At 38.8% G+C, this 144179-nt stretch overlaps 2 protein-coding genes across 5 annotated transcripts in view; one reads left to right on the forward strand and one right to left on the reverse strand.

Moving 5' to 3' along the window:
* Positions 1-17983: 17983 nt before the first annotated feature.
* On the reverse strand, positions 17984-76526 carry UBE3D (ubiquitin protein ligase E3D; the record flags this gene model as incomplete). Its single annotated transcript, XM_081998510.1, has 10 exons — positions 17984-18055; positions 21922-22060; positions 53202-53371; positions 58498-58606; positions 59970-60039; positions 62514-62583; positions 68454-68685; positions 73738-73828; positions 75757-75956; positions 76465-76526. The coding sequence occupies 10 exons, from the start codon at positions 76524-76526 to the stop codon at positions 17984-17986; spliced, it is 1215 nt and encodes a 404-aa protein (XP_081854636.1).
* Positions 76527-92635: 16109 nt separating this feature from the next.
* DOP1A (DOP1 leucine zipper like protein A) overlaps positions 92636-144179 on the forward strand; it is a gene marked incomplete at its 3' end in the record, with an annotated part of 57124 nt that continues 5580 nt past the window's right edge. For 2 of the 4 annotated variants that reach the window (XM_081997841.1, XM_081997843.1), the window contains exons 1-35: positions 92636-93271; positions 94524-94705; positions 96948-97118; positions 98706-98895; positions 99470-99568; positions 100693-100792; positions 102708-102790; positions 104941-105049; positions 106746-106866; positions 107767-107886; positions 110660-110774; positions 111233-111262; positions 111637-111870; positions 115090-115714; positions 120675-120949; positions 121624-121776; positions 125720-125820; positions 127056-127319; positions 128041-130026; positions 130132-130243; positions 131224-131406; positions 133317-133442; positions 133792-133926; positions 134428-134483; positions 134992-135096; positions 135786-135852; positions 136167-136311; positions 136564-136643; positions 137215-137324; positions 137490-137639; positions 138964-139025; positions 139686-139838; positions 141004-141140; positions 142486-142541; positions 143492-143656. In XM_081997841.1, the coding sequence (XP_081853967.1) occupies positions 93134-93271; positions 94524-94705; positions 96948-97118; positions 98706-98895; positions 99470-99568; positions 100693-100792; positions 102708-102790; positions 104941-105049; positions 106746-106866; positions 107767-107886; positions 110660-110774; positions 111233-111262; positions 111637-111870; positions 115090-115714; positions 120675-120949; positions 121624-121776; positions 125720-125820; positions 127056-127319; positions 128041-130026; positions 130132-130243; positions 131224-131406; positions 133317-133442; positions 133792-133926; positions 134428-134483; positions 134992-135096; positions 135786-135852; positions 136167-136311; positions 136564-136643; positions 137215-137324; positions 137490-137639; positions 138964-139025; positions 139686-139838; positions 141004-141140; positions 142486-142541; positions 143492-143656 (6938 nt within the window). In that variant the 5' untranslated portion in view covers positions 92636-93133. Of the gene's footprint in view, positions 93272-94523; positions 94706-96947; positions 97119-98705; positions 98896-99469; positions 99569-100692; positions 100793-102680; positions 102791-104940; positions 105050-106745; positions 106867-107766; positions 107887-110659; positions 110775-111232; positions 111263-111636; positions 111871-115089; positions 115715-120674; positions 120950-121623; positions 121777-125719; positions 125821-127055; positions 127320-128040; positions 130027-130131; positions 130244-131223; positions 131407-133316; positions 133443-133791; positions 133927-134427; positions 134484-134991; positions 135097-135785; positions 135853-136166; positions 136312-136563; positions 136644-137214; positions 137325-137489; positions 137640-138963; positions 139026-139685; positions 139839-141003; positions 141141-142485; positions 142542-143491; positions 143657-144179 lie in introns of all 4 variants that reach the window. The other 2 variants (XM_081997842.1, XM_081997844.1) reach the window with 2 other exon arrangements.

Here is a 144179-nt window from a genome sequence, read left to right on the forward strand (position 1 = left end):
TGCTTCCTGGCAGTTAAAACTGGAATGAGAATAAATACCTCCCTGCATGAGGTATGAGGATTAATTTGTTTGTGTATATAAATGGGTATTTAAGTATCAACTACTATTTTATTTTTAACACCTTATTGGGACTACTGCATTCCTACCCAAATTCAGCTTTTGGCAAGAGATTAGGATTGAGTTAAAATGGGAACAGGTGTTTGGAAGATGATATGGCTGTAATAAAAGTGCTAACCAAGAAGATGAAAGGAAAAATAATTTAAATATGGCATTCATTTGTATCCTGGGAAATAGAGAGACATCGAAAAGAAAATGCAAAATCACAACAACTAAGGGATATTTAGGAAAATGTCATTGCCTACTGTGATTCAGGGGCACACAGGCTGAGCAGGGCTGTCCTTTGGTCCCAGGTTATCCTGTTCTTGTAACAATCTCATGATGCCTTTTAAAAGGCCAGGCATTCAATAAACAACGGTTTCACTGCTTAATGCTGGTTGGGTAGTAAAACATTTTCAAAGCCTCAAAAGGATGTAGGAGTTTAAGGCTACTATCAGTGAGATTTGAGCTCCTAAATTATACTAAGTGTGGACTTCTGGCCTATAAGAACCCTGCAGCTGTTACTAGGTCAAACTGATTTTTATTTCCAGGGATTGAGCATGTTCTTCTGCCAGCTGCAGTCAGAAGAAAAGCTGAAACCATTCATTTCAAGGCTCAAAACATCTGAAAACAGATGTTTTCTTAGTAAAACGAAGAGTTACTGACCTTGAAGCTTTGCAAGAAAATACAATACTCACCATTTTTAGAATATCTTTCCCTCAACAATAAGATAATTGAAGATAAAGGCTTTCAAGTGTTTTTTGAAAGCAGACTGTGCTCAAACCCCAATCCTGCAAGTTATAAGAGGAGGGTAAAAAATAAATAAAATTTAACTATGGAGATACAGGCAAGACTCTCCGTGTGCAGCATGGGTCCTCAGCTGTGGGAACTCCCAGCACAGTTGACTCTCAAAAGTTAAAGTTAGACTGAGAATATTGTAAAAAACTAAAAATGGTTGTCTAGACTATATTGAAGTCCCTTATGTCTTTCACTGTGAAAAAGCTTTCCTGTGGCCTGTGGAACAACTGACTGAAAAATGTAGTAATGTAAATTCTGCATGCTAGATATTTATTTTGCTGGTATGAAATGATTTTTGCATTTTAAGAAGGTTTAATACAATTATCTTTGACTTCAGTACATATAAGGTGCATCCTTTCTAACTATTTCTTGTCTCACCCATGAGAGATTTAGCCTATTAAATTAGCAAGACAGTAAGGAAGGTTTTAAAATGACTGACGACAGAGGATTATCTCTTTGAAAACAATACTGAAGAAAACAATCTTGACCTGAGACAAATTCACATGTCCTTCTGATTCTAATGACTTCATCAACAAGAACATTGTTATTCAGTAGCTGAACTTGGCCCTGTATCATTGATTCTGCACACACATTTGAACAGCTCTGAGCAGCTCCATTTAACTCAAGGGAGTTCAAGAGAGTCAATTATTCCTGTGCCGAAGTGCTTATGGGAGTCAAATCTAGACTCATAAATGGCTTATGGATTCCTGCCCCTGACAGGCATCAGACAACTCTAAATACTTACTCTCTATCAGGACAGAATTGGAAAATTTTGACGAATGCATCAGTTAATGATAATTTCCAAAGCCACTGGAAGAAAACGAATTGGCCTCCCAAAAGGAAGGGTTGGTACAAAGAACCAAAGAGATTTTAAGATGGAGCTGGACTAATTGATAATATGTGACATGCTATCTGCAATAGTAGGGGACTAAACTTAATGAAACACAAGAGTTCCACATGGTCCTAGCTACAAACCACATCAAATACTGCAAGTCTGTGGGGGAAAACGTGATCACAAAAGCTAGGACAAACGTCTGACAGCATAGAATCCAGAGCTAAACCCTTTCTGAAAGAGTCTTTTCATCAGATTCCCATTCCAGCTTGTCAAGAAAGCATCATCAGTGAGAAATGCAAGTTAACGCTCTGCAAGCAGAGGTCAGATGGACCCCACTCTCTCTGGCACTGGGACAGTAACCTCCACTGCAGGAGCAGGACTGACCTTTTAAGACAATGACCTTTTCCATACCCTAGCGTCACCAGAAGATTCTGAGTCTCAGAACCCTGACATCCTTCCTCTCAATAAACCACCACTATCAAAAACAGGAAAAAAACCCACATAGGCATTCAATAATTCAAAACCAAACCACTCATTCTAAGCCTTTTTTTTCTCTCACCAAACGAAAAGACCCTAGCAGCCTTCACTAATGCATCTCCCCAGAGAAGTATGCATTTCTTTGGTGGCAGTTTAAGCAATAAGCAATGCTCTTACAACCTTCCCTCTTCCTGCGTTGGCACAGAGCAGAGGGAAGAGAGAAGGTGACATGAACAAGAGGCCAGAGGTGACTGAAAGGCTACCTTAAACCAGATCAAATACATTGCTGCTGAATATAAAACTACCACCCTTGATACCACAGCAATGGGAACTAATGTACAGGCCATTAAAACAGTCAAAATAAAGCTATAGGCAATGTTCATGTGAATGAACACTGAACAGACATGGTATTAAAATGTCTGGAAATATACTCTGAAAGCAGCACATCCTGTAGACAGCTTTTCATGTCATTCAGCCTTACCCAAAGAAGTCACATAAGCAATACAAAAGGCAGCTTTTTCTATTATATCATATTCTGCTACTTTTGGAAGTTATTTTCATGTCAGATTTTCATGGAAAATATAGGTAAATGATCCCATTTGTCTTCCCTGGCCCCCAAGTGACACTGCCTAGAAAGCCCAGACCGTTGCTCTCTCCAAAGATCTCCATTATTTCTTCTAAACTGTGAGGAAGAGTTCACATCCTTCAAGATGTTAAATGTAAAAAAAGAAAAGCAAACAAACAGAAAAACCTCAGGCATTTACATACATTTAATCAAAACCACCAAACCCATTTCCCAAGAAAACACTCAGAGGACTGGATTTATGAAGTTAAGTGCAGCTTCATCTATGCAACGGTGCACCCTCTCTTCTTCCATAACTCTTGTTTATCTACTTCATTCAAAATAAGAACAAAACAGCTCTGAAACTGAGTGCTGTGTGTCCATCATCTACCACATCATATACTTGCACTGTGATGGAACCAATGACCTCAACAAGAAAGAAATTACTGTGAGCAATAACCATCTCCCTTCACAGACAATTTATGCAGCTCACAAACAAACTGCTCCTCCAGTATTCATCTTCCACAGCCTCTTTTTCTTGTCCACTTTTGCCATGCTTTGATTTAAATTTGAAAATAATCTCCTTGGATCATGCACTGTGCTTTTAATTTTTCAGCCAAGTGTTACGCACAGCTTTTGCCTGTAATAGTAACAGATTGCCCAAGGACACACAGAATGAGTCATGGAAAGAGTCAGGATTTCCTGTCTCTTAATCCGATGCTCAGACAAGGCCTCTCAGGTTTCCAAGATTCAGCAGCCAGCAGGTGGAGGGAAGAGAAGCGAAATGAAGAAAAAAAAGACAGAGAGAGACTTTTTTAGATAAGCAAAATAGACAACCAGAGGAAAAAAAAACCTGCACAGGCTTTTTCCCTTCTCACTTTCAGATGACTGAGGTAACAGTAATCACAAACTCTGCTGAAGAGCTTGTATCTGGTTTTGTAATGGATAGAACAGAGGAAAAATGTTAACGGGAAGCAAAAAGACACAAAAATTTGACATTTCTTAAAGCAGAAACAAAATAACCAGTCTGCTCAACAAGCCTGGAAACAGAAGAGAAGGGAATTCACATGCTTTTTAGAGCAAGGGGATTTGGGAAGCTTGCTCCCAAATGGGAGGGTGGGCTAGCAGCATTAGCGCATGCCCACCCCAGAACTGTGAAAAAAATCTGGGGGTTGTGAACATGCAAGTAAGTGACAGGAATCAACACTCACTGGAACACACTTCAAAAACACTCTGTGTGTTACACTAGCCTATTTAGGAAGCTGGTTCCCTCAAGACCACCTATAATTAGCAAGAGATGAGGAACATTCAAGATCAGCATATTGATCATGCAGAGATGATATATCAGCAGCCTGAAAATAATTAATATCCATCCTAATAATGCCACCTACTCCGAAAGACTGTGCAATAGTTTACAAGACCCATAATGTCACAAAGGAACAGGAAAATAATTTTTCATTGCCACATAAGTAGGCCACCCATCATATTCTGAAAAGGGATCCAAGCAAAAAACAAAAGGATTTTGAGACAAGTTGTACTCATTTATCACTGCAAAGCACAGCTCATACATGGGCTGTGGCAGCACTCTGGCTAACTGGCTGAAATAAAACCCATTTCAATATAAAATAGATGTTAAAACACTGCTGCCGGTAAAAAACATTAACTGCAGTTACACATACATGCTCATATGGATGAGATATTTAGGGACTGCTTGTCTCGGTGAGCTGGGTAATGAGATTATTTAGAGTCTACTGCCTCAGGATACAGGTAACTGAAAGTCCATGCATTTTGTTACTATCTGTATTACAGCAACAGCAAAAAGTCTTGCTGTTTTCATGACAAATATTTTCACTCCCAACCTAACCCCCACTGAAGAGATCAAGAGCAACATTTAACAGGCATAGTCAACCCTACATTGCAGGAATGGAGATGGTTTCTTTGGCTCCCTACTCACTCTAATTAAATGATTAACTGCAACGACAGCCATCACCATGAACAGCAAACTATTTTAGCAGAGGATGAGAACCAAGTGCACAGCATTAGCCTACATGTTGCCAGACATATAGGCCCTGCTGACAAAGGGACAAGGAAAGGTCAAGGTACTCCATGCCCTCTTTGCCTCAGTCTTTACTGGTGTGACAAGCCTGCAAGAATCCCAGGCCCCTGAGACCAGTGGGCAAGTCTGGAACATGAAGACCTACCCTTGGTGAAGGAGGACCAGGTTATGGAACACTTAAAGTGGACACACATCTGCATCAGGAAAAGTGTTGCTAGCAAGTTGAGGGAGGTGATCTTCCACCTCAGCTCAGCACTGGTAAGGTCACATCTGGAGTGCTGGGTCCAGCTCTGGGCTCCCCAGTAAAAGAAAGACATGGACTTACTGAGGTGAGGTAAGGGCTAATAAAGGGCTAACAAGGGACCATGAAGATGACTAAGGGATTGGAGCATCTTTCATATGAGGAGAGGCTGAGAGCTGGGACTGTTCAGCCTGGAGAAGAGAAGATCCAGGGGGATCATATCAGTGTGTATAAATACCTGATGGGAGGGACCAACATATTCACAATGAGCGAGCCAGACTCTTCCCAGTAGTGCCCACTAACAGGAAAAGAGGCAATGAGCGCAAATTAAAGAGCATGAAATTCCTTCCGAACACAACAAAATACTTTTTTACTGTGAGGATGGTAGAACACTGGCATGGGTTGCTGAGGGAGGTTGTGGAGTCTCCTTGGAGATATTTAAAACCCAACTGGACATGGTCCCAGGCAACCTGCTCTACCTGACTGTGCTTTAGCAGAGTGCTGGACTAGATGATATCAAGAGATTACTTCCAACCTCAGTGACCCTGTGACTCTGTAAATATATTTCTGTTGCACACATTTTTGAGTGAACAAGTTCATTTACAAAGACTGGTCATTAAGGCATCCTTCAAGACAAACCGTTCCAATGCTTTGTAAAACCTCCAAACTCAACTTTTTCCACAGTGCTCTTTTTTGGGGGAGTTTAGATGCAGTGCAAATTTCACTTTCCCTCTTCAGTTTGCTCCCTAAGCTTCCTTTTATACATCAACTTCTTTCATTCACTGGAAAGATACTTTAGTCAAATACTGGACAGAAATTAAACATTATCTTGCAGTTTTGGTTGACTCGCCTTCCCTTCTCCTCCCCTCCTCCTTCATACCCTCTTTTCTTTATATGACAATATAGTATAAATCTGCCCTTCGGCTCTTAGTTCCATGCAACCCATATTATTCTCTTCAAGTTTCTTTTTTCCCCATCTTTTTCTTTGGCTGTTTTTCAGCCATTGAATACTTTCCAGTTTCAGAGGAAAATAACAATTAGGTTTTATTCTTTTAAGACCTTTTCTTGTACTGATAAAAATCTTATTATTCAAAACAAAGCTAGCACGATTTCTTTAACAATGAGATTTTAATTTTCCTTTTTTATCTTCTTTTAGAAAACATTAATGACCTTCGAGCAGAATCAATTTTCCAGCTTCTTTCTTTATATTCTTTTTCTTATTTTTTTAATCCAATTTTACTATGAAGGACAAGTATATATGAACAAATTATACACTGGAGTCATAGCAAATTATACACTGGAGTCATAGCTCCCTTAAGGTATGATTCTGGATTACTGAAGTATAATTATTATAGCTCACTGGTCTGCTCTAAGACTTCCAAAATAATGTTTAAAACTCCTACCTTAGAGCAAGGCCACTAAAAAAAGATGCTGTTAAAACGTAATCACCTGCATTATAAAAAAAATTAGCACTTCACAAAATTCAGTGAGTGAAAATTAGCATAATTTTGTAGAAATGTAGACAGATGATAATCAAGAACATAGTTAGAAACATGCAAGATGCAAAGTTGAGTATCATGGCATGACCTTAAGGTCTGAATGAAATAATCTGAAGTTGCTCAAAATTTTATCAGATTTATAAGATAAACATTGAGACCTAGCAAAGACTGAAACCAGGCACTTAACATTTCTGCATGAAAACCTTTAATTCAATTGTACCGAGTTAGTGAAAAACAAGAAAACTGAAAAAATGTTTGCCTCAGACTTTAAAAACAATCATTCTCCTGGACTTCTCACATTAAAACCCTTACTGCTTGACAGAAAATTTGAACAGATTTTTTTTAATTCACTTTGAACATTTGCCACATTTCACTCATTTTGTACCCTAAATTTAAGAATTTTATGCAAAATTCCACTGTACTGCATAGACAAACTCAAAAAAGACTAATTCCAAAAGGGATTTTGATCCCCAAAACCCATATATTCCTTAGTAACCCAAATTAAATGAGCATAGTTGTTTGCATGTGCAAGGATTATTTTTATAATGTGACTGATCATATCTGCCTTTAATTATTTAAAATAAATAATTTTCCTTTAGCTGACTTTTTAAAATAGGCTTTCTAGTCTTTAAATCACAGAGATCATTCCAAATACCTCATTTTTCACATTACATACATCTTATGCACAGTCATAGATACATGTCCACTGTGTATTACACAAAATCCAGGTAAAGAAAAAAATTTTTTTGCACTTTTGCCTTTGTTTTATTTCTCTGTCTGATCTTCTCTTCCCAACTATAAAACACAAACAAAGCCTGTTTAGAAGACAGACAGATTTAAAGACAGAAGGAAAAAAAAGCACAGACCTTGAACACCAGGAGTAAAATTAAATTAGTTAACTGCTAGAAGCATGAATCATTAATGAACTAGAACAGAATTTTCCCCTTATGAGAAACATTTCTTTAGTGTTAATTAATTCTTTCATTCAAAATCTATACTTACCCAAGTGTAAAAATATTACATCATATCAATAACTGCAGAGTGCAAGCAAGTACTACACTATAAGCATCTTTTTCCTCATCTAGTGGAGAGAAGCCTTTAAATCATTTATACTGTTTGAAGTCCTCAAAGAAATGACAAAAAAATAACAGAAAACTCTCTGCATGAAACAGCAGCCACAGTTATTAATTCACTTGTCTAACAAATAGCTATCACAGACTAGCTCCAAGCATTTGTTTGCAAAGTTCACATGCAACAGTGTTAATGAGGAACTTTCAGAGAGTCTGCAATAATTATTCCTCTGCAATATATCCAGCTGGTTGGTTTATTCATTTGCAGTCCAGTTCTGCACCACTGAAGCCAAAGAGTTTTGACATTAACTTCAATAGGTTCAGGTCCTTGCCTACAATGTTGAACTATCATCACAAATGCTTCGGGTGTATTTCTATAATACGACGCAAGCTGGAACTACTAAGGGACCAACTCTAGCATTTTTAAGATTACAAGATGAGAAACAGGCTCCTAAATGGACAACCAAGGTCTCAGGTCCAGCCAGCATGGGTTCATGAAAGGTAGGTCCTGCTTGACCAACCTGATCTCCTTCTATGACCAGGTGACCCGCCTAGTGGATGAGGGAAAGGCTGTGGATGTTGTCTACCTGGACTTTAGTAAAGCCTTTGACAGTGTCTCCCACAGCATTCTCCTGAAGAAACTGGCAGCTCGTGGCTTAGATAGGTTTACTCTTCGCTGGGTGACGAACTGGCTGGATGGCCGAGCCCAGACAGTCGTGGTGAATGGCGTTAAATCTGGCTGGTGGCCAGTCACAAGCGGTGTTCCCCAGGGCTTGGTTCTGGGGCCGGTCTTGTTCAATATCTTTTATCGATGATCTGGATGAGGGGATCAAGTGCTCCCTCAGTAAGTTTGCAGATGACACCAAGATGGGTGGGAGTGTTGATCTGCTGGAGGGTAGGAGGGCTCTGCAGAGGGATCTGGACAGGCTGGATCGATGGGCAGAGGTCAACTGTATGAGGTTTAATAAGGCCAAGTGCCAGGTCCTGCACTTGGGTCACAACAACCCCATGCAATGCTACAGGCTTGGGGAGGAGTGGCTGGAGAGCTGCCCGGCAGAAAAGGACCTGAGGCTGCTGGTTGACAGCCGGCTGAATATGAGCCGGCAGTGTGCCCAGGTGGCCAAGAAGGCCAACAGCATCCTGGCCTGTATCAGAACTAGTGATGCCAGCAGGAATAGGGAAGTGATTGTGCCCCTGGACTCGGCACTGGTGAGGCCGCACCTCAAAACACTGTGTTCAGTTTTGGGCCCCTCACTGCAGGAAGGACGTTGAGGTGCTTGAGCATGTTCAGAGAAGGGCAACGAAGCTGGTGAGGGGTCTGGAGCACAAGTCTTATGAGGAGCGGCTGAGGGAACTGCGGTTGTTCAGTCTGGAGAAGAGGAGGCTGAGGGGAGACCTTATCGCTCTCTGCAACTACCTGAAAGGGGGTTGTGGTGAGGTGGGTGTTGGTCTCTTCTCCCAACTAACTAGTGATAGGACGAGAGGAAATGGCCTCAAGTTGTTCCAGGGGAGGTTTAGATTGGATATTAGGAAAAATTTCTTCACTGAGAGGGTGATCAAACATTGGAACAGGCTGCCCAGGGAGGTGGTGGAGTCGCCATCTCTGGAAGTGTTCAAAAAACGTGTGGATGTGGCGCTTCAGGACATGGTTTAGGGGACACAGTGGTGTTGGGTTGATGGTTGGACTTGATGATCTTGATGGTCCTTTCCAGCCTTAGTGATTCTGTGATTCTGTAAATCTTCAGGTGGGCACCATAAATAGATTGTCTGACTTTCAAAACTACTCAGTATTTGTTCATTTGTATGAGAACTCTAGGTAATCCAATTTCTATTGGAATGGCAAAAAGGGTCTGGCAAGTCACTTTTGCATAAACAGAGCAGCATGTCAGACTAAGATAATGTGTTTACATTAAATTATTTTTCCTGTGACTGGCATCTTCTTCAAGATTCACCTTTTTTTACACCTTGTTGTAAAAAAATTTTATGGATTGTTTTGAGAATTATTTTGGAAGATTTAATCAGGCACTTAGCTGTTGTGTAAGTTATCTGAATGTAGGTTGGGAAAGGAGTATAATCCAACAGTGACATTTTCAGGTGTTAGCATTTGCACTTTAATAAGTATTAGTACTTTAACCAGTATCAGTACTGTTGTAAGAGCCACACTTGACTTCTGCACTGTTTTGTATTAGGAATGCATGCTTTGCCTTGACAGGAAAGGCTGACATAAAATGATTAGCTAATAAGTGTCACCAGGGTCTTCTTCAGCTTCTGAGCTACACTTAAAAATATGTAAACAGCATCTCACTTTTGACAGTTCATTTTAACCAAGTCACAGGAGCACAATAATTTCCTGGTGGAACTGGAGCTCTGGTTTATCTAAATCTGGTGTTGTGGATACAACTTTGCTGAGTGCCAGAGTCCTCAGAAGATGGTCCAAAAACCAGGCAAATGGCAGAATGGTCTCCTCCCAAACTCCTCACACAGGAGTGACTTAAAAAAATGTAGAACAAGATTCAGTAGCTCTTTCAAAATTGATGTTAGCATTAAGCCATATAGCTCACCATTTTTTATTCGCATACAGCAAAATCCCATTTAATTTCAAATCCTGTCAAATTTTAGCCTCACCAGTATCCTGGCTCCTTCTAGGAGAGTTCAGAGCAGTAGTGCACTGGTGGAGCAGTGGAGTACTACTCAAATTCCAGTTCTCCAAAGCATCAACACCTCAGCAGAGAAAACCTTTTCTGAAATTCTTATTTAGTTATACAGTTACATTTCAATCCCTGAGAATTTATTAGCTACATGGGATGTCACATGGATTTAATTTTATTTGCTGTTGAATTTCTTCTCAAAGAAGTCTAGGTAGAACATTTCAAACAAAAAAAATTCTTAACGTTTTTCAGTGTTACCAGGATTAAGTTCAGATTTTAGAATGAACACTACACAAAAAGGAAAAAATGGGTAGAAAATAAACAGTAGAACAAGCAAGTAAAAGCTTACAGAACAGAATACAGTAAGTTTTACAGAGAGTATTTAGTCATATTCTAAATATCACCTTAAAATAGAAAAAGCAGTCACTTAATGGAATATATCCCCAGGGTAACCAGGATAGACACTTCTGATTAAATTAACTAGTTACTAGCTACTGCTCTATAAAAATGCATTTCCTTTCTGTTTCCCTCCCAGCTTCAGTTTTTCTACCTTACCTGAAAAGAGGCAAATACAATTAGATAACTGTAAGTACTAAAAGTTAGTTTCTAACCAGTGAAAAGGTGTATGAGAATTACAGGGCTGTCTGCTCATAAATGGTATGGAAACAAAGTAAATTGGTATTTAATAGAAATGAGAAAGTAATACAGGAACTCATCAGTGCAGAAAACCCAGAGTGGGCAACAAAGAGGAAAACAAGGCAGACCTAGAATTTAATATCTGAAAAGCTGGCAGATGATGGAGTAGACTTTCTATGAAAACATGAAATAGAGAGTAAGCGGCAGGCTCTCTGCTGAGTTAAGAAAGAAATGTCTTCGCTAGTCACCTCCCATTACACTATTTTTTTTTATTTGGTGGGACATCTACATATGAAAATAGACAATGTATTAAAGACTGGAGCATCACCAGCAAGAAAAACTTGTATCTAAAACTGAATTATGCAGGCAAACATTTCTTGATAAAAGCCAAAACTAGGGTCAGTGGTACTAGTCACAGTAAGTGAGACCATCTGAACAGTACAATGTTTGGTTATTTTCAGGATCATATTTAGAAATGCCAGGCATTCAGGAAGAACTGGGAAGTGGACTGAGCAGCCAAAATAGTCAGTAAGATTAACATAACCTCTTCACTTGTGTAAGTTTGCAGGCAAGATCCTTCTTCATGTAGCCAAGGTGCTTAATAGAGGAAAAAATGAGTATTTTCCTTATAAAATTGAAGCTTTAGCAACAGACGGAATATCAGTCCCTGATCTGATTCATCAATTCACAATGCCATAGCTCACAAAAATAATGAAGACTGAGAAACTGGCATTTTAAAATAGTCTCTTTCACTATACACTGTGCTTTTATAGTTTATGTTAGTGATATGGGAATAATTTACTTTATTTTTTTCCCCCCATAAGGCAGAATCACTTCCTATTTTACTTGTCAAGCTGCCGGGAGACAGATAAAAAAACATTAACCAGAATGCCTGGCGGAACTCCAAACAGCAATCACATTCTGCCCACCCAATGCTCTCTGTGATCTCACTCAGTTGGCATCTTCAGATTCCAGCAAGGTTTTCTACATATTGTTAACAGGTTGCCAGATTTCACCTCAAGGCATAACAGCTTTCTGTTTAAGGCTAAATGGTCTCCTTATTTCAGTAGGTTGTGTTAATGCTTACACACGTTGCTTTTGCCCTTCTCTTTCTTCTTCCTGTAGGAGTATTCCAAATCATAATTTTAGGAGCACTATAAAATGCATCTGCTGAGATAACTCCTCACATACTCATGTGTAGAACACCTTGCTTTAATTCAAAAATAGTGGAGCTATAGTACAAAGATTTGCACAACTGATCTTTTTTACTGGTCAAAGCAGCAAGGAACTTAGAAGCGACGGAAATAATCCTGCCCTTTCTATGGTCAGTCAGAACTGTGCTGCTGTATGTCAGCGGGAACAGCACCAGCCTACTGAAAGAGTAGCTGATCCATCTTAACTCTTACAATTCCCTTCAGGTCTTTCCGTAACTCTGGACAGAGAATGAACTGACCTGTTTCCCCACATCATGTTTCTGCCCATTCTAGCCTTCCTAAAATCCAAACCTAAAGTTTTCTTCCTCAACAAGCAAGAGCTTTCAAGCACTACCATTGTCATCAGCCACGAACCCCAGATCAAAGACCTATGATTTAAGGGCATACTGCTCGCTCTACTGACATCGCAACAGAATGATGGACTTCTACTTCTGAGGGAAGGCAAACTTATGTTTCTCACTGGAGGCATTACTGACTTCTTCACCAAAAGAGCCATTCCAGACTAATTTTCAACTGACAATAAAAAAAGCAGAACTTAACAATCCTCTTCCTTTTCATCCACCATGTACTTTATCATAGTCAGGTCATCGATTCAATTATTATGCTCTGGTTTTGCAGACTTCTGTATATTTCTTCATTTGTCTCCTTGAAGACATCATTACCGATTCCAATTCTTTAACACTTAAGACTCTTGAGCTGCTCTGAGTGCCTTGACAAGCTGCCCCATCTGCTAATACAATGCTAGAATTCAGTGACATCCTCCCCCAGCATCCCTCAAAATTCTGTAATCTTCTGATATCATACCTATTCCAGGTTACAGTTGAAATCCTGTAGGGTTGAACCATTCTGTTTTTAAAGCACCTGTAAGCCTACTAAGAAGAACCCTTATAAACACACCTTTTTTCTGCAGAGCTTTCTGGACTTCATAAGTAGCTTCCATCCGGACTCTTAATGGAAATGAACAGTGTCATAGCTTTCTATAACAAAGCATGCAGCATAACAACATGAAACTTTAAGGAAAAAGTTCCATTATAGAATCATTGCTATCCAATGACTCGGTATTATTTTCAAAGCAACAGCTGGCTATCTAGCTCTGTGCAGGTCATAACCAGATTTCTGTACCTTGTTGGCTAAAACTTACTCCACACATAAGTCAGTCTATTAATTATGACCTGGGCAGAGCTAAGCCTAACTTAAACCAAGGTTCTGGGGGGAAGCAGCCCTAAAGACATAAACTACATACAAATCATGTTGAACATGTACAGCATTATCTGGTTGTGCATAGGGCTAAACATTTCTTTTGAGCAGAGCCTGTTTCTCAGATACAAAGGCAACAGCCTCAGAGATGGTCTGTTCTAAAAGTGTATCAGGCCTCCCATAAGACTTCTCTTTATGTATATAAAGAACATAAAACATGGTATAAAACATAAAACATTTGTCTGGTCTCTTTCCATAACACACTCACAGTGTGGTGCCTGTGATAAAGAACACAAAACTCTCACGTCTGTGTTGCATAGCACGTTATGGACAAAAGTACTGGATAATTAGGACATAACAGCTACAGCTTTGGATTTCAAAATTACTTGGGAAAAGCAGAATGTTCACAATACACGCTAACAGGAAATGAGTGGTATCAATCAGGCATTTTCATTCCTAACTAGTTCTGTCTTCAACCCTTTCAAGCAGTTGGTTAACATGGGCTATACCAGACTGCCTAAACTGGATTTCTGCAATCAGTTGTACATTCATGGCTAAACGGTAAATGACTGTATTGAGGTTTGCATGGCCAGGTTTTGGTAGCTGGGGGGGCTGCAGGGTTGGCTTCTGTGAGAAGCTGCTAGAAGCTTCCCCCATGTCCCATAGAGCCAAGGCCAGCTGGCTCCAAGACGTTAAGCAGGGAGGGAAAACCTGCGCAACTGCAGCCAGAGACAGGAGTGAGAATATGTGAGAGAACAGCCCTGCAGCCCCCAGGTCAGAGCAGCAGGAGGGGCAGGAGCTGCTCCAGGTGCCAGAGCAGAGACTCTCCGGCAGACCCTGAGGAAGTCCATGGTGAGGCCGGCTGTGCCCCTGCAGCCATGGAGCTCCACACTGGAGCAGACCTCCACCTGCAGCCCGGGGAGGACCCCACGCCAGAGCAGGTTTGCTGGTAGGACTTGTGGCCGCATGGAGAGAGGAGTCCAGGCTGGAGCAGGTTTGCTGGCAGGACTCGTGACTCCGCGGGGGACCGAGGCTGGAGCCGTCTGTTCCTGAAGGACGGCACCCCATGGGGGGACCCAGGCTGGAACAGCTCGTGAAGAACTTCAGCCTGTGGGAAAGACTCACGTTGGAGAAGTTCATGGAGGACGGTCTCCTGTGGGAGGGACCCCAGGCTGGAGCAGGGGCAGAGCGTGAGGAGTCCTCCTCTGAGGAGGAAGGAGCGGCAGAGACAGCGTGTGATGAACTGACCACAGCCCCCATTCCCCGTGCCCCTGCACCGCTTGAGGGGGAGGAGGTAGAGAAATTGGGAGTGAAGTTGAGCCAGGGAAGGCATTTTAAGATTTACTTTTTATTTCTTATTACCCAATTCTGATTTGATTGGTAATAAATTAAAATAGTTTCCCCAAGTCCAGTTTGTTTTGCCCGTGACGGTAATTGCTGACTGATCTCTCCCTGTCCTCTTCTCGACCCATGAGCCTTTTGTTATATTTTCTCTCCCATGTCCAGCTGAGGAGGGGAGTGATAGAGTGGCTTTGGTGGGCACCTGGCCTCCAGCCAGGATCAACCCACCACAATGACATATTTGAGCATGTTTTCTAAGAAAACTGCTTTGAAATGTATTACCAGATGCTGATGTTACAGGTGGCTGTTGCCAGATTCTAGGCAGAGGGAACTGCATGTAAATGAGTTGGTTCCACCAGCAGATCCTCCCTCACAAGCAGCAGGGAATTGTATTTCGAGAGGAGGCACTTGCCTGTGTGCTACATGTACGCTGCTTCTCACTGGGAGCTCATGGGTTTTTTGTAGTTAAATCTACTTCTGTTTAGGATATGCCCAGGTTCACTCTCTCCAGTTTCTTCTCTATTGGAGAACTGTCTTGGAAGAAAAAAGGCATTTAGCTTTTCTGAGAAACTGAAGACAAATTTTGAATCTCAGTTTAAGACCACTGCTGTTAAGGTCCTGACTTTCCATCACTGAGCACTGAAGTAATCATAAAATTTTGTGCTTCCACAAGTAAGCTCAGCCTGCATTTTCCCCATTCATAGCTTCAGGTTAGGTTTACATGTGATTGATTTTGTTCTGTTTCAGGCCAATACAAGTGGGCAGCTCCTTTCCAATAAAAAAAAATTGTTCCATTTCAGCTTGAGGCCCTAAGAGCTAATGTTAGCAGAAGGGGATAGTCTCAGTGTTCAAGAAATACAAATGAACACTCTAGTGATACTTTTAAAAGATAGCTTACAGTGAACACCAGGTAAGATAACCAGAGTGGCGTAATAAAAATCAACTTAATATAAGACAATTAAATAGCAAACAAAAAAAACAAGACAATAACATCTTAATTGAACCTAGAAATCCCTATCAGGTCTAACTCATCTTCTGCAAAAAAGTATTTAGATTTACCTTTGAAACACTGTCTTAATATCACTTGCTCTTGTCAGCATTTGTTCAGTATAATTTTATATTTCTTTTCCAAATGATTCTGCAGTGTTTCAATAGATTTTTATGGCTTTTAGTAAATGCATACAAACATAAACAAAACCTCAAAATATACACATTATAACTTCTTTAATTTTGAAGTCAATTAAATATTTGTAGGTACATTTTTACAAAACTGTATCTGCTTTCCTAAATAAGGCTTGGGTACTTATTTCCTGTTTAAAATGTTTGAAATCAAACTTAAAAACTTCCACATAATCATCACAATAGAAAGAAAATTAACCCATCCTATGTCATCCTGGCAACCTATCCAAGTTAGTCAAAACTAGAAAAAGCACATAGCAGGTGCTTTTATACTAATCTGCAAAAATCAAAACACCTTTAGTTTGGGGGAAATAGGAGCAGCCAAAAGAAGCTGACACTAACTACACTTGGTTTCCTCACTGTAGTTTACATTTTGCAAAACCAGTCAGTTAAGGGAAAAAACAGAAACTGCAATTTATTTGCAGTGGTTTCTCCATATTATTGTCAATGTTCATTCAGAAGTTTCAGAGATGTAAGCAGTTGGCAAGCTCCAGAGAAATATTAAAACAAAAAAATTGTCAAAAAAATCCTACCGTTCTTAGGAACCCATCTGTTGTCTGCAAAATGTCACAGGATATAGATATTCAATTCTATAACTCATTTGGTGGGAGATCCTCCAAAAGCAAGCAATACAGAACATAATTTTTAAAAGTGTTTAAAAAGATAGTAAGCTCTTTTACTGCATAAATGGACTTGTTTATTCTTCCTTTCTGGGATAGCTTAATAAAAGACACAATATTTTGAAAGCCATTCCTTCCCTTTGGATATTTTAATTTCTTATATCACTATTTCCCAAATAATTTTGAACCAAAATAGCTCCTTGTCCCAACTTTGCTGCTGTTTGACAGTGCTCCAAAGGAGTGGAGTCCAACTTAAAAGAATCTGTGCGATTTCTCCAGCTCCAAATGCCCAGAACGGAACAAAAGGAGGAGCTGAGCAGAGCAGGTTTTTCTAAATTTTCCTCAGCTGTTTGCCGAGTAATCCAAAAAGGATTATCAAAAAACAGGTGCATCCACAAGTGTCCTCTACTCTCCGCTAACTTATTTTGTGACGAACAAGTTTGAAAGTGCTTTATATATATATGCACAGACATAACAAATAAAAATATCAATATTAAAAACACTAAATATGAAGGCACACTTTAGTTCAGACCATGTACAGACGTGAAATGCATACTAATTTTGTATTTTGCCTTCCATAAGCCTTTTGAGTACTTTTGATACTTATATACTAGAGCCATTAAACTGTAATAAATACTGTATTTATTCATTCTTATGTTTCGTGGGCAACTTACTGCTTTTATCTCTAAGCCTGTTGCTTTTAGGAGTGTTTCCTGCACTTTATTAGAAGACTTTAAATGATTAAACGAGAACTTGGCAGGCTGCTCTATGAGAAACTTTTTTTTTCCTCCTTTTTTGGAAGCAAAGTAACTGCAAATGAGTTTTTCCCTCACAGACACCTCTAGGAATGCTTACTGCAATAACAGAATGAACACTTTTTGTTTTTTGTTAAACACTGGCTCTACTTCTCTTAACTAAAGTGGACACTGTGCTGATAAGCTACCAGTGGCATTGGGTGCAGCACCAAAGAATATCAAGGGCTATTTCAAATGAAATTTTGAAACTGCTCAGTAGTTCTTAATCACAATCTTCTTTCAATTTCATGCCACTGTAACAGTAAAAATAAAACTGTGATCTATTTAGCTCTGAGAACTCTTGTTACAATCTGTGGCCTTACGAGTAGTGCCTTGATATGGGAAGTAAAACGCCTGGTTTCCCACAATAACAGCAGTGAGAGAGAATGTGCTGAATAGTCCCATATATCATCATAAGAATTCAATATCCAGGACATTTTCTGTTCACTGTGCTTGAATTCAGAGAAAGATGAGATAAGGTTAGCAAAACACAACAGAGATTACTTGTCACTTTAAAGCATCTCCCCGTGTTAACTGTTTTGTGTTGTAGGCTCTAAAGTAACAACACATCCTCCCAGACTGTGCTGAGGAGTAGCAGTTGAACAGTGCAGTGATAAAGTACATGATAACTCAAGTGGGTGCTAGCTACATGTGCTTGCAAGTATTAAGAATAATACACAAAGTCAAGCCCAACTGTTCCTAAAGCAAAGGGCTGACAGCTCAGATGGGCGGAGAGCCACATAGATCAAGGGCGTAATAAGGTAACACAGCTTTCTGTACAGGGTAACGGACCTGAAGAGAGAACGACAATGCTCAGAGCAAAAGAAAGCTCAAAAATATTTTAATCTTTTTCTAGTAGTGAACTCCTCTCTCCTTTCTTACTGCTTTCTGCACTGCTCCAGGATAAGTATCAAGTGCCTCAGTCAATCCTATTCCCTTGACCTGAGACATCCTTAGTATGGGTGAGGGATTACAAGCCTGGAAAAGTGCAAATCAGGGCTGCAAATCCATGTTCTCCAGTAAACACAGGGGCAGCTGTCAACTAGCAAGAATTAGTCTATCCATTTTGGTCCCTCAGAGTTTCCAGGCTCAAGCTTCCCAAGATTTAACTCCCTACAGTCCACCAGAACAACATCAATGTAACTGCACAGGTAAAATGAGAGATGAGCCAAAGACAATCTAGTACGTAGGATCAACAGCCTGGGAGGCTTAAAAGCTGGCTGCAGTCAGCACCTTAAACTCATCAGAGAGCTACGTAACATAGTCTGCTGTTGCTCCTCTCTTCCAGGCTCCTTCAGCGACATAAATCACACTGAAAGATCTTCACAGGGTCAAAACGGAATTGAAAAGTGATTTCAAATATTATGTTACTAAGCAGTAGCACACCACTGGAAAATAAAATGTAATTTATGTCTCAGCGCAGATAGGGAGCCTGCTAAGCTAGTCCCAAAGAGCACTTCTAGAGCACAAAGCAGAACAGAGTTTATTAGAGACATGATGAGCAGCTAGGCACGTTTCCTTCATGTGCTTTTTACAACCTAAACATCATCCAATGCATATGTATACCAACTAAAATTTTGGCTTGTCAACACTGCAATATTGTAATATAATAGGAAGAGAGGGTAAATACAGTCTCAAACAACACAGGGGTGTGGGTGAGATAATTTTTGGCTACCTAATTTAAAACAGTTGGATTTTTTAAAGCTAGCCTGCCATCAAGAGTTAAACTGTAACTTTTAGACCACTACATATCCAGCTGCCTGTTAGATGCATTTTCAAATACTGTATCAAAACATAAAGAAAAATGCCAGTGAAAACTAATGGTCCATTTAGCTCTACATCACGTGTCCAGCAGTTGGGAAGACTTACGAAAGGAGGAAACTCCGTCACTTTCTGTGGTCATTTCCCTTCTGACTCCCCCAGCATTCAGATGCCAGCGTTCAGATGCGAGAGCCTGGCCGCCTGTTAAACAAGACTGCTACATGTGGATAACAGGAAACTCTCTGTCTGTTTTCAGTTCAAATACAAGGATTATTGTAGTATAGAATTAAAATTATTTTGGGGTAGTCACTGCCAGGTCTAGATCTACCACAAAATAAAACAAAACTAATTTTTGTCATTTTGCCATTATTCCATTAAGACACATGAAATATCAGTTTTCAATTAATGTCCTTCTGTTACTCCCTGTTTGACTCACAATCTTCACTATTTTGGATGCAGAGGGATCTTATGCTCAGGCAACAGCACAATTTAATATCATTATTTAAGCTCTCCACAGATCTTGCCAACTTTTTCCAAGAAAAATGACCAAAAACTAGGACATGCAATTCTAATATTTGCTGTAAAGAAAGTGAACATGAGCACAAAGAAGCAAGCCAGAATAAAACCCGATAAGGCTGACAGCCCATTGTACAGCATCAGTGGAAAGCTCTGGCAAATTTTGTTTCCGCTTCGTGGATTCACAAACTGAGATCCAAACAAGGTTTGCAAGGATAAAAATAACTAAAACAGTATTTTCCTGGACAGAGTTTGCCCTCCAGGACAAACGCTTGGTGATAGTGACTGTCTGGCAAGTAGGGTGAAAGTTGGAGCCAGAAGTTTATCAAAACAGCCATTTTCCTTTCCTCCCACTTGGCAAAATATAACATTATCTTAGCAGAGCGGGTTTCAGAACTTGGGCTTTTCAAAAACTATGAATTTTTGCCTTTTGTGTTGCTATGAAAGCACAGACATTGGGAATCAGCTCAAAATACAGTATCTTCAGCCTGAAATCATGTTCACAACCAAGACTGGACATTGTCACACTGCTTACACAGGCGGGCAAACTAAGATCTGTGCAGGCCAGTGCTGGAAGACACCGTCCCCCACAGTACTTCAGCAAAGCACTTCAAGGTTTGCTTTCAGCAGTTCCACCAAAATTTGAGTTTGAAAGGCCATGATCAGAAGGTCTCCAGGGGATGCATGGGGCCTTCCCGCCCCATGGCTGACATAACCCTACACCGACTTGCTTCCAGGCCGTGCATGGCGGGCCTCTGGGGTGACAGTTCATGCCAGAGACAGCCTCACGAAGCTAAAATGACCCAGGAGCAATCAAGCACAATCATGCAGAGTCTGACACGGAAAAAGAAACGTCTGGTGGTTTGTGTATTCCATGGTAAAAATCCTTCCTGAGTTTACCAATTCATATCTGCACCAATTGACAGTCATTTATCACCTCCTGTCTCTACACAGATATACAAATCAAAGGAAATCCTAAATGCACAACCTGGGACTAAGGATGCACAGAAACAAGACAGAACATACAGTCTCACCATACAAGAAGAGACTCCCGTTTAACCTATCATGGGTAAAGCAGAGAAGACTTTACCACAGATTACTGGCAATGTAATGGACAAGGAATACATCCTCCTGGATTAAACAACCAAAACATTCACTTCTTAATAGGAAACATGGACTATTCAACTGCATGGATAACTAATACTGGCCAATCCTTGAAACTTGCAATTTTTGAGATCTCACTCTGCTGGCATCCAGGAGATTTTTCAATTTTATGGCCTTCGAATGTACAATCCAATAACTATAACCTTGGGTATTAAAATGTCCTATTGAAATGATCGATGGCTGCTGCCGTACCCAAGAGTTCATCGTACACAGATCCCCTGTTTCGAAGCTCACAAGATGCAAAGGGAGCAGACCATGCAGGTGCATGCTTATTTCCTAACATCTAGACATGTTTTCAGCAGAGGTACATCAGTGTAACTCTATTAAAATCAATTACTTGATTTTGGTTTATGACCATGTTCTTTCTGGCTCCAAAATTCTACAGTAAGATTAGTTTTCAGTGAACATAACTCAGGGACACTAATTAAATGTGCCTTAACTACAAACTGGAAGTATAGACAAATAGAAGCTACCGGATTTCATGCTATAAACTGGTTAGGACACTCAGTCCCACTAAGATGGTGATTCTTCTACAGCTGTCCAAACAAACACAGATTCAGGTATGCTTACTGCTCAACAGCTGGTTACTTTAGACTTGCATCAATGCACAACTAATGGACTATGTAACTACAAGGGAAAACAGAAGCATCATAAAAAGGTTGACTTGATATGTCGTATCATCATGAATTGAGTTGTCCGTGCATTTCAGTTGTAAAAATCTTACATCTTCAGACACATGATAAATACAAATCACAATTTAACATGCCTGCAACAATGTTTTCTTTGGAGAATTTCTATGACTGCTGAGAACTTCAGCAGGAACATACAGAACAACAGTGGACAAAACTGTGAACGCTTCGCTCCTAATTTTTCAGGTTTTCACCACTGGAAATCCTTATTTTTATGTGAGGATTTTTTGTTTTTTGAAGCCAATAAGAGTTTATATAACAATTCTAGCTACTCCAGCCTAAGTCTGATGAAATTTCTTTAAACATTTAATTTAATTTAAACAGTGAAATCCAGTGACATTTCCTGCCTTGGTCTACATTTAATACAACTGAAAGAAACTGAGCACTATAAGAAGTTCTCCATTGCTATGTGGAGAGTCATACAACTACAGAAGATAAACCTCTACTCTGAAAGGGTTTATGGGCTCCAGGGATTTCTCTTTTTCCTAGAAGCAACACCTTTATACTGAAATAGCAGCTGTTCCTTACCTGAAAAGAATTCATGCACCGAAGTGAAGGTGGCAGAGAGGTGGTACTCAAACCCAGTATCAGCAGTAATTCCAAACATGTTTCTGATGGAAACTTTAAATGATGAACTCCAATATCATTTTCCCACGCATCAGCAAGGCTATAAAGTTAAAAAAAGACAACAACTTTTTCATTCTCTTATATCTAAAACCCCAGTTTCAAATATTAGACTGTGTCATAGTATTGTGATAAAAGATTCTCTTCACATTTTCCCTGTAAAAGTCACAGATAAGTGTGTTTTACCAGGAATACAAGGTGCATTTAAAGTACCTTATCCACACCACCAGTCTTATAAAAAGATACATAATGTGAACAGAAAATCTAGCATACATTAGAGCAATCCACTCATGTTTCTAATTCAAAGTTTTAATATTTCTGAACCAAATTTCATCTGCCACTGGCAATTTCCCATCATACAGTGTTTTCACATATATAGTATTCTACATAGAATATAATGCCTCCACTTTTTATTTTGTTTCTGGAACGAAAAATGTCCTTTCACTTCTGAAAAGACAGGAGGTCAAGGGTGATTTCCAAAATTGATGTTTATGATGCTCTCACTGGAACCTTACTAACAGTCTATACCAAGCAAAAACTCAATCCCAGTTCATGTTATACAGCTTTCTGCTTTAAATGTATTAAAAGAATTAAGATTTCTAGAGCTAGTCATAAAAACAACATTCTGAAAGCACATTTCTGTAAACCATCCCGCTACCACATACTGAAGAACAAGATGAGTTCAAAAAGATTAGCTCAAAACAAAAGAACGTTCCACTTCCTATTGTTCGGGCTTGCTTCTTCCTTAATGCACAAACTGTCAAACTGATCAGTCATCCAGTTAGTTTAATAATTTTATCTGATACTATATCAGATACTCCAGAGTAAGATGGATGCCAATTATTCTCAGCAGATCTGAGCGCATCACTTTCGAAGATGATGCTTGCTACCTTTCCATGTCTAAGACTTCATGATTTCAATAAATAATTTTAGCATAAGCTTTCACTTTCAAATTCCTCCAGCTCTTCTGGAAATCTGTTACTCTAACTGAACAGCTGCTCAGGAACATATCAGCTTGTTTTAATGTCCTACCTAGAAATAGCTGCATTTTTTTAAGGACCTAAAAGAGTAGGCATCACCCCAAGATTCAGCATGGTGAAAACTGAGCAAATACTCTCTTCACAATATCTGTGTCCTGCTGGATGGTTCTCATTATCACAAGTCTCCCAAACCCACCGATTCTGTCAAGTCCTGCTTCTTAGATATAGGCTTGCATATACACTTTTTGTCCATATGCTTCCATTATTAAGTCTTCCTAGCATCTTCTTAGCTCTTACAGAAGATGTTCTACTCAGCACAATTTACACATCTTTCTTCAAAGAGTGGGTGTATTTTCACTTTCTTACTTCTATTTGTCTAAAACTGGTCTCTTGAATTTTAACTGTCCTTTTTTTTCTTTCCTAATCTTTATATTTTTTCCTCATTCCTCATTTATCTATGGGTATGTAAGAATCCACTTCTGCTTTAATACACAGAAGTGAGACCCATAATGCACATAAGGTTCAAGGGGCTTACATCTCCCTAAAAAATGAGTGTTTTCTCTCACGCTTTCAAATAAAAAAAAATCCACAATAAAAGACAATTATATCACTTCTAAGTTACCAAATGTACCATGTCTTTTCTCAACCCTCACCAAAGTGAGTGAGTCACTTTGACATAAGGAGGTCTAAACTGTACATGGTAAGGATAAGGAGGAAGGCAGTCTGAGCTAGGCACCCTCTGGCACTCCTAATGGCAGCGCATCACTTACGGTCTCTACATGTGGCTGAGACCATACCAAAGGACAGAGGCCAAAACCTGCCACACATTAACAGACTTCATAATACGAAGTATGTCACTGGACACTTATACTGAGCCAGATGGATCTGGAAAAGCTATTTAAAGCTACCACAAAAAACCCTGTCTACTAGGACAGGAAGGTGAGCAGTTTAGAAGACACTTTGGAGTAGTCTCACTATTGAAAGGTCAAGCCTCCAGTTAAGCCCCAAAATACTTGGTCTATATTGAAAAGAAGCAGTATTCTTTTAAAAGACTATGCAAGTGGCCAAGCCCAGGAGAGGCAGCCCTGACTGGTCCAGAGATTCTGTAAATGCTCCAGGAGGAACACCTAGTTCTACATGATCAGCACTGAGAAGCCAGTAACCAAGGAGTCTTGTTAACTGTAATCCAGAATTGAGTTTTATATTTCGTTATCATTTGGTAACTTCATTTCCACACATAATTAGAAACTTACCTTTATATGTTCCTTACTAGGTCTTTGTTCTACGTTTTTTACAATCTTGTCTGGTGATACAGGCAAATATAGGTGAAGCTGGCAAAACTGGGGCTTTCAATTTTTAATAAATCAGCAAGTCTAAACAAAGCACTGTGCAAGCACCTTCAAGCACAGCTACAGAATTTGGAGACTGGAGGTGATATGCCAAGGTTCTGGGTCTTGGGGAGGTGCTTCCACAGATCAAGACCCTCTTTGCAAAGAAGTTGCTCAGAACTCTCAGCAATACTCAAAATATCACAACTTACTTCAGTACCCTGAAGTCTGTTCTTGTGTTCTGTCTTTGAAGATTTTTTGGAGCTGCCTTACCACCTTACAATCCAACTCTTACAGCCCTGACACTGCACTAGGACTTTTTTTTCTTGTGTGGCTGTTGGTTTATTTGGGGGAAAGACTGTTTGCATAAAGACATCTAGCCTAATTACATTGCAAATCTTGTTTGTTAATGGCTCAGTTAATAGTATTTCCTGAAACTATTACAGTGTATTCCCTTATTACAAACAAACCATGTATGTCCTAGCACTTACTGCTCCAGGAACAGTCATGTTAGGAATCGGTCTTTACAACTTGTCCTTTCGCAGCATTTAACAGAAGTGGTTGTGGGAAGTCACTGCTTTATTAGATCATGTCTCTCTGCTCTTCTTTACCCCTATCACTCTGCGCAGTATTTTTCCATAATATTGCAGAGAAGGGAGAAAAACACCTAAGCTTAAAACAAAGGCAAAACAAAACACAAAAAAACCCTGTTTTTTCATCTTAGTTTCACGGAACCTTTCTGTATGAGAAGAGTTCTCTCACTTCCAGTACAGGAGAGGAGACTTTCTGCTTCGTGTTTACTGAAAGAGGCAGATAGGCTGATAGTGCTCCTCAGGAGAGTAAGCACCCACAGAGGGCAACTTAGCCCATCAGCTCAGTGCTTCCTCCCAGACCAATCCCAAATGCCAACAGTCTGAGCTGGTTGAGAGTTCCTCAGTCATGTAAACAAAACTGTGTTTTGCTCTCCTGATCTTAAAAAAAAAGAGTAATTCAATTTGACATTAAGGCAGGGAAAATTGTCAGACGGAGTTTTTGGGAGGGCTGAGGAAAACAGGAAAGAAACCAGTAGGGCTCAGATGTGTGCATGGTAACTTTGGATGTAGACAGGACTTGGCATGCATGCGTTCTCTTCCCCTGCTCCTTAATACCTTTACTCAGCAATGAATTCTTGCTTCTAAGCTTCCATTGAAACAGTAGGATGGCCCAAGCCTGCTCCTTTTGTGAGTAAAGGCAAGAGCCATCATAATTCACAAACAGCACAGCACAGCTTGCTATGCGGTCTGAAAGGAATAAGGGGGAGGTTAAAGAGATTAGCCAGAGGAACGTGAGGTTAACAAGAGAAATGATGTTATTTTATGTTCTTCCTTCTGCAAACATTCAACTTTTCTACATTGCAAAGAAGCCTTGAGATTCTGGACTTCCCAGTCTGACAAAAAAAAATTTTGACCCTCAGTATCAAATACAATTCATAAATTCTATACAGATTCCCTAAGTCACAGAATCACAGAATCATTAAGGTTGGAAAAGACCTTTAAGATCATCAAGTCCAACCATCAATGCAACACCACCATGCCCACTAAACCATGTCCCAAAGTGCCACATCTACATGTTTTTTGAACACTTCCAGTGATGGTGACTCCACCACCTCCCTGGGCAGCCTGTTCCAATGCTTGACCACTCTCTCAGTAAAGAAATACTTCCTAATATCCAATCTAAACTTCCCCTGGAACAACTTGAGACCATTTCCTCTCACTATTGCTAGTTAGTTGGGAGAAGAGACCAACACCCACCTCACCACAACCACCTTTCAGGTAGTTGTAGAGAACGATAAGGTCTCCCCTCAGCCTCCTCTTCTCCAGACTGAAAAACCCCAGTTCCCTCAGCCGCTCCCCATAAGACTTCGTTGCCCTTCTCTGGACACGCTCAAGTACCTCAACATCCTTCTTGTAGTGAGGGGCCCAAAACTGAACACAGTATTCGAGGTGCGGCCTCACCAGTGCCGAGTACAGGGGCACAATCACTTCCCTACTCCTGTTGGCCACACTTTCTGATACAGGCCAGGACACTGTTGGCCGCCTTAGCCACCTGGGCACACTGCTGGCTCATGTTCAGCTGGCTGTCAACCAGCATCCCCAGGTCCTTTTCTGCTGGGCAGCTTTCCAGCCAAGTCATCGCAAGGCACAAGATTGCATCTCTTTCAGACTGACTTTGTAACAGGTAAAATCTCACCACTACATATTGACCTTGACAGTGTTTGAGGGAGATGTGAGTCAGCTTTAGAAGCCAGGCTTTCAAACAATAAGATGTAGTAAAACATACTCAGTAAAAGGGTCCAAACTAGGAGCATGCTGTGAGCTAAGAAAAGGACAGGTCAGAGTGTATTTTTTCACAGGACATTAAATCCACCTCTGTAAATCATACTCATCCAGTTTTGACTGCCAGTGATCTCACCAACAGGAAAACCCAAATCATTTTAAGCATTCTTTCTGTCACTGCATCCTTCCCATTTTATCCCTTTTTTCTTTATTCCTCCCCTTCCCCAGAACTTTTAAACCGCTTAACCTATTTCAGCTGAATTTTTCTTAAGAAAGATCTCAAATATATTAGGTTTGGGAAAGTTTCATGTTTCCTTGAAAATCAGTGTCTGAGTAGTGAGGAGAAATCCCCATTAGTTACTCCACAGAGAAAAGCTGCAGGTGGAGCTCCGCAACATATATACTGGATAATCAAGTGATGTTTACCTGGGATAATATTAGCATAAACTCAATAATATGACATTTCTATCTAGCAAAACCAACTACTATGAGCAAAGTAAACATGTTCTTCATAGCCTACCATACTCCCTAATGAGTGAGACAAATTGAGAGACTCGGTGCTTTTACTTAAGTGGGTTCAAGACAAGTGGAAAAGAAGACCTCTTAAGTTTTGGGGCATGAAGAAGGGTTGGTGATAATGGAACTGATCCTCAGTAAAAGCAAGAGTCCAAGCTCTTCCCAGTGTTAACCAAACTTGAGATACAGCTGGTGCAGATTAAAGTGACACCTCAAACTCACCCCTTCTGTTCCACTTACAAGATAATACATTAGTCTCATCCATGAAAACACAATAAACAGACATAAGATTAAAAGATATAATTAAAACGTTTATATAATTTTATTTTTGGGAAAGACAGAACCACATATGATGAATGTTAATCAAACTGTTTAATATATTTCTGGCATACATTTCACAACTGAAGTAAAGTAGTACAGAAAGCGAACAAAGTAAAATCTACTCAAGGGGAAGATACTTGCCTACTCTGCTAGATGCCAATATAAAATAACTATGTGCTACTTGCTAAACTGTCAGAATGGAGCATTCAAATCAAGTAAGAAATAAAGATGAAAGGCTGAGACTATCTTCCCCCTTGTCCTTTTCAATGCTTTCTCTAAGGAACAAGTTGTTTGAAGGAGAAATTTAGAGCATGATATGACTGTCATGTTCCCATAACCAGTCAAAGAAATACAGCTAGGAAAGTAAAATTCCTATAGTAATATGTGAAAGCTGTTTTAAAAAATGAAGTGGTATTTTCAAAGCTCTTTAGCTGATAATAATGGGAAATCCAGAGAAATTTGAATTTCTTTAAAAAAAAATAATCTGCAGATGCTATCTGAAATTCAACCAATTAATTCTGAAAGCAGAGATGACCAAACCTTGAAAACAACTACTCAGATGAGACTCAAGAGAAGACAGCAGAAGTAATTGATCACAGTGTTTTCAAATAAGCACATTTGATTCACCGTGCATCAGAGAATGGTATTTCTCTACTGCTCATTATGAAGTTGATCCCAATGAATTGCTAAAATGCCCACATAAGTCAGAGTAACATTTGAAAATTGTGTCCTTAAAAGCAAGGTTTAAGACAACAAAATCATTAAATAAATTTATTTCATAATTCCTTGATATAAGTACTAGCAAACAAACACAGACATCCATCAGGTCGTGGAACCCACCCATAATGTCCTAAGTCTTCACGAAAAACACAATATTCACAACACGTCAGTGAAGCAAGAGAAACCTGTATTTCAAAACGAGGGAAAAATTCTAAGGATTCTCACAAGATTTTGAAAAACTGGCCCAGACTTCTCACTAGCTTGCATTTCTTTCAAAGGAAGCCTCTTCCATCAGTGCCAAGGCCATTTATCAGTAGCAATCGCCCTCCATCGTGCATGAGATTCACTTCAAAATGCAACTGCCTCAGCAACAGACAAAAGAAGTCTGCTTTTGAAAAGGAACAGGTAAGCCCTTTTCTTCCTTTCCAGAGCATCCCCATGATTTACCAGGCTAGTTCTACAAATACATTAACCTTGGGTAGTCTACAGAGACCAAAACTGAAAAATGAAAAAGCTCTTACTCAGAGCACTCAGTGTTGATACCAAGGCACTGGGTTAACTTGACTTGATTAGTTATCATCTAGGTAAATGCACTTGCATTTAGGGCTACAAATGCTGTGAAACCCTTGAAGAATATTACTATGTTAGCTCCGGCGTCAGTGTTTTGCTGATTCAAGGCCGTGCTGAAGAATCCAATATAAAAGCTGACAGCAGCTCAGCTCTGAGTCTCAGAGTTCACTGAGTGTTGTTAAAGCTGCCCTTTCCACAAGGTACAGCTCTGATATAAATGACAGATGACTTTACTGAACCAAAGGACAAATCTGCTAAATTAAACAACTATCTGTAAAAATGATTTAATCTAGAAACAATTCTAAATTATGGTTGATGATGTGTCTATATACTTAATATACCAGGAGGCTAAGTTATTTATACTTTTAATTATCCTTGCAGTGATCTAAAAATGACATGAAAATCAATGCATGCTCATTAGCTACTAAATTCTTGCCAAAATTTAAATAATACAGAACACTAAGAAGTGCAGTGCTTCCACAGCCTAAAGCAAATTACTTTGGAAGAAAAAACTTTCTTTACAGAATCACTGCTTCCCTCCTAAACCAAACATCTGCAGTCTTGTTCTAACACTGTTCATTATTCATCCTCAATAGCTGGGAGTGTCAAGTGTGGGTTTTGAGAAAATCTTCCATGGCTTTACTAGCCACACGGTATCCCAAACCAACAGGTACTAAATCACAAGAGACAACAAAGGGAAGAACAGAAATTTAACCCACTAGTGTCCTTGCAAGGAAATAAGCAAGAGAAGAGGAACGTATCAAGGGAAGTAAGAAGACAGAGCAGTAATCCAGGGACCCACATAAGGAGGTGGGTCCTAAATTTTTTAGATTTATCGCAATGGACTACAGTGGCCAACAATAGAAGCTCCATATCTGAGTTTTAAACCTTATTTTTTTTCAGTGCATTACTATAGAGACAGGAAGAAGGTTTATTTAACTGAACTTCAATACTTTCAAGTAGTCTTAAATACTCTCTCCTGTATTTCTTACCAGAAAGTTACTGATATATAATCCTTATAATAAAGTAACGTCATTATATATAGCATATAGTACATGTACTTTAACATAGTATATATAATTATATATTGATTATATACAAATTAATCACTTTATTATATTTCTATAAATTATTATAAATATATAATAGTTGTATACACAAACACATGACCATTACTAACAGTTTTCTGCATTTTTTTCTGTGTAATGCATATTTTGAATGGAAAAACTACGCACTTCTGGAGTCTAGTAAAAAAAAAGTTACCTAGAAATCCCCTACAAAAACAATTCAGCAGGTTTAAAATACCTTATCCTACAAAATGTAAGTCCTTCTTGAACCTTCGGTGCATCACTGTTTGAAAAGGACTAGTTATTTAATACAAAATATATTTAGGCTTATAATGAAAATTCAAATTTAAATCTCACCAGAGTACTGTCTGCCTATTGCCATATTTTTCAGAAGGGATGACATAAGAAGTATCAAACGTAAGAACAATGTAATATTTCAAAAGGCCTTTTACGAAATATTATGCTATTTGCTCAAATGAATGCTTTTGTGATTTAAAATAGATGTTTCACATGCAGTTTTCTCATTTCTACATCCAATATGTAGCACAGATTCAGTAACTCACGCTAAAAGGTACATTAAAGGACCATGGATTGAACGATTTTGTTTGCATTAGACAACTGCATATGAATCTCAACTACATTCATTCTACTTACGTATTTTTAAATTATTTTACTACTTCTCGACATGCTTTGATTATTTTAAACTATTTAAGGGAGAGAAGTAAAAGCTGCCTATCTCAACCTGTGAAGTACAGGTCAAATTCTCTTTCTTTTGTTTCACAGCAACCAACATTTTTCTTAGACTCAAGCATCCTATATTAACTAAAATGTAACTACATTGGTTTTGGTACAGTTATTAAAAAATGCTATTAGCACAAATAAAGCCTGTGTATAGCCCTCAGAATTAAATTATTTTTATTGTACAGTGGTAAAGGGCAAAACCAGAAAAACAAACTACTATGTTAGTATATTGTGTCAAGACAGACAAGGTTGTTTACAAGTAGCTTATTCCTCTGAAGCACAGAAAGCTATCTCGACATAACGCAACTTTCTGCATGGCAATAAATTTTGAGATTTTAATCCTGTCCAGGAGTAACCTTGCCTTGGAGCATGTAATTTTAAAGTAATGCTCAACTTCTCCAGACTAAAGATTTTTGGGAGTTCACCAACTGCTTTTCTGCATTGCCTTCCCTCCTCCAGCTGGCTGCTATGCAGTTGCAGAAGCACTCATTTTAAGTTGCAAGCCCTATCACCCATAAAGTACTTGATTCCACTGCAAAACAGCACCAACTGTACAGTTTCTGCAGAAGACAAAACAGAATTTCAGCTGCAAGAATCACTGAAATAAAGCTTAAATATCATAGGGAAGTATTAGCAGGTGTTCATCTATTCTGTAACCTTTAAGTTGAAGATTCATAATATCTAAAATGAATGTATGAAAAGCTAAATCAAGTTTCAATGTCTAAAACAGATTTATGTTTCAATGGGACACCTAGATGTGTGGGACCACAAACATTTGCAAATGTACTAAAGTTAAAATTCATGACAGGACTCAATGCACAGATGGTCAGTGAGTGTAACTAAGACATTATTGTCTTTATTTAGTTTCAGCACAGGTAAGCAAAAATAGGCTGATCATAGAAAAAAGAGAAAAAGGAATTTTAATTTTGTGGGAACTGACCTTGACCTTGGATATAAAGTCCAAAGCCTACCAGGTACTTCCCAGGATATGTCCTACCAGCAAAACCACAGTGCATAAAGGCACAGCAGCAGCAGCTATATCCACAGAGCAAACCCATAACAGTAACTTCCTATGGGGAGAGAAATCTTTCTTCATTCATCTGCAAGATCAAGAGTTTGTGGCAAAAGCTGTAAAAGCAAAAAACTGCAGCAAATTTTCATCAGTTACAATGAAGCTCTGCTTTAGAGCTTCTGACTCAGGAGAAAACAGCTCCTGCTAGGCTTGTAATGCTCAAACATATATAGACATAATAGGAGGAAAACATGGCAGACAGAATTCAACAGATTCACAATGTATTTTCTTAAAACTACTTTTTAAAATTCCCTACATCATTTTTGCCTAGCTGGGTGCAAGAGCAGAACTGACTCATTAATTTAGAAGTTCTCCTACAAAACCAAGAAAAGCACAGGAGCTTGCTGGGCATTGCCTGAAGTCTGCTGCGACTGCTCTTGAACATCCACGCTATGCAGAGTTGCTGGCACAGCTCCAAAGTACAATGTAATTGCAGACTTCTCAGCAGCAAAGCAACCTGGTCCCACTAAAAGGAGAAGCAAATTACTCTTGTAAAAATTGCATGGCCAATGCTTTAGAATGTGCTTCTTCACTTTAACGGTTGTGTTAAGGCTTCAAGCTGCAGTTTTTTAACGTCTTATTGCATTCCAGGTGGAAAGAATTCAAATAATTTTGCTGAAAACAATAAAGATACAGATTGCTGTAGCCAGAGGATGGCACTGTGATGGTCATCACCATCTAGACTAGCAACACTTCTACTGTGACTCTAGATGCGGTTTTCTTGGATATACCTGCAACTCAGAACCAAGGGATAGCTTTGCCTGCTCTTTAAAATACTTTTCTTCACCTTTAGCACCTCTTGATTCCTTCCTGGATACATCTTACTCTAAATTAGAACAGATGGCTCATAATTTCCTTAATGTACAGCAATAACTGTAGACTACTGTGCTTGGGATGGATGCAGAGGACACAAAGCAGCATGCTATTGACCTACTGCTAACAGCCTGACTGGTGCCATCTTACTTACAGGGAATATCAAATGTGAGCAACAGCATCACTGACCTACAAAGCATCTCTTCCCAGCATGTATCAACCAAGTACTCAAATTCTGAGCTTACATCTTTTTTTTCTTTTTTTTTTTTTTTAACCTTCTAACACTTCAGATATGTAGAAAATGCCCTGGCAAATGGGAGTATGCCTCCGCCAATAACTCTCATTTTCTGAAGGATAGAAGCGCATCATAGGGTTGTAGAAAAACAAAGTGCTATGTAAAAGCTCCTTCACGACAACTGCTGACATCTATATGGCTACCCTACAGTAAATGCAAAGTAATTCAGATAGCTCATCCTTGAAAGATTCATGTAATTTTAAGGAAGCATTTCCACCTGCTCATGGGACTAGTGATGTCTGGTGGACTGGCTGCCTTCCTCAGCAGGCTCTTCTTCTAACTGTTGTTTTAAAGCTACAGCTTTTTCTCATCAGGGACATTAACAAGGATGCTCTCCTCTATATAGCCAACCATTTTACAGACATGGCAGGAAAAGTATCACTCAGATGGTGTAGTTCTAAAATTGTCCAATGGGTTTAAAAGTCAGGGGTGGGAAAAAGAGGGTGTGGGTAACTGGCAAGGCAGACAGAAAGTACTGTCACACACACTTCATTTCCCCAGAGAAGTAAAACATATTTGCCTAATTTTATTTTTGCCATAAACCAACCCCAAGAACTTAGAGAATCCTATCAAAGGACAACTCTGCTGGTTACCTCTATTCACCCTCCCTCCCGCTCTAAGTGATGCACCATAAACACCAAGGGCCTCCCTCCTACTTGTGTGCACACTAGCCAGCATCTCCTGTACACAGCCTACCTTCCCACCCTCCAGGCATCACGACACTAGGCAGAAGCCCCAAAGAAAACACAAAATGTCTCTGCTCTCACCTGGGCTACACCTCCATGAAACTCTCATATGGGAATGATTTTACAGATTCTTTCCTTCCTCCTTTCCCTCCTGCAAGCTGGCACCTCTAATTAAAATATAGGAGGAAGACTCAGGAGGAAGATAGATTTATCAATATTGGCATGACTTAAGTTTTGAATGCCCACATGCTATCAATAGCACTACTCTCCTGAGGTGCCTTTACAACTCCTCATGAAACTGTAACCTTAATTTAAAAATCAAAGTGAGATGTTATATTGCAGAACACATAATGTCAAGCACCCTATCACAAATACAAGGGCCCTTTATCTCGACAGAAAGTTTCCCAATGTACAAATGCTACGTTTAGTATCTGAGAATTATTTTGTACCATGTAAAATGTGAAAGGTTGATAAACAGGAAAACAAAAAGCCCAAATCCATCATTCAAAACAGTGTCAAGGCAGATCAAATACAAAAGTTAAATTTTTGAACTAGTTCAGTACGAAAGGTTACAAAAAGCTCACAAACAGTCTGCCTGGACTCGTTGAGGGTCAGATGCTTAAGAAAGAGAAGACCCACCTCGTTTGAAATGGCATTTAATTCACTTCAGTTCACCCAATCAATTCTCAAATGAGCAAATTATTCAAAGAGCAAATGCGTAAGAAAAGTTTAAAGCTGGAGACAGTAAAGATAACTTAGCTTTCAAAGAGGAGTATAAGTTCTCATAATGAAAATAGGGGCAGTGAAACAAGCTGTACCACCTTAGCAAGGAATTTTACTAGTATATCTATTTCAAAAGAAACTAGTATACAATGTCCAAGATTTAAAGACAGTAACTATACTTACCATTCCTCTTATAACAATTCTAAGCATCACAAATGCAAGTTCAAGAATTATTTTAAGTTATTTCAGCTCCTAGTTTCAACTGCGATTGATTTGTTTTCCAGTTTCATCTGTCTGAAGTCCTCCTTTGCTCACCGAGACATTACTGAAATCAGTCCAAAAATACCTAGTTCACTTGCCCAAAAAAGCTACCAGATTATTTCCAAATCGGTAAATCTGATTAAAATATCTGCAGTTTGGAGTAGCAGCAACTGTGTCATGTGTGCCCAGTTTCAATACCCATTATTGACAAAATTTCAAATCTCACAGGTACTGCAGAAAAAAAACCCACAAGAGATAGATGAAAGCTAATAGTTCGGGCTTCATCAGATTTGAAAATTATTTTACCAATTCTGCATCCAAAAAAGCAGAATTTTGTATCCAGACTAAATCATTCTACATTAAGCAAGGTGAACACAATGATGTTCCAAGACAATGTTCCCGTTACTTAATGAAACAAAACCTAATTATTTTCTGGGGCATGGGAGAGATTGTATATTCCTGTTGTATCTACACAATGTAAAAATACATGCACATGTTGCTTAAGGGTCAGGACCTGTAGCTTAATCAATAATCTACAACATCCATGTGTCTGCATCCTTTCATACAATATTCAATGTCACTGCTTGTAAAAATGGTAATAACAACCCCAGCTACATTCAGCCTTGCATTTTTAGGTCAATGATTTTTTGGGATTGTGCAGCCCACTTACCTGCAAACTGCCCTGTATGGACTGCCAGTGAATGTAAATTCTTTCACAGAAACCTCATTGAACAACTTTTCAGAGCTAGTTATCAGAAAGCCTTGATGAATGGGGACCTTTGCAAAGAAAGGGAAGTATATTTTCCCAGTCACAGTTCCAAATAAGGTTTCTGACACGGGTGACATAAAATTCACCTTTACTGGAGTAACTTACACCCTTAAGGCATTACAGCAAATATGCAGTGTTACAGATTTTTCTTGTGATGTGTGGGAATTTAAGTCTGAGGACAGAATAACCTATACAATAGGACCTGGACATGCCTGCAGAAGCGGTGAACTCGGTTTAATGAGATTGCAACATCATTATGTCTGATGCTTCAGTTGTGCCTCTGAATGATCTACAGAATGGAAACCACATATTAACTCTGAAGTGCTGGCAGAGGACCACTCTTACAGATTTGGTAAAAGGAAGTCAGAAGCAAAGCTTAATCAGAAACAGCAAACACTGAAAATGGCAGAAATTTACCCAAAGGAAGACTCAGTGAAATAGTGTAGGTATTTATCAATGTATAACTCTCACAAAAGGAGGAATAGCTAATTTCTTCAGAGAGACAAAGAATGTGTTTAAGTTTCTGGATACACAGATTGCTCAGATGTACAAAAGGAGTGAAAATGTCTAAAGCAACTCTGTTGCTTTGAAAGTGTGTAACTTAAAACTTTCTACTAACCACACTATGGCCTCTTGTAAAATATTTTTCCTAAAAATATTCGGTTCAGTTTTTATCATTTAATTAAATGGTCTAATTTTACATCAGATTTTTCATTTCCAAGCCCTCAGAAACAGTTTCATTTCCTAATTACTGAAAGAAAACAAGAGGGAGTTGAACATAAAGTATCTCATGAAATACATTCCATTTAATTCTAGAGCTTCCTAGGAAAAGGCAGTAGGGGGATCTAAACTGAGGTCCCAACAGAGGTATACATGACTAAAAATTACCTCACAGAGAAAGAATAGAGATTTGTGTGTTGAAGAATGATGTTAAGAAATCAGATTAATTGTACAGAATTAATCCTCCTGCAAGGGAATGAAGCAGATTTTTTTCATCTTCTGTTTTTTTCTTCAGTGATGCAAGTAGTTTCCTTCTAACAACAATAGAAGTTTTCCACTGCTGGTTCCTAGTATAGTGAAATGGCCTTAAAATTCAGGAGGTGCTGTCACTCCGTTTTTCTTTTTGTATTAGTGGTTAATCATAACTTTGGCTTTGGAGTAAAGGAATACAGAGGAAAGATCCTTCATACTTCTCTCCATGATTTCAGTTCTGTGTTTATCAAATTCTCTTCATTTTTAAAGTGCACTGGGCTGTCTGAAAAGCAGCTTTGCTCTGCATGGCTAAACATAGAAAAGTTTTTGTCTTTAATAAGGGCTTAGATAAATAATCCCAAATCCCAGTGGGCCTTGTTAAAGCAACATCATAAAATTTTTACACTTCCTTATGAGTTTGGGAAAAAAAAAATACTGTCTACATATCAGTCTGAGCTCAAGCTGACTAATGTGGCCTTAGGGAAGGGACTGCTGAAATTCATGCATCTAGCCATTAGAAATGGATTTATAGATGCAATTATGATAAATCAGCATAGGTTTATTAAGTAATGATTTTTTTTTTTTTTATATATAGCAGTTACAGCTGAAAATAGAAGACATGTAGAACCAATGCTTAAGTGCTGTAAAGCTGCTGTGACCTGTTGGTTCTGTGCACTGTGAGCACACTGGGAGGTATTCACATCACTCAGTTTTAGGTACTCAGTGACCTGATTGATGAGCAGGGATGAGACAGCTGATGAATATACTGGTCCCAGCTGTTGACCCTGCCTGGACATCTGAACAGCTCATCACTCATTTCCTAAACTGCCACGGTTCACAGTGCAGTGTCTTTAAGCAATCCAAAATTGGCAACAATTTACCTTCAACCATATGCTCTAAACTGCAGCAGCTGAGGACCTGACTGTCAAGTGGCTCAGATGTCTGTGCTGCAGCAGCAAGGCAAACAGTTGGTACAGTAACCTCAGCTAAGACTGTGACTGAAAGGCAGGGTTGGCTTAAGCGAGACAATCTGACTTAAGTTCCTCATCTAGGCAGTGCAGGGAGAGCAGCAGAGAGGTGCTATGCCATGGTCAGGCAGCAAACCCAGAAAGCAACGTGGTATCCCCTTGCCTTATTACTAGTGGTCACACCACAGTCCCCAGTAAAGGCTCTAACCACAAACCAAGGGAGCATGGCATTAGGCACTATGTAGAACATACAGCCCATAACCACAGAGCTCACGGCTGATCTATCGCTTATTAGGACAGAGCTGCCTGTTGAAACTTCCAGGCAAATGGTGTGAACTGTACTCACATTAGATGCCAGTACCTTCCCACCAGGCCTCTCTGACTGCCTGCCTCCCGCTGCTCCTCATTACCACTGCTGGATCCACCAGCAGCCTCAATACCAGCACTTAGTACCAGAGCAATGGTGTCTTTGAAACCCTGCCCTAACAGTACTGAAATAGGCATGCATCCAGGACCCTAGACTAACAACTAATAGTAACACTTATTTCCTCAGCATAATCAACTAGGCAAGCAGCAAAGAAAAATACTTAAAAGGAAAATATTAAACAGGAAAAGATCAAATGAAATCAAAGTTGAATGAACTGATGGCCTGTATGATCAGTGATGGCACAGCACTGCTCTTGCCCTGTACCTAAAGCCCTGGGTTCCCTGGCCACAGCATAAAGCACTTCCCTGGATGTTCTCATGCAAGTTATTCCTACCAGCTGTGCCATATGAAGATTTGCATATGCTCCATAAACCTTAATTCCCTTTTAAAGACCTATTATACCAAGCAGGAGGCCATTTCTGAAGTTGAAATGGATTTTCAGAACAATATAAAGATGAAAATGTTTTCTGGCCTCTGATTTTTAAACCTTTGTGTAAAATTAAATCACTTCCACAGTGCTGTTGATATTCCATATAGAAGTATTCACAAATACCAGGCACTCCAGAACATTATGCCTGAATCCAAAGGGAGAAGTTATCCTGCTGTACAAATAAAAGCTGTAATCACTGTTCACAAAAAAGCTCTCAGCTTGCTGCTTTAAAATTTTGGGGTTTTTTCTGATGTACTGAATTCAGAAGAGAAGGAAATTCAGTATTTCAAGATGTAATTACATGAACCTGCAGCAAAGTAAGGAACACCACAAATCACAGAATTGGCTGATCCTGATAATTCAATGACAGCAAAATTTATTATTTCCACTCATTCAGTCTAAACCATTGCCAAACAAAAGCCTAATTACTAAAGTTAGAACTTCACATATGCCATATTCTCCCTTTCCCACTGAAACTGTAATTTTCCTGGAACAGTTATTTTTATAATAATTTTCCCCCTTCACTGATACGATTGTGGCAATATTTGTACAGTTGCTCACTCTATGCAGGTATGACACAACACTGACGTTAAAATATCAGGTGTGGCTGCAAGTAAAATTTAACAAGTAATTAAATCCTGAATAAATAAAACCAGCAGTCAAGAACATAGCTTCGTTTCCTAAAAATAACCTTAAGGTTAATTCAAAAACATAAACTGGCATAGCAATGGTTTTGACATAGGTCACAAATGCCCAAACTACCTGATTTTACTACATCCCACAGTCCACTTTGAAAACTCACAGCAGACTAATTGCCAATCTGAAAAGATCAACTTTCCACTAGCCCCTTTTCCCTGTCCTCAGCCAGTATGTGTCCTCACACACCTGTCAGGTTTCCTCTGTGCATGGAAATCCTCATCCATAAATAACCCCTCCATCCTTCACAAAACTGTCCCTAATTTTAACACCTCCTCTACTCAGAGCTAATTTCCAAGTTTTCCAACTATTCCAAAGCTTTCCCCTTCCTTTATGGCTGAGTTTTAACACTGTCCATATAATCCATGCTTACGTTGATGGAGTCCTCCGCAGCACTTAGAGGGCTGTCCTGAGTCCTGCTGCAGACACAAAGCAGAGCTGGAGGAATCACACAGGCCATCAGCCACCCTTCCAAGACAGCACTGTGGCAGCTGCACTGGGCACGCACACACACACACCTTGACACAGTCATATCAGGTAATGCAGATTATTCTGGCTCTTGAATTTCGTTTTATAAGCTTTCTTAAAATGTTATGGCTCTAGAAATGGGGAAACCTAGTGTCAGTTTAGAAGCATGAGGAACAGGAAGGAGAGACATACAGCCTGGCAGCTGAGTTCTGGACATGAGCAAGAGCAGAAGAAGAAAAAAGGAACAGAGAGGGGACTTAGATGGAAGATTAAATCTAGGTTTAGCCAAGTTAAGCCAATGCTGATGCAGGAGCTGATGTTACAGACAGACTAAAATGCTGCTTTGACAAAAGGAAGTAAAGTAGGCATGGAAAGACTGAGTCAAAGCCACCAACTCAGTGAGAAGAGAAGCCTGTGAGTAGATGACCTCATTCAAACAGGAGATGTAACAGCTGAAAGACAGCTGCAGATAAAGTACTATAAATCCTTTGCAAATAAAGTTAATTAGAATGGACTTCAGAGGTAGGAGAACACACCATAGGTAAAGAAACAATGCTACACTTGATAATTAATGAATTGTTGAATAGGAGCCTCATCAAGACCACGGTACCATTGTGGCTCTCCATACACATGCAAACTTGTCACTCTGAAGAGCGTTCAGAGACCAAAAGAGATATGGTGAAGGTGAACTTGAAAGTCTTTTGGTAGGTCAGTGACAAGAGTTGGAAAATTGAACCAGAGGGCATCTCCCAGCCAAAAAGCTCATCTCCCTGCAAGAACAGGCACTGCGCAGAAGCATTCCTTTTTGCAATTTTGTCATGCTTCATCTTAAAAGCAATTCTGTTTCTTGAAAACATTATCCCTAGAAGGCTCTGCAGGAACCTCACTGCTCTGATATTAGAAAGCTTCCAAACTCCAGTCTAAACGTTTTCATAATCAACTGTATCTGTATATTCTCTCCAATTTCTACTGAAGGAAATTGATGAACATTACAGTTATCTGGTACCCACTAATACAGTATGTTCTTGAAGAAATTTGCTGAGTTAGACTTGCATCAGACATAACTGGTGATACAAGAAACTCACCTGGACAACTGTGTTACATTCAACGGTCCTGTGTGTAAAGGAAAGCTGCAGAGGTGCTAAAAGTGTCTGCAGAGTTGGTGTCTTGGGGGGCAAAACACAGCTTCTCAGTAACTGATTTCTTTTTGCAGTAGCCAGTGAGAGTTTCATCAGTTTCAGAAAAACAAAATACAGTTTTCAATGAAATCTATCAACTTGGACAAGAGTTTGTATCTCTTAATCATCACGACATGCCTGTAAAATTAGAGGCCTGAATAATATTAATGACACGCAGCCACTTCTGTTTGAAATAAAACAGCTGATCTGCAGTTTGCAGCAATAATATGCAGAGAGCTGAAAACAGGAAGTAGAGAATACCAATGGACAAATTTTGTAGGTATGACTACAATCAGTTATGCTCACATTTGGCAATGATATTAGATTCAAATTGCACTAAATCATTAAATATCTGATGGCTCTTCTTAAAGTCCCTTTTACTCCCTTTTTCAGAAGGGATGATTCTTTGCATTACCAGCATTAATTCCAGCTGGTCAAAACTATGCTGGATTCTTTTTTTCCCGCCCCCCCAATTAAAAAAATATTCCCCATAATATATAATAATAAACCTCTGGAGGAGGTTTAAAATCTGGAAGAAAAATTAGTGTAAAAAATACTTAGAAATGCTTCATCAGTGTTCTCTGTAGGCCATAAAATTGTTTCCATCACAAGATGTCAACTTTGAACAAAAATAAGGAAACACATTATATTGCTCAACCATATTGCTTTGTGAGAAACACAGGACAGTTGGGAAGCCAGTCCATAAGGAAAAAGAAGGACATACCGAAGTGCGATTACCTCAACAATATTTCTATACTAAAACAAAACAGTTTTGGAGGGTTCCAAAAAATCAATGTCTACAGCGGAAAGAAAAATTGTGCTTAGTTTAAAACCCAACTTCTAACCAGTTCTGCAGCTGCCTATCAGTACCAGCTGAAAAGCCCCAGCTGCCGCATTGGAGACATGGATATCCAGTTGACACACATGCCTGCTGTCATTTACCTGAAGAACCATCTTCAACAAGACACTATGCAATTTTGCTTTCTCCAGGAAAGCCAGCAAAATCAGGGCCCACAGCAGCACTAGAATAATTTCTGTATTCCTGCCTCCCAGACTATGGAGACCTCCATAACATCAGAATCCAGTCAGTGTCGCTGTGAAATAAGGAAAAATTTGAAGGCTTCACAGTATTATGGTAATGCATACACTCTGGGAAGAATGTAAATCAAATTCAATACTCTTTTAACCATACACAGAAGGAAAATGGGCATAGCCAATCCAACAGCTCACTTCTGAGTAGATCTAGTAGTCCTGCTTTTGGCAATTATTTGACTGAAATTCTAAAATTCTGCAGCAGTTAGTCTCTGGAACAACATCTTCCACCTTTCCAGTCAGATCTCCTCCTCTTCTTCCTCAAACATTCATATCCACATATGTATCACTTATTATGCCTATTAGTTATACAAATTATTTAATTTATAGCTTAAGGCCAGTATTCAAAGCAGCCAGCATGAGAATTGCTTGTTCTGTTTTGATGCTAGAGCATTCAAAATAAGCAACTAACAGCAATATCCTGTTTTTGCCACACACAAATGGAAATATCCCAAACAACTTCACAAATTACCCTTCCTTGGTCTCAAGTCATAGACTCCCAATTTGCTTTAGCCTTATTGATTTAAAAAGTATTTCAAGTAAAATTAGCAGCATAAATAATTTTGTTAATCTAAGTATTGTTAGTTTATGCAGCCTGTCATGGAGAAATACAATAGAAACAACAAATGCTAATTAATTTAAGACAGCCCAAGATCCTAGAATTCCGTAAATCAAGTTTTGAGGTTTAAGCAGTTCTTGTCAGCAATCTGTCCAAGAGGGTTTTATAAGTTTTATTTTTTCACTCTTGGCTCCTTATAGGATTCCTGCCTACTCAAATGGATCTTGTCATTTAAAAGGCATTTTAGGAGCTGAGTACTTACAGTTCCCAAGTGAACCCAACAGTCTTTATAAATGAGAAACAAACTTTAAGTCTCTAAGTGGAAAGCTGCTACAGTTTGACATACAAGTATAAAATTATCCTCAATGTAATGAGGATAAAATCACTACCGCATTTAGGCTATCTGGCTTTCAAAAAAGCAGCGTTACACAGAAAGTAAAATTAATATAATAGAGATATATACATGTCCCATAGTAAGACTTGAATAGACGTGACATTGCTGTCCCTCCAGCAAACTAGCCAGTAAATCTAACTCCTACATGTAATCAGCAAGAACACTGCACACTGTAATCCCAGTGTAAAGTTTAGGATCCCCATGTCCATTTTGCCAATATGAGTCCAGAATTGTTGTTCACTAAATGCCCCAATCCTGGATCTAGGGGCAACTCACTGAAACTAGCAGATCAGTTTAGAAGAGGTTACAAGAGTACAACGCAGCAGCAGTGAACTTCTGGAACTTGCTGTTACAAGAAATTGTGGAGGCTGACAGCACCAGTAAGGTCAAAACGTGGTTATTCAAAGAGATGGTAAAAAGATGCATGAACAGATAGTAAAGGAAACAGGCAGGGCTGTACCCTCTAAACACCCCTAATACAGCAACTGCAGAGCTGAACAGTACAAAGAAGTGCTGAAGCTCACATGCTACTCTAAAGAACACCTCTGGATGTTGGAGGGAGGATACTGGGTGAGACAGTACACTGCTCTGGCCCAGCATGGCATTTCTTACATTCTTATCATCCTATAAAAGTGGAATTAACTACCTGGCAATCCAGTTGCTTCAGACTATACATTTTAAATAGGTTTCAGATAGTCTTGCTGCTTTTAGTTCACAATTTTTTCCTGTTCAGTTTGATATTTCTGTCATTGCCAATCCTAAGATTCCCAAAAGAGCTGGAGCTATATGAGCAATATGAACCAGAGAGACATGAGAACTACCAAAATTGTGCTTACCTGAATAACACAAATAAATATGAAGAATAATACTGAAAAAAAAAAATACAAGCCTGAATTGTATTTTTGTTCTACCATATTACAGAACCACAAATCCTGATTCAAAGGCATATTAAATGTGATAGATCTTAATAGCATATTTCTCTATTTTTTCTAAAAAATGAGAACATAAGAAGTAGCTAAGCAATAGCACTTACAGTCAATTTCTTATTTTTACATTGCCAATTACTATGTAGACAGCATTCAACACTTCTAAAGCAGAGTACAACAGCAGTACCATGCAAGATGAGTAGTGACGCATCAGCTCTTTCATGCCACGCCAAAAGCAGAAAGAGAGGCTATTGGTCAGATTATTAACAAATGGCGAAGTGATTTGGGATTGCAAATTTGCTTTTAAAAAAACAGTGAGAACCCTACCTCTGATTTCAATGCTAAATTTCAGAAGATGAGCAAAAAAGGCAACCCAAGCAACAAGCTCAACTGGAACGATAACATGAGCAAAATTTTTAGCAAAATACAGGACACCTTTTTTGGTAGACAAAGGGTTTATTCCAACATTTCTCTCTACTTCAGTTAGTACTTCTAAGACTATGTAAAATTGGAAAGATTAGATACCAAAAATATGACAGCTCCAAAGAGTTGGAAAGATCTCTCAGAACTGTGTTTAGGAACAAGGATGAAGTTCTTAAGTAACTACCATAAAAGGATGCTGCATGTGGCAGTTCTGGTTTCAATAAACAAGAAAGTCAGGATATATCTCCTGGAAGTTATACTTAAAAGTTGCATACATCTTTTCCTAGAGGTGGGAAAGGATGTTACCAGTACTGAAGAACATTGTTTCTTCTGAAGAACAATTTCTAGCTAAAGATAATAGTTCTCAGTTGGAGCTTTCCTGTCTTCCTCCAAGCTTCAGCCCAAGCATTCAAAGTTCAGGAGGCTTACAGCTTCCACATGTCTATCAAACACTGAAAAGTATTTTTTTTCCCTCCTGTCCCAAAGCCCTAACTGGCATGAGACCGCATCTTTCAAAAAGTTTTGCCTGACTGCCCAGTCAGCTCTTTTAAGGCAACCCAACCCGCCTGTGGTGTCTATTCTCTTAAATTGATACCATGAAAGAATTCAAGAACGGAACAGAAAAAAAAAAATATCTGAAACAAACCAGATCCTTCACACTCCATTTACAATCACACCCACTCATTTCACAGAATCACAGAATCATTAAGGTTGGAAAAGACCTTTAAGATCATCAAGTCCAACCATCAATGCAACACCACCATGCCCACTAAACCATGTCCCAAAGTGCCACATCTACATGTTTTTTGAACACTTCCAGTGATGGTGACTCCACCACCTCCCTGGGCAGCCTGTTCCAATGCTTGACCACTCTCTCAGTAAAGAAATTTTTCCTAATATCCAATCTAAACCTCCCCTGGCGCAACTTGAGGCCATTTCCTCTTGTCCTATCACTAGTTACTTGGGAGAAGAGACCAACACCCTCGTTGCCACAACCCCCTTTCAGGTAGTTGTAGAGAGCGATAAGGTCTCCCCTCAGCCTCCTCGTCTCCAGACTGAACAACCGCAGTTCCCTCAGCCGCTCCTCATAAGACTTGTGCTCCAGACCCCTCACCAGCTTCGTTGCCCTTCTCTGGACACGCTCAAGCACCTCAGCATCCTTCTTGTAGCGAGGGGCCCAAAACTGAACACAGTATTCAAGGTGCGGCCTCAGCAGTGCCGAGTACAGGGGCACAATCACTTCCCTACTCCTGCTGGTCACACTATTCCTGATACAGGTCAGGATGCTGTTGGCCTTCTTGGCCACCTGGGCACACTGCCGGCTCATATTCAGCCGGCTGTCAACCAGCATCCCCAGGTCCCTTTCCGCCCGGGCAGCTTTCCAGCCACTCCTCCCCAAGCCTGTAGCATTGCATGGGGTTGTTGTGGCCAAAGTGCAGGACCCTGCACTTGGCCTTATTAAACCTCATACAGTTGACCTCTGCCCATCGATCCAGCCTGTCCAGATCCCTCTGCAGAGCCCTCCTACCCTCCAGCAGATCAACATTCCCACCCAACTTGGTGTCATCTGCAAACTTACTGAGGGAGTACTTGATTCCCTCATCCAGATCATTTATAAAGATATTGAACAAGACTAGCCCCAGAACCGAGCCCTGGGGAACACCGCTTGTGACCGGCCGCCAGCTGGATTTAACGCCATTCACCACAACTCTCTAGGCTCAGCCATCCAGCCAGTTCCTCACCCAGCACAGAGTACACCTGTCTAAGCCACGAGCTGCCAGTTTCTCCAGGAGAATGCTGTGGGAGATGCTGTCAAAGGCTTTACTAAAGTCTAGGTAGACAACATCCAGCCTTTCTTGTAGATGGGCGTCACATTGGCAAGCCTCCAGTCTTCTGGGACCTCCCCTGTTAACCAGGACTGCTGATGAATGATGGAGAGTGGCTTGGCAAGATCCTTCGGCAGCTCTCTCAGTACTCATTCCAGATATAGCACAAGGAGAGAGAGCACAGAACAGTCAAACATTGGTCACTTCCCAGTGAGTCAGCTCTTGCTCTGTGTCCTCGCATGTGTCTTCTAGAGTCAAAAGTTACTGAAACACTAGGAAAAGGCATTCTACTCCAGACATAAAAAAATAAGTGAAATAGTACACAGTTTGGTGCTTTTATAAGAGGTGAATTACTCTAGAGTCTGATACAGAATAAAAGCCATTCTTGGGACAAATAAACAACAATCTGCTATACATCAGTAACAGCTTCATAAACAGCTCACTATACGTGGACTGTAATAAAAATGTTGGGACTCAAAAACTCCAGGTTTTCAGCCACAAACTCAATTTTCTAGCTTGCTTACTCTGTCCCTTTAAAGCTAATAAAACGAGTAATTTCTGGAAGTAATTTTTCAACTCTCAAATTATAAGCAGCAAATTCTTACATAGGAGAAGGCTTCTGCAAAAGCTGTAAACCATTCAGAGAGACTCCAGATGCATATGAGAAATAAAAAGCTATCAATGACTTTTTGACAAAGCTTTGGCGAGCACACTACTATAAAGGGAAAAGTGTAATTTTTCTCTAACTGTACCTTCACATATATTTTCTGAGATCAAGTTATGGTCAAATTGCCATGTAACCTTCTTTTCAATTTTTTTCATACATTTTTACAACACTCTCGCTTCAGCAGTATTTACCATTATCACTCCCAGCAGTCAAGGTTTTTTGCATAAGGTGTTATTTGCAAGAACCTGTTACTTGGAAGGAAGACCTTCTGTCTGCACAGCAGACTTGTAGGTGAACAAAAGCAGCCTTGCTAAGAGAAAAGTGGAGAGAACCAACATAATCACATACACATCATCCATAAATACCTAAGAACAGAGCAGAAAATGCATGAGGCATCCTTCTCTAATGGGACTCAACTATACTTGTAACATACTTTTTTCACAGGTGACAAGAAGAAATGACAGCATATAATGTCAACTAATTTGTTGTAGAAGGATTGCTCATAAAGGTCCCACAAAGGCTGGAAACCTAACTGTAGACAAACCTACCCAGAACTTGTGCTATCACACATAAGACACACCTAAGTGTTTCTAGCCCTGTTTAACAGCTGAAAGAGTCAAATATAAATCAATACAACACTTAAAGGCTAATCTCAGGGAGATCAGAGGAATAGGGCTCTGCAAGGAGAAATGCCAAGAGCTACACTATAAATAGTATGTCTGGATATACCTAAACATGTCTTAACTTCACAATGCCTTAAAAGCTACTGAATGTTCTTAAGCAATGCGGTCTAATATACAGAGAATATCCAGAGCATGACTGTTAATAATTCATTGTCAAAAGAAAGGTATGTGGAGAGAGGCTCCACATGATGTGTTCTTATTTTGATCTTATTCCACACCTCAGTCACTCTCCCAGAGACTAGAAAAAGAGAGATGATGCTTCCATTCACAGATGACATGAAGCTGGGAAGGGCCATCAGGACACCATATGTTGGACATCAAAATGGCCACGGCCAACAGGGAAAACGCTTCTGAACAAAATTAGGATGTAATTTGTTCTGTAACAAAATTAGGACAAAAAAAGGACAAACCACACAAAAACCGAGAGGAAGGCTGCTTATTAGACTGCAATCTACTGGAAAGGATCTGATGGTCAACACAGATCAACAAATTAAACATGAATCAGCATGTTGTCAATAAAAAGACAGATGCCGCACAAGGGGTAATTGCCTTCTCAGCAACGTTCAGCCTAACTCAGGAAACAGTTTTCTTACAGAAGGCTTTGGGACAAGCCACCCCCAAACAGCTATTGCTCCAAACGGGTTAAATTATCATTGTGGCTGGTATCACGCAGCAGCCAGTAATGAAACATGACCATTTATCCCACTCAAATTTTTGTTTCCCTTGCATTATTAACATGTAGAGTAATACTGAATGTAAGGTACAGTGATAGACATGCCAGTGATTTACTGGAGCAAAGAGAGTTCTGCTGCTCATTGAAGCATGGTGTTGTTCACAGGCCGTAATTCCTAGTTTAAGGGGAAAAAAACACTTCCACATCTGAGGAAGAGAAATAAGCACTATGTTATTTATGAAGAATTGCAAAACTGTGCTCTGAAGAAAGGAATAAAATGAGTGAGACCATAAATTTCCCTGACAGCTTAGAAGTCTTGAAAAGAAAGATCACATAACAAAAGCTACTACACTCCCCACAAGAGAAATATTCAAGTGCATCCCAAGGAATCTGAACCTAAGGGTTACTTCAAAAAAGGGGTGCCTGAACATGAATTATTAGGCAATCCCAGTCAGGCTCGCTCTATCAGAGGCAACTTGTTAGGGAAGAATTTCACAAAGTCTGAGACCTCAACTGCTACCATGGAACCATGTATTTATCTCAGAGGCAGTTAGGTTTATGCTTGTGTAAGTAGACTAAGTACAGATTTTCTTTAATTTCTTCACCCATGCTTTACAAATGTGTGATTACGTTGTTATATTTAGGTATTATAAATAAATGCTTACCTGAATCTGTCTTAACCTGTAGCACAGCTACCCAGCACAGACTCTGCTATGTCCACAGGTAAGAATCGTGCTTCCCCTCCCATGGCAGAGATCAGATTCTTCCACTGCAGGAACCGGACAGGACCCAAGTGTACTCAGCAACTCACAACAACTGACGTGGGTCTCTGACATGCAACAGGATATTAGCGTGCACGCTTATCCCTTGCAACTGTTGGGGTCTAGGTCACAAGTGGACCTCCTGCTGACTGCTTCCTACACAGGAGGTATCCTTGCTTACTCCCCACTCATGGGGAGCGGATCATGGGCTCTGAAACCTTTGCATTATTTCAAAGGCAGGTGTGTGTGCAGAAACAAGCAAGGTAAGTGTTATAATCATTATTGGAATGTGGGCATCTAAAACATTTGGAACTTGCACTATTCAATAAATGAGACACTTTGTTCAGAACTCTTGAAATAATATTTGAGATCTAAATGCAAACACATTGCATTAAATAAATTGTACGGGTTTTGATATTTTTGCTTCAGCTGTGTGTACATTCCTGTTCAATATAGAAAGACTTCAGATTTTTGCACACATACAGGCAGTACTTCAAGCCAACTGATAAATGAGTTAGTGGAAACAGACCGAAGTGCTAATGTCCTTTTTACTGTTCTTTACTAAAAATATAAAAATAGGAAAACAATACTAAACCGACAGTTGCTTTGGTTTCTGAAACTTAAAAAGAACCCTCTATTCCTTCTCTTCCATTTTTGCATTCTTCCAGGGACTGGACAGAGAAGGTGTCAATTACTGTCAGAGGAGAATTAGAACCTCAGTTGTGCCTTCTGCTCACTGTAAAATCCCAAAGATTTGGCATAAAGATAAAGTAATCTTCAGGAAAAAGTGATGTGTAAAAGTCTGTCTGGGGAAATGGAAAGAACTGAATATAATCTCATAGTAAAATTCTGCTGCTGAGAACTCCATGCAAGAAAAGCATTTGTGAATGCCAGTTGAGTACATATGACTTTTATCTCAATAACATGTCAAAGTACCTGACTGTGTGTTAAGCTAATTACATCTTTTTGGTGATAAAGAATTGAAACTTGAAAAGCAAAACTGTAAGTTACAGTTCTGTAAGACTTAAGAGTGGTAGGTGAAGTATCTTTCATTTTAGAGCAGGTAGTGGTTCTTGCAATATCTCCCATTCTAAGAATAAGCTGTTTAAATGATAATACTTTAAGATGTATTTTTGATCGCTAAATAATATTTAGATCACAGAGGTTTTCCAATGCCAATTGCTGAAGCTACTACATAAATATAAATAATTTTTGCTCTTACATGAATAACATTAATAATGTAGTATGAACTTTTCTCTAAATATTAGAATTTTGCATTCTCTCCCTGTGTCAGTTTCAGTGTTGTTGATTAACCCCAGCCAGCAACTAAGCACCACGCAGCCGCTCGCTCACTCACTCCTCTCCTGGTGGAATGGGGGAGAGAATCGAAAGAGTAAAAGTGAGAAAGCTCGTGGGTTGAGATAAAGACAGCTTAACAGGTAAAGCAAAAGCCGCACACACAAGCAAAGCAAAGCAAGGAATTCATTCACCACTTTCCATGGGCAAGCAGGTGTTCAGCCGTCTCCAGGAAAGCCGGGCTCCAGCACGCGTTACGGTTACTTGGGAAGACGAATGCCACATATTGGGTTTGGGTTTGCATGACAAGGTTTTGGTAGTGGGAAACTACAGGGGTGGCTTCTGTGAGAAGCTGCTAGAAGCTTTCCCTGTGTCATAGAAAGCCAGTGCCAGCCGGCTCCAAGACCTGCCACTGGCCAGACCAAGCCCATCATCAGTGACCATGGTAGCACCTCTGGGATACCAGATTTAAGAAGGGGGGGGGAAGTTACACCAATTGCAGACGGAGAGAGGAGTGAGAATACGTGAGAGGAACAGCCCTGTAGACCCCTAGGTCAGAGCAAAAGGAGGGGCAGGAGCTGCTCCAGGCACTGGAGCAGAGACTCCCCGGCAGTCCCTGGGGAAGCCCATGGTGAAGCCAGCTGTGCCCCTGCAGCCATGGAGCTCCACGCTGGAGCAGATCTCCACCTGCAGCCCGGGGAGGACCCCACGCTGGAGCAGGGGGATGCCCAAAGGAGGTTGTGACCCCATAGGAAGCCCACGCTGGAGCCGGCTGCTGGCAGGACCTGTGGCCCCGTGGAGAGGAGCCCAGGCTGCAGCAGGTTTGCTGGCAGGACTTGTGACCCCGTGGGGGACCCAGGCTGGAGCTGTCTGTTCCTGAAGGACGGCACCCCATGGAAGGGACCCAGGATGGAGCAGTTCGTGAAGAACTGCAGCTTGTGGGAAAGACTCACATGGGAGAAGTTCATGGAGGACAGTCTCCCGTGGGAGGGACCCGACACTGGAGCAGGGGCAGAGTGTGAGGAGTCCTGCCCCTGAGGGGGAAGGAGCGGCAGTGACAGAGTGTGATGAACTGACCACAACCCCCATTCACCGTCCCCCTGCACTGCTCAGGGGGAGAAGGTAGAGAAATCAGAAGTGAAGTTGAGCCCAGGAAGAAGGGAGAGGTGGGGGGAAGGGGTTTTAAGATTTGGTTTTAGTTCTCATTACCCTACTCTGATTTTGATTGGCAATAAATTAAATTAATTTCCCCAAGTCGAGTCTGTTTTGCCTGTGATAGTAATTGGTGAATGATCTCTCCCTGTCCTTATCTTGACCCACAAGCTTTTAGTTATATTTTTTCTCCCCTGTCCAGCTGAGGAGGGGAGTGATAGAGCGGCTTTGGTGGGCACCTGGCATCCAGCCAGGGTCAACATACCACACGCCATCACTCTGAACGTTCCCCTCTTCTTTCGTTTTCCCCCAGCTTTATACGTTGGGCATGATGTCATATGGTATGGAATATCCCTTTGGTCAGTTTGGGTCAGCTGTCCCAGCTGTGTCCCCTCCCAACTTCTTGTGCAACCCCAGCCTACTCGCTGGTGGGGTGGGGTGAGAAGCAGAAAAGGCCTTGACTCTGTGTAAGCACTGCTCAGCAATAACAAAAACAACCCTGTATTATCAACACTGTTTCCAGCACAACATAGCCCCATACTAGCTACTACGAAGAAAATTAACTCTATCCCAGCCAAAACCAGCACATTCAGCTATTCATTATTGGATCTGTTTGAAAAATAAAAAGGATACACTTGGCAACAATCCCGATAAACACTATGATGAATCACACATTCTTGTAAGCTGTATATTTCTCCTAAGAAAGTATTTACATTTGTACACATGCATTTGCTTGTCTGTGGGAGACCACATTTTTCTTGTACTTTTATAAGGTCTTGGGCTATAAATTACTTGTGTACTGACCGAGTCTGGAGGGAATGTTTTCTAAATTTTAAATATTTCCATACCTCTTTAAATCTGTCATCTACTTTCCAAGAGTTTAAAGGGAAAACAACAAAACCAAACCACTGTTTAAATATGACCTACAGAAAAACAATATTTTCTCTTCTATCACTGCAGAAACAAATGCAGAAAATTATGCCAAAATCATACTCCATCACCTGCAAACACTGGAGCCACTGCCTAATCAATATTCTCTTATATTTGCTCTCCCACAGATAAAGACTTTAACATGTTAGGCAGTGTCTGCTTTTCGTAAGGTAGACCTCAAAGCTTGCTGAAATCAAATGTTTCCTTTATGAGGGCTCAAGCAGTCTGGGACATACCCAAGAAAAACATTTACATGGCATTGCAGTCAATCACCTTCCTCACCTCTTCTCTTTCCCCCTTCTCTCAAGGTCCCATTTCTTTCTGGAATAATGCCACCACTGGGCTGAAAGCAAGTTACACATTTGATACATGCTAATTTGATAACTCAATGAACTTCAGAATCATATCTAAAAAGGACTTTCCTTTTAAGCATATGCTATATGCTGAAAGTATGCTATACTGATATAGCATTATTCATATTATTCTGCTAGGTTACATGCACAAGTATCTTTCAACAGCGACACTGTTAGATGCATTGTCTGTGTATACAGATATGATCATTACACTAACTTACTGCAACCCACCAGACAACACTAGTAGTACTGAAGATAACTTGGCTTAAACAGACAAATTCCAGTCCTCTGAACAGCTCTGTCTCTTGCAAAACAAAGCACAACCTTGAGGCAAAAAAAGGTCAAGACTGAAGCTGGAACAGGCAGGTATAATTTGCGAAACTAATAACTACCCACCTCTACCATCTTGGTTGCAGCTGTACCAAAGAGGTCCAAATTCAGTACTGTGGGAGTGCAGAGAGGGTTACTCCCATAAATAACTTGACAGCTGAGATCAGGTTTTCACACAAAACACCAAAATTGAAGACAAAGATGGAGATCTGCCTAAACTTATGCATCATTCAGGTGTCAGCCCATGCTCCTCATCTCCCCGCAATTTTTCTTCGTCCATGAATTACACCACCTGGAGCTACGGCTGCAGCGCAGCATGTTCTGAGACCGTATGGACAGAACTCACTGCCCCTCCATGGGATTCACGGCACCACCATCCCTCCAGCCTCTGCCAACAGAGCCAGAAAAATGACCAAGCTCTAAAAGTGCTGCAAGTTGACACGAGGAAAAAATGCAGAAATGTTTCACACAAGCACATTACTCTCCTGTGTAATGAAGACAACTTCTATTTGTACTACATACCTAAGATATCTGCATGTGCCCCTATAAACATAACTCTTTGGTCTACATTTTAACATTGCAGTGCAAAAATTTAACCACCAGATTCTCTCTGGCTAGAACAGAAACCAAATACTATTCCTCTGGTATTTTGGGGGGAAAAAAAAAAAAAAGACTATGCAATTTCAAAGAGATACACCTCTAACATTAATGGATTGTCCAAAGAACCTCAAAGAAATACTGCTACTCTGAAAAGCAAAACAAATCAAAGATCAGAACCTGAGGTCAGAAAAGGCTATACTTACTGCTTATTCTTGCTTTTAACGCACGACTGGTAAAGGACTTTGACAGCATTCCAGGTCCCCACTGGTCCAGAGCTAGGTATGAAAATATCTCCAAACAGTGTAAAAACACTGTGGGACGAGGAACTTCCTAAAGACTCCACCAGCAATGTGTCAGAATTTAAAAGCCATATCTATAAATGAAGAAATAATTTATTTTACTGAAGATGACATCAATTTCAATTTGTTCCTTTACTTTGATCCTAAATCAGCTGATACTAAAGCCACATTCTTACAAAGTTTCTAACGAAATGTTAACAAACATAAATTGACATTTTATTATTCAGCACAGTCTGCACGGCCTCTAGTGGAGAAAAAAACAGGTTAATACAATCAACCAATGCCTGATTCATCACAGTCACTTTTAAGATCATTATTTCTGTGAAGCTGTCTGTTTTTGTGGCTGCAGCACATTCCCTTTGATAGTAACAACAGTCACAAGATGTCTGTTTCAGTACAAACACATTATTTCTCCAATTTCATAGTTTTTTAAGAATTAGTTGAGCATATGGTGTTGAACAACTGAGGGCTAAAGACAGGGAACTGAAAGACTGCCCACTGGAAGTGCCAAAAATTAAGGATTTTTAGAAAAAGCATGATAGTTATGACTGGATGGAGCTAATACGTGCAAGGAAAAAGACAGCAGTTAATGTGGCCTAAAAGGAAGGTTGGGATTTGCAAATGGCTGTAACAGACTCTTACTTGGAAAATAAATCTTTATCAAATTTGATAATGGGACTGGCATTCTTCAGCACTACTTGCTCACAGCAATTCATGGGATATCTGCTGGCGAGAATGTTGAGAAATCTGAACTTTTTGCATCACATTATGCATCTTATTTAATCTTTGTGTGATTGTGCATCAGCGTTCCAACTTGGATTCAGGGCTTTCATACCAAGAACTTTACAAAAAAAAAAGTCAGCCTTTTCCTTTATTCATAGGCTGCAGTAGTGAAGTGATCCGAGTTATCAATGGAAATCAATTTTTACAAGTCCTGAGCCTATATGAAAAATTTATATATGAAATATTTAATATAGAAAACAGGACTTATGCAGTGCTACTCCCTAGAGAGTAATCTTCTGCTTCTCATGACCTATCAGTTTCAAGTAAAACAAGTTTGATGATGTTAGGTAGCAGACATATGATATTCCCTGTAGAGGGAGAAAGCCACTGTTAACAGGACATATAGTATATGTCATAATTGAATGTGACAGTCACAATTTATGAGAGCCCAAGGCTCAGAATATTACAGTGGAAGCTCCATAAAGGAGGAATGAGATGTATTGATAAAGATGTCTTGGGAGGGGATGGGAGGAGGAGAATTACTTTAGCATGCAGACATAAATGATGGCAAGCAACTACACTCGGCTTAGCAAGTGGCTATTCATCAGTTTTGCTCTGGTAACTCATAGTACACTAAACTGCAAAATATATCTCATTAGCTAGGACCATTACACACGGTGCTTTAAGCTGAGTGTTGAAGACATGTTGGAGAAAATGAGGAGAAAAGAGAAGTGTACTACACACACAGGCCACTGCCACCACACTTTAACTAAACAGAGTTCCTTCCTTTTGAAATTATTAATACTTCCCTGTGAAGGCACCTCCTGAGGTGCTTTTCAGAAGGTGAAGATCCTTCAAACTAGTCTAGGGAACAATGCAGAAATAGCTGTCTGTTCCTTTCAGAATCCTTCTGCAACTTGCTTTAGAGAAAGCAACCAAACCATTTCATTTGCAACATAGTCCATCTGAAAAGTACTTGCTTCTACCACAAGTGTTGGTATGTGGCATCTGACAGTAACGTTCTACCACTTGTTCAGAGTATGTCTTTGTCTCAACAGCAATGCAACAGATCTGTAATAATAATTTAGCACACAATACAGAGAAGACAAATGAATCTTTGCAGGTGGAAGGACACTTGGCCATGAGAATATCAACTTCTGAACTACATTTGCTTCTTTAGGCAAGAATTTCTTTCTTTTCCTCATGCATGAATTATTTTTTGATCTTGCTTTTGGTCTGAATGAACAATCACTCACCAAGACTTCATGTGTTGACCCAACACAGTTTATTTTGACCATATTATAATATGACCCAAAGACATATTACTTCTAGCTAACACAGTTTCAAATTTTATTCTGTGCTTTCAACCATGTTACTCACAAGGTACAATCTTCCTTTCCTCTCAATCACTTTGTACAGCAAGGCCTGCACAACCAAATTCCTTTCATATTAACTGCAGTAAGAAAAGAATCTTCACAGAAAAAAGATAAATAGATAAAATTTAGAATTTATTCATAGTGCAGACTGATGACGTTTTCTGAAATGACAACATCAAGAAAAAATGTTTAGGTTTTGTTGGTGGGTTTTTTTGTTGGGTTTTCTTTTGTTTTTTTAAATTACCTTGTCAATAGGTTTTAAAGATGTTCTTAGGAAAAAAGCTGCAACAAATCTCAGTTATACTTTATGGGACAGGATCCAAATAGGTGAAATACTGCAATTTACATTCTGTGATCAAGTTCCTAAAATCTCAACCTGTGTCTCCAGCATCACTTTGTGGACAGTAAGGCATCAGTTTGATTTTAACATGGCTAAAAAAAGCTGTTGCTTTTCCATGCTAGTTCTTTCTTAGTTATTGCAGACATTGCCATTACTTCTGTCATCACACAGGTCAGTAATGGAGTAATAACATCTTTCATTATAGCTTCTTTGTCCACATTCAGACTACACAGATAAAGATGTGGTCTTCCTCATACTTCACAAAGAATAAAACTCTCTAAGCTAAGTCTCAGCAAGGTACTCATTATCCCACATCTTGACCATTGCAACATCCCCATCTCCAACCTTGTAAAATACAAACTTGTAATACATGTTCCAAGAATCTGTATCTGACTGACAGGTCTCTCCCATTTTGTTACTTATTTATTTTCTTGGGACATCTTCACACTCCCTCTCCACTCGCTGCTGAGATACAAGCTGCTTTCCTTTCAAAGCACTTTACAACCTAATTCCACCAAAAAAACTATCTTTCATTCAGTATTGAAAGACTGGAGTTAGCACTCAAATACTTCAAACTGTATCGCACACTTTTTGATTTTCATGGATGTATCTTTTTTTATTTTATCAGGTTGATCCCATCCATAGGATGAATTCCTTGTATCTATCCACAAAACTACTTATTTACCTCTTTCAAACCTATCCTTTATTATAGCACAGAAAAAATGACATCTATCAAGATGCTGCTATGATGAACAATAATGTACCATTTTGCTTGTGTTCTCCTATCTCGGTACCCATTTGCTGTTCTCACCTTATTCTTAGCTTCTAAATCATGCAACTTTAAAGTAGAGAACCCTTCAACAGCGGGGTGACAAAAGGAGGCAAGTGATTAATCTTTTAGAGAGTGTGAAGAGGGAAGTTAGGATGAATAAGGAAATCTGGATACACTACTTTTTTTTCCTGAGACAGAAAGACTTTGATTTCTTGTCATCCTTTAAAAAAAAAGCCAAACATAAGTAGTATATACCTTTCAGGAACTTGGTTACCACCAACTTAAACAACAGAAATTCATATCATGATATCTGCAAATAACATAACTGCCAGTGTTAAATGATACATGCAGAGGAAACAAGGAAAATGAGTATATAAAATATTTGTGGTTTAAAAAAAATTTTAAAAGGCTTGTGAGAGAACTCAACCTTAATTACCACATACACAGCCTAAGCTGTGTGCATTCAAGGTATGTAAGCACAAATGCTGTGAATGAGAATCTTTGGCTCACTGTCAAAACAAACAAGTAGGACAGCTGGTCCATGATGCATCAATGACAAGACCACTTGTCTAACTTGGCTGCGTGCTCACAGCCTCAAGCACCTACATTTTTTACTGTTCAGCTGTTCACAACCATTAATACAAACAGTGATAATATTACACCTGTGTCTCTAAGGCCTCTGAGTCCTAAGACTTAACTCGTGACTCCAGAACACCTGTTGGTGTGTATATGGTAACTAGAACCTCACCCTGGACATGAGTAAGGGCCTTCTGATGTTAAACACAAAAAAATACTAATAACTCAATAATAAAAAGGAAGGAATGCCAATCAGAGCCCGCCCTATGCTAATTTATCCTGCTGCTTTAATCAATACATTGGCAAAAACGCAACTCAGAGCTAAGAGTAATGGCAATCTGCTAAATAAGGTGATTTTTCTGTTAGAAAATAACCAGTTCATTCTAGACAAGCTACTAGACTTCAGATTCAGATATTAGGTAACTTGGAAACACATAAGCTACAAGGGAAAAATCACAACAATTTTTAATGACTCCTCAATTAGATTATACATCATGACAATTATGGGTCTGCTCAGGAGACCTTATTTTATCATCACAGACAAAGTATTTCTCAGTGGTTGTATGTATGTTATCTTGGTATTAAAACTGATTTAAAAGCAGACACACACTTACCTCAGAATCTGGATGTTTCGAAATTACAGAACTTGGACAATGTATACATAAAACAGTTTATTTAATTAGGTTGCCTACCACAACAAAGTATATCTGTAAGTTTATCTAGGGCAGAAGTCTACAGTCATGTATCTCTTTATCTTTGTGGCTATGAATTACTTATAGAAACTGCAAAATTACAAATTCTGTGCCTATATTTAGTTCATAAATAAAACATCCCTGGTTATACCAAGTATTAAGATAATTCCAGGCCCAAATTTCTATCCATCTTAAAAGTTTGAGGAATTTAGCTGTCACTATTTAAATATCAAGCTTAACCAAGTTTAACAGCATTAGAACATTAAATATAATAGGCAATTCTATTTTTGTTTGCACTTCACTTTGCAATGCAATGTACTGACTACATTAGTAGTCTCTGCTGACTTCAGACAATATTTGTGAAAGATGCTATACAATTTGATGAACTTCTGGTGATAAAAGATAGGAAGCACTGGAGCAAGAAAATGAGGTATATGTTATAAAGCCAAAACTTAAGCTTTCCAAATTTTCTGAATAGAAAACACAGTTTTATTTCTGTGCTACTTGTGGTACATTCATAGTACTTTCATTACTGTATTAATAGAGAAAATGTCTATATATACATCTACTTAGATGGGGAAATTTCTTACTTGAACAGAACTATTCAGAACTACTTCAACACAAGAATTTGAATTAATTTTTTTTTTTTTACTTATACAATCATGATCAGCATAGGAGCTGGGATCATAGGTTAAACTTTTTCAAGATAAAACAAACTTACCAGAATATAGATTTTTCCATCATCCCCTTTTATGGTGAACCTAAACGTGCTTTTAGCAGAAGACAATTCCACAAGGCACTGAGCAACCACGCTCTGTAAGAATTTAGCCCTGTTTAAGAATTAACCACATATTACATGTTTCCATAACAACTACATGGGCAAAGTCATTCATATCAATGCAGTACAAGTATATGAGCATCTCCATACTGTTAGTTCCACCACATCCTACAACCACTTTTTATTGCATGATGGGGCTTTATCTTTCTCTCCCCCAAACCCAGAGGACGTTCTATTGCCTGCAACAGGAATTTTTTAATAGATCAGCAATCTAAATTGCTCCACATCCCTTATTTTGACCAACACTAAATGTCAAATGCTGAATAAAAGCTTTTCCCTATTATATTTTACACATTTGAACACAAAATTCAAATGTAATTCACAAAAGGAAAGAACTGTCACTGATACATAGTGCATGATACGAGATAGCTAGATCAAGTTCTGTTTCATTTTAGTCTCAACTTCAAACTGAATTGCTGACTGAATTGAAAAGTCAAAAATCTGACTTCCAATTAAACATTTCAAGCTTTACTTAACTTTACGTAATGTACCTTTCCATTTCCAGAATTAGTCACCAGATATCATGCAAACTTAAATAGTAAAAAAAAAAGTATTGTATTTTGACTTATCATCTGAATAGTGAGACACTGTGACAAATTATACACAATCTCACTCCTTCTGCGTCATACACACACACACACACACACACACACACAAAAAACAAGCACAGGAAAGACATGGACCTGTTGGAGTAGGTCCAGAGGAGGCCACAAAAATGATCAGAAGGATGGAACAGCTCTCCTCTGAGGACAGGCTGAGAGAGGTGGGGTTATTCAGCCTGGAGAAGACTCCAGGGAGACCTTATTGTGGCCTTCCAGTACTTCAAGGGGGCTTATAAGAAAGATGGGGACAGACTTTTTAGTAGGGCCTGTAGCGATAGGACAAGGGGTAATGGTTTTAAACTAAAAGAGGGCAGATTTTGACTAGACATAAGGAAGAAATTTTTCAGTGAGGGTGGTGAAACACTGGCACAGGTTGCCCAGAGAGGTGGTAGATGCCCCATCCCTGGAAACATTGGAGGTCAGGTTGGACGGGGCTCTGAGCAACCTGGTCTAGTTGAAGATGTCCCTGCTCATTGCATGGGGGTTGGACTAGATGACCTTTAAAGGTCCCTTCCAACCCAAAGATTCTATGATTCTATGAAACACACACAAAGACAAGCAAACAAAATTGTACATGACTGAATTTAGACTACATTAGCTTTACAGTGCTTAATTCTGTGATGATTACATATAATTTGACTGTACTTTGTTATTATGAGTAAGTATTCAAGAAACTAGAATTTTGCTACATTTCTAGCATCCTTTCCAAAACATAAACCTGAGCATATTCTCTGATTTTTTTAAATTTTTTACCTTGGTGTTGTGCGGAAGCTTCCCTCAGATGGCCGGATAATCACCTCGGTGACATAATATTTAACGGTATCTAAAATGACATAAACAGTTTTCAAGTACAACAGAACAGACTTATTAAGAATAAACTGTAAGTCACCATATCAATATACTAATTAAACTTTTATTCAGCACTCAATTAAAAGGTGCAGCAGATGGTCAAATTCTGCTTTCGTTTGTGGGAAGAGAAGCAACCAATACCAGAAAACATACACTGCCAGAAGAAACCTACTCTGAGCTAATTACATGATCAGCAATCTGTCATTCATATTGATCCTTGTTTAACACTGGGAACAATCATCTTGAAACAAAGCAAGAAAGAGCTCAAGCCAAACCTGAAAGATGAATTGAAAGAACTTTCCTAAAGCACTGAGATCAGCATAGCTTACATAAGTATTTTAGTACCCTCTGCTGCTCAGTAATGCTGCAGTGAATCACAAGAGACAGTTTTAATAACAGCACACGCAGAGGAATAATTTTCTTTGCTCAAAGAGCAGAATAGAACTTCTTTCCAAAAATCGCACTAACTCAACACTAATAACTGCATACATTCCAAGCTTCAATGTAACTGTTCCCCAAAAGCTCCACTAAGACAGCCTTTAACACTAAATGGAAGTGTTTGAGTACAGAATTTAATCCCCATCAATAAAGTCAGGTCAAATATGATGATACTGAAGCTCTGGGTCTATGCCACAAACACAGCCCAACCAGAGGGCCAGCAGAACAGGTTAAGCATATAGAGTAATAAACTCATTCCAATAAGCCTTAGCATGTGAATAATAGTAAAGATTCATCAATTCCATAAATTTTAAGGGTGGAAGGGATTGTCTCATCTGACTTCTGTCCACACACGCCATTAAACATGGATGAAAGCAAGCATTTCAGAAACACACTCAATCTGTTTTAAAGATTCCAAAGGCTTCGTAATCCCACCCCTTCTGCAGATAAGTACTATACTTTTTAAATTATCTTCACCATTAGGAAATTATATTTTACCTCTAAATTTAGTCTGCTCCATACTGTGCCTAGTCCTGGGAAACAGGAGGAAAAGAAGCCAGTTCAGTCACTGTAGCTCCCCAGCTGTTACCTTGAGTAAGGAATTGGTGCTACCACTGCAAGGGCGTTGGGAATTAAGATGTTTGCTCGCAGAGAGACACAAGCTGGGATTTCCCAAGAAAAAAGCATACAAGTATATGGGGATAGAGTTGAGGGAAGGAATAGCCAACAGGGGAATTTCAAAGACAAATCTGGCTGCCATAGCTATACCACTCTAATCCAGCTTCAAGGCATTGATACCTGCTCATGAAGAAGCATCAAAGCTTGACAGTCAAGTCTTCTCTCTAGCCTCTTTGCACAGAGATGGTTCTATCTAGACTTATACCATACAACTCTGGTTAGTTTTTTTGTCTGTTCTTTGGACTCTACGTAAGTTTCCCACAGTACTGAAGAAACATGGTCAAAACAATGGACATGCTAGCTACCTTCAGCCATGTACAGAGTCCAAGACCAAATCCCTGCACATCTATGAAGTATTTGCCTTTTCCCATACCCACTGATCACATCAATTACTGGTTGCTACAACCATCTGAAGGTTTAGATTAAGGCATCCATTACTCCTGATGATGTGTGAAGCTCACTTCCAACCACTGCTTTCCCAAAGTCACAACTTATTTCGTGGGCTTTCAAAGAGTTTTCTTTAAATTCTCTTTTATTAAAGCCTGAACTGTTCAGATCCCTGTACAGGACAATCGGAACCTTCTCTAACAAAAGGCCTTCTGTCTTGTGTCTCCTCATGACTTTTTTCTTACATAGGCTTTGCATTCTGAGAAGTTTTTATATTCTCCAGATCTCTGAACTGAGCCAGGCTCACACTGACTGATGCAGCAGAGTAGAAGGAGAATGAACTCTCCTAGTAACAGCCTTATCATTGCTTCTCTCCTGTTAATAACTGCACTTGAAAAACCACGAGACTCATTTTTACACTACGTCTGGTAAAAGTTGCTGATTCAATATAATGACAGCTTTTAAACCAATAATCTCATCATCTCATCATCGCATGAGAGATAAACTATTTCGTTGACAAGGCTTCCTTTCCATACCAGGCTGGCTGTTAGCAGTCATATCTCAGCTTCTAGGTCTGTGTTGATCAAGTTCTGAATTAACCTTTCCCTTATTCTGTAGGACTGACGGGAAAATAAACAACTTGTAATTTCTCACATCTCCTTTTTTACTGGGATTCCTAGTAAACTGGAATCACACACCGAGTCTTCTAAAGCTTTGGAATTAGTCAAATATGCTACAGAAACAAAGCTGAGGAAAATCCCTGTCGTTAAGTCACTTTCAGGGCCTAACAGTAGAAACAACCTCATCTGTTCCAGAAGGGAATCAGACAAACACAGAGGAATCATCCCTGCACCTTACGGATAGACTACTTTCCTCCAGAGTTTTTAACCTCCAGTTCTCAATGGCTAATACAGCGAAGTCTACTTTGGTTTGTATCTCCCATACCTGATGATACTGTTTCTCCCAGCATTGTCTTGCAGCGCTTACAGATTACTCTGGTATTTTCCTTTGACTTCTGTAGGACAAAGAAATGTCATTCAAATGTCACACAGTTACTCTGAAAAAGGAATGTATAATTTTAACATACTCTCCAGAGTATATAGTGAACTTTGTACTTGTTTCTGTTTTCTTTATGTTTACATACAGACAGATTTGCATTCACTATTTCAGCTTTTTACATTTTGACTTGCTTGCAAGTTTCATACTAGTCTTAAAATCTGGCAATATATATTGATCACACAGCATAACCTGTAATAGCTAAGAGGAGAATCTCATAATATTGAGTGACTAGATGATAAAATAACAAGTTAAATTTTATTTTGATAAGGACAAAATAATACACATGAAAAGAAGTATTCCAAAATATATACATAAAATATTATGCTGCAATGTGACTACCATCACTCAATAAAAAGTTCTAGCTACTGTGGACAGTTTTAGAGGAATACCAGATCAATGTTCAGCAGAGAGCAGAAAATGTCCACAGAGTATTTTGAATTACTAGGAAACAGCTGAAGAACACAAGATAGCATGATATTCCAGAAAGGTGCGGTGGATTCTGTTCTTTAACAACCTCTCTGACTCATTTAAAGCAGAAACAGAAAAGGTATTGACAAAGAATAAGAATAATTGCCAGAAGTGCAAAACAGTTTCCATATGTGGCAAGAAAACATACATAATGGGAGAAAGCACAAAAGACAGAAAACTGAAGTATATCACTGAGATAATCACAAATGTTTAGGAAAAGCTGAAGAAGAAAAAAACATTTACTTTCATAGTTCATGCTATGAAATTATAACCTGGTTTGTATCAAAGAAAATGAAGTTATTTGACACACAATGCGCAATACAGTTTTGTACTCGCCACAGGAAAGTACTTTTCATATTAAAAGTATACATAAGTTCAAAAAGTCTTCAGAACTGCAGCGAAAGCAATGTTCATCAAGGGCTTTTTAAAAACAAAACATGTGGGTAACAACATCTAGTTCAAGAAGTCTCTACGCAAAACATCACTCAATACTTGCCTTACTTCTATGCATTCACTACTGCCCATTGAAAAAGATCTCATTCCTAGATGAACCTGTGATCTGCCCTAGTAACACTCCTACTAATTCCAGTGTTAAAATTTAAATTCAGTATCAGCATAAAGATACGAAGTAAACACAACTCCTACTTTAATCCAAAATCTAAACTCCAGAACTGGTTCCGTGTGGGTTTATTAACCTGGGTGTAGCACAGTACGGCTCTGGTCGGGAAGCAGTACATACATACAACCACAATGTTGCTCCTGAGTTAATAAACCCTCCTGGAGCTAGAAATCCTGAGAATGTAATGAGAAGACATCCAAATTGGATTTTTACATGTGGTCATTGTATAATCACCTTTATAATTGTTCATACAGTATCCAGTGCATAAAAATACCCATGTGTAATTAAAAAACTACTGGTTTATTGGCTTGATTTGTTAAGTCCAAACAAGTGACTATCAACTTGAGAAATCATATTGCAGCACATGCCTACAAAAATAATATCTAAATTTAGCATAAATTGAACTAGTTGAGGGGAAAAAAAGCCAAATTTATCTTATTCTGTAACCTTTGTAAAAGATGGCGACACTTCCCATGGATTCCAACTGGAGTGAACACACATGTGCTCTTCAGGGAGCACAGTTTTTATTCAACACCACTATCATACTCCTTAGTATTCAAATTTTAAAATGTATGATGATGATGTGTCAGACTAATTTCCAGAGCAAAAAGTAGTGCTCTGTGGCCAAACACATCACAAAATTATTTAAAAGAAAATAAAAGAGCAGCATGAAGTAAATCCAATGGCCCTAGCTATGTCATGTATGCTTTTCGTCTTACAAAGGTAAGTTTTGACGTATGTCCATTACAGACTGTCTTCAGAACCTGGAATGTTGACTTTCAGACTATGTGGATTTCCAAGCACAATTATCCTAACAAAAAATTAAATAGTGCTTTGTTAATTGATTTATTCTAATTCAGGTGCCTTGAAGTGCATGGTCTGTGATTAGACCGGTGGAAAGAGATTATAGACAAGCCAAATAGATAATGCTGGGCCAAATTTTTCAGTTACTCTATGGAAAAGTGTAAGTACTTCTTGCTGCAATGATTAGGGAAGGGGTAAACAAGGGAGATAGGGGAGTTATACACACCAGTCTGGATCATTAAGTAGGTTGTGCTTAGTCTAACAATCTGCACTAAAATATAATCAAATGCCAGATCATATATTCATGAACAAGAGGAACAACAAAGCCAGTGATGATAAAATAAAGGAATACATAGTGGAAGACAGCAAAAATCAAAAGACTTTTGTTGATGATGGTAGCTAACCAACCAGAGTTACTAATGAGATTCTACAAAAGAAAGGGCAAACATGATCTCTGAATGCATGAAAAACTTGATAGGAATAAACAGAAAAATATAACATCTTGGGAATTAGTGAGATGATTACTGCAAAAATGGATCTATAAAGTATGTTAAAAATTTGTAAAATGGTTTGGAGAACTGCTACAAAAATAATTTCTAGAAAATAAATACATCTTAGAGATAAAAATACGTACAGAGTTGCAATTCTTAGCGTAGTTAATTTAATAAGAAGGAAGCAAAGAGTCAGGATGATTAACCACTGAGCTTACCAAGGAATGCGATAAAGCTTCCATCATTTGAAATACTACATCAATACTGGATGTCTTTCTCAAAGCTGCAGTTCAGACAGAACTGATGGATTTGATGCTGGAAATATCTAACAGAGTTCTCCAATCTGTATTATGCAAATAATAAAATTAACAGAAAGAACCACTCCAGCTCCACGAAAAACAGAAAGCATCCCACATGGAATCTGAACTTATGATCACAGAGTCCTGCTTGTTCCTCACAAAGCAGGAATCAAACTAAAAGCCCCAGGAAGAGCCCAACAGCCTCAGTTAAAGGTTCAGAGAGCTGACTATGTTCGAAGTACAGCCCCCTTGTCATGGAGATCAGAGAAAACGTCTGGTTCATACATACACAGTTATCCCCTTTACCAATTCCTACCTTGCTACTCCTCTCAAACACACACAGCAAAATTACTTGCTTAAAGTGAAGAGCAAGGATAAGTAGACAGGGTTTTGTGAAAACCAGTAGTTGAGGCTGGTACAAATATTGCATAGCACAAGTATGTAATACACAGTACCTCCTTGAAAGCTACAACTTGAATGTTTTTCTCTGACTACAGTTACAGGTGCTAGCTGAGAACTGTGCAGTACAGTACCTAAAAAAATACTGCTACCTCGTTGTATCATGCTTCAATGGAAAAAGTCATAGTTTTAGCTGGACTAATTAAATCAATATATCTATTTGACAACTTGCAGCTGCTGGCAATCTGCAGATGGAGGTAGATCACCAGCCTAATATTTTTCTGTTTCTATTCCTAAGGATCCCTGATATGGTGTCAGGGAAAATATTTTCCCCAAAAGTTACTATTAGGATGCTGCAAGACCATGTGACATTTAAAAACTATGTTACAATGGAAGACTAATAGATGTGAGAAATACATTTGCAATGGACAGATGCTGTCTTGGTCCCACTGGAGGCTGGAAAAGATTGTTTAAGCATCTCTGGTACATTCCTGCTACTATTTTGGTCATAGGCAAGCACTTTCCAAAGAACTGCAATGCAATTAAAAAAGAACTTTCGTTCAGGGCAGACTGCAACAATATTCTCTGAAATGAGAACATTTATGCCAAGAGCAATCTATCTTGCCTGTACTATTACTCATATTATGGAAGAATTTTCTGGTTTAGTATGAGGGTTTTTCTCCTTATTAGTCCAGTTTCTGCTGGATCTTACAATTTTGATCATTTGCTTGGCAACCGAGTGATGCTGGAAATAAGCAATCACAGAAATGAGAATTCATTGCAAGTGTGAAAGACGTAGAAAGAGGGATTTGACACAAACAAGGAAAGAATTCTCAACATCAATGCAAGTTTAAGGAAGCAAACATGAAAATTCATCACACTAAACTACTATTGTATGCCTCTGACAGAAAATAGCCTCCTCCCTCATTCAAAAGTTCTGCTGTTATCCTGGTTTGACCCACATCTCAGTAACATCTTTGTCCCACACCCTTTTATCATGTTTCTGCCTCAAAAGCAACCCTTTTCTGGCAAACATTCTCTTTGATTGATGAAAGAAGTGTGTTGGGCGAACTGCTCCACTGTCTTTGGGCTGCAATATGAACTCCATGCACCCTGCCTCTTCCTGTCTTTGTTCCCATTGTTCTAAGATCTCTTTTAAGACTATCAAAATGTGAGATGATTAATTTTGGGGACCTCTGGCAGAAAGCATTGTCCTGTTGGAAATTCAGAATCTTCTGCTCAGCCTCCTTCTTAAGGATACTTAGAGGAAATAACTCCAATTGCCACAGAGTTAATCCAAATTAATCTGCTTCTCCCATGCTGATATCCTTTCAGGGAATCAGTTCTTAGTTTCCCCTCCCCATATTCTGCTTTTCAAAGAACAATGGAACAAGAAACCAAAGGGACCACAGCTGCAAGACTTGCAGATATGGACCGTAGGACAGAACTGTTCACCAAGCAGATGGCTCACTCAGATGCATTGTACCAGCAACCGTTGAACTGCGAGAATCCCGGTGGTTTAACTGGGGATAATACAAATCCCTAATGATCATAAGTAGCAGACAGGAATGAGGGTCTCTGGTGTTACTACTCAACAGATTAAAAGTTTCGTGTTGGGAATCTGTACATAGCAAGTCATCAGCTGTTGAAGACACAAGTTGCCAAGGCAGCAACGGTTCCCATAATTGTAGAAGGATTTCAGTAATTACGTTTTAACACATGGTATTGGAAGAAAAGATGGTATCTTTTCGTTATAGCAGGCCCAACCTTTGTCAGCACAAATACAGACAAGCAGCAGATTAACAGAAAAGACTTTATGAAAATGTAGGTTTTGGTGAACGAAGTTCCTGGACACTCTTCTGGTAGAGGAAAAGATTATTGCTTTAACTTTTATACAAGTGCTAGATTTCCAAGATTAGTAAAGCACTGAGGTTTCTTTCTTCATGGGTTTTATCCCACCACTGAAACATCAGTATCCCTACAAATTTTTTTTTTCCTGTGCAACAACAGATTTTGATGTTTCTAAGCCAAATGATAGCCATCTTTGTAGAGACTCAGTTGATGGATGTATCCCCTCTTGGAATACCTCAGAAACATGAACATGCAGAGAGTTATAACCTGGGGTGGCAGGTCCCATTCACTAGGCAGAGCAGTCAAACAAACTCAGTTTCCTCACTATATTCTAAGAGTGTAAGACAACCACATCTGAACCCAAAACATGTTCTGATTTTTCCAAGTTTTTCTAAAGCTAAAAAAAAGAAAAAAAAAAAAAAAATCACACCTTCCTTTGATCATATTTATGGTTATACATCCAGCCATAGTTTGTGAAGAAAAAGCATTGTTACTCCAGTTTCCTCCTCATTCTTTGCTCCACTACCCTTTGACAAACATTTAACCCACTACAGTTATTATCTTAATAAATGTTGATGTCCTTCACTCAGGATATTTTTGGGGGGAAATATTTGGGTTTACAGCTACATAATTAGTTTCTAATTCTGTTTATAGGAGGAAGTTGTTCTTGCATATCTAGGTCAATATCAAGACCATGATGCATGCTTTAGAAAATGTAAATCATAGCTTAGAATATTTTCTGGCTTCTGTACAACTGAATGACAACAACTCCCTATGACCTTCAAAACAACTCTGTAATACATACACGTTAAATAAACCAGTGAGAAAAAAGTCTTTTACAACGAAAAAAGTCCGAATACATTCACTTAAGAAATAGTCAAACAAAATACTTTACCAAGCTGGAGCCACTCTCAGAAGCATGGTGTCTAGTCTCTGAGCAGCACATGGGAGATTCAGGCACATGTGATTCATTGCCTGAATTCAACAGAAAAAAAGTGTCTCCAAGAAAACAGTCATCATGCTGAGGGTGCAAAGTGCTTCTGTCAAAGGGATTAGGGTGACAACACCACTCTTCAACTAAAGCATTCCAGTTTTCACTTGGCAGAGGAAGAACTCTGAGAAATTTCCTAAGAGAGAAGAAGAAAAAAAAAATTCAATTATTTTCTTTTCTAAGACACTAAAAGAGAGTTTAGACTCCTTACAAAAAAGGGGGGGAGAGGAAGTATGGCACTTTCTCAAGAGGAAGTGCTTGACTCTCCTTTCAGTCAAAGGCACTCTCTTTAGATGAATTCTAAGCAATGGATGAGTGCTTCCTGCCAAGCTTGTGATAAAGAATTTCCCAAGGGTGAATCTCCAGTGATTGTAAGGCAGAACTTGGCATAATCCTCTCTTGAAATGAATCACATGGCAAAAATAAAACAGTTCTATCCAGTCACAAAAAATGTAACAATGGGCATTTTGTAATTATATTTATTATTATTTCTTTTAAAGTTCCCTTGCACCAAATATTGACATAAAACCAACAGAAACAGACTGCTGCCACAGCAAGCATGTCCTCTGAAGCCCCTCAAAGTCAGATACCAGACTTTGAAAAAGCTAAATCCTGACAAAAATACCACAGTACATCTTAATTAGAAAAAAAAAGAAGGGATAATGAAATCTTAATGTAGATTTAGATTCAGATTCAAGTTTCAGAAGTCATATACGAAAAAACCCAAATCCCTTTCTCTGGGCAGTTGTATGGACCAAGGAGGCTGCTCCAGGCAATACCAGGCTTTGCTTTCGTTACCAGTGTTGTTTTTAACTTACTTTCTTTGGTTACATGCAGTGCCAGAGGATTTTATAAGCCAGTTTGGAATCACCGCTTTAAGTTGTAAAATATACTCTTAAAGATCGAACATATACATGTGGCTACATAAATACCAGCTTGGTCATTGTGAGTGAATCGTCAATACTTTCCTGCCTACAGTTCCTACAGCCATGCTGTGGTTCCTACCACACGTGTTTTTATTAGGAATGTAGAAGTATTGATGGATACTGTCCACATATTTAAACTTTCTTTAAACTGTGTCTTCTAGAAAACTATTGCACTGGGAAGAACTTCATCCCCTTCACCAAAACAAGAGGCAAAGTCTTTAATAGTGTGCACCTCTCCAACAGTTTCATAAATGTACAGTTTGTTGCAGAGCTGTGCTTTCTGTTCCCTGACTAGTTTCCTTGAATGCTTTCCTTTTGTCCCCTTATTTCTTCTGCTGTTACCTGAAACCTTTACATAGAGTTTCTTGATTCTACTTACTTAAAACTTGCAAATAAAACTTTGCTTATGGTGCTACTTCACAAATAAACACAGAGCTGCTAAGTCAACAGTTAAGACACTCTCCCTTTCTTGAAGTTCACAGACTAATCATTTCTGAAGATGCCAGTTCTTCCCATTGTAGTTCCTTTTGCCTTTTGTATTGTTGGGTGGGTGGAAGTAAATTCTTATATAAAAACTTCCTTCTTTCTGGATTGACAATACATTTTAAGCTGTGCTTGCCCCACCTGCAGATGAAAGTTGGAATAACTCGTCCTCTGACCCAGCTTTACCATAGCTAAATAAGATCACTTCTCTGTACTACCTACCACTGTCTTCACTCTCTGTGGTCTTACATATTGCCTGAGATACAACCACAATTCTGCCATGGTGGGACCTTAATCCTGGTGTTGGCCTCATGACTGATTATTCATCAGCCTTGCACAATTAGTTCCAATGCCTTGAATTGACTACTAAAAAGACTACTTAATTCCTATGTATTGTTCTTTACACTACAGCAACAAAAAGCTGGTATTGCTAAGCAATGTTTTTTCAAGTGTTACATACAGGGGGGAAAAAAAAAGATTACCTTAAGATGCAGACTAATGCTGTCCAGTTTCATTACATTAGCCCTTCTTTACCCTCACAGTCTAAAGTGTCAAGATCTTGGCTTTTTGCTCAACAAAAGCAGTTGCTCCAAACAGTAGAAATTACCTAAACAGACTCCTCTTAACTTTGAGCTACACAGAAAATATAGCATTTCCACTATATTTTAGGCTTTTGCCATTCGTAGGTGGGATGTCATATTCTGGATCACTAGAACTGGAAAAATGTAACACTAATAAAAATTTATCTTTCCAGAAAAAAAAAACAAAAAAAGAAACTTGAAGTTTACTGTGTCCTGACTAACTTCAGGCTGCTAAATACAGTGATAAGACCTAGCTAGCCGGGGGGTTTAGCTTCCCAGACTTGATCCTAATAACAACAGAGTTTTACTTTAAGACAGGTACCTAGGCTGCCATCAGAGTCAAAGCAGAAACAATTCTTAGGTTGGGGCCTTTAAGAGAAACTTTCTCCGTCTCAAAGTGCCTAATACAGTCAGGCTAAATCTCTTGGAGATAGTTCTCTGTCTCCAGAGGAAGTCTAGGTAATTAATTTTAAAAAGCTAGAAGTTAGGCAGTAGTCTAAAAAAGTCCTGCCATAAGGATGTAATTCTTAGGTGGGCTTCTGTGGTAAGGTAAGTATTTGACCATAGAGATCCTATCACCATTATTAACTAATATCCAAGAACCCTATAATATCATCCTATCTACTGAAAATTCCAAAAACCGGAAGTAAAATGGACTTTAGAGTTTTAAACATATAATCCTTCTGTTCCATCAGAGAAAAAGAGAAAGAAAGAAGATTCAACTGAATTTCTTTAAGAGCAGTCTTATTTACTTACTAAAAAATCTTGAACAGCCCAACTTGACAGTTAATTGCCATGCTTAAAGTTATTTATGTAGGAAAAGTGTAATTAGATTTCCCCTGCCATAAGTTTTTCAATAGAATACTCATGTAGTACAAATTCTTAACGTTTGGACTAAGGAAAAGGCTTATTGCTTAATAGTCAATTTATGAAATTTATTTTTCACAACGTTCAAGAATTTTTTCATGACAGAAATAAAGCCTTAAAGAATGATCTTGTACATGAGCTACACTTAGCCTAACTGGAAGAAGAGAAAGAAAAAAGAAAGTATCCCAAATTCTTTGCAGCTCTTAAATCATGGAAGGAAAAACCAAAATCTAATCACTTCCTCTAATGAGGGTGATGTGAGGGTAACGGAGAAGAATCAGAGAGCACGACTCTAACCTCTGAAGAGCTATCAGATTCATGGAAGGAAACAGACTAAGCCAGGGGATTTCAGAAAATGTATAGAGTCCGTTTGCTTGCATCAAGGAAGGAGCACTTACATTTAAACCATTCCTAGCACATTTCTCCAATCTAGTCTTTAAAATTATGTCTTCCTATACAGTCTCTAACAGTTAAAAATAAGCTTTAGAATAAGTTTAGGGGTTTGTTTTTGTTGTTGGGTTTTTTTTTTTTTTCATTTTAACATAAATTCCTCCTGCTTCAACTGAAGACTACTGCCACCTCCTTTGCAGCAACTTCTTACATATTGGAAAAGACTTATGACTTCTCCAGAGCCTTATCTAAACTAAATTCCCTTTATTTCAATTTTTTCTCAAAGGTATCATTTTCTAGATCTCAGGTTTTTCTTATTACAGACCCTTTCCTAGTAATTCACACTTAATTTAATAAGTCCCCTCCTCAGATGGTTCTGTAACTTCCCTTCAATCCCACTACCTGTGCTGCCATTGTCATACTCAGTCTCTCTGGAGAGACCAACACACGAATTCTGCAGCAGAAAGTACTGACTATGCTACTGTCTTCCTTTTGGAAATGCTGCAACAGAAGGTGTTGGATACACTGGCAGCTCCACTGTTCTACTCTTTTCTTGAATAGTATTTTTTTAGTGACAACATTTGAATGGCGCAGAGGTTGCCTGCAAGGAGAAATGCCAAGCAAAGAGCCATGAACTTGCCTTCTTTTCCTTTCTCAAAAATTCTGACTGCGTCACGTTATAGGATGCAGAACCAAAAGATGTAAACTCCATGCATATCAATGTGATGCGCTGAAATTCAGGAAAACGCCGACTCAGAGACAAAAATTTAAAAGTGCAATATCTTTTCAAAGAAAATGTTGCTGACTAGAAATTAGAAGTTTCATTAGTCTACAAATGTATCAAAAGAAGAGTTATTACTAGATTTTCTGATGAGACATTTCAGAAGAGAAAGCCAGGAAATCCCCACTCAGTTACATTCAAGCCAGCCATAAAACCATATGTATGACAAGAAAGTAACAGGAGTTTGCAGAATATACTGCATTTGTGTTACCATTTTTAGTATTAGGAGTGGCATAGATCATAAAAGGCTGCACGTGCATCTCTAACAATTCTTATATATCCAGCTGAAGCTGTCAAAATTGTTCATCAGAAGCCAGAAAATGCAGCACCTTTTATTAAAACTCTCATTCATTCTGCAGACTTTGAAAGGAACAGAGATAAGGCCAAGTCACACAGCTAAGAAGCAGCTCCTATGCTTCCCAAATTCAGCATCCCTGAACTATGTGGAGGTTGGGTCTACTTAACAGATAGAAGGGAGATGTGGTCAACACCCCTGTTCTGAGCAGCCATAAAATGCTGACTGAAGGGAATTTGTACGAGACTGAGCAGAACTGAAGAGGATCCCTGAAATGCAGAGGAAGAAAGAAGTCTAGACTCAAATTTTCAGTTTTATTCCCTTCAACCTAGCAAAGATGCCAGCTACTAATACACTATGAGTATTTTAAAAACAAATTAAAACTATGAACCTTTTTTTTTAATATTTCCAGGCCAAAATGTTACAGCTTTTTGTTTGTACAGCAAAATCACAAGCTATTATGATGAGTGCAAAGAGATTCTGTATGAACAAAAAGCCATAGATCTCAAAGCAGAAATTTTACACATAGGGAAATCCAGCCACAAAAGGAAATGTCTCACTCAAGGCATAGCAGACAAGCAGGAAAAGAATCCAAAATTTCCCAGCTTCCAGGGCAATGCACCAAACTCTCTATGTCAGGTACTTTTACTTTCCAGCCAGAATGAAATCAAGAAGTAAATGAATAAATGGTGAATAACTGTTTCAGGTAATTTTGCTTTTAGTCATCTGTAGTACTTCAAAAGTGTTCTCATTTATCAGTTTCAAAATAAATGCCTTTTAGCTGTCTCTCTAAGTACACAAAATAACATGAATGCCAATCACTATGGCATTTATTGCTATAAATACAAGACACTGCAGTACTCACCGGTCTTTTACTATGATGTCACCACAGGATTGACAGTAAAAGACATAATTCTTCTGGGGTTTCAGGCTTTCCCTTAAAGTATGAGCCAAACCTATAGACAGAAAAGGACATATTCATCTTCCAAGTTACATAAAATTTTCAGTCACTTGTACATAAAAATCCTTCCAAATACCTCAAAAAAAAAAAAAGGAATCTAGCAAACAAAGCAAAATGCTAACATTTTAAACACAACCTTAATTTACCTGTAGAAGCAAGTAATTAGATTTAGAAAAACTTGCCACCTCCACCTCATGCCCCATATTGCCGAATAGGAATTGTATTCTTGAATAATTATTTTAAAGGTGCAAATCCTCTCCACAGGGGGAGCTGAGATATTGATATCATTACAAAGATTATATAAATTAAAGTTCAGTGCTACTTTTGTGTAATGATAGTTCTGCCAATTGGTGTCTCTGCAATATGAGGATATATCCCAATATGTAACACAAAACAGTTGGGGGAGGTAGAAAGGGCACTAGTCTTAAATGTTCAGGCAGGTGAGATAGGCAGCCACTGTGGTATCACTCGAGGAATAGAAAGCAAGCAATACCCTCTGCAGGCCAGCAAAGCAAAAACAGTCTCACAAAAGCCAGCTCAGATAACTTTTCCAAATTAAAAAAAGCACTATAAAAGCCTCCACAAATTATCAAATAACACTAGGTGGATTAAAAGCAAAACTGTAAGCCTAGTTCTACATATTAATAGGTTTTGCATTGCCCACTTTCTATAACTTAAGAATCAAAGTATATCCTCAGCACCGGCATTCAGTATTTAAGATTTAGGTTGCAACCATAAATGAAAAGTACTTCCAAAGGTTCCAGAATTTCATGTAAGAGACAACTAGTTTTGCATATTAATATAAAACATTAAAGGCTAACTAAGGTTATTCAATATATATGTTGATTACCATCTGGTTCACATAGATGTTTTTCACTGGTACGACTTTCAAAGGTAAATTTTTAAAATTTTAATTAAATTTTAATTTATTAAATTTTAAAATTTAACATTTATCTTTGATCTTTTTAAGCATAACTCACTAATAAGACACACTAGCTAATTCTTGCATAACTGAATCGTCAAAGCACATGCTTAATTACAGATTAGTGTACAGAAGCAACCTCAGCATACCATAAAAATCAACAGAGTATTCCAGTGTGGTTCTGGTGCTGAAACCATTATTGTACATCATATACTTTATTGGTCATTTCTACTTTAAAGACACAGAATGACAATTTTGTGTTAATGTATCTGTGTCACACCCAGATTAGGTTAAATAAATCTAAACATATCGAGCTTAGATGCCAGAAAGAAAGAAAGCACCAGCTATACTACCATGCTTCCTATTTATGCAGTCACACCCTAGACCTGAATTAGCATCATGGCAATGAAGAAGGTAACTTTGCAGATGTTACCTTGCAGCACTGACCTCTGCAAACCAAAGCGGTGAGAACAAGCCCCACTACAAAATCACAGTCCTTTGCGATTAAGTGGTCGATGACAACCTTAGTGCAACAGCCTGGATGAATGATATTACTGCTTTTTCAGTTTCAGAAGGAAAAGAAAGTAATTCTGAATTAGTATGGGAAAGCACAGGGGAGGAACCAAGAGCAAGTTCTCAAACTGCTACACGAAACACTCGGCAACCATGTTTCCCTTTCGCTACGACACTTCTTGCACTTTGGATTTTAAAAATGACAATTTTATCAGTTTTTGTTTAAAACTTTCAATTCAGAGCTGGAGAGAGCCTTTCAGAAAAAGCATGTGCACGGCGCAAACCATCAACTCCAGTTGGGTTTGCGGTTTTTTGGTTGTTTTTTCTTCGTGCTACACTTTAAAGTCTCTACGTGCACGTCACTGAAAACGGCCGGGTTTCGGATAACCCTAAACAAACCCACCTTTTCTGAGAATCAGTGGCCCGAGCTCCCCCCGCCCCCGCCCAGCGCTGAGGCGAAAGCGCCGCCGGCCCCGCCCGGGCCTTACCGGCGCTCGGCGGCGGGCGGCGCAGGCGCATGCGCAGGTGCAGGCCGTCACCGGGGAGGCGGCGCAGGCCGCGGCAGGAGGACGGGGCCAGCCTGACCTCTGCCGGCAGCGCCGCCGTCTCGCGGCTCCCGCCGCTTCTCACTTCCAGGCAGTCCACGGCCACCGAAACCTCCACCGGCGAGCTCGAGACGTCCGCCTCGCTGGGGACGCAAAGTAACGGGTTTACCTCAGAAGGGAGGTGGCAGGACCAGCTGCCGGTTGACACGCGCAGGCCAAAACGGGCGAGAAGGACCTCAGCGCTACAGGCGCCAGAGCTGGGCTGCGGCTCCCGCAACGCAATACAAGCTCGGCGTCAGGTGGGGGCGCGGGACGCCTCGCCGACGGCCTGCCTGAACCGAGCCCGGGGTCGGTCTGCAGCTCCCCCGCGGCCCGGGAGCCACGCGGTAAACTGGGGTCTCCCGTGGGGGTGAGGAGCAATCGAGAGAAATAAATGACCGTTCTCAGGAAGCATTTATTTGCACTGTAACTCGAGTTTTTCCGAGTCGCACGAGAAGGGAAGGGCAGGGGGAGGTGCCGGTACCTAACCCGGTTCCCCACCCACCTCCCGCTTAAGGCTAAGGACGCTAAAAGTCAGACCCGCCACGCCCTGCGCCTCCCCCGCCAGCACCGGCCCGAGCGGCGGAGGGCAGACAGCGTCCCCGGCACTACCGGATAACCAGCAACACGCTCTGCATCCGCCGCCTGATCTCCAGCAGAAACCCTCCCGCCATGCCGTAAGGGGAACAGCTCCGGCGGCCCGCGCAGGAAGCGGACGCTCTGCCGGCGCAGGCGCGGTGCGGCCGCCCGCCACGGCGCCACCTGCAGCTCGACGCCGGCGCCGCCCCGGTGGCAGCGGCGGGAAGGCGACCCCGGGCTGGCGGGCGCTCACCCCGCGGTCGGCTGTGGGGTAGGGCTTTTGTGTGCCCAGGGCTGGGTCCTGTCGGGTCCCGAAGGCCCAAGGTCGAGGCCTGCACAATCTGCACAAGAAGCCGCTTCAGGGCTTGGCTGGCCTTGCGGGGTTTTCTTATGCCCAGCCTGAACCTCTTGTGTGTCAACATGAGCCTGTCATCTCCAGTCCTCCTGTCACACCACTGCTCTGAGGAGCCTGGGCCCGTCTTCTCAGGCACCTCCCCACAGGCACTGGGGGCTGTGGTTGGGGCCCCCCCAGCCGAAGCCATCTCACCTCACAGTGCTCCAGCCTCAACCATCCTGCTGGCATCCAACAAACTACGGACACCCTCCCTGCAAGGGACATGGAGGGAAGACTGGGCACTGTCTCCTAGATGTGGTACACCAAGTGCCAAGTAATGGGGGGTAATCGGTCTCCTTGATCTACAGGCTCTGCTCCAGGATGCTGTTGGCCCTCGTTGCTGCCAGGCCAGCTCTGCTGGTTGCCCACCAGGGCCTCTGGGCTTTCCCCACAGAGTTGCTCCCTAGCCAGGCATTCCTGGTCTCTACTGGTGCCCAGGGCTCATCCTTCCCAGGGGCAGCAGTGTCCCATGATAACCAGGCTTTGTGACACAGAGACTTCCTTGGGTTATAGGAAAAGACTTCATCCACTTCCTTATCCTGATTGGGTGGTCTGTAACATGCTCCCACTAAGATGTCACCCTGACTGGCTTCTCTTCTGATCCTGATGTACAAGCTCTGACCTAGCCCATTGCCCAGCCCATACAAGAGCTCCACATACCCAAGATGCTGCTTCAAAGAGGGGGCAGTATCATGGTGCTCATGTGGATAAGCAGTTGGGGGTAGTAGGCTGAGGGTCAATCAAGCCTCAGCAGTGTCCTTGCAACATGTTGGATCCAAGCCCCCAGCAAGCAAAAAACCCAGACAGCAAGTCCAGTTGGCAGATGAGGTCCTCCATCCCTCACAGCAGGGAGTCACTGCTCTCATCCACCACTTTCTCCTGGTGGTGCTGCTGTGTGGTTCAGGCTTGGCCAGCTGTGGTGCTTCCCCAGATAAGTCTTTCTTCCCCATGATCTGCTACCAAGGTATGGAACCTATACTCCAATTGCAGATCTGCAGGTGGAGAAGGAGCTTGTACTCCTGTTGCTAGAATTCACAAGCTTCCAGGCTTCTCCATCATGGGAAACCTTCTATTTCCCTACACCCAGCCACAATCTCTAGCTGCCTCTCCTTCTGTGCAGTTTGGGCTTTCACTTCTGCAGCATCTCTGGGAAGATGCTGTCAATCTCTTTTTCATCTTCCCTGCTACTGCACATTCTGCTGGACTCCTCCTGAAGCTGCTTAGATTGGCAACAACTCCTCACCAGCAAGCACGGGCACAACCTCTGCAGTGTGGTCCCTGTAGCCCCAGGCCTCTGAAGCTGCAGCCCCCCATACTAGGTCTGGCTGGGATGGGGTTTCCTCACATTTTCCTATGATGCTGTCCTTAGGATTTGTGACCAGTGTTGATAACATACCAATGTTTTCGCTATTGCTGAACAGTGCTTGCACACTGTCAAGGCCTTCTCAGTGTCTCACTCAGCTCCCCTCAGCAAGCACGCTGGAGGTGGAGAAGAGGCTTGGGCAGTGGAGAGATAGGACCTGACTCGAATTGACCCGAGAGATATTCCATAGCACATAACGTCATGCCCAGCAACAAAAACTGGGGGTGTAGTCTTTCCAAAGTAGCCGTTGCTTGGAGACTGGCTGGGCATCCGCCGTCTGCTTGTGGGAGGTGGTGAGTGATTGTCTTTGTATGAGGGGTTTTTTTTTTTTTCCTTTTCTTCACTTCCTAAACCATCATTATCTTGACCCACAACTTTTCTTGCTTTTGCTCTTCTGGTTCTCCCACCACGGAGCAGTGAGCTAGCAGCTGGCTGGGGTCAAGCCCCCTTGCCCACGAAGCTCTGCCTGAGCAAAGGCCCCTGCTGATCCAGGGGCAGGCTCCCCAGTCGGTGCTGGGGATCGTGTCGCGTCACTGCACCACCACCCACCCCCTGCCTTGTGAGCAACCCCTTCTCCGCCCTTTCTTGCGAACACTATAAATCTGCCCAAATTCCTCCCAATCCACGTTCTCCCAGCTCTTGAATGCTGTCACACCGCACTCATGCCAAACTGACCCTTGGCACAGGCACCTGCTGCTCTGGGGTGAGGCATCCTAGCACCTCTCACAAGGTCTTTTATCAACAGACTAAGCCCAGCTTGACACACCTGCATGACTGTCCCTTAGCTCATGAGCTCCCCACTGCATGCTTCATCCAGCACGCTGCCCTCACAGTATATGAGAGGCCATTGATGGTCTGTACTCAAGGACACCAAGGGAAGGAAGCTTTTTCTTTGGAAAAAAACAGCCTTTCACCATGCTGAGTGTTTACTGTCTATGAAAGTCACAAGACCTGCACTTGCAGAGAGTTATTTGAAAACATGATCTGAAAAGCTTCAAACAAAAAGGCAGATTTTCACATGTTAATTTCATAGTAATTTACTATCAAGACATGATTACTTTGAAGTAATCTTAGTCCTTGGAATTGGCAAAACCAAGTAGATGTCTTAGGAGAGTCTCAAGTAAGTAGATGAAGTAAGGTTAGATTTTGTGGCAGGCAATAGCCAGCTAAACTGTCTCAACTAAATGTTTGGGTTTTTGTTGTTTTTTTACAAAGCATTATTCTATTCAAGTATTCTAAGATGCAGACTATAGTCTCTACGTGCTGTTCTGAGGGTGGTGTTTGGGGATTTTGTTGGTGTTTGCTTTTTAAGGAAGAAAAATATTTAGTCCATATGGTGGCTTTCATTTCCAATTACTTCACAAACCAATGTACATATTGCATGTTAAATTGTTCTGAGCAAGCAGGTCACACGTCAAACATAAAATCAACATAATTATAGGAGAATCAACTCCTAGTATTATTAAAAGGGCCTTGGGCCCTGACTTTACAAGGGCTTAAACAAGGCTACAAAGTTATGAGTAATCTTAAGTATTCGTGGGGTGTGAGCTTCATTTATTTAGAATCATCTATTATAGGTTTCTCACCATTTCTGCAGTGAAGTAATTACACAGAAATGAAGGTAGACATCCTACAGAGTGAGGGCACCTAGCACCAGTGGTGCATCTCACCCAGTATTTTGACTCCAATGTCAGTAAAAGGAGATAGTATTTAGGAAGAGCTCTTTAGCAATGGTCACTTCCCGGTACTTCCCCTGTATCTCTTGTTATATGAGGGATGCTGGAGGGTACGTCCCTGCCTATTTCCTTGAGTATCCACTTATGGGTGTGTTTGCCATCAATATGAATAATGCCTCCTTGAGGCATTGAACCTACGGATAGCATCCAAGTCTCCAGTCTCTGGTGGCAATGCGTTCTAGAAGTTCACTATCTGCTTTGCAGAAAAGCATTTTCTTTACATCTCTCAAACATGTGCTTCCATTGTTTTCATGTGGTACCTCCTCATTCTCATACTGCGGGATTTGGTTAACAACAACTTTGTCTCTTTCGTGATTTTGTAAATCTTGATCAGTCATCTTCCCTGCATTCTCCATATCGAACAGTCCCAGCCGTTACTACTCTTGCTGTAAGGCAGCAGCTCCATCCTTCTCTGTGCCTTCCCTAACTCCTTCTCGAGCCGTGAAGACACAAAATGATGCAGTAATCAATATGAGGCTGCGGCAGCATTTTATATAGCAGCCAAATGACTCCTTCTGTCGTCTTCTCAATGTTCTTCCTGATAACATACAATGTTTTGTGGGGGTTTTTTGATTGCCGCTGCACATAAAGTTGATGAGACAATTTCAGAGAACTGTTTGTGAGCTCTGAGTTGTAACTGCTACTACTAAATTCAGCAAAAGGGAAGCTTAGAAATCTAACTGCTTTACAGCGCAGGAGCATGTGAGGGCATGTAGTTAGTTACTGAAAGGCCCATCGCCTCTGTGAAGATCACCACTTTTAAATAGCTCCAAAAGCACCACCAACCCTAGTTAAGAATTAAATCTCAAATGCATTTGTAAGTATCTTCAAAGAAAAATAAATGTAAATGCACCATTTTATTTGGAAATACACGACCTGTAGAGTCAAACTCTGTACCTTGGAAAAACAGGGGGATTTGTCAGCTCTCCAAAAATTAACTGTTTCTCATTTACCAAATCCTGGAATGGTCTAATGAGAAAAGGTATCATATCTCCTCTTTATTATCCCAAGTCTGGAGAATGAAATTAATACTTCACGAAACGTTGGCTGATAACATATGTCACCAAGTAAAAAATTTATAAATATTATGAGATTTTCCCTTGGAAATATTTTAGAAATATTTACTTGTCTTCAGACAAAATGTAAAATATTTATTATACAAGCTGAATGCACTTTTTTTTTAATTAAGTTGTTTATAATGATAATAACTGTTCACTATTACAAAGCCTGCTTAAATTTTGAGAACTGTAACGATGACTTTGAAACTAACAGATTGCAGCCTGAGAACTGTACCCTTCATACTGCGGAACTGGTCACTTCAAAATCATTCTTGCGAAAAATTCCTTGCCATATTGTCCACGTGGGCAGCCCACACGCTTTTCTGTGGAGTAACGACTCAAGCGTAATAAGCACAACAAATTTTAGAAAATTCTAAATACAGCTACTATTAATATAATCGATAATGTTTCCTAAAGGACCACCTGGCTTCCATTTTTACCTGCACTATAGTTGGTGAACTGTGTGAACATTAAGCAAAATAAATATACAGACATATATAAACTCCTTATTTTTATTTCCATCACTGCGTATGTGCCCACTTGCATGCTTTCCCCGTACATGGCGTGACGACGACAGCATCACCGAGGCCCAAAAATCTCCCACACGGAAATTCACAGCCCACGCGTACAGAATCGCCTCTCCCTCCCCACAACGGGCAATTAAAACCGCGCAAGGGGCTCCCGCGCCAGCACAGGTGCGTTCGTAAACACGCCGCTGACACAGATGCGCACGCCAGCGCTGACAAACCAACGGCCGCCAAACCACACTCCCCGCCCCCATTCCTCAGTGCTTTCCGAGAACGCGCCTCGCTCCGTGCTCGCGCGCCTTTTCGGCCGCAGCTCGCCAGGGGGCGCGGCGCGGGGCGGCGCGCTGCGGTGCATGCCGGGAGCTGTCAGGGCGGCGCGGGGGTGCTGGTGGCGGTCCGGTTCTTCCGGCTCGGGTCGCTCAGGTAACGCTGCTCGCCCCGGCGCTCCCCTCCTTCTGCCTCCTGCCCCCCCCCCCCCTCCCGCTGCGGGTGGGCTGCGGGGCCCAGCGGAGCCGCCGCTCACCTCCTCCCTCCCTGTCGCCACGCTTGTGCTGGGGAGGGTGCCGCAGCCGAGCGGGGTCCGCCCCTGCAGCCGAGCCGGCCCTCTCGTCTCCCCGTGCCGGGCCCCGGGCATCGTCGGGGAGGGCGAGGGCCCGGCCGGGCCCGAGCCGGCCTGGGGGCGGAGGGCAGCTGCTGAGGAGCCTGGGGAGAGCGGTTAGCCTGTTAATTGCTTTGCATCAATTAACCTGTGGCACCTGGCTCGCCTGCTCGCCGCTCCGTGGTCTGCCCTCCTCTCCCCGGTGCTGTCTGTGCCCCGTAGCGCAAAGCGGGCCCGGGTGGGTTTCATGGCTGCAGCGCATCTTCCCTCCCCGCTCCTGGCACCGGCCGCTGCTGGCAGGGCCTGGTTTGCCCTTCGTTGAGTGGCTTCCTGAGGAGACCTCTTCCCGCCTGGGAACAAGCTCGGCCTCGGGCTGCGAGAGCCGTCCCGCTTTGACCTTGAGCTCATAAGGGCTGTGGGCCTCTCTTGGGTCAGGCTCCTGGCTGGTTGGCTCGGCTGCTTGAGTTGTTGCTGCTGATGTTTGGATGGATACATGGGGCATATGGTTGGCCGTAGTTTGTATAGTGGAGGGTTAAATTTAATCTGTTGATACAGCAATGGCCTTTTAAATCTTGTGATGCCCACTTGAAAAGCGTAAATATATGATAGCTTCTGGTGTTAAATGTTTTTTTTAGAAATAACATTTGCATGCCTGTAATAACAAACAGAAAAGCCTAAACAATTTATCACTTTAAGTATCCTAAAGTATGCTGCATATGGGGTGCAGGTTTTGCTGAGCTTATTCTGGGTGACTCAACCCTTATATTTTCGTTGCTGAGTGCAAGAACCCTTGCACTCCTGGATCTTCTTCCTATATGCAGTAATAGTGAATGTGTTATGGTTCTCAGGTTAACTGCATAACGCGATACCTGAATTCCAGCTATAGGTGTGCTGGTGGGAAGTGGTGGGAAGACTCTACATAGCAATGGATTAGATGCTTGCAGGAACTAAGAGGGCATAATACAAGGTTGAAGATCATAGTCTTTCATTTTGTTTCCAAGCCTTGGTCTGTCTCTGTTAAATACTTAACGCTGGCCTGGTTGTTGAATTTGTTTATTTTTTGTTTGAAATATTGGTAACTTTTCAAAAACAGGCTGAAATACAATAGAACTTTTGCAGGTCTAATAATAGTGTCTAAATACTGTGATTACCCAAAATGTACAGTAATTTTTAATATAACATGATGAATGTCACGTGGAGGAATGTCAGTCTGGAAACAGGTGGAATGTCAACAGTATAATACCTGGTTTTGTTTTAATTGAAATGAGAACAGGCACTTTTGGAAACTAAGCAGCCTGTAAATGAGAGATGGGGAAAGAGAGACTGCATCTCTAACTTACTTTCCCAGCTTGTTGGTAGCACCTGTGACACTAGATGTTTAAAGAGCATCTTGCAAAGACAAGTTATCCCACATATTCCATTAGTGGAAGTGCTGTGGCTGTGCATTCGAGTGGATGGTTATGCTCACAAGTTAGGCCATATTTATACTGGTAGTGCTTTTCTTGTGTAAAAATATCGGCATGCGACACTGACTGCTAGAAATACTCATCGTACGTGCAGCAAGCTACACAGGTGAGAATGCAGTCTGCATGGTGGGCTCAGCCTGTATTCTTCTGCCATTGTTTTCCATTTGAATAAGGGGAGGACGCTTCCATGTGTTCATTGCTGGCTTGGTTCTCTTGTCCAGAGTTACTGCTGTCCACCTTTAGTGTCTCCTTGTTTAGCTGTGAATGACTGCTTGGGCTGGGCTGACTGAAAATGCTTATTACTATTCTACTTTTTTTTCTTTTTTACTTTAGTGGACTTACATTTTATATATGCACTGTGTAGAAGAGAACGAAGAAGCGGTATGAAGTATGTTGTAACAAAACCCTGTTTTGAAAATTGTTGAGAAAAACGGGAGATAGGAAAGAGACTAAACTAAATTATAACTGCTAAAGCATGAAATAGAAAAATAGAAGTGATTTTTTTTGTATGCACATAAATTGCCTTTCAGTTTAATAATCATGTTGCCCTGACTTGTAGCTGAAAAGAAGTTGAATGAAACACTGTAGGATTCAACCATTTTTCCCCAATAACTGAAACAAGAAATGAGAAGAAAGCACCAAAGAGACTCAGTAAATTATTTCACTAGTCGACACATCCCTATTTTTATCAGAAATTGTTACTTCAATATAAGCATTAAAAAAATATGTAAAGCCAAGGAATGATGCTTTGCCTAATTTGGTTTCTAGTATCATTTGCAAAAATCAAAGGGAATTTAACCTTGTATTTATGTCTTTTCTGGCTTACTTCTGAGGATACGGAGAGTGAACAAGTTTTGGTCCAGCCACTGTTTTCAGAATGGTCAGAAAAGGATTCTGCTTTACAAATTCCTTTGAGATCAATCTGCAGAATATGTGAAATCAGATGCATTGCAAAATATAACCACAGTCTAGATAGTGTGTAGGTATACATATGGCATATGACACTATTTCAGAGTTAAAATCAGAATAAAAGGGTAGAAATTAGTTGAAATTTGTAATTAATGATTTAGTAACATCTTAGGACCTCAGGGTATAATAAAAAAGGAAGTTGGACAAAGTCTTGACCAAATGCATTGTATTAAAATGCTGCCTGAGTAAGGCAATGATAAGAATATGAGAACTTCTGGCGTGTCTTTGTGAAAAGAAATACCAGGGTTTGGAGACAGAATGTTAAACTTGCCTGAAGCTATATCTTACTAAAACGATGGATAGGGATGAATAAAAGGTTTGTCCAAATCTTCAATTTTAAAGTTATTGTGAGCAAAGAATAAATGAATAAATTATCAGGCCACCATTTGTTTATTTATTTATTTTTAACTTGTTAGATTCTGTGTTAAACTGTGTATTGGAATATTTGAAGAGATGTCTCAAAGTGAAGGCACAGTGTTACCCTGGAAGTGAGGCTTCTCTCTTAATAAAGGAGAGTGCTGTAAGCATAATGTAAGACAGTGAAACTCATGTTTTTGTCTACCAAGCTGAAAAGTATCTGGAAGTTGGCAAACTCTACTTTAAAACAAACTGTAGTACAAATCTAGGCTTAAACATGGTCATACTGGTTTGAGTTGTTGTTCATTGTTAACATTTGCTGTGGCTTCTTCTTTGTTCATTTATTTATTACTTTGTTTTAACTGTATTACTATATCAGTTGGATTTCCTAGTTTGCTGAGAGTAAAAAATAAGCAAGAAAGAAAAAGAATACCTCAAGATAAGTCTTCCATCAGTAAATGCTTGGAAAAGGTCAGAGGAGGAGAGCCAGCTAGTTAAAAAAGGAATTGTTTTCAGAGAGGGTATAGTGGCCATTTGAAGGCATGAGGCTGAAACATCTAAAAGTGAAAATAAATTGCAGTTTATTTGGAGAGAAGGTAACTATTTGAAATCCCGTGCTTACTTACGAGTCATTGCTCAACAGAGAGGGCAGTAGCCCTGAAGCCCAGTTGGTGCGTGTGAGAGCTGGGTGGTTCCACTATGGGATAGGAAAAGCACAAAATTTATGGTGCTGACAGGCCGTATGGCAGCCACGGGGAGGGTTGCAATTGCATTCACACCAGGACATGCTCATTTTCTCTTTACTAATGCTTTTTCCAAGCCACCAAGCTTGTGTGGTTACCATGGATTTAGCTATGTCAGATAAATACCTTCCATGTTGTTTTTAGAGTAATCCAAACAGCCTTATTGCTAATGTGTGGTCTCAGGATCTTTTTATGAAGGTAGGGAAACTGCTAACTGTGCAATGTTGCAGGTTTGATTGCAGACATCTGAAAAAGGCCCTACCAACCCAGGTTGCAAGCCAACCTTTTTCAGTATGGCAGCAGTTTGTTTTGGACCAGGTGATACAATATATACAACGTCATACTTAATTTCTGAGTAAGGATTTTGTGTTCTGTTTGGCTTGGCACTCTCAAAGTGACTGGTTGACTCCAGGAGGTTACATTTCATATATTTAAAAATAATAATAAAAAATAGTTAAAAGATCTTAAATGTTATATTCTGTATTTGGGATTCTTGGGATGTCAGCCTGGAGACTGAAATGAAGATTAGTTTTAAAATGCCTTTACCCAGATTGTTTACATTTCTTTGATGGATGCAGTGCTGCTATAATTTAAATTGGGTATAAAGATGGTAACGCTGAGAGCTGAGATGAAATGAAGCTCAAGGAGGAAACCCTCTGCAAACATGTTAAAAGAGTGCAGATTAAATTCTACATTTTTTTTGTTCTTCTTTCCTTCAAATGTGTAATTGATTAAGAGGGACATAGTGGCCAGTTCTAGATCTAGGTTGAAATACTGTCTGTTCAAATACAGTGGTCACCAAAGGGAAGAAGGGACAGGAAAAATACTTGTAAGCGAGCATTGAAGGAAAACCACGAATTCAAGGAAGCATTTCCGCAGTTTTCTCTATGTTGTGTTATCCTGATTTAAATTGCCATCTGTTTTACAGTAAGACATTAGATACTTTGCATATTTTAAAATTAAAAAGCGTGGATATTTGTAGTCTTGTTGATTGTAGATGTAAAATGCAAGCTGATTCAGTTATAATATAGTAGATAGATAAACTGGGAATCATTTGTTGCTAGAAAGGAAAAAAACATGGGAAAGTGTTTTCGGTTGATGGTTGACCTGAGTTATAATGAAGATGATGCAAACCATCATCTTTCATTTACTGAGTGACATAAGTTCAGATCTGTGAAATCTGAATGTTTGATTTGATCTCAAGAAGAATATGGTATTTTAAAAGTAGAAACTTTAGTGTAAGTAGGATTCCAGCATTTGTGTATTGCAAGAGGATTTAACTCTAGAAAAGATGATGTCTGTTATACTGAATATCACATTGTCACTTGAGCATCTGTTGTATGCCACTACAATGCTTTCATTGGATGTTATATATTTAGTTTGCTTTATTCAGATTTTTAAAATTATTTTTTAACTGTTAGATGTAGTTAAAATAATTATTTATCATTAAGTCAAAGATTATGTTGACAGAGGAAACCTTTTACTGCTTTATTACAGCAGTGCTTGGAGATCCCTGTAGTGAACAGGGCTGCTTTTTTCCTTGTACTTTGCCACACACAGCAAGACAGTCCTGAGTAGTTTGCAGGCACAGTGCACAAGGGCTGGAAGAAAAGGCATCAGTAGTGTTCTGTTGGTGGGTCTGGAATCAAAGTAAAAATTTCAATTTAGTATATCAAATTGTTTTGTAGTTCACCTATTATATATTGAAAAGCTCTAGTAAAATAGAAGTGAGTAGAGGGTTTAAAATTTCATCCTAAACTTTGTTTTTAAGAGGCCATTGGAAGAGATGTGTATTTACCAATGAGAGTGAGGAGTATTTGATCCCTTTCTTCTCCCCTCTGATAAACAGATAGACATAGTTTTGTTACTTTTTTACTTCTGAAAAATTCTGTTCTAAAGCAAATACATTCACTTAGAGGTTGCTCATAATTATAAATTTGTTTTCTTAAACAGTGAATAGAAAAGTTGATTACTGATAAGGCTTGTTGTATGTTCTTTATGCATTTTTAAGCTTGTTACTTGTTCCTCTTTATGAATTCATGTCTGGTATAAGTCAGACTTTGTAATACCATAAAACAGCAATAGCAGAAAGAACATTTTACGTACCTTACGTATTTCCATCAGACCATGCTCTGTTGTATTCCAGTTGTCCCTCTTCTGTGACTTCCTGTGTATACAAAAGAAGAAAAAGTGTACTTAGTTTCTTTTTACTGACAACTTGTTTTTTTGTATAATAATAAACATGTTTCTTAGATTCTAAAACCAGGAGGGAGTGCATCTAGTTGGGTACCTAATCTAACCTCTGTAGTACAAGCCATAGGTTTTCTCTCATTTAATTCTTCCTTGAGTGAGAATCACTCTCAGGAAAACATATTGCATTTTGTGTTGATTAGGAGTTGCCAATATGGGTAATGCACAGGTTGTTATGCTGATTTAATTTAATTTTGTTGTGGAAAAGAATGTGAACACCTAAAGCAGTGTCGTGTTTGCTGGGGAAAAGCGTAATAAGCTGTTTCCACTTGACTGGGTAGAAAAGTGTACTGGGAAGTTATTAATCAAAATCTTAAATCTTACTAAGTGTTCTGTACTGTTGCATGAATCTAATGAGGTCATGGCTAATTACAGTTAATTATACAGTCGGAGTATTTTTTGTTTTGTTTATTTGAGCAATATAGGGTTTTTTGCATCTTTCTTTACTGTAATGACAGCAACGGCCAAAATAACAAGCTCAAATGGTTCTTACTCTTCAGAAGACATTAGAGATGCCTCTGAAAAATTCTGAAATAAGAGGACTCTGTAGAAAGTAAATTTAGAAATAGAGTACTTGGATAAAGATTTTCCAATTACAACTTTGGTCATAGAAGAATATATGTATTTCCAGTATTTGATTTTTATCTTGAGTCTAGCCTGGGATTTGCAGTATTTATTTTGCTATTCATGCTTTTAAATGCTTCTGAGGGGAAGCTAAGCATAATAAATTACCAAATGACAAGGCTTATGTTTTCTATGTATTCAAATCTGTGTTTGTATTAAGTCTATTTAAATAAAAATGTGTTTCTGCAGCTACCAGCTTCGTTTGTGGGCACTGTGTACAAAGCTTAAAAACCAATGGCTCAGTACAGTGAAATTTTTTCTCATGTGCTTTTTAATTATGTATTAGTTCTTTTGCTGTATGTCCCATAGTCATGCTTGAAACAGTAAAGAATTTTAGAAAAGCCTTAAAATATTGCAAAGCTGAAACTCTCTGAGGAATTCAAAGGAAGCATATTTGTGAGCTCAGGTTCTTACAGTACTTGGGACAAATCTTGAGAATTCTTGAAGTGACATGATGTACACAGATTTGTGTTCCCCAGCAACCAGCCCCTTGACCTGTACCGGAGGGTGACCATTTCAGTATTGCAGATTGGTGTGGAGCAGACAAATAGAGCAATTCTGTGAGCCTTGAAAAATGTAAGAGTGAAACAGTAGCAAATCAATCCTGAAGAGGAGCTTTAGGGTACAAGAGGTACTGGAGAGCTTATCAGTCATTGGGAAGTCTTATAACCTTGTGATTAAATTCCAGCAGAATCTAGATGAAAGCTGCTTTTATTGAGTTCTTCTCAGTAGAGTTTCTTTAGCTTCAGTGAAAACCATTTGGAGCCTCTTAAACAGGTTAATAGTTTGCGTTGATGCGAGACAGAAGGCTCCTAGGCACACGAGTTGTGAAGGATGAGCGTTTGCTGTGGAAAACACAGCTGTAGCAGTATCATCTGAACACAACTCGGAGGAAAACCAGTACCGCCTCATTGATGAAGGGAATTGAAGGCTGCTCTGTGAACACACTATACACAACCCCCAGAAAAAGGAGATCCACAGCCCCAGGTAACTGCTTTTCTTGTCAAAGTCATATTTGAAGACTCTGCAGGCATCCAGGTATATCCAGAATTGTGCAGTGGTTTTTAGTTGTTTTTTTTTTAATCCCCATAAGAAGGTGAAATGGAAGGTAGTAAGTGCCAAGACCTACTTCTGCAGTTGCTTATGATTTAAATGTGATTTTATGAAATAGTTTGAAAGTGTATAGCACTTCTTAGGTAGTTTCTTCCTCACTGATAATAAGCCTTCTGCTCAGACACCCCCATTTGCTTTTTGTCATCCATTAAAAAGAGGCAAGGTCATCTAACAAGTCAATGATTACCTATGCCCAGAATCATGAAATAGGGGAACCTTCAACCTGAGAAGCCTGTCTCATCTCATTGGGTATGCCAAAAGGGGAAAAAAACCAACAAAAGCAAAGGATGGTACTCTTCGTACCTTTGTTTAAAATGAGAAATAAAAGACACTCCAAGGAAAGTTTGCCCTCATGCTAAATGGTGATTGTGGAATGGCACGATAAATGGTTTATCCTTTGGGATGTTTGATAGTGTGCCAGAAATCAGTATTTTTCAATTATTTTGATCCATCTAATTTTATTATTTATCTTCTTTTTCAAAGTAGTAAACCATGAAAGAATAAGGGTGTTATACTTACAATGAAATAGACATTACTAAGCTTTAACGTTGTATTGAAATATCAGTGCTGTAAAATTCAGTGTTGTTAAATCTGCAGCTTTATTATAGATTAAGAGAAAGAAAATTTTAAGTGAGAATACACGATAGAAACAAGCAAAGATTAAAAACTATATTTTGGAGTATCTTCAGGCTAAACAAAAAGTAAACCTTGTAGGACAAGTATATTTTTATGTATGAGAGGTAATAAAAATGGGCATTCCTGTAGTTTCCATGATCTTAGAATAAAAATAGTACCAGGTTTATAAAAATAATACATAGTATTTACATAGTATCTTCGCTGCATCCCTGGCTTATTATGGCTACTGATATGATTTGGAAGACATATTGTTTAAAATAGACACTATTTATTGTGGGGAAAAAATATGCAAGAAATTCTTTCTCTCCCTGTAACCTCAAACTATATGAACCTTTTTTTTTTTTTTAAGGAAGAAAAATGAGACCATAACCATAGAGTAGTAAGAAAAGAGTAGGTGGTTTTTTCTTCTCCATACAAAACTTCATAATGATTAAAATTACTGATAACATACGGATAAATGTAAATATCAATTTCATGACTAGACTGAGCTCCTAAGTATCAGCCTGTGTGTAATAGACTTGTCTAAAAATATAGCTTATTCAGTCAAAGTTGTTAATGTTTTTTGGTTTTTAAAAGGAAGAGAACATTCTAATCAGTTAGTAAGTCCAGAAAAAGCTACCTGTTTAACCCTATGTCCCTGCAGGTTTTGTCTGACCTTTGATAATCCTGGATCAGTCCACTCTCAGCTTTTAGGTTTGTCAAGCACTTGAGGAAGACAGTCCTGTTTTCCACTCAGCCATAAGTGGTTGCATTTATGCTTTAGTGGGATAAAAAAAGGATGCTGATGCTTTCTGAGTGAAGAAAGCATTATTCACTGTGTCAGGTTCTTTCTCCGTCCTTTGTGCCTGGAAAAATGAGAATTTGCTGCTTTTGTATGTTGGTCCTTTCTTCTTTTTTAGTGTTAATACCTTATTTTACTTTTGGAGATCAGACATTGGCAGTTGTGCAACTGTCTTTTTGAGAAATCTGTTGGCATTCTACAGCTTTTTCAAAGAAAACCCGATCTTTTTCTGCACTTAATCCAAAGAAATATGGTTATTATAAAAGGAAACCACATGAAATACTTTTTTTAAATACAAATGAGATCTAAGTGCTTTATGCCAGTGGGGTATTGCAAAATTTATCAATTTGGCACCCAGAATATGTTTTCTAAGTGATGGTTTGCACTTCTGTTCTGCCTTGGAGACAATCTGTCATTATTAGTCTGCCATCAGAATCAAGAGTGCAAAAGGTTTGTAATTCTTGGCCTTTTTATTCACTTCTGCTATCCCAGCTCTTTTTCTTCCTTTTGTACGTCCCCTTCTTGTTTTTCTTTCTTGATACTTTCCTTACAATGCTGAGAAACCAGGAGATGAGCAATATGAGGAGAAAGATAGTAATAAGGATAAATAAATGATTAATGTGGAATTTTGGTTGCTCTGTAGAAGAGAGGATAAATGTGATGACAGCAGAAGAGAGGCTTGTCTAGCACCCTTACACGTGCCCACTCATGAAAGGTTAGGGGTGAGAGGGTTCTCAAAGGTCCCTCTCCGCAGGGACTCAGAGTGGTTGGTGTACCATCTCTGTCTGAAGGAATACTTCTTAAATGTTCCTCTAGCACTAAAAATGAAGTTTGTGAGAGTTAAGGCTGGGTTCTGAGCAATTTATCTTCAGAAACACCTGCTAATTAAAGGAACAAAAAGGAGGGAGCAAAAAATCTGCCAGGGCACTTTGTGATAAATTTGACAATATTACAATAATGAAATTTCGAGCCTGATTTACTACTGTCTTAATTTGTAGATGTCGGAGTGTAGCTTTCCTCATTTTTTTTGGGGGGGGGTGGGGGGGTCTACCATGCTTCATCCTGCGCTTCTGCACACAATTTTCTTCCTATTTTCCTTTGATCCAAGACAGAAGAGAGCAGCATCTGCTGAGTGTGAAGTCTTTTCTGAAGCTGAGTATCAGAGAGAACTCCCCAAAGACCCCAATTAAAAGGGGCACAAAAGCTGCCTTTTTCACAGCCATGCTACAATAGGATTTCCCATTATGAGTTGTAATTGCTTAGGGTTGAAGTAGCTTTAAAAACATATTTCTTTTTAATAGTGATTGAATTTCATTAACTAAATAGTGTGTGGCCTATATAAGTATGAGGTGGTGTTTCTGGAACTTGAATATCTTAATCATTTGGTATAGACCACCATGTGATGAAAATATATAGAGTGAATTGCAAAAGCCTGTGACTACAGAAGACCAGTAAACATACACCTCTGTGTGTGGATGACGATAATATAAAAACAAAGTAGAGTTGCATCGATGAATTAGAATACCAGGTCTTGTAAAAGGAAGTGCTGATGCATGAAAGTACTCATGCATAGTGCATGACTATTGTATGTGTCCTTCATTCTTTCCTTCTGCCTGGAAGCAATTCAGAAAGATTGCTGTCTTCTGTTTTCACATGGGGTGATTTGTTGAAAGGTGGGTTTTTCTGGAGGTGGACCCAGAGGAGGGAAAAAAGAAAACAAAAAAATCCCTTTCTTGCATTGTTTAGAACAAACTGTGCTTTTTGGGAGGGGCAGGTCATTAATTTTCTAGGGTTTTTTATTTGCTTTGTGGGTGTTTCTTTTAAGCAGAACCTGATGACAAATACACTCTTTTGGACATGTGTTAAGTATTTGTGTGCAATATGTTAGCTTTTGTTTAGGATTTGCTGTAAATTGATTTCCGATATTTCATAATGCTTCTGAGGAAAATTTAGTGCTCTTTATACAAAATTGTTTTAATAATATGTCTCTGGAAACAATAGTTTCAGGGTTTTTTATTTTTTATTTTGAGCAGGTAATGTCTGTACATGAATTGCAAGCTAGTCTCTAGTGGGGACACCGTGGGAGGATGAACACGGAGGAGCTGGAGCTACTGACTGATTCCAAGTACAGAAACTATGTAGCAGCTGTTGACAAAGCACTGAAGAACTTTGAATATTCCAGTGAATGGGCAGATTTAATATCGGCACTTGGAAAGCTAAACAAGGTACGCCTGGCAGGTGCTCTTGGAAGAGATTCAGGTACTGACAAAGGGCACTGATATAAAAATGCAGAAGTGCAAGGTTCTAGCAGTCTAACGTTCTTGCAAATATTTTAGCAGTCTGAGCCAAATGTTGGGTGTGTGCAAAGAGCAAACAAATCAAACAAATGCCTTTCTAAGACTTACAGTTGAACCCTTTGTATTTGTAAGTAAAGGGAAGAGTTATTTACACTTCTAGTGGAAATAAATGCAACATCTTTTTTGTAACTAACACTTGCTTCTAATATCAATGTTATTGAAATAGAATGAAAAATGGTAGCCAGTATAAATAGTAGTAATATTTTAATGAAGCATGAGTTATAAAATGGGGCTCAAATCATTCATTGACCAGAGAATGTTATCGTTCTGATTCATTTTAACAGTTAAATGTGTAATATCGTCATGATCTTTATTAGCTGTTTACAAATGAATACAGATCCTGGTATCTGTAAAAATCTTGTTCTAATCAGTTCTGTGTGTTTCTAGGGATCTTCAGTCAGGGTCATAGAGTTCTGTTTACACACATACATTTTACCAATGTGAAGATTTGTAGAATTTGGCATAGAAACTTACAGGTCTGAAACATTTACGTTCTACTCTTTAAACTTTGTGGAAAATCAGGAATGACAGTACAGTTGGCAATGCCAGTGGCATCATTTCTTTGTATAAACTCCCATTTCTTTATTTTTTTGATTGTAACAGTTCTTGCTGCATGTGTATATGAAGTGAAGGCCATGATATTGGGAAAGAAAAATCTAAAGATGCAAATACAACTCTGTGCTCCAGACCTGAAGGGATTATGTAGTTTCAGGCAGTGGTAAAGTTTTGTATATTTGTCTCACTCTATGATGGTTTCTTAAGGTTATCCCAGACTCACCACCCACAGTTTAATAGTCCTTCGTGCTACTGACAATTGATTTTAACAAATGGAGATAGTAATTTTTGTCCTCAAAAGGATGTGTAAAATGAAATGGACAAGCTGTAAGTAAGGAGCCCATTGCAAGTGGAGTGTTAAATACCTTGGCAATTCCATCTATAGCAAATGTACAAGGCATTGCAAAGAAAAAGCTCCACGGTACATCTTAAAAGTTTTTTTTCTTGTCTTGTAACCTAGGTATATGTTGTGACTTATTGACCATGTTCAGGAACTCATTTATAAAATGTGCGTTTGATGTTTACCTTGTTTTGTGCTGTTTTTCTTAATGTGTTGATTTATTAGGTACTACAGAACAATGCAAAGTACCAGGTAGTACCGAAAAAGCTGACTATAGGCAAACGCTTAGCACAATGTCTTCATCCAGCTTTGCCGGGAGGGGTTCATCGGAAGGCACTTGAAACATATGAGATCATTTTCAAAATCATTGGACCCAAGCGTTTGGCCAAAGATCTTTTCCTCTACAGGTACAATAGTTTAACACAACTCCATTCCAAATGCATAGTTAAGATCCTTTTGGTTTCCTGCATTTTATATTAATAATATTGCTTTGTTATATAGCAAGAATCAATCAATTTCTTTCCCTCATGTTACTGGGGCTTGTCTAGTACTTTTCTTCCAAATATTGTATATCAGAAGATAAACAGATCACCTAAACTTTTGTTAGGAACCAACTTTAGTGCTAGAAAACTTGGAATTTATTCTTTCTTCATTGAAATAAACAAAGTTTTGTGCATGTATGTACAGTAATTGTAAGACTTACTTCAATGTATTCACATTGCATTTTTCTATTGTAATTCAAGTGGTATTGGAAAATAATTTGAGTATAGCTTATTGCAAGAAACTTTCTCTTCCAAGCGATCAAATCACCAGAGCAAAAAGATTGTTTTGTTAGAATGGGGAGCAAGTACAAAATTTTTCTTGCTGTCAGTCTCGAACTGATGATAATGAAAGGGAAGGATAACCTTGAAAAGTAAGTGTAGTAAATATATACTGAGTCCTAAACCACCAACAGGTTTTTGGTTGGGTGGGGTGGGCAAGATATTAAGCTATTATATAATGCATAGAGGGATGTGTACATATGTATATACACACAGTCACACATGGTTCTTTATCTTTAGCTATCCCTGGAGATTAAAACTGATCAGTTTGAGAAATAGTGGAATAAAATAGAACTCTGTTTCAGTTCTGTAATACACAGCAAAGGTGTGTATTAGTGCTTGGAAATAAATTGTATGCCTTAACATCAGCTATTCTGCCTTGCATTGTCAGGACGTTTATATATAGTTACATTTGGTGGAGTGGGGGAGGCAGTGTCTGAGTTCTGTGTTTGTACATGTTTTTAAAGATTCTGTGAACTCATAGCTCACACTTTTTGCTTGTGCAGTGATTCAGTAGCTGCAGTATCTTGTTAACAATAAGTTCTAGGATAGTGGAAAATGCTACCTTGTGTAATGTAACTAAAAGCCGTTGTTACTGATGCTTGGGAGAAGACTGACATTCACATTAAGGCATTATCATAGATTCCAGTATTCATGAAAGCAGAATGACAGTGTCTGAACATCAAATCTTGAAGAATGAGTAGTAGCCTTACAAAGAAAGACTGGGATAGTGTGCTGGTTATTGAACAAAAAAGACATTTTCTGTAGAAAAAAGAAACCCATTGACAATGGCAAAACAGTAGTCCTTCTAGAAAGATAAAGGCAAAAATAATTTTTACAGACGTTTTTGTACTTTGGAAAGATATTTTTTTTCCTATAACATTGTATCCACAAAGGTTTGTTGTTTTTTTTTTTAATAGTAGATTTGTTGGTGTATATTTTAAGACCCTTGTCTCAGACTTAACCTTTTTTACTGTTCTTTCATTTTCTTCTTCATGTGTCAGGGGTATTCTGACCAGAGTCCTCAGTGATTTTTGAAAATTGCAGTTGTGTTCACATGCCTTTGATTATTGGTACTGTTTGTAATAATTTATGATATCTAGTAGCAATAGCAAAAATGTTTTTAGTACATAGGTAACTTCTCCTTAGCTGATCACATTTATAATTTCCATGAACTTACACTTACATTCATAGTAAAGTCAAAATACACTTCCAGTGTTTTCAATCCTTTAAATGCTATATCATGAACATTGCCTTAATTGTTAGTTTGAGAATCTGTTTTCAGACAGAATTTCTGAAGTATATACTTTGTTGCTATTTAACAGTATAAATGTCTTTAAAATTTATCTTTAGGTTACTTGGTGAAGTAAAACATCATTATTTTTCTTAAGGAAACGTATTTCTGTAAATGTCCTCAAATGTTCTCATCCATCTTCGTTTTTTCTTAATAGGTGCAAAGACCATGTATTTTAAAATACATTTTCCATTGTGATATAGTTCGGCATGGGCAAAATTAACATTTTTGTTTTGCAGAGATGCTTCTGGTTTATCGTATTTGTTTTATTGGTGAAAGACAGAGTCATCTTTGGGCCTTCAGTGATTGCTATCACAATACTAATAAAACTTATAACTTTAATCTTGACATACCAAGCTGTTAGGCTGGAAGACAGTCATATTGTGTGGTGGTCTCTGCCTTTGCAGAATTCTAAGATGAAAACCTGATACTGGATGTGCCTGTAACAGCCTTAAGATATAGATGAGATTGTCTCACATGAGAAGCTGCCTTAAAAAAAAAAAAAAAAAAAAAAAAAAATTTTATTTTTCACAGTTCTGGACTATTTCCACTCCTTGCCAATGCCGCTATGTCTGTCAAGCCAACGTTATTGAGTCTGTATGAGATTTATTACCTCCCTTTGGGGAAAACATTGAAACCAGGACTGCAAGGACTGTTAACTGGGATTCTGCCTGGCTTAGAGGAGGGGTCAGAGTATTACGAAAGGTAAGGATAGATATGTTGATAAGGTGATACGTTTGATTTGGTTGGGTTTTTTCCTGCAACTTTTAATTAAATACTTTTATGTGGTTTTTTTTTTTAAGATAGGTGGTGTTTAATTTCATCCAGTCATATTGATTGCAATGGAACAGTATGGTAGAAGATTCTTCCCGTTAATTATGATAAATTAACTGTTAGTTGTTCTTGCTATTGAAAGGGAATCGACATTAAGTAGACTTAATGTTATATGTTGGATTCTTCTCACAAGTAACAAGCCATAGGACAAGAGAAAATGGCCTCCAGTTGTGTCAGGGGAGGTTTAGATTGGATATTAGAAAAACTTTTTTCACCAAAAGTGTTGTCAAGCATTGGAACAGGCTGCCCAAGGAAGTGGTTGAGTCGCCATCTCTGGAGGTATCTAAAAGACATGTAGGTGTGGTGCTTAAAGACATGGTTTAGTGGTGGTAGTGTTAGGTTAATGGTTGGACTCAGATCTTATGGGTTTTTTTCCAACCTAAATGTTTCTATGATTCTTGTTATGAATTGAGATATGTAGCATGTTAGGAACATGTTGCTTGTTTCTTTTCCATGTGTTTCCTCTAAGGTAGTACTGCCATATTTTTCCTGGTCTAAAATACACACCTTAACTGAGTTTAAGATAGCAAACAAAGCTTCCATCATTAAGATTTACTTGTTATGATATTTAAACTGTCATTAAACTACCTATGTAAGAGACAGCAATAATCCACCTATCTTTATAGTTTATTACTCTATTTCTAGCAGAGTGGAACGGGAGGTAATAGCTCTTCATATCCAGCAAGCCTAAGCTCTGGTTGAGTTATCTTGACTGTGGTGTCTGGGGTGCTGGAGTAGAATCTTAACATATTAAAGGATGAAGTTACACTCCAAGGCATTGACTTCTTGGAATTGTTCAAATGCTACGTATTCTTGATGTCTCTTGTATGTGAAAAGCAATTTAACATTGTCTTTTTCTATTTCTGTGTAGGTAGATAAACACAGTGTAGTTGGTATCACTACAACAGGGAACAAAGGCTAGTCAGTTTGCTTCCCAGGGCCTGCCATAGGGTGTAGGGGTGCTGCCACATGAGTGGGGAGAAATGAGGATGGGAAGGGATTGCTTATGCGCAAAGAATCGTGATATTTTTATGCCCTGTTATTGCCGGAAGTGCTCAGTGCAAGGAATGAGAGGCCAAAAGCCATTTGCTTGATCTTTTCTTCAGTAGCTGTGCTTTCCTGCTGTGTCTCTGAAACCTCTGTCTGTAGCAACACTTGGCTTTAAGTAGCAAGGAAGCATTAGGATGTTATTTGGCTCTTTGAACATAAGGAGTACAGAAGGAGAAGCTGTGGGCAGGCAGAGGCATTTTGCAAGCCAGGTTGGCCCACAGGCTTACTAGTTTGATCACTCTGTTCAGGCTGCATTGTAAGGTTCAGTGTATAATTGGAGTTCCTCTGGGCATCTCAAAATAAAGTTCTGACCTTCCTGTAAGAATTTATTTTTATACCTATTAAAATTGGGGATGGGGCAAGGGCTGTGATACATGCCTTAATTCAGCTGGTTTGATTTTACTGCAGAACGAACACGCTGTTGGAAAAGGTTGCCTCGGCTGTCGATCAGTCGGCATTCTACAGTGCTCTCTGGGGTAGCCTCCTCACAAGCCCTGCAGTTCGCCTGCCTGGGATCACCTATGTCCTCTCCCATTTGAACAGGAAGCTTTCAATGGAGGATCAGCTCTACATAATTGGCAGTGACATTGAATTAATGGTAATGTTTTGTTGGAACAATGAAGAAATTGGTGTTACTTATCTATATAATAATATACTTGCAGGGGGTGTAGATGTCTATCTTCGAACATAGCCTTTGAAGAGATAAAAATGCATGTTTGTTTATTATAGCTCCAGTTAAGCTGATGTTTTTGTGCATGATAAAAATGTTGTAAAGCTCAGCTAATGTTTCAGAACTGCTTAGGAGTTGTATAAAACTTTCCATTCATGACACACTTCAGTTAAACGTGGTTGAGTTTTGTTGCATTTTTTGAAAAACATGTAGAGTATTATTTTGTATTTTAAACTTAAGATGTTTGTTGGTAATATAAAAAAGCAAAAGCTTAATGTTTGTATAGTTGAGGGAATCTATGTTGATTTTATATTTCCTCAATGGTGAAACTTTTTATTTTCCTGTTTTATCTTGTTTCATTATTGAAAATTATAAAATAACCTCATTTTGTACATATCACTATTTATAAACAATTGTTCTTATTTTGTGAGTGTACACTTCTATCTACCCTCTTAAAATAATGCAGTAAATAATTATTTTGGGGGGTCTGCTGTTACTTCAGGTGGAAGCAGTAAGCACATCAGTGCAAGATACCAGTGTGTTAGTACAGAGGAGCACGTTGGACCTTATCCTTTTTTGTTTTCCTTTCCACATGAGCCAGGTAGGTTATTAACATAAGAGAAACGAATTGGCAAACTTCTACTAAATGTACCCCACTTCTCAAGTAGCAGTATTTAGTCAGGCTTTGTTAATGATTTTCTTCGAGCTTAAACAAGACTCATATGTAAGAGCTTCTCTGATAGGTTTGGCTGTTCTCAGGTCGTGATCTGTGCCCTTCTGCTTTTAACTTGATGTGTTAACATTGAAGTTAAAATTAACTTCTGTATATGCAAACCCAATATAAATCATGATGTTTAGTCTGTGCAGAAGCATTTAATTTTCTGTAATTTGAGGATAAAATAAATCATATGTTCATATGTAAGTTTCCTGTTCTCAGTGTTCAAAAGCAGCAAAAGTTAATCCTCTTAACATAACTGATTCAGAACAGTAGAGAATTGAAAATGATTATTGGTATTGGGTGAATAGTTAGCCCTAGCAATAGTGGGAGATAGACCTTACAACTTTCAGGTAATTTTTTTTTTTTACTGCATTTATTGTTAATCACTTTCTGTTTTTTAAATTACCCATGATTTATTTTACTCCTGGAAGAAAACTTATGCAAGGTTGATTCTCACCTTGTTAGAAATTGTGGAAAACCTGCACTTTCCTGTAAAAGGAACTGTATTCTTGCTTGTGGAAGTGGCTTGTTCACATTTATCAATTACTATAGGAATATTTGGAATGCCTCTGTTTAGGTGCTAAAATTATCAATACAGCATTTTTTTTTTACTATTAAGACTTACACAAACATTTAAAATAGTAAGAGTTTGAAAGGTATTTAAAAATTCTTCACTTATTTTTTTTTTTTTTTTACACTGGAATTTAGTTGAATTTGCTTCCAAAGCTTTTGCCTAATAAACAAAATGAAATGTCTTGTAACAAAAATAAGCAGTTAATGGAGTCAAGTATTTTTGGTGTTCATAAAGAGTGCATACTATTACAAAGGGTCTGTTCCAATTAATAATCATATCTTGGTTTCCTAAGAGCAAGATTATGTTTTCCTGTACTATGCCAAATTCAGAAATGTCAGGAAATGAAACTATGTTTTAGTGCACGTTAAGTTGCTAGCATAGAAAAAGTGTTACTTTTCATAGTTAAATTTAATCGTGTTTCTGACCTCTTCAGGCAACACGTCCAGACATGATCAGGATTTTGTCAGCAGCCCTTCATGTAGTATTACGGAGGGATATGTCACTCAACCGAAGGCTTTATGCATGGCTTCTAGGTAGGTTTGTATTTAATTTCATTGCTCACTAGAAGTGGAGAAAGGGTCATATGTTCATTAGCAGTATTTTGCCTTATAGTGGAGAAAGATTCTTGGAAAATTGAAATATTTAATTTGTATCATAAGGAAGTAAGGTACTATCTCTCTTTATGGACATAAAAGATGAAGAATGTCATGCTGGAAGTCTTTCCTGTTATATAAATTATTGGTACATTTTCCTACAGCAGCAATTATGGGCCATGTTCAGGGACAGAACATGGTGCACTAGGCCTGCGTAAAGAGACACTGAAAGGCAACTTTTGCCTCCCTGAAAGCATGAAATGGAAAAAAAGGAGAGAACAGTCATTATAGAGTGTAAATGGCAGTTGGACCACTATGGCCTAGAAGGGATGAAAATAAAAGAATGTTGAAAAATGTTGCTATTACATTGATGGAGGCTTGACTGTGCAAAACTCTAAGCTTCATTAGATATTTGCATGGTTGAATTAACAAATCATCAATCACTTATGTTCTCCATGCAACTAGAACATTATTTGAACACCTTTGTGTGGTACAAATCCATCAATGACGGGACACACACTTTTACTTATACCAAATGGTATAATATTGATACAATATACACTTAATTTTTTTATATGAAACCAATGTGTAATCTGAAGAGAGTAGCAGAGAAGGATAGCTATTTAGAAGACTCTAGCTATTTAGGGAATACTTAGAAAACTAGAAATTAGAAAATTTTAGAAAACATTTACTCTTATTCAGCCTTGTTATTTTAAGGAAATGAAGCCTCTAGTCACCTGAAACTGGCCTGTTACTCTTTAAAACCACTTTCAGCCTACTTTGAGAGAGGTCAGGATCTCCGACATGGGAGTCCCTAAGTGTCACAGAAACTGGAAACTGAATGGAGAGACATAAAGTGGTCTCTCTACTTGAGAGGAAGACTGTTTTACAATCTGCTGTTAACCTTTTTGTGTTTGGCTTCCCAGCTCACCAGCAAGCACATATGTCCTTCCCAGGCTACCCAGAACCCTTCCCAGCAGCTCTTGCATCTTTCTGAGCTGATAGTTAAGACATCAGAGGCAGGTAGCCTGTGGGTGATAGGGGAGCAAGGAAATAAGTAGTCAAGGGACATGAAAGAGAACTGAAGTTATGAAGGGAGGGATGAAGTCAGCAACAGTGTTTTGCACGAGGGGATTGGTTTTGTGGCTGTAGAAGTTGCAGGGATTTAGATAGAGAAGGTGGGATTTTTTCATATTGAGCTAATAATTTCTCAAGACACTGACTTGCAAATTACTCATCTTTTAAAGAAAGACAGTGAAATGCACTGTCATGCTCCATATCTACATTTTGCAATTTAGGGAAAAAATAATTTCCAGATTAAACAATGCAGTAATGTTTCATCTAATTTTGGTGAATTGGATATGTCTTTTTGCTGTCACTGAAAAACATACTTTGTGTCAGCGTGTTTTGGTGATCAACTCTTTATATTTAAAATACTGAATTTTGTGTTCTCATAATGATATTAATCTTGAAATATTTTTGTGGGACAGGTGGTTCTTGGTTTGGTTTTTTTTTTTTGAGGACACTCTAGGACTATGTGGTTCAGGCAGTGTTTTAAACATTTGTTTCTATTGTAGAAGTAGTAGTTTGATTAATAAAGTTGCATAAAACTAAAGTTTGTAATTTTGTGTGCAAACTGCTTGCATGGAAGTATCACTTAGTTTCCTGTATTAAACTCTATAAAATCATCTTTCTCTTGCCAACATTACTTGGACTTCATCTTGGTAAGTTATCAGTCCTAGTGTGTTGATTTCTAGTTTAAAGAAATTGGCAAAATAGTCTATTAAGAGATGAATACTTATTTGTCTTGTCTTTTGTTTGCTTGAAGGTTTTGATAACAATGGTGCCTTCATAGGACCCAGAAGTACAAGGCACAGCAATCCTGAGGAGCATGCCACTTACTATTTCAACACCTTCTCCAAGGAGATGTTAGTCCAGGTAGCTATACGATGTTTTATTGTGGCATATATCTTCATAAATGGATGCTAATCAAATTTGCTGTATCTTTATCTTTTTACTTGACATTTCAATGTGACCATGTAATTTCTGTCTTTTTGTGGTATTGCATCCTCTCTTCTAAAACCTTCTCAGTGGAAAACTGAAGACATGGGATGTGTTTCTTTAGAATAACAGTATGATCAGGACAAATATTAGATTTTTCTCCTCATACACAATTAATGTAGCATAGATGAAAGATACTTGATTATGAGCCGAGCACACTGCAGCCTCTTCTTTCATAAAACGGAATTGGAGAATTCTCTTCTGTAGATGCAGAAACTCCCTTGTGTCTTGAGAATTGGAAAAATTTGATCAGACAGTACTCAGAAGGTCTGAGTAAGAAGGGTCTTCTCCCTTCTAGACAAGGAGAGCGTCTTTTCTACTGTCCATTGGCAGTCAGGAATAGCTAAGCAAATTGGTGGTTGTACTATTTAACCTTTAAAGCCTTGCTAAGTGAGCTGAGATCACCTGGCCTCAAGAACTGTGCTCCTTCTCTCACAGTAATTAAAATATACAGCTGCCTTTCAAGATGATGTGAGTCTGATTTTGAGATCAGGAAGACATTTTATGATTAAGGCAAATCGATAAGGTCAGGGTTTTTCTGATATTCACTCAGAATTGTGGTGCTATGTATGGGAATGAGAGTGGGGATTCCAATAGTAATAGCTGACACAATATTTAGCTCATCACAACTTAAAGCTGATATCCAGCACAGAACTAGCACTTTCAGTTTTATCTGAAGGTAATAAGATCTGCTGTTCTACTGATGAGGAATGGACCCCAGAATTCCAGTGCAGCAATGACCTTATTGGCACTGTCTCACCTTTCTCTTGTCACCCTTCTGCCTCCCATGGCAGATGATTCAGAAATTATCCAAGTGTAAAGGAGAGGCCTGAATGAGGTACAGTTTTGCATGTACCTTCTGTACAAAATGTGGTGAGCTTTTAGCAACTTTTAGGCATTTGTTAATAGGTTGTGGTCTTCCTTTTAAATGTCCATCTTCCTAGCTTAATCAGTGTCCTTAAAGCTTTTCTGTCTGAAAAGACTAACAACGGTGTAGAGTTGATACAGTCCATTTGATTTTTTTTTTTCATTTTTATTTTCTTCCAGTACAATGGAGAGTGGCCATTTTTTATAATAGGAATAATTCACTTGGTTTTTTGCTTTTAAATTTTTTACAGACATTACAATCAGTGGCTTGTTCTACATAATACAAATTGCACACACCTTCTAAAACCATTTGCTGTCCCTTGAAAGACTTCAAAAGCATTGCTCCTTTATGCCTTCTTCCCTAGTACTCTTTGCATATACTTTTATCCAGTCCACTTCCATCTTATTCATTGATACAATGTACTGAAAATTCTGAGCTTCTAAAGGCATATTGAAGTACAGAAGGTTTTTCTTGCAGGATACTGGCTCATAATACTTGGTTTATAGCAGATAGCAAGGTCAAACCTGTTTTCCTGCCTCTCTTCTTTCTCTTCTTTGTCCTCCTATTTTAGAAGCTGTGAAAGAAACAAACTAGTTTCAACTCAGACAATGACGCCAGCCACAGACAGAAAACTAAGTAAAATCTGTGACAGTTTCATTGGGCTTTTTTTAATTCTGCAGCTCGTTCCCTAAACTGCTTCAGTATAGAACCTCATTTTTCCCATTTGTTTTGAAATTGTCATTGCTATCTAGTCAACTTTTGACTAAGTTTTCCAGCACATAAGTGGGTATATCCCAGATGGACAGATTATTATTTAAGCCCTTAATATCTACGTGCCTTATGTTCTCAAACAATTTCTTCATCACTTTTCATGTCTTTTATTCTTACGAAATTTTGAGTTGGTATCTGTTTATAATACTTTATTTTGATTTTAAGTATATACAAGTTATCAAGTTCTGTTCCACAGATATATTCTCATAGGCGAAGTTGAGAGAATACTTAAGCATGGAGAGAATGAACTGCAGTGAGATGAAATAGTGGTCTCCACTACTGAGAATTTTCACTTTATATGGAGCTTTTATTGCCTCTTTCTTTCAAAAACTGTTTTCTAGTTTGGTTTTTGTTTTCCTGATATGCTTTTGCTCTGGCAATGTTGTAGGCAATGGTTGGAATATTACAAGTTAATGGTCATGGAGAAGAAAGCACATTAATGCAAGACTTAAAGCCTTTTCGGATTCTTATCAGTTTGCTGGATAAGCCTGAACTAGGTAATTTTCATATTACTTCTAGTCTAATTTGTTTTACATGGTTTTGCTTTGAGAATTTTTGGTTGGTCAAATCTCTCCTGTTGGTCAAACTGAAAAAGCTGTATTCTCAGTACTGGCAGGTTAGCTAGGTTTCTTAAATCTTCCAACCAAATAATTTAATGTATTTATTAGATTTACGTTTTACCAAATGCAATTTCTTCTACTTACAACACAGGAAATAGTAAGTTAAAGTCATAGAGAATACTGACTGCATGTTGGAAGAAATGCAGATTGCATCTTTTCCATTTCTTTAATCAAATAGTGACTTTCACTATTTTAAATCTCAGCTGTTGCTTTTGTGAATAGTCTGCTTTTTCTTCTAATATACACATAGAGTTGAGAGTTATTAACAAGTAAACAATTTAAAAACTGTTTAAAGTGTTTAAATGCATTTTTTAGCAGGTGAGTGCAGAGGACTGTGGGACAAAAGCAGATGAGGCAAAAACATTTACAACAGTTAAGTGTAGGACATCTTGCCTTTTTCTTTGGAATAACAGTTTTGGAGGTGACTGAAAAAATCAACATAATTTTTGACATGTATCCTAAGATTTGGAGAGGGATAATAAAAGTGTAAAAATACAATAATTAAAAGAGTACAACTTAAAAGGAGGTAGTTAAGACAGACCACAAAGAACAAAATATCTGACAAGAATTTATCATCTTCATGGTAATTTGTGATTTCTGGGGGTCAGCTTAAATTTTCAGAGACAATGTGTACATTAAGTTTTCATGAAGTAAGCAGAGCTATGAGGATTCTTTCAGCAAACTGAAATGGAAGAAGCTAATAGGATTTCTACTTAATTCAGTGAGCACACACTGAAGGCAGATTAATGAGGCTAGGAGAAAGCATGAAAAAGCAAAGGATATTTCAAGCAGGATTAGTTTGTGAAGTCCTTTCAAAATAAGGTGGGTTTGTTTGGTTTTTTTTTTTTTCAAACTCGAGACTTAGCTCAAATCTGAAGGAGGTACTGTTTGAAAAAGTATCCTGCAGGCTGTACCCAGAATTAAAGAAAACCTGCCTCAAATTATAAGGAAGATGCTGAAAATATTTTACTGTGTATTATGGAAGATGGTCAAAATATTTTACCTTATATTTGCATTTAAATATTTGAGTATATTTTCTGTATGAAAACAACATGACCTAGCTTGGGGGTGGGTATTTGAAACTGTTTGGTTCAAAGCTACCTTTGGTCAAGAATTCATGTAGTCATATTTACATGTAACTGAGTTGAGCAAATGAACCCTCGAAGAGGGTGTGTTGGCTTGAACATTGGTCAAGAATTCATGTAGTCATATTTACATGTAACTGAGTTGAGCAAATGAACCCTCGAAGAGGGTGTGTTGGCTTGAACATTGGCTATACTGATGTGACTGCATAGCTTTTGAACTAGTTGTGTTTGTATCCAGCCATCATTGTACACACATTGTATGGGCAGAGAACTCCACTTGTGCTTTGTATACCCCCAGGTATTACAATTGCCTGTGTATTTCTGAAATGCAAAAAAGCTTCTGGAATGGAGGTACTTTATGAAATTGAACAGAAGGAATTTTATGGTTTCAGTGACCAAAGCTAGCTGATGATTTGGATGGTTTTCAGATGTGGACTGTTAGTGGTGCTATAATGCATAAGACTGTGATTGCTGGTATTTCTCTCTAGGCCCTGCCATCCTAGAGGATGTATTGATTGAAGTGTTTCGAACATTATATACACAGTGCAAAGCAGAACTGGAGCTTCAGGCAGAACCTTCTTTCAACAAAGATCACACACAGCTAAGCAGGTAAATAAAGAGTATAACATATTTTGTATCGTATAATGTATCTTTTTGTTTCTGAAACCATGACTGTGAAGCCTGTGGGACTGTGACCTGGTTTCTTCATGATACAGGGTCCACTGACAATAATTGCAACTTCTGTGTTCAATGCAAAGATCTGAAGGGCTATGGCTTTATTTTTATTTTTTTGATATTTAGCATAGTTTTTATTCTTTATCCATGGTTAAAATGCTTGCTTGATACACCTAGAAGTCAGCACATCTCTGTTCTTCCAAAAAAAAAAAAAGTGGACTGATGAGCTTTCTTGTAAAATAAAAATTAGGAGTGCTACAAGACAGACAGAGGCAGATAAAAAGTTTCAAGAAGTTTCAAGAGTTTCTAGATATAAGGAAGAAATCTTTCTCAGTGAAGGTGGTGAAACACTGCCACAGGTTGCCCAGAGAGGTGGTAGATTCCCCATCCCGGGCAACATTCAAGGTCAGATTGGATGGGTCTCTGAGCAGCCTGATATAGTTGAAGATGTCCCTGCGCATTACAGGAGGGTTGGACTAGATGGCCTTTAAAGGTCCCTTCCAGCCCAGACTATTCTATGATTCGAGTTGAATATCTTAAAAGCTGGACAGAAGAGGGGGGGAACAACTGTAGGAATGATCATGGAAAAACAGATCTACTAAAATGTGGTTAGAAGACAAATACTAAAGAAGGGATAGAGAAGAAACCTAGCAACTATGAAGAGACATTATGAGCAGCCTGCCAATATACTGAGCCCTAGAGCAACAACCACTGTAGGGATGAGGGAAAGATAGTTTCAGTGTTAACTGGCAGTGGGTAAACTCAGTGATGTGTAGTTACATAACTTGGAAATGAAGTGTAAAAATATAAAATGTTCACTTTATTTTCTTTCAGCAAACTGAGAGAAAACAAGAAAACAGCAGAATTGATTAAAACTGCCAATCTTCTCTTTAATTCCTTTGAGCCTTATTATATGTGGGATTACATTGCTCGTTGGTTTGAAGAATGTTGTAGGTAGGTTATAATACTTAATCTCTGTATGTGTAAAGTTGAAGTTGACTCTTGTTTTATAAGCTTTTTTTCTTCAAAGAAGTTAGTCTAATGTGATCATTCAGTCTGAAAGTCTTTTTCTTCCCCATCCTTTTAGCTTTGATCTTTTGGCCAATTTCAATCAGATGTGATTGGTGGTTTCAGCAATGTGAGTTCTCACAAACTCAGTGTCTGGGTAAAATCAAGAGACAGAATTAGCACCTCTGCTGAAGGGAAGACTCCAGAGTGATCTCAAACCTAGTTTGTCTTGTTCTGTCTGTCCAGTACAGGATTACTCGTTGGGTGTCTAGCAAACCCATCAAGCTTTACCAAGAGTGACATGTGGAATTTGTTATCTTTTGCCCCGCTTTTTTAGGGAAGACAGAGTGTGGAAGTCCCGTGTATAGCAAGGAGGACTACGTGAGGGAAGATAATAAGTAAGGGAGAACTGAAAATAGTAATAAGAGGGGGACCAAGGGACCACAGGGGAGCAGGGGTTGTTGCCTTGTCAAGGGATAGATGATGTAGGGATTTCAAATGAAATTTGTAGAAAATTTTATTTCATTGCTTATGCAATAGCTTAGTAAAGTATTACGATATTTGGACGCTAGGGTGTCTATGAGCCAACAGTGTGCTGTCATAAGTAAAGAAAAGTGTGTCTTGGGCTACATTAGGGGCTGCATGGCCAGCTGGTGAAAGGAAGTTATTTTTCCTTTCACTTAGTGTTTCTAAGGTCATATGTGGAATATCATGTTCAGTTTGGGGCACCCTGTTTGAGGAGGAGTGTTGAGAAACTGAAGCTCTAGTAGAGGACTGCTAAGATGGTCAGAGTCATACAACACTGCATGGGAGGTTGAGGTAGGTGAGTTTGCTTTAGCCTGGCAAAGAGGAGACTTGAATAGCAGTCTATAACTCCCTGAAGGGCATTTACAAAGTTGATACAGCCATACTTTTGATGGTAAAACAAAGGACAGCAGCAACAAGTGTTGGTTCAGGGGTTCAGGTTGGACTTTCAAAAAAGCTTTGCTAGGAACATAGTGCTAGCAGTGGAACAGGTTACCCAGGAAGGCTGTGGAGCTTCCTTGGGAGATTTTCCAAGAGTTTCCCCTCCTTGGGGGACTCTGCTAGACAAAACTGTGCATGAATTTATCTAGTGATGTTAGCAGTCCTGCTTCAGGGTGAGAGGTTGGACTAGATGAAATCCCTCCCAACACGTCTGTGACTTAATTTTTGTGTATTGGACTGAATTGCTCAAGTAAAGAAAGCAGTCTACAACCAACTAGCAAGCCGTTGAGAATTTCTCTACATGTAAGTAGATGTTACTGTAAGCATGGATACCAGATCGCCTTATTAATAAATAAATGGAAGCTGCAGAATGGTTTTTTTTTTCTACGTCAGCTGTTATGTTATGTAAGTTATTGTCTTGCTGTTTAAAAAGATACACCATTACATGAAAACATAACCAGTTGATTTTAAACTGTGAATTTGTAAGTTATCTTCAGATCATCTAGTCTGATTGCTAAGTCACAGTTATTACTTTTAAAGCGATTTAGATATCCCTCTGAATTTCTCTTAGGCTTTTTCTTATGATTTTCCCCCTCAAAAAATTAAAAATAGGATTTCATGTATCTAGTGTTTTCTCCCATCGAAGTATTGCTCACTGCTATTGAGCCTTCTTTCAAAGTTATTTTTGATAAGGAGCTCAGTGAGTTGTATTGAAGTCATCCTTTGAGGTATTACAGTTGAAGAAATCTGTGAGTAATTGATGAAATGGTTGATCTTTCTGAATTTGTGGTATGACTTACATAAAGGGACCATTTCACTTAACTATAAAACAGGCTGCTAATTTTATGAAGAGAATTATCTGTTAGAGATACAGTAACCCAATGGAGATGTGGGTTAAGTAGAGTGCTACTTTTCAAACATAGGTTACTGACAGAATGCAATTTAAATATGATTTTAAAAATCTTCTAATAAATATTTACTGTCACTGTTTCAGACTTGGTTTCTGTAATGCCTTTATTATTTCAAATAAATCCTTTTTTCAGTCCTGGCATATATGTTCATGAACCCTTCCAAAACAGAGGGAAAGGATTACCATAACTAATTATTGCTGAAAATGTGACACTGCCCTCATCATCACCTTTTTCCTTTGTTTGTATCTTTTGCTTATAATATAGTCAGATTGCAACATGGTTTCACAGGGAGTTAGTGTTCTGTTTTACTTCACTCAGCAATAAAACTCATCAGATTAAGAATTCTTGTTAATAGTAAAACAATGTGGTCAGATGAAGTTGAAGTGGACATTTGGAAGAGCTTGTTTTGTTTTCCTCTTGTACAGCTTTAAAGCTTCATGGGCCTTTTATTTCATTTTTGGTTGTCTTTATCTGAAGTGCTTAATGACTTGAATTTACATTTCTTCTAAAGTACTGTGCTTCCAGTAATACTAATTCTATTATTGGTGCCCGTGCTCATACTAGTAAATATTGTTGTATATGGTGGAGTCACAAATGCAATTTTCTGTAGCCTGAATTTCCTTATTTTATGAGTGAAGACTGGTTTACAGTGAAAGGCTGGTTGCTGCTTTTTTGGAAAGCGTGCAATGGGGCCAAATGAGCTACTTAACAGTAAAATGAGAGATGACTTATTTGTTTATAGGGATTATCCCTGATGTATACAGCTTTGCATTAAGTTACAGAAACATGATCAATGTAAGGGGTAGGGAAAAATATCATGACACCCTCTTTGAATTTTGCAGGAGGACATTACATGCCAGACTTCAAACTGGGCCTGGAGGTGGTAGTGAGCAATCTGAGTTACCGCTGACAAATTTCTGCTTGTTAGTGGATTTTTTGTTGGATATAGTTTCTTTGGTAAGAACTGCTTTATTTGTTGCTAGTACTGGGATTCTGTGTGTATATATATATGTAGCCTACAGATGTAGTATATCTATCTATCTACCTAGTATTGTTTTTCCTGAAAATATATTGCCATAAATTGGTGGACACCCTTAGAAGAAGTTTTGCTTTCACTGTATGATTCCTGATAGAATGGTTGGATATAACTGAAGTGGGTTTTATGATGGCTTATACCTGGAAATTTTTGTCTGTCCTAGATTTTTTTTCTAAAAGTACACTGTATTCATTACAAGTATAGTCTTTTGTAGTTTGATATGTTAGTTTAGATGTGCAGCTTTCTTCCAAGGCTCTTTTAAATGGCATGATAAGATGTATCTTCTTTTTCTGTTGGCATTGCTTAATGTAGCAGAGACTGTTGGAACTGTTTTTTCTATACCTGTCTTTCCTCAATTCTTTGCTTTCTCATTTCAAAGCCTACTAGAAGTATGAGAGTGCTGTGTCAGGTATGGCAATCAGCCTGTTTTCCCTTTCATTCTTGAATTAATATAATAAGTTTATTAAAATAATAGTAGTAGCATTCTTTAGCCTTATGTTTTGTAACGTGTTTGTCATGTAATGAACAAGATGTAAAATTCTGAAAAAGAGCTAAATATATTTCTACTTGTTGGTTAGCCAACTGTAAAGTTAATTTTGTAACTTTTTAGTAAGTAAAGCATGAATTTTTTATCTTGGATATTAAGATATTAATTTTCTTTTTTCTATGTTCCATATGTTTAGAACACAGCTAGAGCAAATGATAGGCACCACTGTTACAGAAGATAACTTTCAGGGTGGAATTTGGTGTTGCAACTAATGAGTTTTACTATTACTTTGTTAGGAGACTTACATTGAAATACAAACCGAACACTTGCCCCAGCTGTTGCTCAGGATGATTTCTGCATTGACGAGCCATCTTCATACTTTACACTTGTCTGAGCTTACTGATTCTCTCAGACTCTGCTCGAAGATCCTTAGTAAGGTTCAACCTCCATTGCTCTCTGCTGGTACAGATGGTGTCTTGCAGCTTCCTACGGGACACAGCAGCTCCATCAAAGAATGGGAAAATAAAAAGGTAACTGATTATGCTTTGCAGCATCTTGGAAAAATACTTTTTGTGTGGAAAGGAAAAGTGGGATTTCTAAGTCTGCTGAACCACCTACAAGTCTTTGGTTAGATTTAGTTTAATATACAACAATACGCATGAAACTTGGATCATCAAAAGAAAGTGTGCACTTCATTGTGGTAAAAGGTCTTGATTCTTAAGGGTTTTTATCTAGATTTAATATTATACATGTATAAATCACTTCAGAATCAGGGCCCAAGAATGAACTAATCAACTAAGGTTTGAAGTTGTAATGCACTTCCTGAGTCTGATCATATAGAATAACTGGACTCAGAAGAATTCTCCATTTTGATTATGTATTGGGCATATGTAAATTCTTTCACCCAATTTATGTGCATCTTATTAATACTCATCAGTTATTTTACTATCACTGTTAGGTTCTGAGAATCATTTAATAAAGAAATAGAATAAACAAACCAGCCATCAGCTCTTTCTTTCTTAACATTGTCTAGTTTGGTGTACACAGCCATGGCTCTATAAGGTGTGTTAAGTGACATGCCCTGAAATCCTTGTTCTCCAGCTGAAGAAACTGGAGGAACATCATAGAATAATTTAGGTTGGAAGTGACAGTTGCAGGTCACTGTTCAAAGCAGAGCTGATTTCAAACTTTGATTTTGCTTTAAAGCTACGTCAGGTCACTCAGGATCATATCCAGCATAGTTTTGAGTATCTCCAAGGATGAAGATGCACCAACTTCTTTGTAGAGCTTGTCTGTTTGCGTTGTGTTATTTAATCAGAATTTCCATTGTTGCAGCTTGTGTTTGTTGCCTCTTGTTCTTTTGCTGTGGATTTCTGAGCATGCCTCTCTCTTTTCAACTATCTGATGGGAAGTCACAGATAGCAATAAAGACACCTTCTCCCGCTCCACAATTCTTTGCATTCTTTTTCTTAAGACTGAGCAAATCCAACTCTCAGCTTTCTGTCTATGTTGGGTGTTCCTGTGGTGGCCCTCCACTGGACTTACTCAGTACATCAATGTTTGGTTTGCACTAATAGGTGCAAACTGGACATACTATTCCAGATGTGGTCTTAAAACTGCTGAGCAGAGGTGACTAATCACTTCCCTTGACTTGCTGGCTATACTTTTGCTAATACGGTCCTGTATGTGGTTGTCCTCCTTCACCAGAAGGGTCCACTGCTGTCTTCACCTTCTCCGTTAGGACTCCAGTATCCTTTATGCAGGATCCTATCCTTATTCTTTCCAGCCAGCTGATACCTGACAGTTTTTGTTCTTTTGCCTTTTTTTTAATGAAACCTGTTTTGATTGAATGATGTTGCCCTTTGAACCTTAAATAGCCTTTTTCTTTCAATTACCACTAACTTATATGTGTCCATGGCTTCCATTAAGAGATAGAGTGAAATTAATTACCATGTTTCTGATCTCTTTTACATTGTATTTTATAAGACAGGGTCATCCTTTATGTCTTTCCAAGTTTTTTACTACCTATTAACACAGGAGATACGTGTTATTAGTTTTCAGTGAAAACTATCTCAAATTTTCATTTTCATTCTTACTCCATCTCTGGTAAAGCAAGGTGTAATTCACCATATATAATGATGTCTATGTTTTTATTTATTCATGAAAAAGTTAATCAGATTTTTAGATATGCTCAAATTCTGCATTTAAGACAGCCAGTGATTAGGATGTCAGACAGCAAGACAGCTTCTGAGACTGTTAGATCTCGAGTAACATCTGCCATTGCCGGTAAGATAGCCAGATGAGAAGTATGTGGACATGTTCTTTTACCTGCATTTACTCACGCAGATCCATGCATTTCTGTTTCAGTTGTTTCCCTGTTCACCTCAGATTCTCACCAGGAAGCAAAGACTGTGCTACCAGTTACCAGCAAGGTTGTAGGGGGTTAGAGCAGCCCAGAAAGCTACTATGGGTTCTTTTTGAGTAGAAGTCATTAATCAGATTGGTGCATATGCTGAACTGATGAAGAATTAAGGCAGGCAATGAGTCATGAAGAACTGTTGTTGCTAGAGCAACTGTTCTTTCTTGTTTCCAGGAGATTATTTTTTTTCTTTATATTTGCAAATGATTAGTAGTTTTGAAATGAAAATTTATTTCTTCTTTTATAATTATAACTTTGTATTTGAAAGGAATCCCCAATTTCCAAACCTTGGGACTGGTATATAAAAAGAAAGATGCTAGTTAAAGTTGTACTATATATACATCTATGAATTAAGATTCCATCCACATTTAAGAAACAATTTCTTAAGTCAAAGAGCATAACTTTTATTGAGAAGTTGAGCTGGCTTTATTAGTATAAATGTGGAGGTGGGAAACATGTTTTTAAGGTTATGAAAGATTTTATTCTTCATTTACAGCTCCACAGTTCACTTCTTTAAGGTGTTTTGACAACTTTATAGTTATAATGTTAAATAACACTGATCCTGCCTTCCTAATGAGATGAGACTTTAATAGTTGCGGTTCTTCTATCAGTGATATACCTAGACCGTCTATCAGTAATATATCTAGACAGTTACAAGGTTAAAATAATTAATATCTAATGTAATTATTTACTTGTGCCGTGGGAACTTCAAAAACGTGATCAGGGAAGTGTATACTTTTTCCTACTCTCTCAAGCCTTTCCTTTCTTCTTGGCTGACATCTCCTTTTTGTCTCCTTTGCCTGCAGGCATTTTTTACTCCTTTATGACTGCAGATTTATGATTTCTGATTAACAGATAAATATCTTGTCTGTTTATAGAAAATGCTAAAATCTAAAGTTATTAGAAGAATCTTCCTAGCTACAGTGACCATAAGCAACATAGTTCAATGTCCTGCTTCCTGCTGGAAGTGAGGGGTTTTCTTTTGATGTATGAATATTTTCGTTTATCATGATGTATAAATTAATAATACCTATACCTATGCATTTCAGCATTCTTTCACAAAAAATAGACATGATTATGATATGAAGAAAATGTTAAAAGCAATAATATTTAAAGTATTTTACTTGATAAACAATGTTTTTTTTAACAGTTAGCTTGGCCTGGCAAGCTTACTGAAATGCCGGACGTCGTTTTCCATAAGATGTATTTATAATAATAGATTTTAAACAGTGCAATAAAATTGTTGCTTTTAAATGAAGCAAATAAATGTTTTCTCACTAGGAGCTAAATAACCTATTTTGAACAGTCATTAAACTTTTGTCTCACGCAGGTGCCATCAGTTTCACTTGAAAATCCTAATGATGTGTTTGAAGATGGTGAAAATCCTCCAAGCAGTCGATCATCAGAAAGTGGATTCACTGAATTTGTACAATACCAGGCAGATACAACTGATGACATTGATAGAGCACTGAATGAAGATCATGGTGTGCCTGGCATTCCTATTATTGGTAGCACATCCTCAGAGACTGAGACAGCATCAACTGTGGGATCTGAGGAAACCATTGTACAGCCTCCTTCCATAATGACACAGGGAACAGCAACTCGAAGTGGGAAAACAATCCAAAAGACTGCAATGCAGTGCTGTTTGGAGTATGTCCAACAGTTTTTAACCAGATTTATCAACCTGTATATCATTCAGAGTAATTCCTTGTCTCAGCCCTTAGGGGCAGAGCTTCCAGTGGACCCCACTAGAGAGCAAGGACAGACCACAAAATGGGACAGAGAATCACAAGTTGATGCTAAGGTGAAGAAAACAAACAAGAAAAAAACACCGAAAGAATACCTTTCTGCCTTTATTGCTGCTTGTCAGTTGTATCTTGAATGTTCAAGCTTTCCTGTTTACATCGCTGAAGGAAACCGTACTTCAGAATTACATCCCGGGAAGCCTGAAGTTGGTAAGCTGCACTCTTCTTTGTTCTTTGCTTTTAAAATATTAATTTTAAAATATTTTTCCCCCAAGAAAAATTAAAGTAATAGCAACACACACACAAAGCATGAATACTGTTTACTGTTCCTCTCAGAAGTGTAAGTATCCTTCTGTATCAATTAGTTTGCTTTTTGGAAACTAAACTGTTTTCTTATAGATTTTAAGACTATCGCTGGCATGGGATTTGACACCAATTAATATTGGTGTGACAAATATAAATTGTGCAAACTGAAGCCTGAGAGTAGAATCTAGATTTTTGTATGTTCCTGTTTACTTTATGCATCCACGATGTTTTCTTTGTCATAATTTGTAATAACCACAGTTGACATCAAGAATGTTTCTAGCTTCATTTTAGCAGTTTTGTATTGATGTGCACATTGATCACTTTGTGCAATACGTGGAAATTATAAGCTTCTGTCCAATAAAAATCATACCAGGTACAAAATTAATTAACTTTACTCCTATTAAAGGAACAGTTCTTGCCAGGAATTCTTCTAGCTACAGTTGCATTAGAAAACAAAATAAAAATGGTGGGTTTTGTGAAGTATGGATGTGTTCACAGATAGATGAACACACTCAGATAGAGAAATGTGATTAAAATGTTGACAGTTCTGTACTGTAAAGTGTGACATTTTAGATGGGCAATCCTTTCTACAGTTTGAAGTCTTCAATTTACAGTTCTAATTTTGGCTCCACTTGTGGTCCGTAGCTTGAGAATTGCTGCCTTAAAATGACATCATGGTGTATATGCTTGGAGCATGCAAGAAATAGTTACATTCGTTTTGGCTACTGACACAGGTGTCTTCTGTGATTTTATTTTTTCTAGGAAACTTCATGGTTGCAGGTTTTGGTTCTTATCCACAACTTCTATATATAATTAAAATAACTATTATAATAATATAAAATCTATTAAAGGCTAAGTGGTGGGCACTGCTTGGAGATGAATACTTTTTTGGCTTTTGGAAACAAGCACGTTAAATTAACACGACCACTTCTTCTATTCTTGTAGTCTTTAAGACATGTTGTGTATGTTTTCATTATACAGCCAGGAGCAGAGCATAACTTTGTCTTTGAGATCCAGACACATCAAATATTTATGTCAGTTGAAGGCAGCTTGGTTACAGCTGTTTATTAATTAAGGTTATTAATTAAAGAATCCCAGAATCACTAAGGTTGGAAAGGACCTTCAAGATCATCCAGTCCAACCATTACGCAACACCACCATGTCCCCTAAACCATGTCCTGAAGCGCCACATCCACACATTTTTTTGAATACTTCCAGTGATGGTGACTCCACCACCTGCCTGGGCAGCCTGTTCCAATGCTTGACCACCCTCTCGGTGAAGAAATTTTTCGTAATATCCAATCTAAGCCTCCCCTGGCGCAACTTGAGGCCATTTCCTCTCATCCTATCACTAGTTAGTTGGGAGAAGAGACCAACACCCACCTTGCCACAGCCCCCTTTCAGGTAGTTGTAGAAAGCAATAAGGTCTCCCCTCAGCCTCCTCCAGACTAAACAACCCCAGTTCCCTCAGCCACTCCTCATAAGACTTGTTCTCCAGACCCCTCACCAGCTTCATTGCCCTTCTCTGAACACGCTCAAGCACCTCAGCATCCTTCTTGTAGCGAGGGGCCCAAAACTGAACACAGTATTCAAGGTGTGGCCTCACCAGTGCCGAGTCCAGGGGCACGATCACTTCCCTACTCCTGCTGGCCACACTGTTTCTGATACAGGCCAGGACGCTGTTGGCCTTCTTGGCCACCTGGGCATACTGCCGGCTCATATTCAGCCAGCTGTCAACCAGCACCCCCAGGTCCTTTTCCACCAGGCGTCTCTCCAGCCACTCCTCCCCAAGCCTGTAGCATTGCATGGAGTTGTTGTGGCCAAAGTGCAGGACCCTGCACTTGGCCTTATTAAACCTCATACAGTTGACTTCAGCCCATCGATCCAGCCTGTCCAGATCCCTCTGCAGAGCCCTCCTACCCTCCAGCAGATCAACACTCCCACCCATCTTGGTGTCATCTGCAAACTTACTGAGGGAGCACTTGATCCCCTCATCCAGATCATCAATAAAGATATTGAACAAGACCGGCCCCAGAACCGAGCCCTGGGGAACACCGCTTGTGACTGGCCGCCAGCTGGATTTAACGCCATTCACCACAACTCTCTGGGCTCGGCCGTTCAGCCAGTTCCTCACCCAGCGAAGAGTGAACCTCTCTAAGCCACGAGCCGCCAGTTTCTCCAGGAGAATGCTGTGGGAGACACTGTCAAAGGCTTTACTAAAGTCCAGGTAGACAACATCCACAGCCTTTCCCTCATCCACTAGGTGGGTCACCTGGTCATAGAAGGAGATCAGGTTGGTCAAGCAGGATCTGCTTTTCATGAACCCATGCTGGCTGGGCCTGATCCCTTGGTTGTCCTTCATATGCCCTGTGAGCACTCTCAAGACGAACTGTTCCATGATCTTCCCCGGTACAGAGGTCAGGCTGACAGGCCTGTAGTTCCCAGGATCCTCCTTCTGGCCTTTCTTGTAGATGAGTGTCACATTGGCAAGCCTCCAGTCTTCTGGGACCTCCCCTGTTAACCAGAACTGCTCATAAATCATGGGCAGTGGCTTGTCAAGCTCCTCCGCCAGGTCCCTCAGTACTCTCGGGTGGCTCCCATCAGGCCCCATAGACTTGTGGGTGTCCAGGTGGCTTAACAGGTCCTTAACTGTTTCCTCCTGGATTATGGGGGGGTTATTGTGCTCTCCATCCCCATCTTCCAGCTCAGGGGGCTGAATACCCTGCGGATACCTGGTCTGGCTATTAAAGACTGAGGCAAAGAAGGCATTAAGTACCTCAGCCTTGTCCTCATCCTTGGTGACAATGTTCCCTGCGATATCCTGTAAGGGATGGAGATTCTCCTGGCCTCTCTTTTTTTTTTTGTTAATATATTTGCAGAAGCATTTTTTATTATCCTTTATGACTGTGGCCAGATTGAGCCACCCAGCTGGGCTTTTGCCTTTCTAATTTTGTCCCTGCTTGACCTAACAAGATCCTTGTACTCTAAGTATAATTAATAAAGGATATTTGTGCTTCTATAACATGATCCTGAAAAATATGATTATGTATTTAGTTATTTATTTCCAAACACTAGCCTATAAATGAGTGTTGTGGGAGAAGGCTACATATATTTTTAAAATCATCTGTTTGCTTATCACTTTTCTGTGGATATAGCACATTTGATTATCACTGCCTTGTAAACTCTAAAGCAGAAAGCCTGTAGAGCTTGAGTAACATGTGCCTAGTATGAAAGCAGTGATTCTAGTAATTCTTTTCACTTCGTTAAATGTCTTGGACTTGCCTTGCTCGTTCATCATCTGAACCTTCCCATTTGTGATGTTGCATTTGCAGTGTGACTTTGAGGAATAAGCATAAATTGTAGGTGGCTGAAATCAATGGGAAGGATTTCGTTTCAGATGTAAACATCTGTGGTACAGAAAAACAGGGCGGACAGGAATGGGGCTGCCTAGCTGTCCCAGGAATCCTGCTTCCCATAACAGAATGTCAGTGGAACAGAGAATGGTGAATGAGAGAAGGTAGTTACCGTAATTCTCACACGAGCCTTTTCTTCATCTATTGATATGTTTTTCTACTGCAGAAGAGGCTTTTTTTTTTTTTTTTAAAGGTTCCTAAATTTGGAACATTTTTTTGAGGGGTTGTATTAGTGATGTGACCCAATTGCCTTTAATCAACAGTGAGAGTCATCAGTCTGTTTATTTGAAGGAGCCAAATTAATCTGATATTGATAGAACATAATTGTGCTTAAATTTTGCTGTATGCTTAACTACTCAGATAAACACGTGCTATTTTTAATTGAAGAAATCAAAAAGGGAGCTGAGTCAAGCTCAGAATAATGTTTATATCTGTAAACTCTAGAACATTATGTGGAATTGTTAGGTATATTTAGGCTCCAATTTACATTGCAAAATTAACTGTTGTGTATATAAACTAGAATTGTCCTTCTCTTAATTCTAAATAGATGCTGTATTTGTGCCTATTAAATAACACTTCTTCACTTGTGTCTGATTCTAGAAGCACTTGTCTATTTTAGGAACATGATCAATAGAATCCTTTTGAAATTTAAAAAAAAATTACTTTGCTACCCCTAAAATAAAAGGGTGCATTAGTCACTTGGAGAGTTGACTGCGAACTTCAGAGACACTTGTGTTATCAGGCCAGTGCATGGTATTACATGAGGGGACAGGAAGAAGGGGAAAACAACTGCCTGCAGTGAAGGCAGAGTATGATGTAATAGGATCAAGTTTCTGCCACCCAAAACATCAATTTTCACAGATATTTTTAATGTGTTGTCAGGAAAATACCAATATTTTTTGTCAGCTTAAACTTAGTCTATATATGTAAGTAATTCTGTATGTATGTATATTATAATGTCTGTATAATCTAGCATATTTTATAAATATATAATATTACTATATATATATAAATACTACAGATTTTTTCCAGACTACAGTGTTAAAACTTGATTCCTGGTCAAGAATTCCCTGCAGGAGGAAAGTGAATGAGAGGATGTGCAAACTACTAAAAGTAGTGTGAAATCAGGTGGATGCATTTCCATAAAATTTATCTCTTACTTGTTCAAATTTTCCTATTTATTTCTGGTTACTAAATGTTTTAAATGATACAGTATTGCATTCTTAATTAGATTATTTTAAAGATAGCGATACATCAAGGAGTACCTTTCTCCTGCGTACATTTTCCTAAATCCATACAACAGCCAGCTTGAAATATGAAAGATAAAGGACAATTGTGCATGTGGTTATGGGATATATAAGGAAAATTTCATAGTATTTAGAATTCTTAAATGAATGTATCATCTGTGATTTTTTTTTTTTTTTTTTTTTTTTTTTTTTTTTAAATTTCAGACTATGAACAAGTGCAGCCTCCACTGTGGCTACAGACTTTAATGAATGCTTGCAAACAAGCAAGTGATTTCAGTGTTCAGGGTGTTACTATTTCCCTTGTGATGGACTTGGTTGGATTGACTCAATCCGTTGCTCTGGTCACTGGAGAAAACCTGAACAGTGTGGAAACTGCTCAGCCTCTTAGCCCTAACCAGGGAAGAGTGGCTGTGGTCATCAGACCTCCTCTTACTCAAGGCAATCTGAGATATATGGCTGAAAAGACAGATTTCTTCAAGGTACAGTGCAGTATCTCATTGCTGTTTCCTTTAGACTTCTTTTCCTGGCTGGTGAACACTGACAGTCTTGACAACTTTACCATCCCTGGTATGGTAAACCAAATATTCTTGCTGGGTATTTTGATAACACTTGTAACCCATGTTAGACTCAAAATGAAAATACATCATAAGTTTTCCCTGTGATTGTTTTACTGAGTGCTTGGGTGAAAGTACTTGTTCAAATGAATTATTTTAAAATATAAATAAAACCTGATTGAATAACATAATTAATTAACAAAGGTATGAAACATAATGTGCCTCATGTAGGACTCTGGTAAACCACAATCTCTGCATTTGTGTAATTTATGTAAGAACTAATTTACAAAAGATAATCAGCAGCAGGGTATATTACATAATTAATTATATTTCAGTGAAAATTTATTTCTGGAGATACCTGTGAGCTCTGACTCCGAACAGGAATTTTTTATGTAGTATGTTATTGCAGTGTTTCAAATAACTGCTTATGTTCATATGAACAAAAAGGAACAGTTTTTTACAGATTGCCTGTTGGTCATATGGTGTCATCAGATGTAATGTCGCCCCTCATTGCATAGAGCTCAGCATAATCTAGAGCAAAACAAGGCATGATACTCATTCGCTTGTGTCTCTTGCAACTTTTATTTTCATGTACAAAGCATATAGCTTTAACTCTTTGGGACCAGTTGGGTGATGGAACTCCTCAGCATCATCAGAAGAGTGTGGAGCTCTTCTACCAGCTGCACAACCTTGTTCCATCTTCTAGCATTTGTGAAGATGTTATTAGTCAGCAGCTGACTCACAGAGACAAGGCAAGTTGTTCATATGTTTACTAAAAGATGAGTTAAGTATATAACTATAGAAATATTTAGAAAAAGGACTTGGTGCCTCAGAGGGGGGCATAAATAACTTCAGTATTGAAAAAATGTTGCCTTACACTGATTGTTTCAAACATTAAAAATATTCTTACCTTTTACTTGCATGCAGAACATAGATTTATCCACCCTCTGACACTGACACCCTCTTTCCTATGTTCCCATTCACAAGAAACGTTTAACCTTATGTCTGTAGTAGTTGAGCCCTGTTTTCATGACGTCTTGACATTTCACAAACCTATGAAAAGTGTTTGTAATGGTAGTAATTGAATATAGATTTTCTAGGTTCCATTCCAGTTGTCCTAACGACTCTTCTTTCCCTATACAGCTCCATCAAATTTAAGCACACTTTCTTTTGCTGTGCCCTAACCAACTGTAGTTCAGTCCTCTGGTGTGCTCCCTCCTGCATCTTGTCTAATAATTTGTCTTAATATAGCATCTAGACTTTCTGCTTCCTTTCCTTCACAGAACTTGAAGAAGCAACAGCCAGGTTATTGTCATCAACATGTCTTCTTCATAGTGGGGTTGGACTGCTGCTTTCTTAAGACAGTCATGTGTGGTCCCTTTTATCTTTCTATCCTTTTGCTTTCTATTTTCTCTTTCTCTCAGCTGAGGTGTCCTTACTGCCTTTCTCTTTGTGTCACCACCTTTTTGCAGTTTGAGATCTGTTTTCAATTCCTTTCCCTTTCTGTGAGACACATCCTAATGAATCTGCTGCATTTGATATTACTAATTTGCTGCTTCAGCCTTAATTCCATTTTTCTTCTAAGCAGCAGTGAATTGGGTTGGGTTTTTTTTGTCTTTCTGACTGTTTTTATGTATTATCTGATTCTGGCTCTTTTTGTAAGAGTTAACGTATATATAAGACAAAAGAGTGGCATGTAATAAATAAGATTTTATTTTATTTCCAGGTCCCAAGAGCTGTACTATGTATTTCTGAGCTCCATCTTCTGACACTTGTCTCACTTAATTATTTCCAGCTAAAGTGTTTCTGTGAGATTCTTTTCCCCTCTTGGGAAGCAGAGGAATTGCAATAACTAGATACTTCCAAAGAAGAGGCTTCTGTACAATTTTTCTCCAATCTTATGCAGCCTCTCTCTTCCCTAGTTAATCATCCTTGAAAGATTTGAATTCTGGCTGTTTCTGCCATGTTTGCCTATTCTAGAGGGCAACTAATAAACTGCTGTAACCGTAATTGCCAGTTTTCTGTGTATCTGTGTCTGTGGAAAATGTGCTTGCTTACTCTGCTCTGACTCTACTCTCACCAGCTGGGTTGTGAGTTGTCTGTGCATTTCTTTGCAGTATGGTACTGAGACCACTCTTTTTCTTGAAGGTCTTTGCTTTCCATCTCTGTCTCACATCAAAAGCCATGGACTATAATTTGAGCAGAACCTCTTGATTGATCAGAGTGCTGCTTCTTTGCCTCTGATAACACTGTTTTGGTTTCTTGTTATTACTTTGTCACTTGTCCTGTCTTCTGTTTTGTTACCACAGGTTATAATGCTTGCTCATGACCCAGCTTGGTGGATTTCTCCCATTCTTTATTGGTGCTCAAAGGTCTTTTACTTCACTGCTGGCTGTTTTTTTAGAATTGATCTTGGCTATCAGTTTAGCTAATGCAAATAAAGTAATATTTTCAAAATATTTTGAAGCTGGCAGATGTTCACATTGTTAGCAAATTGTGTTTCTTTTAGGTCTGTGATGAATGTCTGTGGTTTCATGCTAGACAAAAGGGGCATTCAGCATTCAGCAACAGACTTATGTAGGAGACTTTATCTTTTTATCAAAAGTTATGCTCTGCTTCCCAATCTATAAAGCACATGCTTAGCTTTTACTATTGTTAGTAGGAGTTCTACTTGTCATGACAGGTACTCTTCCCCCCCCCCCTTTTTTTTTTTTTTCACTTTTTTCACCCCTAGAAATTTGTTTCACATAGAGGCTGTCAGTTTGACATTTGAGTTGAGGCCTTTTGTAGTGCTTTAAATTTTTAGATATATGAACTGTTCACAGCCCCAACAGAATGAATAATAGGAAATTACTTGCTTATACGCTCTGGCAACTCATGCTTGTGTCACTTCAGAAGCAGTTACCTTTTTGCCTTTCTACCAGAGAGTAACCAGGTCAACAAATGTGAATGTGAGCCAGTCTGTCAATTGCTGCAGTTCACAGCTTGGCATATTGATAAAACTCACAATGATTTATAGTTTCACTTATTAGGCAGGTCTGTGAACTGCTGTGACTGTGGATGTGGCACTCGCTCATTTCTGACAACCTTACTGTGAAAACAGTGATTTCTTACATCTTCCCAGCGTGGATTGCAAGGGCTTACATGGAGTCATCTGTATGTGTTTGAAAATTGGTATTTTCACTCTTTATTCAGCAGATGTTAGTGAATTGGTTTGTGTAACTGTATATATTTTGCAGCAGTGTTGATTTTTCTTCCCTGTGAGAACCATATTTTTTTCTGAATGCATGTGATGCTTGCTTTACTTTCTAGAATACTGCTGTTTCTCTTGATTTTGTTTCTGATTGTGTTTTTGTGGTTCAGTTTGTGTTTGTGTGTGTGTGTTGGTTTTTTTTTTGTTTTTTTTTTAGTTTACATATGATGTGATCTGTTGTGTGTCCTTTCTGTAATTTTCAGTTTTTATAGCTTTTACTTCAAATGTTCATTATTCTGGCAGGTATTGTATTAGCTGTTGCAAAGCTTCTTAAGCTGTATGTTGTAAATTAAGTCTGGAAGTTTGCCAGGTTGTCACAGTGGTATTAACAGTTTTTAGTTTGGCCTCACTTTGGTTAGAGGTAAATACACTTACTATTCATTCCCTATAAGCATATATTTTAAGAACAAACAAGTGAAAATCTTCATCCTCTTGTCTCTGCTTATATAGTAATTTGGTTTAAGCCCTGATTATGTTTGAAAGTAATTTTGTTGTTTTATTCAATATAACCATCCTGATTGCTGTGCTTTCTTTGTTCACTCCTACAACTGCTTAGTAGCTTCCACGTCTCCTGGGTAAAGCTGTTTTTAATACATATACCCATGTATTGGTATCATAGCATGGCATTTACTATTGTTTACAGCCTTGCTGGAATAACTCTTTGCCTTGGTCAGCCACAGTAAAGAAAGAAAGGCATAAAAGTTGTTACTTTAATACCATTTTCTTCATTAAATATTCTGCATATTATTACTAGTCATTAGAAGTCCTTTGGGCACTAAGCATGTCCTATTTGTTCAAATAAAACTCTATAAAATAATAACCAACAATAACCAAATAAAAACCAGGTTCCAGAGCTAAATTTGGCATTCTAGTGATGAACTCTATCTACATCATATCTAGCCAGAAAATTCTTATCTCTCTTTCTAGCGAACTTATTTTCATTCCTTATTTCCATGGTTACTGTGTCTAATCCCATCATTCCAGATACTATCTCTAAAAATTTCTGTTCTTTCTCTGACTCTTCTCTCTGCCTCTGCATGCTTGAATTTCCATATTGAAAAGCTTGCATGTTTCTGCTCTCTCTTCATGATCTCTTCTAGTGCCTTGATAGATATAGATAAACTTACTGAAAACAGAGGTGTGCGACTTGTGAGACTAAAATAAGTATTATTCAAGCTGCCACATTAAATATTTAAAACTTTTTCAAGCAAAACTTTGAAACTAAGGCAGCCAAGGTCAAGATGGGGGAGAATCCTTTCATGCTACTAAATTCTTCGCAGAGACCTACTGTTGCCTATTACTGTTTTTAATATTTATTAGAAAATAGAATTTGAACACATAGTCAAAACTAATTTTAATGATTTCATTATATCTTCTAAGCTAGTTCCTAGTTCTTATCAGAGGCTGTTTCTGATAGATCTAACTTATAATTTGGTCCACAGAAAGTAAGAATGGAAGCTCATGCAAAGTTTGCAGTGCTATGGCATCTTACCCGTGACCTCCATATTAACAAGTCTTCTTCCTTTGGCCGTACATTTGACAGGTTGGTGATTGCAAGCATGATTTGTTTGAAATAATTTTGCTTCAAAATCTTTAATTACGTTATCCTGGCAGCATAGAGTGTTTAGAAATGTGAGAACTACAGTTGTAACTGTGAGAGCACGGAAGGAGGATAAAAAATTGTTTTGGTAGCTCTAAAGAGTAGGACAGGAATGGTCACATGATTCATTGACTATCACTGTGGTTAAAATATTTGTGCATATTGAACATAGTATCTGAGTTCTTGCTATCATTTGGTAAAAAAAGCAGGATAGAGAAGTCAACATACAAGTGAGTTATATGAAAATGGAAAGTAACAATAAACCTAAGAATACTGAAGAACAAAACTGCAAGTAAGCACTAAGATAGGAAAGATCTTTTGTTTAGCTGTGTGTTTTGTGTAAGATGTCATTTATGGCAAGCAGCAGAGGTTTTCTGTTTTACATGCTGGCATCAGACTACATTCTTAGAAAAAAATGAATGATCCAGACTCTGAACTAGTCTTGTCTTCCTCAGCTAGCACAAATGTTGTGGAAAAGTGCTTATTTAAATTTCCTGATGTATACTTAGGAAGCAGAGTAAAAAGGTTTTTATTTCTGTGGCTTGATACTGTCACTCATTGCAGAAGTGGTGATAAATTCTGTACCTAGAGCTAAGAGCTTATGAACATGCACTACTGGAGGATGTAAAACAGTTGGTAAAATTCAGAATCCAACATACATATTGTTTTTTCCCAAGTCTGGAAAGGATTCTAAAGGCTAAAAATATTAAAAGAAGAAAATAATGACAGTAGGAAGTGCTGAATTGTCAAGTATATTTCTCCTCTCCATTCGTGAAAAAAAGATCTTTGAACAAGTTTTCTCTTTTCCATGCATCTGTGTGAATTGGCTTTTAACGTTTTTTCTTTTTGTACTGCACTAGCACTTAGTAGGCAACCAAAGCTTGTTATACTAGTAGTTGTACAAATAATTGAACTGACTATATAACAGCTAGTATATTAGACCAGCTATCTTAAATGACTTTATTACTAGCTTTTCCTGGCCATTTCTTTGTTAGGCTAGACTAAAATATAAAACTTCAGGTTGCAAAGTTTGGATTCCAAAGAAAACACTGTTCTATATGGAGAAGACACTGGAGTATGTACTTACATGTTGAAATTCATCACATATCAGATTAAAATAGGATTATTCTGTGAGTAGTGTAGAATTTGTGCTAGGTTCATTCTTCTTTCTATTCTAGATCCTTGTTTATCATGCTGGACAGCCTTAATAGCTTGGATGGTTCTACATGGTCAGTGGGACAAGCCTGGTTAAATCAAGTGCTTCAAAGACATGATATTGCAAGGGTTCTCGAACCTTTGCTCCTACTGCTTCTCCATCCAAAAACTCAGCGAGTTTCTGTTCAGCGTGTACAGGCTGAATGTTGCTGGACTAAATCTCCCTATCATCCTGAAGAAGAAAATGAAAAGCACTTTATGCAGAAGTTTAGCTGTGCTGATGGTATGTACACAAGCAGTCTGTAGGAAGTTCCTTATTTCTTTATTTGTTATTTGCATGCAACATTAAAAACATAAAAATTTTTGAGGGTAACTTGTGAAACAAAGTGCTGGAATAGCTACTACTTATATGTACATTTGTGCATATGTGCATATAATTCAAGTTTGGGTGTCCCAACTGTCATTGAAGTCTTATTGTCCTCAAATTAAGATGATATGCAAGTATTTTAATGCAGAACATTTTCTTCTGTCTTGCTGAACTTCAGTAGAACTTAAGAATATGGCTTGAAGCTTAATCAAGAAATGAAATGCTTTTATGAACTGGGACCACTGGTGTAGGGCTGGCTGAAAACATACTAATAAGGTTTGAAGGTGTTTGCATGTATTGTGTAATTTTAGTGACATACTAATAATTCTTTCTTATGAAAACACAAGCAGTTAAGACTGCATAAGGGTTCATGGGAGAATCATGTTGTTTTGCTAAGGTCTACTCCTAAAGTAATCTGCTTCGGTTAGGTGAATGTGTGTCGTTTGCATATTAACATTATTTTTATTCTGCTGTGAAGTGGAAAGACACTATTTATCATGCATTTATAATTGGAAGTCTTGACAGTAGTTTAACTTCTAAATTTAAATTCTAAATTCTAAATTCTTATTCTGAAGAATAAAGTATTATGCATATAAAATTATCTGTGTTTTTCTTTAAGCATTTTGCCATGTGCCTGTAAGCCAAGGACAACTTATTATACCTAAAGAAGGCAATGAAAAACAGCTTGCTATGGATGAAATGGAAAACTTCAGCTTGACTGTCAACCCTCTGAGTGACAGGCTTTCCTTGTTAAGTACCAGCAGTGAGACCATACCAATGGTTGTGTCTGATTTTGACCTTCCTGACCATCAAGTTGAAATACTGCAGAGTTCTGACTCTGGTTGTTCTCAGTCATCTACTGGAGACAACATCAGTTATGAAGTGGAAACAGAAAGCCTGAGTGGTCAAGATAGCTCTCAGACTCTGCGAGAAGACTCACCTGATGAAATCGTGCAACAAGTGGTTACAGATCTTATATGCAAAGTTGTAAGCGGTCTCGGAGAAGAGTCTGAACCAGTTAAACATAGTCTACACTCTGAAGATACTTCATGTAAATTCAGTCCTTTGGATAACTCTGTAGAGGTGACAAAAAATGAAGATCAAAATATTCAAAGTAGTCAGAGTAGTTTGCTTAGTAATGACAGCTCCCAGCTGCTGTCAGCCTCAACTGAGACTGGACTTGAGAGCTTAAGAGATGAAATTTCAAGAAATAACTCTTCACCCTGTATTGCAGAAAGCCAGCAATCCCTCTCTGATCTCACTCTTGCTTCCACTGAATCAAAGTCCAGAAAACGAAGCCACAGTAGTATTCAGTTCAGCTTTAAAGGAAAGGTACCAGAAAAAGTGTCAGAAAAAGAAACAATTGTTAAAGAGGCTGGTAAGCAACCAGGTGCAAAACCTAAAGTGAAAATAGCCAAAAAGAAAGATGAAGAGAAGAAGAAAGCACAAACAGAAAAGCTTAAACAAACAAATGTCTTCTTTAGTGATGGTCTTGATTTAGAAAACTGGTACAGTTGTGGAGAAGGAGAAATTTCAGAAATAGAAAGTGATGTGGGGTCCCCAGGAATGCGAAAATCTCCCAACTTTAATATTCATCCATTGTATCAACATGTGCTGCTTTATCTCCAGCTGTATGACTCTTCGAGGACATTGTATGCTTTTTCTGCAATAAAAGCAATTCTGAAAACAAATCCTTCAGCTTTTGTAAGTGCTATCTCCACTACCAGTGTCAACAATGCATACACTCCTCAGCTTTCGTTGCTCCAGAATCTTCTAGCGAGGCATCGAATATCTGTTATGGGCAAGGATTTCTATAGTCACATCCCAGTTGATTCCAACCATAACTTTCGGAGCTCTATGTACATAGAAATTCTTATCTCCTTGTGTTTATACTATATGCGGAGCCACTATCCAACTCATGTTAAAGTAACCTCACAAGATCTAATAGGAAACCGTAATATGCAAATGATGAGTATAGAAATTCTGACACTTCTCTTTGCTGAGCTGGCAAAAGTGATAGAAAGCTCTGCAAAAGGCTTTCCTAGTTTTATTTCAGACATGTTGTCCAAGTGCAAGGTTCAGAAGGTGATCCTGCATTGTCTGTTATCTTCTATCTTCAGTGCACAGAAATGGCACAGTGAAAAGATGGCTGGAAAAAACATAGTGGCTGTAGAAGAAGGTTTCTCTGAAGACAGCCTTATAAATTTTTCTGAAGATGAATTTGACAGTGGTAGTACTCTGCAGTCCCAGCTTTTAAAAGTACTTCAACGGCTGATTGTGCTGGAACACAGAGTCATGACTGTGCCTGAGGAAAATGAAACAGGCTTTGACTTTGTCATAACAGACTTGGAGCACATTGGTCCCCAGCAGCCGATGACTTCTCTTCAGTATTTACATTCCCAACCAATAACCTGCCAAGGCATGTTTCTCTGCGCAGTGATACGAGCTTTACACCAGCACTGTGCCTGTAAAATGCATCCCCAGTGGATTGGCCTTATCACTTCTACGTTGCCTTACATGGGGAAAGTTCTTCAAAGGGTGGTTGTTTCAGTGACTCTTCAGCTCTGCAGGAACTTGGATAGCTTAATTCAGCAGTACAAATATGAAACAGGATTATCTGATAATAGGTATGTGTATGTAGAGGTGTATAATCTTTTTAAGCAGATTTGATGTGTGTGAATTACTTTACAACCAGATTAACCCATTTTTAAAAAATGAATCTCTTATTTTAGGCCTCTCTGGATGGCATCAGTCACTCCCCCAGATATGGTACTTACTTTATTAGAAGGGATCACAACAATAATTCATTACTGCCTCCTGGATCCATCTGCGCAGTATCATCAGGTAAACTTATCTGGGTGTCTGAGAGATTCCTATGCAGCACATGTCAAATTAAGGATTGCAGTTATGTTAGCAGATATGAAGATCTGAGTGGGAAAAATACCAAATATATTGTTTTAGTTATAAGTATGGGGTTTTTATTGATAATATACACATCTCAAACAGGAAAACACTTTTCTACTAATTATACTTTCACAGAAGAGTCTTAGATTTTTTTGCTTGTTTGTTTTGGTTTGTTTTTTGGGGTTTGTGGGTTTTTTTTGTTACCCTGAAGTAACTAAAGTAGGATTTCCTTAACTTTCAGACCTTTAAAATGCCACTGTTTAGAGCTGGCTTTGTTTTGTGGAACTTTCCAGGCTGATGTCTACTTCCCAGACTGATGGCTGGGACTGTGCAATCTTGGAATATATCAAAACATTCTTTTTCTGCTCCTTCTGTATATTCACAATTTGTCTTTTTAGTCACGCAATATTGTTAGATCTGGTGTTCTGAGCGTAGTCTCTGTTAGGAATTTGGCCTAGATTCTGCAAGAAAAGTTTTGTCCTGCTCTCTCTGCAATCTTGGTTTTGCTGTTTTTTTGTTCTTATACGCCTTTGTCTTCCATTCTTTTAAAAGTAACTGAAAGGTGTTTATTCTCTGTGCAAGTAAATTTTTGCCTAGAGTATTAGATACACTTAAAATTCTGAAATAATTGTTTTGCAAAGGTATAGGCCGATGGTACAAAATTGATTGTTGTAGACATGAGGCCTCACTTGTACAATACTGAATGTACTTTGAACATCTGAGTCAAAAGATTCTTTAACTATTATTTTTAATAGACTTAAAACCTGTACAAACTACAAGAATTATCAAAAAACTATTCTGAAAAAGAGTTAAGGTTGAAAGCTTCCATGTCCGTTAAGTCTCAATTTACACTATTTTACTTACGCTATTTATGTAGATATCTAATGCATTTTCTCCTCTCTACTCTTCAAATCCACTAGCTTTTAGTTAATGTAGATCAGAAGCACTTGATTGAAGCACGCAATGGGATCCTGTCTATCTTGCATATGATCATGTCTTCTGTGACTTTGCTGTGGAGCATCCTTCACCTTGCAGATTCTTCAGAGAAAACTGCTGCTGCTGCTGCTGCATCCATTACCACTATTAATCTTGGGTCAACAAAGGTCAGAATATCAGGGATAATATAATTTAAGTTGTTCATTAATACCTTTGACAAACTAAGTCCAATTTCATTCCCTTAAATGTAAATTGTCACTGTGCATGGGGAAATGTCATAGCAAATAGTGAGCTAGTAGTAGTAAAGAAGAGAACCTGAGAAGGGGTCAAATAAGACTGTGCTGAGAATGCTGCCTAGCCCTCTTATGGTAAGCAGTTCAAACTTCTTATACTTCACATTATTAAACAGGAAATTGTCATTTAAATTTGAAATGTTTTAAAATAAGATTTCCTCAGTCAATTTGAATACTATCAGATACTGTTTCTGATGGTGCCTTCTCTAAGACTTCATGTTTTACACAGACAGCATCCATGATCATTTGTGCTGCCCGTAGGGTTTCCTACTCACTGAAAGGAAGGGGGTCCATACTTGTTGATGACCTATAATATTATGCTGCTTCTGTGAAAAAAGGATAAGCTTTTTTACTCTGGTTAAATATTAACTCTTCTGTACATCTCAGCTTTTCCTTAATTTGGCCAAATCCGTAGTATTCAAAAGAGCATTCAACATGTCCTGTATATGAAAAAGTCCAGTTTGAATTCAGCTTGTTTGGTGTAGTATCAGGATAGGTTCTTTTACTTTTTTCACCTCATTACTTTTGTAGCTGGCTTAGAGTTTGGTGGATGTGGTTAAAAACACACAAAATTGTAGAACTCTACAGAATTGTCTAAGGTATAAACAGGCTTTTTAAGTTTCAGTACAACTAGGTTGCTTTAGCAACCACACTTTTGGCAAGTACATAAAGAGTGTAGTCAAGCTCTGGGATCGTATATAGCAGAGCAAGCTTAGATAATTTCTGCTGAAATATCTCTGACCAAAGTGAAAATGTCTTTCAGAAAACAGGTAGAAAGTGCATTTTTGTCTGAAACCTTCCTGTCATAGGAAACAGGTCAAGAAGACAGCTCAGGCAATACATTTCCTGACCTAAGCATGCCTCAATAACTTCTGACATGCTTAAAAAACACATCATTAAGAGTTTCAACAGGGAATATATCAGTCTCCCAGAGTAGCGTGTTTGTTTCTTTTAGGATTTCCCTACCACCACTACTTCTTAATCTTTGTCTCACTTGCTACAAAGTCAGTCCATCACTATTTGTGGCAGACATGAACATCATCTTCCTTTCTTCTTCGTAATTACTTTGTACACATTTGGTAGCTGTTATATTTCCACTTATTTGTTTTTCTCCTGACTATATACAAACACATTTCTGTCCCTTCTTGTAGGTCATGTTCCATAGCACTAATCTTTCATTTTATAGTTGGAGTTCTGTCAGTTTGTGGTACATTTCTGGAAGTAAGGTGTCCAAAAGTGGGCATAGTATGCGATATCTTCTTTCAGGGGAGGTATTTAATGCCTTTCATGAGGTGTTACTATTTAGGAATGCTCTTTTCCCCTTCCTTGCAAAGTCATCATGGTGAGTGTGTGATCCACTATGATCCCGAGACTTTTTTTCTCTAGCACCGCTATCTAAATAGTTTCTCATCCTGAATCACTAAATTTGTTCATCCCTACCTTTGCATGCAAAGATCAAGCCTTTATTGCAGCTTTTCTTTTTTCAGGATGCTTTTTGAGTTTGTCAGATCAGTTTTAGTTCTGTACTTTTCTATGAGTTGCTGCCCACTTCATTACCGTTCGCAAATTTAACAAGTGTATTTTATCTTCCCTTGTCTCAATCATGAATAAAATGATTGAAGAGTACCAGATGTAGAACAGAGCTTTATGAACCCTCTGAGTACATCCTTCCATTTTTATAATAGTGACAGTTACCATCCAAGCATGGCTTTATAGCTAGCTGTTTTGAACATAATGCTGAGGTGCTTATTTAAAGGTGTATGTGTTCTGCTTCCACATTTCAGAATTTGAGGCAGCAGATTCTCGAACTTTTGGGTCCAATTTCAATGAATCATGGCGTTCACTTCATGGCTGCTATTGCATTTGTGTGGAATGAAAGGAGGCAAAATAAAAATACTTCTAGGACAAAGGTATGTTTATACTATGGTGATCACTTCAAATAGTGGTAATAGCTTTAAGTGATTTAGAAGCAGTAAGGAGAAAATTCAGCCATTCCAGTGGGAAAAAAAACAACCATATTATGAAATATGGAGAATGTTTATGTTATATTTCTAATTAGCAACTGTACTGTCAGGGAGCTACCAATTTATTTTAGAATGGGATAATCTTCCTGAATTCTTTAGGAAAAGAATAAGTGATTCCAAGACTCTAGAGGAACTGTTAGTTACTAACATTTCAATCTCAGGAGGCCAGCTCCTTTAATTTTGGCATTGGCATTGTCTGTGATGATAATCTGTGATGTACATTTGATTCTTTTAGGTTATTCCTACAGCGGGTGAAGAACAACTTCTGCTGGTTGAGCTAGTTCGCTCTATCAGTGTTATGAGAACGGAGACTGTTATACAAACAGTGAAAGAAGTTTTGAAGCAGCCTCCAGCCATAGCAAAGGATAAGGTATGAAAACTGTAGGGATGCTATTGATTTGATATCCTCTTACTGAAGCTTAGAACACTGATACGGATACTTCATTCACAAATTATGCCGCTGCTCAGTACAGTGTGAAAATTTTCACAGTATCTAATAGATGGATGAACTTTTAGAGGAAGTCATACCTCAAGTCATTACCATTTACTGAACAACTCCACAATCCTGTTTACTGCCTCTGTACAAGATCGTGTTTTGTGAGGAAAGGCTGCTTACGTGAGGGGATCGGGTTGATTTTTTTTTCATCTGGGAAAGGGAAGTGGGGAAAAGAGACAATAAAAAAAACAGAGAAGAATATAGAGAGATGCCTAAATGGACATTTGTAATATCCTCTTAATGAATTAAGCTATATCTTCAGACACTGCAGTAACATTATAACATTGTCAGTTTTGTCCTGGCAGATGAGGAGGGAGGAAAAAAAAGAAGTCACTTTCTTCTTCCTGATGACACAGGTTTTGTATTTTTTTCTAGAAACATCTTTCACTGGAAGTCTGCATGTTGCAGTTTTTCTATGCCTACACTCAAAGGTAAGACAAGAAGTTAAATTTTATTTCTGTCATCAAGAAGCAGATGGACAATTTGAATATTTTACATATTCTTATAATCCCTAGATTGAGAAATAGCCTGTGTAATATAAATCGTGAAGAAAGAATGGTTTTGAACTGTAGTTATCATAAAAAAGAAAGGGATTTATTTTGTGAGTTCCCTAGTTCTGCATCACCTTTCTTCCCCCACCTAAAAATCCTGCAGGAAATCTGCTGCCTGCCCAAGGAAAGCTGATCTTAATCGTGCTGTAACTCATTGGTACCACTCCAACCTTGGACTGAAAAGCATGTCTTTTGAGTACATTGTTCTGCCTTTCTCCTTTCCTTAATAACTTGATGTATCCACCTAATATTAAATGAAAAACCAAAGAATATGTATGAATGTTGATTTACAATATCTGACAGGAGAATTGTGAGGCAGAAAGAAAATGGGGAATACCTGAGGGAGATGATGCTGTTTTCATTGCCACTGCTGCTCGCTCTCTCTTAGGATTCCAGTGACCAGCTTAGTAGATAGCTGGGCAGCACTGCTGCTTCTGTTAAAAGATTCCATCCAGGTTGGTCTTCCAGCTCCAGGACAATTCCTCATACTTGGGTAAGTGCTCTTGATATTTGCAATTTCCCAATAAGCTCAAATGTTAGTGTGTGAAATCATACTGAAGTGTTAGTGTCTTCAAATCTCTATCACGTAGTTTTGAGTGGTAGAGCTATTGTCTGAGTTCTGTGGATTTTATTCTTCTCTGAGAAATGGTTACATATACTAAATTTTATATTATGATATAAGCCACGATCTTACCTGACTGATTATTTGAGTGATTCAGGCTCTTTATACAGTAGGTTTGAGTTCCTGATTTTTCTTACAAAATACCTAAGAAATAGCCATTATAGTTATGTGTAGCTTTGCGGCCCACTAGAAAGGATTCATTCCCAGCATGAAAGCTGTTTGTGGAATGTTAGCAATAAAATGTTGAATATGATTTTCTGTATAAAGCTTCAAGGACCATTTTCCTAAATTTCTGGAATTTATCTTCCCTAGTAAACTGTCTCTAAAGATACTTTTCTGTACAGTCTAGTAAAAAATGTTCTTGATAAACTACTATGATATGAGCAAAATTAACTTAAAGTTGAAAGGATGTTTTCTAGAATATTGATAAGTAGCAATGACTGAAGGTTTAGTAAATAAGCATTGTGCACGTAAATTTCTTCAGAATTATCCTAGCTCTTAAAGTTACTGAATAATGTATTGTGAGAAGAAAATCCATATCCACTTCTATGTTTTTTCAGTGTTCTTAATGAGTTCATTATGAAAAACCCAAGCTTGGAGAATAAGAAAGATCAAAGAGATCTGCAGGTAAGAAATTTGTTGTATATATGTCTCTTCTGAAGATGTTGAACAATAAATGTTTGAATATACTAGAATTATCTGATATATCAGTTTAGTCTGAAATGACTCTCTAGTATCTTCTACTTCGTACTATTTATAATCTGTTGAAAAAGATCTTATTTTCTGTGGCATTATTAATCACTGATAATATAGAACAGAATTGATTTGAAAGCAGTTCTAATTAATTATTTATATAGATTTTCCAGAAAAACATGTCAGGATAACAAATACAACCCTTCTGCACAAAGTTCTTAAAATGCTTGTTTTTTTTTTCCTACCAGGATGTAACTCACAAGATAGTGGATGCCATTGGGGCAATTGCTGGTTCTTCCTTGGAACAGACTACTTGGCTAAGACGAAACTTAGAGGTTAAGCCTTCCCCCAAGATTATGGTTGATGGAAACAACTTAGAAACAGATGTTGAAGGTAGTTTAATTTTCATCTTTATTTTAAACAAAACATTCATTGTCAGGCCAAAATGATCAAAGAGGGTAGTTTTACTATATTTCAGTACATTAAAAATGCTTCATTGTTGCTCAGATGTTAGTATCTTACACGGTATTTCTGGCAAAGTCTGTACATCTTGAAAATACATGCTATTAAAATATGCTTGTAAGATAAATAATGGCTTAAGAAAACTAACATTGAACATTTTTTTTTATTATTATCTTCATTTAGATATGTTGTCTCCAGCAATGGAAACGTCAAACATAACTCCATCTGTTTATAGTGTCCATGCATTGACCTTACTTTCTGAGGTAAATGTCTCCTCAGATGTAATAAATACTGTCTTATAATAAACTTTTATATAGTGAAAAGCTTAGGACTAGAAGCTTGGGCAAAGAAATTTGATGAGGAACACTGATGTGAGTGGAATCTGGGTCCTGTCATGTAGCCATATATAAAACTTTGTTACTAACCCAGTTATAAAGATTCAGTGAGACGGATGAGGTGTAAAGCATGGCCTTTGAGATGTGTAGTATAGGAGACCTTTTTGGTGGCAAACTTTGTGTGTTGTTAGTGGTATGTGTTATTTACTGCTGATAATCGCAGTCAGTCTTTGATTTTTTTTGTTTGTTTGTAGCTTATTCTGTAGAATGCTTTGTCCAGAAGCTTATGCTTCTGTGTTTTTGCCTTAGTTTGTTTTAAAAATTATGGGGTCTTTATACCCTGGATTCTGTATAGTACCTTACTATACAGAATATAGAAATTTGATCACTTCTATCATGAACTTGAACATTCAGTAAAGGAATTATGCAAAAGAATGCTGAATAGTAGGTGAAAAGCAATTAAAGAACGCATGATAACATATCTTCTCTCCTTTTATAGGTCTTGGCTCATCTCTTGGATATGGTTTTCTACAGTGATGAAAAAGAGAGGGTTATTCCTTTGCTTGTAAATATTATGCACTATGTTGTTCCCTACCTCCGTAATCACAGGTATCTTCACAATTTATTGAATTGATGTAGATCTCTACAGCCAGTTGAAATTTAGTGGGTGACGCTTCAGTTGAAACAGGCTTGATAAGGATTAGATGTCTATCAAACTTTCTATAAAGCAACAATGCAAAATTGTTTCCTGTTGACTTTCTTTCTCTTGTTTAGTGCTCACAATGCATCCAGCTATCGAGCCTGTGTCCAGTTGTTAAGCAGTCTTAGTGGGTATCAGTATACAAGGAGAGCATGGAAAAAGGAAGCATTTGACCTCTTCATGGATTCCAGTTTCTTCCAGATGGATGCTTCATGTGTTAACCAGTAAGACTTTCTTTTCCCCGCTTATAATGATGGCTGTTACAAATTTTATGTATACTGTTACACAATAGTATGTATAACGTTGACCAAAATTTCCCAAGAGATCTCTTGAGAGAAATAAAGAGGGTTGTTCTGTGTTTCTGTGTTCACATGTGAAATGTGAAACTCTTACCTAAGGTATATATGCACAAGTCTATTTTTTCAATTTCAAGATTTTATTTTTTGTATTATTTATTTTTTCTATGAGGAAAAAGTGGTTAACTTTTTATAGAATCATAGAATGGTTTGAGTTGGATGGGACCTTAAACATCATCCAGTTCCAATTCTCCTGCCATGGGCAGACACCTTCCACTAGACCATGTTGCACAAAGCCTGATCCAACTCAGCCTTGAACATTTTTAGGGAGCGGGCATCCACACCTTCTCTGGGCAACCCGTTCCAGTGTCTTACCGCCCTTACAGTAAAGAATTTTTTCCTAATATCTAATCTAAATCTACCTTCTTTCAATTTAAAACCAGTAGTCCTCATCCTACCACTGCACTCCCTGACAAAGAATCCCTTCCAATCTTTGCAGTAGGCCCCCTTTAAGTACTGGAAGGCTGCAATAAGGTCTCCCTGGAGCCTGCTCTTCTCCAGGCTGAACACAGAATCACTAAGGCTGGTTAACAACCCCAACTCTCTCAGCCTGTCCTCATAGGAGAGGTGCTCCAGCCCCCTGATCATCTTTGTGGCCTTCCTCTGGACCCACTTGGACAGGACATGTCTGTCTTATGCTTGGGGCCCCAGAGCTGGATGCAGTCAGTACCCCAGGTGGGATCTCATGAGAGTGGAGTAGAAGGGGAGAACCACCACTGTCGGCCTGCTGGCCACGCTGCTTTGGATGCAGCCCAGGAGACGGTTGGCCTTCTGGGCTGCAAGCGCCCATTGCCAGCTCATGTCCAGCTTTTCATCCACCAGTACCCCCAGGTACCTCTGCTAGGCCGCTCTCAGTCCACTTACTGCCCAGCCTGTATTCAGTTTGGGATTGCCCAGACCCAGATGCAGGACCTTGCACTTGGCTCTGTTGAACTTCATGAGATTCACATGGGCCCACCTGTCTAGCCTGTCAAGGTCTCTCTGGATGGCATACCTTATTTTCTCTGAGAAAGGGGTTTGAGAAATATAGATTCAGATCAAATCGCACGAAGTAAATGGTATCTATGTAGCACAGAGCTTGGATTGGAAGCCTTAGCCTGAATTAAAAGAGCAGAAAAAGCTCTCTAAGTATTCCTGTAAATTTCTGCTTTTTTTCTTGCTTTTCTGATTTGTGGAAAATCTTCTCTTTTAGTTGGAGAGCTATTATGGATAATTTGATGACACATGACAAAACCACATTCAGAGATTTGATGAGTAAGTATTTACTGATGTAGTAGTGACTTTTCTCCAAAGGAAACATTAAAAAAAAGGAAAACAAATATCTTGCAAAAAAAAAAGTATTCATTGTTCAACATTTATACCAGTCTGATTTATTCAATGTTTTTCATGTGTTCTTCAACTACTTGATAGATATTGTGAGATAACATGAAGTGAAAGATAATAAGATAACATGAAGTGAGAGAATTTGAGACCATGCTGGCACACAGTGAATTTTGCCTATATGGCAAAGTTGATTAAGCAGAGCATGTAGGCGTGTTTTCTGGTGTGTTTTTTTTGGTTTGGTTGGTTGTGGGGTTTTTTAAGATCTGACACTAACTCTGCTTAAGGAAAAACTGATTCTGCACATTGCAAACTTCTGAGCACCTATACCTGTAAATTGTGTTTTTAAAAAAATGGCTAAACTCCCTTCAAAAAGGCCCCAAACCCAGACAGTATTTTGTATATTTACAAGTTTTCTTTCAACATGTATTTTTAACCACAGTGATTTAAAATACAAATTGCAGGACATGCACATTCTTAACATCTTCTTTTGAACTACATTAATGCGATGCAAGTAAGAGTTGTTTGTGCCTTAAAGTGAAACAGAAGGGAAATTTTGAGGTTTGTCTCTGCACTATGCGTTTTCTCTTTCAGCACGAGTGGCAGTGGCTCAAAGCAGTTCACTCAATCTGTTTGCTAATCGAGATGCAGAGCTGGAACAGCGTGCTATGCTCCTGAAGAGACTGGCTTTCGCCATTTTTAGTAGTGAGATAGACCAATACCAGAAATACCTTCCAGACATACAAGGTCAGTAAAAATATATCATTTAGTGGACTTCTGGACTTTGATGTTAACTGAGGAATATTTGTATGATAGGGTAACAACACCCTGGAATATTGGTGTGCGGTACCGTTTCCGCAGCTGGATGCAAAGTTTCTACAGGTTTTGGTTAGAATGTTTTCAGTCTTAAATAATTACAAACTATACAGACCAGTTGACTTTTATCCAGATTTCACTGATCTGTCATTTTATACCTTGATCAATGTCCTTGGGAACCTGCAACCTGCTTTTTGACAGGAACATCCAAGGTATAAACACCTATCAACTAGGGATAAATAGAAAGGCTGACCTTGAAGTTCTCAATTCTTGACTTGTCTAGCTTTTTTTTCTGCTGTTTTGTTTATCTATCCTATTTATCACTGAAGAATATCTCTTCAGTGACCTTTTACATTAAGTGGTTGAGAATAGGAGCTGCTTGGTTTTATTCTAAGATGATGCAGAAAGTTACAGCAGCCGCTTGTAGATATATGGTCTTTTAGTGCTACCAAAGTGGACACTTTGGTCTCTTCCTCCATATGGAAAGTCAGTTGCATCATTTTGCTTGTTTAATTTGTTCCAGGATTTATTCTTTGAAGGGTTTTTTTGCCAGTCAAGTCAGTGGCTGTGTTTACTCATGTTCAAGATACCAGCTGGTTTTACGGGACTGAACTGTAAAGTGCATGTGTTGGTTTGACTGAAAAATTTCATTCTGTATCTGCCTCTGTATATGTTGACTGCTTAGAGGTGGTTGTGGTTAAATAAGAGCATATTGTATGTGTGTGATATTCTATGTACCATGATGATGATGCTTTTTATTAATAATATATATCCTAGGTTTTCAGGCTGTTGTATTGTTTGGAAACTGTTAAGTCCCCTTTCTGTAAGGGGTTAAACTCTGCATAAGATGAGCAGAAGTCCCAGATGCGCTATTGCATTTCTGTGGAGAACTTTAATCAGAATATGCAACTGCGCTTTTGTTCGTGGCTTGGTGAAAGTGGTTATTTAAGTGGATAAAACTGTAGCAAAGTACTGAAACAGTAATGTGGCAGATACTTAAAAAAAAAAAGTAAAAATTGAGAGTAAATGAGAGAAGGATAAAATGCTACTTGGAACTATGCTGAACTGAGGAAACCTTTTTGGCTTTTTGTTTCAGAAAGGCTGGTAGAAAGCCTCCGTTTGCCACAGGTGCCCACCCTTCATTCCCAAGTGTTCCTGTTTTTCAGAGTTTTGCTTTTAAGAATGTCTCCGCAGCACCTTACGTCGCTTTGGCCAACCATGATCACTGAACTGGTGAGTTGCGGTTGGCATACATGATTTGGAAGTCTAGTGCAAATTTGAGACACAACTTCATTCCTCCTCAACATTTTTAAGAAAACATCTTCTAGGTATTGTGCATGTAAATGTACAATGGACACAAATTGAACGCTGACTTATTTTCATAGTCCTGATGTCTATTTTTTGCAACCAAATAGAATATCTGTTGGCTTAAGCTATTTAAGCTGTTCAGATGTCTCCTGAATTAAATTTGCATTTGCTCTCATTGTTCTCTACTGATTCCTGCTTCAATTTCTGCCTACGTATGTGTACCCTCTCCACCATTCCCACTCGTCCTCTGCTCAGTGTTCCCTGTTTCTACTTGTCACTCAGCCTTCTTCCTCCAGCAATGAGGATGAGAAGCCATGTAAAGGAGTCAGAATTCATGTTGTATTGGCAGTTGATGGTCATTCAGATCACATTGTGGCTGAGATTCTGTAACTAGATTTATACAAGGCTTGACTCAGCTTTCTTCCTTCTCTTGTTTTACTCTGTGTAACAAGACAGGATAAGGATCTGTTTTCAGAGCTGCTACCTTGTGGAATCTCCAGTGTTGGCTGTTTGATGCACTCTTTTGGGTTTCAGCTTTGGCGGTGGAACAGAGGAGAGCAGTGGTTGCATCCTGTGGTCCATTCAGCCTGTTAGCTAAGGAGTTCCCAAGGAACTGGCTAACACAGATAGTAAATCAGAATCACTGCTGTCTTTTTTTTTTTTTTTTTTTTTTTTTTTTTTTTGTATCTGTAGGTGCCTAACCTAGCCCTTAGTTTACCACAGATCTAGTAGGTCTAATAGAAGGAGGAAAGTTATATAAAGCATTATAACGATCAAGTGCATTGTTTCAGCAATAGATGCATTTAGTTTTGAGCCTCTCAACAGCATAAATATTAGGAAACCCTTTCTACTCAGCGTGGTGCTGTGCTGCCCCTGGCCCTTACACAAGTTACCACAGTCCTGGAACAACTTTCTGTGGACAGGACTGTTACTTCTGGGATTTCACACCTGAGGTGGACTACTCTGTTATGTGCTTCTTTATTCTCATTTCCTTTAGGTCTTGCTCTCTAAGTAGTGGAGGGGATTAGCCTCTGAGAGCTTTCCTGGCCATAAAAGAGCCAGTTTCTTATGGCCCTTGCGCTACTTAAATTATATATAAGGGATGAAAGAGCTTTAGGGTGCCAGTTCAGGGGTTTACTTCCTCATCCAGGAATGAAAATAAAGCTCCAAACAGTTCCTTTAAGGCTTATTATTCAGGCCTCCCTACAGCATTTTCCTGAGTCACAGTCTATAAAAAAAATGGTATTAAAATGTAGCATTTGATCTTCAGGTACAAGTGTTTTTATTGATGGAACAGGAGCTCACTGCTGATGAAGACATTTCCAGGTAAACTTATGAACTTCCTGCTTGTTTAACTTGATAACAGTCTCCTGGCATGCTGATGGGCAGTTGAGTCATTCTTTAGAATAATTTGTCTTAGAATTGTCAAGCTCAAATGAGAAGGACAAGTAAATGGTAGTTCAGTCTGACTGCAGTACCAGGGACATACTGTTCAGGACAAAACAAAACAAAAAATCCTATCATCAGATTGCTCATAAATCACTAAGGTAAATTATGCAATACAGTATATTAGTTCTTACAGTGTCTTCCTGGCTAAAGTGACATGGCTTCTGCAGTTAAAACATACATGGCATGACTCTGTAGCTTTTCTGTGTCATGCAGTTATTTAGAATAAGACTGATGCACTTTTTTTTTTGTCTAAATAAAAATGTGGTTTCTTCTAGTGTTAGAAAGACATAAAGATGAGGTAGATGATTTTTCTTGTTTCATTGTCCGTTTCTATCCCATCTACCTTCTACACAGTATGATCCAATTTCAGTCAATGCTAGCAGTAGAGGCAGATTTCTCAAAACAACAGGAGGAGATATTTGCCCAAGGCCTGTTCCTCACTTTTTTTTAGATTCTCTTTGTTCTTTTGAAGAATTTTTCCCCAAAATAAACTAATATCGACATGATTGGCAATTTAAAATTTTCTCTTAACTTGGATATCTGATGAGAATGAAATACAGTGTAACATGTTTATTATATATTACCATTTTATCTTATTTTTTTATATATATATATAATGTGTATATATATATATAAAGTGTGTATATATATATATAAACATACAAAACTCCACATAGCACAGACTTGCAATGTTCTCGTTTGATTTACTGATTCAGCATTAAGTTGGGAAATAAGAGTTGTGTGTTTGTAAAGGCAAGTAAGAAAGATGATGTTCCCATAATGGCAGAAGGCTGTTATGACTCGCCTACTGCTATAATTCATTTTAGAACTTCTGGCCCATCTGTTGCTGGTCTGGAGACAACGTACACGGGTGGCAATGGTTTCTCCACGTCCTACAATAGCCAGCGATGGTTGAACCTGTACTTGTCTGCTTGCAAGTTTCTGGACTTGGCCCTAGCTTTACCATCTGAAAACCTGCCTCAGTTTCAGATGTGAGTAGAAGACGCTGTCATTTAAGTTTCTGAATGTTTGTCCATGCCTCTTGGTAAAATTCTAGTATATAAAAATCTTTGTTTTCCTATGTCCTTTCCTTTTCTGGCCCTCACCCAGGGCAGCCCACAGTTCACTCCCTCCCTGTGTCAGAGTGGCCCCCAGAGCAAATGATGCTACACACCAAATGATTTCAAGCCAGTTTGATTTAGCCTGTGGCAAGAGATTCTCCATACTTGTGAGCTAATCAGTAATATGATTTATTCAAGTATTTTAAAAATGAAGTGTTTAGTTGCAGTAATGTCAAAGAACTCAAAATACACCCACACGTCTCAGTGACTAATGCATGAATCAGATGATTGTATGTTGTCTCAGCATGACACTTAAATTACTCCTGCATGATCTGCCTGGAAGATGTTGCAGCAACCGTGTTTGTGAAGGGGACCCCCTGGGTTTTTCTTGGTCAGTAGTGTTCATGTGTGCAAACTGCTTCATTGGTGCCTCTGCAATCTTGTTCTGTTGGGA

The sequence above is a fragment of the Phaethon aethereus genome (assembly GCF_964289735.1).
Source record: "Phaethon aethereus genome assembly, chromosome: 3".
Taxonomy (NCBI): Eukaryota; Metazoa; Chordata; class Aves; order Phaethontiformes; family Phaethontidae; genus Phaethon; species Phaethon aethereus.